Here is a 144179-nt window from a genome sequence, read left to right as displayed (position 1 = left end):
GGTGTCTGAGGGAAGTACTTGAAAAGGTGTGGGTGGAAGATGCATCCAGATGTGGCTGTGAAGAAGTAATGTCCTAGGCCTCTGAAAGTGCCATCAGAGATATTCTCCATCACTCCTAAATATTCATACATTCACCCTGGGGTCATTCTAGACTGCTGGTAGACAGCCTCAAGTCTGAACGGTATTACCAGCATGTCTGAAATTGTGAAGATACTGTGAAGTCTAGCGTGCTCCAGAACTTTGGGGTGGGGTAGTATGTAAAGAGTTTAAAAAAAAAAAAACAAAACACCTTTGCCAACAGAATGAAAAGTAAAATTTTAAAAATATAGAGAACACACTTGAACAAGGACACAGGTGGACTAGAAATCATGCGCGTTTATACACTTTGAGGACAGCGATCAATAGAGAGCAACACGTTGTCATGGGACTCCTGTGATGGGAACACTGGCTTCCACAGAGCTGGAGGAAACCCCAGATGTTCACTAAGCAGGGAAAGGGGAGCACATGCAGTCTGTGCCCTGGCTACTTGTGTGACCAGGAGCACCCTCCACCATCAAAGTATGGCTCTGAGAAGCTATTTCTTCCACTCGGTGAAAGGGCTGGTTAAGAAGTGGGAGCTTGCAGATTGAACCTTGGTAAAAATTATTTGTGCTTTCTTCTTTATCTTAATAAAAGGGGATATTTCCTATATTTCATATACTGTTACTTGCATATCTGGATCACTTATAAATTTTGTTAGATTTTGAGTTAGTTGAGATCTAGTCATTTTTGTCATCTTGTTTTAATCTTTGAATAATGATTCATTAGGTTACTGTTTTTTATTTCATTGAACTTTCAATCATGCCACAATAATGTTTAAAAAAAAAAAACATGGATTTCTACTGCCTGAGACATGAAGTCCCTGGTCTTCACATTAAAGGCCTTCGTAATCTCACCCAAGCTTGCTTCTCAGCCTCATTTCTTTGTGGTCCAGAAGTCCCGGATTACCTATTAGCTGCCAAGTACAGGCAGTGCGTTCTTCACACTGAACACTGGTCTACCCTCTGACAGCGCCAACCTCTCAAAGCTTTCTCATGGCAGCAGCTCTGGACAAGAGGAATCACTTTCTCCTGCTCCTGGAATCCTCTCAGAATCTTCAGCTACTAAAATCTTCTGTTCTCAAAGTCCTCTGTCTACTAAAATTTTTGGCTCCCAGAGTCCTCTGCTCCTAACATCCTCTGCCACTAGAATCTCCAGCTCCCAGCATCCTCTGCTGTTAATGTTGGCCTATCACAGGTCCATTGTCCCCCAGGAGCTGTGTATATGGGTCTTATGGTATAGGTTGTGAGAGACATGGGGGCAGAGACTGCCCCATTCAATTTTATACCTCTGGCTTTTAACATAGAAGCCTGGCACATAGTAGAGAGTCAACAAATCTTGGTAGAAAAAAAATTTAATTAATGGGTTCTCTGTTGCATCTAAGAAATGAGGAGGCTGAGTTGTCCTCTAGATAGTGGGTATTTCTTTGTTCTCTTTTAAATTTATAAGCTTACTTAACCGGTTGTAAAATAAAGAGTACTATAAATCTTTTAAGAGTAAATCTTTTTAGTTTAGCATGGCTGGTTAAGCACATGTTTTTAATCCCCTTCCCTTTCCAAAGGTCCATAGAACTGCCATTCTCTCTCACTGTCTCATACACACACACACACACACACACACACACACACACACGCACAAAAAAATAGAGCAGAAAATCTGCATTAGCTTTGCAAAGCAGGGAAGAGAACTGTGCTCACGAAAACAATGTGGAAGAATTCCTGCTAAACACACTGCAGATGCAGAGAGCTATGTGGAGCTTCCTTGTTACAGACTGCCCAGGCTGCCTCCACCTGAGCAGTGGCTGGAGAGCAATGCTCAGAGGGTCGGTGCTGGCCGACTGTACCAAACATGCTGAAGTATTGCCAGGGTAGAAGAAACGTTGAGACAGTGAACAAAAGTTGAGAGAGAGAGACTTTAGAAGGCAATTCAAATATTTTAAAAAGCTATCTAAAAAAAAAAAATTTTTTTTCTTTTCGGCACCATCAGGTAAATGGGAATGCAGGCTGGATACTGAATCCTTTTTAAGTACTTAACCACTAAGATTCTTCTGTTTTGATAAACAGTGATGTGTCAGCTAGCATTCCATTGCTGAGACAAAATGCCTGACAGAATCAGCAGCTTCAAAGGAAACAAGGTTAAGCTGGGTGTGGTGGCTCACGCCTTTAATCCCAGCACTCTGGAGGCAGAGGCAGGCGGATCTCTGTGAGTTCAAGGCCAGACTGTTCTACTATCTTCAGGACAGTCAGGGCCTAGAGCCTCTACACAGAGAAACTCTGTCTTGAAAAACAAAAACAAAAACTAAAAAGGAAGAAGGAGGAGGAGAAGAAGGAGGCTGAGGAAGAAGAGGAGGAGACAGGCTCATTAGGGTCCACAGTTTCAAAGGTTCCATCCTATTGCTTTTTGGCCCAGCATCATGGACAACAGGGAGCAGAAGAAGTGGGTCCATTGACTTCGTGGCCAGGAAGCAGAGGGGAATAGCGATATGGAGTCTTAATAGTCCTTCAAGGATGTGCATTGGATGACTTCACTTACTTTCACTAGGCCCCACCAGAAGTCTAAAGGTTCTGTCACTTCCAATAACACCACCACCCGGGAACCATGTCAGCAGCATTAATTCACTGGGGCACATTTAAGACCCAAATGCATCTTGGTCCTTCAAGGTAGCCTTTGACAAGGAATTCTTATCTTTACAAGGAACTCTTATCTTTCAGAAACATTACTGAAACACAGTGAACCCCTACTTTACATAGATTCTGTGTTTGTAAATTCTCCTAATCAATACACTGATTTACAGCAGGCAAAGCAGAACTTCCAGTGAGTACTTGATCCATGACTGAACATGCAAAATAGCAGAAAATGGAAAAAAAATCATTCAGTGTGCATGTTCCCAGCTGGTATTGAAGAAGGGCACATAAAGAGCAGTGGACAAGTGTCCTTTTTCACCATCTATTTAGTGTTGTGGCATTTGCATTTTCATGCTTTTTAGAACCCCCCCGTGTGCATATAAATATATGTTCCTATGTCTATGTGTATGCATGTGTATGGCGGCCACAGCTATGAAGTTTGTGTGGGCGTCAGAGAACAACCTCAAGTATGGATCCTCTACTTGCCCCTTGTTAGAGGCAGCTACTATTTGCTGCCTGCTGCTGTGTATGTCAGGCCAGATGAGGGTCAGCAGGAGCCTCCAGAGCAGTAGTTCTCAACCTGTGTGGTCATGACCCCCTTGGAGTCACATATCAGACATCCTGCATATCAGATATTGACATTACGATTCATAACAGTAGCAAAAGTACAGTTATGAAATGGCAACAAAATAATTTTATGGTTGAAGGGGATCAATAATACATGAGGAACTGTATTAAAGGGTCACAGCCTTAGGAAGGTTGAGAACCACTGCCCTAGAACCTAGTGAGTCCTCTGACTCTGGCTCCTATTCTAGCAATCACTTCCTAGTCAGAACTTTACACAGGTCCTTGGGACACAAACTCGGGTCCTAGACCTTAGGAGACAAATGCTTCAGCTACTAAACTGTCTCCCAGCTCTTTGGAAGGCTTTGTGTGTGTGTGTGTGTGTGTGTGTGTGTGTGTGTGTGTGTGTATTTTAATCTTTACAACACTCCCCAAATATTCTGAAGACCCATCTCAATGTTCCTCTACACAAGGAGGTATTGATCTGACTCACTCGGGCATTAGTGACAGACCTGGTGCCTGTGATCAGAATTCTGCATTAATGGATTATGTGATAAGGTATTTTCAACGGAAGCATATAGAAAACAGGGCTGTGCCCTGTTCAGCTGGCAGCTCCTAGGAATCTCACCATAGGACAGACGATTGAATGTCTACCAATCAATTGTTCACAGAAAACATTTAAGAACATATCTACTGTAGCATAGATAAAATACAAAACTGAAACGTGCTATAAAATAACGGGGGGCTGGGGGTTGGAATGTAAATGACACAGATTGGTCACAGTGACACTGTGATGAGGGTCTGGTTGTTCACTGTATTATTCCCTCAATCTTCGTATACATTTGAGAGTTCCCATAGAAGAAAGGTTTGATGGTTGAAAGGGAGAGAGCAGAGAGAGGGGATAAAAAAGCAGAAACTCAAGCTTGGGTTTTCTACAGGCATTAAAAAAAAACCCATTCGATGCATTATATAAAGAAATATAATTATTTAGAAGTTGGATGAATTAAATTTCATGCTAAGTATAAATTATCCAGTGCCATGAAAAGTCAGTATATACAAATCCACAAAAGCAGAAGACAGGGAGTGAGTGTGGGCTTTATAAATTGTAAGGTAATATAGAAACGTCGATGTTGTTTTTAGAAAGAGAAAGGAAAAAGGCAAGAGCTATCTAAATAAAAGACTTTGCTCAGCCGTTCAGCTATAATAGAACTCAACTTCCAACCTTTGGGCTTGTTTATCTCTTATAAACCTACCTCAGACCTTGGGACAGCCTCACTTTGAGAGCATGTGACAGGTCAAATCAAGGGCAAATGCCCTCTTTTAACCCTACCTGTCTTTCCTGGGGTGCCTCGACTTACCCTCCAGCTGTGGGACAGTTTTGCCAATCTAAAGCCTCCCTCTCCTGGCCACTACATTCCAAGTGCTGCTGAGGACCCTGACACTCCACAAGTTCTCAGTGTGATGGACAGGCCTGGTAGGAAGGAGGCTATTCTAATACTCTAGACGCTGTGTCCCTGACTCTGGCTATATGGACTGTTGAAATGAAGCTCCCCATGTAACTGGAACTTCTACCAGGGACTTCCTCATGGGAGAAGGGAAAGGATGATGCCTGGCACCAACTAGAGGGACAGCTTGTCACAATGAACATTTGTCAGGCCATCTTACAGGGAAGGCCATTGCCAATGCAGTGATGGGCTAATGATGAGCAAGACCACACTTCGATCACGACTGCTATATTAAACATGTCACTTGCTTTCTATTTCAATTAAGTAATTAATTTTGTGTGGCTGTGTGTGTCATGGTGAGCATGCAGAGGTCAGAGGACAACTTTCAGGAGTCAGTTCTTAGCCTTCCACCAGGTTAAGACAGTGTCTCTCTTGTTTTTTCGGCAACACAGCTTGCTCCAGAACTGGCCCAAGAGCTTCTAACCAATTCTCTTGGCTCTCCCTTCTGTCTCCTATAAGAGCTCTGGATTTACCAGGTAGAAACCACTGCATCCGGCTGTTTACGTAGGTTCCTGGCATGTAATTCAGGTCCTCAGGCTTGCATGGTAAACATTATTACCCACTGAACTATCTCCCGAGACCTTGCTTTATATTTCAACTCTGCTCTGATTGTCAGTATCCCAAAAGCAGATGGGGAGAGTAGAAGGTGCCTATGAATATCTTTGTCCCTGCTGCTGCCTAGGCTATACTGGATACATCTCCTTTTTCTGCCTTCCACTATTAATTTTGCTCTCTAGATTGGTTTATGGAGGAGGGATGCTGAGGCTGGCCTGTTAGGGCTGCCAGGGATGCAGACTCTGACACTAACTGCAGTAATATCAAGAGCACAGAGGGAGGGCTGGCCGCAGAGTCCAGGGCTGGAGGGAGGGCTGCAGGGTCCAGGGCTGGAGGGAGGAGGTTGGCTGCAGGGTCTAGGGATGGAGGGAGGGAGGGCTGGCTGCAGGGTCCAGGGATGGAGGGAGGAGGGAGGGCTGCAGGGTCAGGGGGAGGGGGAGGGCTGCAGGGTCCAGGGATGGAGGGAAGGAGGGCTGCAGGGTCCAGGGCTGGAGGGAGGGCTGGCTGCAGTGTCTAGGGCTGGAGGGAGGGGGCTGGCTGCAGGGTCCAGGGCTGGAGGGAGGGAGGGCTGGCTGCAGGGTCCAGGCTGGAGGAAGGGCTGGCTGCAGAATCTAGGGATGGAGGGAGGGGGGCTGGCTGCAGGGTCCAGGGCTGGAGGGAGGGAGGGCTGGCTGCAGGGTCCAGGGCTGGAGGAAGGGCTGGCTGCAGGATCTAGGGATGGAGGGAGGGGGGCTGGCTGCAGGGTCCAGGGCTGGAGGGAGGGCGAGCTGGCTGCAGGATCCAGGGATGGAGGGAGGGCGAGCTGGCTGCAGGGTCCAGGGCTGGAGGGAGGGGGGAGGGCTGCAGGGTCTAGGCTGGAGGGAGGGCAAGCTGGCTGCAGTGTCCAGGACTGGAGGGAGGGTGAGCTGGCTGCAGGATCTAGGACTTCAGCTGCTGCATAGCACAGCTCCACTCTTCGGTTTCATATTAGGGGTTTTGCAAAAGATTTCACAAGAGGGAAAAAATGTTCTGCTTCTTAGGGGGAACACAGAACAAGCCGAGCTTCTGGGACTCATTTTATGATGTGGGCATGGAAAAGCCTAATGTATATATCCCCTGGCAGCTTCTGGCAGCTCCTGACCGACTGACTTCTAGCTCATTCCAGGTGAGTCACTCACCCTTAGTCAGCATTCGCTGTTCTCTGTTCGAAGGAAAATGACAATAACCAAAGCAAATGCTCGACACGAATGCAAATTAATGTGGCTTCTAGTTCCTTTGAAAAAGAGGTGTGATTTCTTGGTCACTCCGGAGGAACTTGCTTTTCCCTATGATCGGGGCATATTTCCCCAAAGTTCCTGTGTCAGAAACCTAACTCCTCAAGGCAGCAGTGTTGAGAGGTGAGCCTCGGAGGAAGTTCTTTGTCACAGTAGCAGCGTCCACAAGTGAACCAGTGCCTGTCTTTTGTGAGTTTTCAAAGAACTGGGATACAAGCAAAGACAACCTCGAGTTTTGCACGCTCTGTCTGCACAGTTCCATTTCTGGTTTTGTATGTTTGCTTGTTTCATTGAGGCAGGTCTCACTCTGTAGCTCAGGCTGACCCCAGGCTCATGATGTTGTGGCCTCAGCCTCCCTGGTTCTGGATTGGAAATGCAGGCCACCTCACCCTGCCAGTTTCCTCCTACTTTCTACCATGAATTGAAGCAGCCCAGGGCCTTCCTCATACATAGCCACCAGATATTAGCTGTCTTAATCCTTATAATGTGGCAATATAAACCTCTTCACTTTATAAACTGTGGGTCTCTGGTGTTATATAATAGCAACAGAAAATGGAAAGGCTCTTCTTCACTGCAGTAGTAGTGTATAGAGGTGGTTGTGTAGTCCCAAGGGCTGTAATACTATTTGCACGTGGAAGACATTCAAAATGAATGAGAGGTAAATATGAAGGTGTGGAGTAGGTTTTTATAAGTCTTGGAGCTCTATTCATACCCAGAAAGTGTCAGTTCCTGGCTTATCGTGTACTAGGATTTTGAGCAAATGATGACCAAGTCTGCCTTAGTCCAGTCAGCCTTCTAGTGGCTACTATCTGTAGATTATTACATGTTATTCTCGTGTCTTAGTTATCCCAAATAGTTCTTTTTAAAAAGTTAATGAAAACCTAGAAATAAAACAAGATCAGCACAGTGTCTTTCCACACAGCACATGGGCAGGATGAATACACATCTTCTCTTGGCTCTGGATGACACAGAGGCCATTGCCATTTACTCAGGGGAAATCTCTTTGAGTGGCAGTCCATGGGGTACTTTTGCTATGCTTCTGTAACTTTAATTTGGAAAATAGACATCTGTACATGGAATGGATCCTGAGAATCAAGTTCTTAACCTCAGATATCTAGGATGGTGAAAGGTTCAAACAAAATGCTAAAGAAGGAAAACCCCATGATTCATCCATTACACCTCTGTCTGGTTCTGATCAATATTGGCTCACTTTTTGAGACAATACCCTTATATTTTCTCCACTGGGGATCCTAAGAGGACGTTTGTTTTACTTCTTCAAAGTGAGTTTTTAGGGGGGCTGGAGAGATGACTCAGCAGTTAAGAGCACTGACTGATCTTCCAGAGGACCCAGGTCAATTTCCAGCACCCACATGGAAGCTCACAACTGTCTGTAACTTCAGGGTCCAACACCCTCGCACAGACATACATGCAGGCAAAACATCAATGCACACAAAATAAAAATAAATAAATTATAAAAAAATTTAAGACGATATCCCAGAATTATTAAGAAAATAATATTTTGGGGACTGGAGAGATGGCTCAGCAGTTAAGAGCACTGGGTACTCTTCCAGAGGACTGGGGTTGGATTCCCAGCACCCACATGGCAGCTCACAACTATCTGTGATTTCAGTATCAGGGGATCTGGTTCCCTTTGCACACACCCACATGGTTCACAGACACATGCAATTAAAACACTCTCATAAAAAAATAAAAAATATTTTTAAAGAAAATATTAACACTTGGGAGGCTGGGGCAGGATAATTGGAAGTTCTAGAAATATTCCAGCAAGACCATCTTGGGGCAGGGCAAAAAGTGGAAAAAGAAGAGAAGAAAAGAAAATCCAGCATGAGGCAGAGCAGGACTTGATCGAGCCAGCCTAAAAAGAAAAAAGAAAAAAAAAAAAAAAAAAAAAAAAAAAAAAAAAAGAAAATAGAAAACCTTTGCAGACTATCTGGAATGAAAGCAAATACAGATTATTTACAATATATAATATAGGAGTCATTAAAATATACAGTTCAGTATTGAGAAGGTAAATATACAGAGCCATGGTTCCAAAAAAAAGTTTTTAATTCTTCGGTGTTGTGTAAGAGAAAGGGTGAAATTAATTTATTTGAATGTTTTATACAACTAAACTTATCCAAGATGTGGTGATGTCAACACCATTAACAGGATGAGCATAAACATTAAGGAGATTGCTTACAATTTTTTTCCATACTGAGCCTTAACAATCCTTGAGATTAGGATGGTGAGAAATCTCAGTCAGGAAAGTGTCATTGTACAAGCATGAGGTGTCTGGCTTGACCCTAGCACCACATAAAAAGCTGGGTGTGGTGATGAAAGGGTGCTCTTGTAAATCCAAGCATTGAGAAGGCAGAGATGGGAGGATCACCCTGGGGCTCACTGGCCACACCCATCCTAGCCTAACTAGAGAGGAGGTCCCGGTGAGAGGGCCTGTCTCAAAAGATACAGTGATGATTCTGAGGATGACAACCAAGGTTGACCTCTGGTCCCCACAGGCATACATACTGTGTGTGCACACACACACTACAAATTTAAAAAGAAACTCTTAACTTTCAGCACTTCTGAGTTTGGGTGCTAAATAGTCAAAGACCTCTCAAATGATCAAGTCCTTTGGCAGGACGATGCTTTGCACATTTTTGGTTTGAACATTTGTATGGACTGCAGTTTAATACCTTTCAGATTTCACTCCCTCGCTTGCATGGCACTGGTCATTATCAGTGCTCAGCAGCTCACAGGTCCAGTGGGTAGCACACTGGACAGCATAAGTTTGTAGTGGGAAATAAGTAAAGATGTTAGGGAGATTCTGGGTGAATGGAATGGGGGGGGCAGAGCCTGCCAATATATGGGGTACAAACTTCCAGGAAAAGAAAAAAAATCAAAAGGTGCCAGCGGTTCTGGAAGTAAGACTGCAAACAAGGATGAACATGTGATCTTCCAAGGAGTGACCTTGGGAAGGACTACTTACTCAAGGAGTGGTATCAGCGTACGTATGTGTGGCACAAAGTTTCTAAAATATATATTGTTGTCCCTCTCTGGGGCTCATTAGCACACAACAAGATTCATCTCCTTTATGAGAAATAAGGAAAAGAGAAAAGTAGTCAAACTCTGAATGTGAACTCAGAATAAACCTGTAGGTCCTTCTGGCTTTGTAACAGCAACACCCAAGAGAAAAAAGTACAGGACAGGGTGGATTTCTGGATACTGAATGAGAGCAGAGGGTATTGCATCCTCTCACCCACTCTGCCTAGCAGGGTTCACGGTGGCCCTGTGCATTTAGCTAATCTCAATGTTATTTTCTGCTCGCAGTTTTCTGGACAGCTGACACCCTTGACAGTGATAGCAGAAGTAGGCTCCCAAATGGTGTGGTGCAGTCCACTCCGAGCCAAGCAAATGCAACGAAAGCCTGCCTTATCTCTCCTGTTTCTCAGGGGAAGTGAGACAGAGGCGTGGGAGCTGCTGAACAATCTCAACCAGGGACAGAGCGTCTGGCGGGACCAAATGGCAGCTGGCTAGATGGCATCTCAAGTGGACCCTATTCGCCACAGATCAAGAAGGACCTGGAATGCACGCGAGGAGATTGAGGGACAAATACCCCTAACTCAGTGCATATGGAAAACCCCTTGTATCCACACTGTACAGAGAAAACAAACTGCCTACTGTGTGTGAATATTGCTGAAATGAATGGATCGACAGGTAGAGAAAGCAAAAACAGGCTCGTTGGGGTGATTAGCTGAGATTTTGAAATTTCCTTTAAGCAAATTTCCTTTATTAATTTGAATTCCTTAGAAGCTGTGAAACAGAGGGCAAGCAGGATGGTTCAGGGGGTAAGGGCACTGGCCGCTGCTGTGGCAGAGGACCTGCATCACACCCTCAGGACCCTCAGAGTCGGGGGAGAGAACTCCTGAAGGTGGTCTCTGACCTCCACAGGCATGTGGCAGCACACGTGCATGGCTACCCACAGATGAGAGTTGTGAAAAGAAAAAGTTGATACTTTTTAAAGTTTCATCCTATCTAAGCTTTAAGACCAGGCCCCTGCCTCAGCCGGTCCCCCTGAACTGAACCCAAATAAGAAGCCTTAAAGAGAAAGAAATCCTTTCATGTGCAACCATGTAGATGAACCTGGAGCCCCCAGTTAAGTGAATTCAACCTGATTCGACAAAACAAATCCCGCATGAGCCCATGGCTATGTGGAATCTGCAGATGTCAGACTCACAGAAACAGTGAATGGTGGGAAGCTGGGGCAGGTGTCAAGAGATTTGGGGAGATGTCAGTGAAAGGGAAGAAAACTGTGGGAAGAATCGGTCCAAGATGTTTACTGTACACAAGATAGAGAATGGTGCATCGTCCCTAAGATCACTGAGCACAGGTTTACAATGTGCTCTCCACAAAAACCAAAGCATGCTCTGAGAGGGATTAGGCCATTCTACATGTATAAGTGTGTCAAAATATCATGTGTATAATTTTTGTCAATTAAAAAATTCTACAAGGGTGAGAGTGTGCCTTCCTTCTCCATCAGCTGCCCCGGAAACCTCACTCAGAACATACACTCAGGAAATATGTGCGGAACGAAGAGCCACAGTCATGTCATAAGCCACAACTGCAAGGCAGAACACGTGAGAGAACAGCAGCTATCTGCTTCAGGTGGAGACCTTGAAGCTCTTTCCAGACTCACTTTAGGAAAGAAGCTATCAGCAGGGCAGGAAGCTATGTTGCAGTTCATCAGCTGGCTCTAGATTTTTCCAGCCAAGTGTACGTGTGCGTGTGCGTGTGCGTGTGCGTGTGCGTGTGCGTGTGCGTGTGCGTGTGTGTGTGTGTGTGTGTGTGTATACTTGCCTACAGCCACTCTTTTTTTTTTTTTTTCAATGTTTTTGAGACAGGGTTTCTCTATGTAGCCCTGGCTGTCTTGGAACTTCCTCTGTAGCCCAGGCTGGCCTCCAACCCAAAGATCTGCCTGCCTCTGCCTTCCAAGTGCTGAGATTAAAGGTGTGTGCCACCACTCCCCTGTGTCTGCCTTGAGATTTGTCAGTGCAGCCCTGTCCTTCCTGAAATGCTAACCTTGAGTACTAAGGTTACCCAAACCAGCAGCTGGTGGTTATAGAGAGAGAGCTGAGCTTGGGCTCTTCTCTGTCCTAAAGATGGGTCTCTTGACTATCTAGTCACACCTCATCTCTGCATCTCCTGGCCCTCCCTATTAACATCCACAATGTCGTCAGGTAGAAAGCAGAGCCAGCTGCATCTTTTCCTTCCGGTGGAAGGTTTCAGCTGAGTCCCATGATGGCTCTATAGCCATCAGCCCTACCTGAGGACTGGGGCTGCCTCTAGAAGCTAGGGTTCTGCTCCAACTTGAGGGACCACTGCAGGTAGGGTAAAAGGAACTTCTCCACTGTGTGTGTGTGTGGGGGGGGAATCTTGAATCCAATCTTTACCTCACTAACAGCAGGACACCACTGTGAACGGAGCTGACACCTCTGGCCAGTGCTGTCTGGCTGGTCCCACCAATGGCCCCACTCCAAACTCTGGACCACCAACCCAGGTGGTCCCTGTCCCTTACGTATAGGATGGCCTTACCAACTTATATCTTGGATCACGTCGGCCTGTGAAAAGGAAGAGCGACGTAACAGTAAAACTCAAGCCAAACCTGGAGGATCTACCAGGGTGCTTCATTTAATGCCATTTGGAATCTTTGAAAGATGAGGCTGCTCCATTAAGGGCTGGAAAGTAGTCATGCCTTCAGTCATGAGTTAGCACACATGTGGAAGAGCTTGCCTGCTTAAACAGGATTAGAATCCTCTGCTTCCTTATTCTCTTCTGCTGGCTTTTTTCCCCACTTCTGTCTGGGGCTCCTGAAGTCAGAATGACCCTGGAAGCGCTTGTAGTGTAGCTTCCTGTCTTTTCTGATTGGGTCCCTTACCAGCGTCTTTGCAAATGGCATTTCCATTAACATTTCTATTTCTGGCCATTCGGGGCACCTAAAGATTTCCCACCAAGATTGACAGCCACTATTTTAAGAAAGTGCTTTTAAAAAGCCAATGCGTTTGCTAAGTTTAAATCTGACTTTCTCAAGGGATGCTTAAAAGAAATACACAAGAGTTTTTTTTTTTTTTTTAAGAACCTTTGCAAGTTCAAAATAACATTCCAGAAGGAGTCACTAGAAAAACATTCAAGGAAAGAGAGAAAAAAAAATCTTCGTTTCATTTGTAGCAGACCTAGCTTCGTCCTAATCTTCTATTTGTTTTTCACTACAGAAAAGTCTAATAGTCATAAGAGTCGGATGATAACTGAAAGAAAAATGTGGGAATGCTTCTCATAGCTAGAATATTTACAGCAGAGGGAGGAGCCAAGGCTTTCCACAGCCATTATCGAGTAAGCCAGGTAGAAACCGGTTGATTGACAAAGTGGGGCTCAAAAGCAAGCTTTAGGGGTCTCCCGGACCTTGCAGAAGCAGCACCAGCCTGCTCTTAAACTCTGCCGACTGGAACTTTCCACCAAGCTGATGACCTGTGATTTACCAATGCCATACCCTGCCTGGAATGCCTGATATGCTTGGGCAGCTGCCCTACAGGAAGATAAGCCCTGATGACAATTTCAATACAGCCTTGGAGTCCAAGGGATCTGCCTAAGCAAGGCAAGAGCCAGACCTCTGCAGGTATGGCCAAAGAACAGTGTATTTGTTAGAATTAGGGTGTTATTGTTGTTGAACTAAAACACACTGATAAAACAGTAGAATAACCATAAACAGAGTCCAGAGGGAGGCAGCTGACGGCTAGCATGGTGGAGCCAGGGTGCCCTCAGTGATCCAGGCTCTTAACTTTCTCCTCTATCACTTTCAATATGTGGCTTCCATTTGCAAGGTTATCTCACCATCCTAGATAGTTACTATCAGTCAGGTTTTAAGTCTAAGTGCCCTTGGTCCCTCAGGAACCCCCACCGACACCAAGATCCACAGATACTCCTGTCTGTCAAATAAAATAGTACAGACATTCATTAAAGTTATGTGCATCCTTACATCTACTTTAAATTGCCTATATATTACCTTTAATAACTACCTGGACTGAGTCTATCAGGTTGATCTCAGTCCTCGGGGGTGGCCTTGATCTGGAGATGGTGGAAAAGGGGGATGGGATGGGGGGAGGGGAGGGGGCAGGAAGGGGGAGAACAAGGGAATCTGTGGCTGTTATGTAGAACTGAATAGTATTGTAAAATAAAATTTAAAAAAATAACTAGAAACGTAAATATCATGCTAATCACGTTCAGTACAGAAGCAAATATTTTCAGATTTTGCCTTTGTTTTAGTTTGATTTGATTCTTTATTTGTTTGTTTACGTTTCACTCTGTAACTCTGGCTAATGTGGAAATCCCTTTGTGTACCAGGCTGGCCCCCAACTTGAAGCAATCACTCTGCCCCTATCCTGAGTACTATGAGGACAATCTTGCACTACCACACCCAGCCAGAAGCAATGTGTGTGTGTGTGTGTGTGTGTGTGTGTGTGTGTGTGTGTGTATGTGTTTGTGTGTGTGTGTGTGTGTGTGTGTGTGTGTGTGTGTTTGCTATATGGCTGGTTAAATCTGTGGATGCAGAACCTACAGTCTCAGAGTGCCGACTATAGAGGAATAAAATGGTTCCCTGCCTTTTAAGAAGGATTCACAGAAGTCAAACACAACCCATCAAGTATGTGTTACTCTCCAGAGCTTGGTAACAGAGCAACTACTAGCTAAGCAAGAGGCTTGGGGTAGCTATTTTAAGAACGTGCCGACAGCCTGTCTCACTGATAGTAACTATAGGGAGCATTGCTGAATCTTCCAAAGCTACCAGTTTGCTAGATTCCCTATCTGAGATATAAGAGCCTTTATGAAAGTTCACTTACCAATGGACATACAAAACAACCCAGATTTAGAAAAGAATGTTGGTTTCCATGAACGAAAATAAACTGCAAGTTTTTACCCTTACAGTGGTAGGCAAATGTGCTATCCTCAGACATGAGGAGGAAAAGGAAGGCCAATCTCTACATTCAATAATGGTACGGTGTCTTAAACTCACTTTTGAAGGGAACTGAGTGTCCTAGAGAAAAAAAAAAAAAAAAAACAACTTCTGTCTGCCCCCGCCCACATGCTTTTGGTTCTCACACTCAAAGATCCCAAGGGCTCTGTGATTCTGCACAGGAAAGAATTTAAGGCACACACACCTGCCTGGACCGGTGGGTGCTAAGAGGAATCTGGGAATGGCTACATTTGGTTATAAATGTATCCCCAGAACAAAGCATGGCCCCATGATGCGCTTAAAAGCCCTCAATTTGGGGCAGAGTTTCAGTGCAGTGGTGCCGACCCCCAGAACAGACAATCATTCAAGGCAGCCCTGCACAGGAACCCATTCAGTATGTCTATTTGGTAAGGACTCACAAAGAAAGGGCTAGCCTAAGAACCAAGCTGGGTTCCGAAAGGGAGAGGAAAGAATTACTGTCTCTCGGTCCTGAGTTTGCCTGTCTCCTGTGACATTTGGATGAGTCTCATTATTTGTGGAAATGGTGTGCTCCTTAGGCAAAAATAACATTTTATAAAAAGAAACTTCTCCATCCTCTCCTGGAGTCCTCTCAGAATGAATGAAAGATTTCTCATAAAATGGAACCCTTTACTCCTCCCGAGTGGTTCTTTGTACATGTAGCTATGCCATGTCTAATCGAGGTGACTTTAGGGCCCAGAGAAAACTGACTGAGATGTAACGATGAGGTAGTGAGAAGAGAAGCCAAGCTTAGAGCCATGTTTTCTATTTGAAGCTACACAGCCATGGGAAAATCTCACTGGCGGGTCATAAACAAGCAAAGGGAAACAATTGAAGGAGAATATAGAACACTTCTCTGACCCGATCGTAAGTTACACACAAAGGATGCTGTGTTGTAAATCATACGTTAAGACGTTGTCTGTCAACTTTCGTGTATTATTTAACTTTTGAGTGAGCAGCCACTGAAGAAAAGAGAAGGAAGAACAAAGAATGAGAGACAGAAAGGGACGAGGCAAACGGGGGGCACACGTGGGACAGGGGAAGCATCTGGAAGAAATAAGTGCATTTGTGTGGGCAAGGCTCTAAACTCACCTGCTAACTCTTTCAGTCGAAGGACCAATGCAGTCCATGTTATTACCTCTGAAGAAGTAGGTCACGCAGGAGTTAAAAGCTCATCAATACCCGTGCACTAACAGGAGAAGGAAATGAGACTGGAACCAAGGCAGTCAGGCTCAGAAGCCTGTGCCCTTGGTAACAGATGTGGCAGAGGGGTGCAGAAGATGGACCTGTCCCATCAGCAATGCCGCCCCATACACTGTTTGGAGGGAATCCAGACCGCTGCCTCCATCCCCATTGTCCACATTGCTGCTCTACACTGTTTATCCATTCCTCGCATCTATAGACACATGATGGGCCATTTCTAATACCCAGGGAGGTCCGTCTCTATGACTCAGACCTCAAAACTGTGAGTTATGAGATCTTAGATCCTGCCTCTCTTGTACCTGACACCTTCAGTGACTGAGTCACCAACAGCGCCATCACAGAGACTTCATGGCGACTTCATGGCCGTCCCTGATACAGGAGAAGGAAGCTGGGGGCCTGCTTCTCCTCACTGGTTTTGGTTTGAGCTGAGAAGTTTTGAGAGCAATGTAGCCCCCTATGAGACAACATGGAGAAAATCTAATATATGGGGTTTGCTACCCATGGGGATCTATATGGTGAAACTGGAGACTGCGTCTGATGGATTCAGACACTTTTGTTTGTTGGTTTGTCTTCCCTTATTTATTTTGTGTGAGTGAAGGTTTCACAGTGTAGCCCAGACTGGCCTTGAACTCTCAATCCTCCCACCTCAGCTTTCCACGTGTTGGGATGACAGGTACACACCACATGGCCAGCTGATTTCAGACACTTTAATCTCAGTGCTATTGAAAACTGGGTGTTTCGGCTAAGCCAGAAGATTCTAGCTTCATCAGCGGTGCCCTTTGCAGAGGGGAAGAGCTGCCCATGGTAACACCAATGTTCTATAACTTCAGCATCATCCTTGCCAGGACCATGTGATGAAGGAATTGTGGGTACTGTAGGCGCTTCACTCTCTGTAGGTTTCCATCCACAAGAGTTCTGACCCCAGTTCAGAGTAAGGCACAGCTGGCAAACTCCTGGACTCAAGGTCATTCTGTTGGGGAATGTGGTGGATATCGCATTGTGATTCTCAAAGCCCCTGGCTGATGGGAGTACTCGGGGCCATTGCACTGGGCTGTACCCAACCCAGAATTGACATCTTCCCTCAGGAACATGGACCTCTGGTCTGGTCTTAGAAAATAGAGAATAAAGGAGTCCAGCCTCCCTGCTTAGAACAGGGCAACTCTGCAGGATGCTCCCTGCTCCAGGGCTCCTTAGACTCAGGCCGAGGACTAGGGTGAGGTCAGTGGTGTGTTCTTCCGATGCAAAATGTAAGTGGTCACCTAAAATCCTAGGGAAAAGATGGCTAATATTCTAATGGAATGCTTGAAGTTTTTCATGCAAAAACCTTAATGATAAATTATTAAAATGTTTTATAAAGACAGATTGGCATGAAGCCAGGATTATCATGATGTGAATGAATTGAACAAATAGTGCATTGGAGTTTGTCTTTATAGTATTTAAGTTTATTAATTTTTTTTTTGCTAACATGGATTCTTTTTACATTAGCTTAAAAACTTATGTTGCATTACAGTATATATCTTTTGGTTTTTGGTTTTGGTATATTACAGTATATATCTTGATAACTGAGTGTTTAGGAAACCTACAAAAGTTATCCCAAGGCAAGCTGCTGGAACCTGTTAAGGCTATTGGGATCATATCACAATTAAATCCTTCAACCTAGGTTCCTGTTTCAGTCACTCCTAAAGGAATTATTCCTCAGCCATTTCCAGTAAACATTTTATGTCTGAACCCAACATGGTCTTTGTGAAGAATAGCAGCCAAAAATAGGGAGACAGCATGGTGATTTAGAACATTTATACAATAGACAAATTGTGTTTGAAGCTCAGTCCTATAATTCACTAAAAGTATGAGAGACCCATGCCTCTGGTCTCTGCCTTTGCTGCAAGATGACAACCATGTCTCCTCTCTCTGGGTTACTGTGAGGGGTAAGTACGTTATTCAGGTGAAACTCAGCCTAGTGGCCATCAAATAGCCCTCCTTTGGGTGACATTCTTAGTCCCACACTCCTTGAGGCTCCCCATTCCTGACACCTTCCAACAGACTGATGGTGGTTATCGCCTTTCAGATACATCAACGCCCTGTATCTTTTGACAGATAAAGGTCCACTAGCCACTTCCTGGTAACACTGTACTGTGTGAGGTCTTCTCGGTTAGTTGTTTCCAAACAACTGTGATTAGGCACAATTAGGAGGGGGAGCCTGCCCTGCGTCTCCCTTCAGCCCAGGAGGAAGCCCTGGGGGGAGTTATCAGTAGCCAGGCGTCATCTGTCAGCCGAGGTCTCCAGAATCCAGGACTTACTCAGACACAACATCTCAATATCAGCTTCAAGGGCTTTATCTGTGCTGCCCAAGTGACTCCAACTGTTTGTGTCCCATTGGCATCTCATTTTCTCAGAGTCCAGAGGCTCATAAATAGTAGGAAACGAAAGATAAGTATTATGGAATGTGGGTACATCAAGAAAATAAACGGAGGTTACAAGCCCGCCAAGCTGCTTCCTACAGTTCAGAGAGTAAGGGCATACATGAGGGACAAGTGGCCCTACAGAGTTAATCGTGGGATGTACCCAGCTCCCCTCTGATCACCTGTCAAAGCCATTTAGAGTTCCTAGGCTACCAGCAACAAGCATTCTCTCCCTGCCCCTGCCCCTCTCTGCCCCAGCTTTTAAGATGGACACTTGTGTCTGAGTTATATTTTCCATTCATTCTCTTCTATGGTATTTTCCACATGGCAGGTGCTTTAGTAATTGGTCTGGAAGAGTGGCTGTGCCAGAAAAATCCAGGTACCATGACAAAAGATGACAACGTTCTGTTTCCCAGGCAGGAGATTTTCAAGGCAGAAACAGATGCCTCCAGAGCAGAGTTACACACACTGGTGTCTCAGAGCCTCATGCAGCCCAGATCCACATTCACTGGACTGGTGTTCTGCAAGGTTTAAATGGAGGTGCTTGTGTATCTCCCATTCATATTGACACTGAGCTTTACCTCCTCATTCACTGGCTGCTCTCTGCATCCATGCTACACAGGCAAACAGAAGCTCGCTGCCCTGATCACTTCTCTCTCTCTGGCTTTGCAATCCCTAGACAAAGCATGCTAAAAGTTGAGGCAAATCTGTACACATTTTCCTCATTTCTTTAGATACCTCCTTAAACATGGCTTAAGATATTAGTTTTTGAGGGGCCAAAACATACCCGGAAAGGAAAGGGACATGGCAATTATTTTATTTAATCCTGATCAACACCTTGAAATTAGTTGTTACTTCACCCCATTTCCCACATATTCAATCTGAAGCTCAAGGAAAGTTAATTATCTTCCCCAGAGCTACAGAGCTGGAGAGCCAGAATCTAGGCCTGGATCTACAATGGATACAGTCTGAAGTTGCCAGGGAAGAGAGGCCACACAGAGCCCCCACAAGCACAGACAGACTTGTGGAGTAAGGTGTAACCTATGTGCAGCACAGCACACAGGTCTGCATACATGTAATTGCTATTTATTTGAAGCAAGGCAGATGAGTCATGTGTAGATAATCCAAAAAGAGTTTCTAGTTTTTCTTGGGATAAATATAAAGTTTTGGCACCAGGCACTCCTTTCAAAGTGTGTTTGGATTAACAGCTACACAGAAAGGCGTTTGTGTTCTGAGGACTTGCCAGCTAATGGACAGAAGGGAACTAAGGATGGTGTCCATTCCTTCTTCCTCTCCAGAGGACTATGTCCATCCACAGAGCTGCAATGACGTGCTGGGACTGCCCTGCATCTCCACCACCTTGAGCATGAAACCCATTTAATCATGCTCTCACCTCCCGCAGGAAGGAACCAAGATAGTGTTAGGATGTTCTAGCCCAGGCCATGTGGCAAATCAATAGAAAATGGGATAGGAATCTAAGCCTTTAATCTCATCTCTTTCCAACACCCACCTCCTCTTTGAGGGTAGACTGCCCCGGGGGTAAAGAGATGCTGACGTGTGGTTCAAAGTCTGGGCCCCAAACAGAAGAAGATGGTGGGTGCCAAAAGTATTCCCACTCCAGAAGCTGAGCTCCTGTGCACAGTTCTCCTCTGTACACTAAGTAGGAGCCCAGAGACAGTGGTAAGACAGACACATGCACAGAGCAAACAGAGCTGAACCACGCAGGCAAGCAGACCTGTGGAACTTGAAACAGGTTGCTGCACCTCTCCTGGCCTTTGCTCAGTTCCAAAGTTCAGTAGCTATGAGAACTCAGCGTGCTTCCCACAGAAGCACCTGGCACACACAAGAGCCTCCAACAGATAGAGGGTCTTGTGGAAGGTAATAGATTGCTTCTGCTCCAAACTCTTCCAGTGAATCTAATTCTCTTGAGGCAATCACTGACTAAAAGTATCCATTTGGTGATTTCCTGAGTGGATCTTTGTATTAGCCAGCTTGTTGTTACCAAAATAAAATGCCTGAAATAATTAACTTACAAAGATAAATCTACTTCTGACTCACCCAGACTTAGAGGTTCTAGCCCATGATCAGCTAGACCTATGCTTTGGACTTCGAGTGATCACAGTGGGGTAACTATTCACTTCTTGACCAGGAAGTGAAAGAACAGGAAAGGAAGTTATCTAGATCCCATACTTTTTAAGGGCAGACCTTCCAGTGATCTAAGGAGTTTCCCACTGGACTCCATCTTCTCAAAAGTTCCCAGTCTCCTGAAGTCATCACCTTGGGGTTCTTTAACATGTGGACCTTTGGGAGACACTCAACACTCTGACCACAGAGTTCCCTAAAGTGTCTTTCTTCCAAACATTTGCAGTGGGTGGAACTAACCTAATAAATCAGCGCAAACAGACAAACAGGATCTACCCTCCTTGCTCCTGTGACTCCGAGTTTAGATCTCCTTTTCCACCATCACAGTGGAAGAGCTGGGCAGGAATGTGAGAAAGGAGAGAAGCAGGAACTGAGGCTTCCCTAGAGTGCATCCTCAGGTAGAAGGTAGACCAAAGATGCCTAGCACTAAGAGATCCCTTCTGGCTGTAAGAGTCAGACCAAGGAGTGGCCGTGTTGTCGTGGTAACAGACCTGGGACTTTTGATTAGCATGCTTTTCATCGTCCCTTTCTGGGCTCTTAGGTGAGACTTGGGAATAGTCAGGCAGGGTTTAGTAATCTTATTTTATAGGCATGGAGACTGAGCCTCAAGGAAGAAAAGTAACTTCTCCAGGCTCATACCACCTGCTTGAGGGCAGAGGCTGTACTTCATTACCTTTATCTCCTCAGTGTCCAAGTGACAGAGACTTCTGTAAGCCTGTGTTCAGGGAAGGACACCCTGCGTATAATGCTAGCACTCTGCTTGTATTTGAATAAGCCAGTGTTATCCATCACCTTATCTCCCACAGTGTGGCCTCAGAAAATGTCTATGATCACAAACAGAGCCAAGTGTAAGTCAGAGATGCAAATCCTAAAGGCAGACTTTTGCTACAAATGTTCTCACATAACTGTAACTCACCGGTCACTTAAGATCAATTGTTTGTCCAATTTTAAACATAATCAAGAGGTCTGCCTGAGTTATAATTCTTTGGGGAAAACTTAAGTAGCACTACCCAGTGGCCCTTTTGATTTAGTAAGATAAATTGTATGCAATTAGGAAGGAACAGAATGGACAGTTGAACCAACTGTGGCTGTCAGAGGAATTCAAGATGCTGGTTTTGCGATTCTGTGAAGAGCCCCAGGCTCACACTTTCACAGCTCTCTAAGATGGTGTCATTTGGGACAAAGGCAATATTCTGTGGGGAGCAGAGTGCTTTGTTTTTTATGTGAAGATGTCTGTATGTTCTTGTCTGAAGGCTTGGTCCCCTGTCTCTGATCTTCATGCTCATCTGTACTGGATTCTTCTCCCTGCTCCATTCTCTCATTCGCTCTTTGTGTGGACAAAACTTGAGGGACAAATGTCTGAAGACACAGCCATGGAGTGGATCAGTCATTTTGCACTATGAAATTATACTGACTAGCCCTGGAACACAGAACCTTTTATACAAACCACCCATGCAAGTAAGTAGCAAGTAAGAAGCTGACAAGTAAGAAGCAATTTCACTTGCAGACTCCACACTATGCTATGAAGACTTAGAAAAGTCCCTGGTTGGCTTTCTTGCACATGATTCTGTCATCTGCCAGGAGGGCCTCACCAGAGCCAAATGATATGGCTCTTGATTCTCCAGAACTCTGAGCTATATAGACCATCCTCCTTTATAATGTCAACCTGCCTGGGAATTTGTCATTATAGTAATGAAAAAAAAAAACAAAAAACAATGAAAAATACATGTCGTCCCTCAATACTGGACAAGTAATTTATTTGTAAAAATGATCATGGGTGAGGCAGAAAACATGAGAAAATACTCAACCATCTTCAAAAAGGAACCTGATCTATTAATGGAAGGGAATGGCCCATTATTTCAATAGCAGTTATTAGAACAATTGTAGGCAACCTGATCTCTCTGAAACATACTCAAGACAATTAAGGAAGAGTCCACATTTATAAAATATGTCCCATAAAGGCGGGAATGGCTTCAGAAAATGTTTACTAGCAATTTTAAAATGGCAGATACCTTTTAAAATGAAATGAATGTTGTACAGAGCAAACGGATTTCAAATAAAATAGAATAATTTAATTATGGTACAAGACGTCTTCCCATAACTGGGAGTATAAGAGACAAACATGATAAAGGATTAAGAAGATGAGAAATACAGAGAGAATGACCCAGATGTCAGTGTTATATGTAACAAGAATTCCTGAGAGGTTAGAGTATTAAAAAAAAATTGCCAAAGAAATGAAAGAAAGTTATCCTTAACTGGGAAAAAGATGGGAGCCTTTAGTTTGAAAGCATTCACCAAGTATTATATAAGCCGAGACATACCAATATATCTTACTTATGTTTATATATACATATATATGTATACATATACATGCACACACATGTATTTTTGTATATGAATGTTCAAATTTTAGGGGAAATTTTTTAATCACAAAAAGAATCTAAGTCTACATCTGCCTTAGTCACTGTCCTATTGCTGTGAGGAGACACCATGACCAAGACAACTCTTATAAAAGAAAGCTTTTAATTGGAGTCTTGCTTATAGTTTTGGAGAGTTAGTTGATTGTCCAGGTTGGTGGGAGAGCATGGCAGCATTCAGGCAGGCACAGTACTAGAGCAGCAGCTGAGAGCTTTACATCTTGATCTGTAGGGCAGCAGCCAGAGAGAGGGACACTGGATCTAGCACAAGCTTTTCAAAGCCCACCTCCAGTGACACACTCCCTCCAACATGGCCACACTTCCTAATCTTTCTCAAAAAGTTCATCAACTGGGAACTGAGCATGCAAATGTATGCGCCTACGGGAAGCATTCTCATTTAAACCACCACAACATCTAATTTCTCTGCAACACTGAAAATCCCAGAATCACATCTATAATTTTTTGGATAAACATAAAAAAGTGATAGAGACTAGACTCAAGAGACTAGAGAGATAGATAACAGACTCAAGAAGATTAAGTCCCCTTCCTGTTCACCTGCAAAGCAGACCAGGGAGAAAGAAAGAAAACACTCATAAATCTAGATGGGTAAATCTAGAGAATGTACAAGAATGAATAAGGGCACATGTTAATCTATAGTGCTGAGAGATAAGAGCAATATTCAGACAGTTACATTTCATATTTTGAAAAATTAATTTGAGGGCTGGATAGATGGCTCAGTAGGTAAGAAATTGTTTTTCTGAAAATAATATTCTTGATCCTTTTAACAAAAACTTACAAGACAGGGCTAGAGAGCTGGTTCAGCGGTTAAGAGCATGCACCACTCTAGCAGACCAGAATTCAGTTCCCAGCATCCATACTGGATAATTCACAATCACCTATAACTCCAGCTCCTGTGAACCTAATGCCTCTGGCCTCAGAGGGCACATGACCACACACAGATATGCATACATGCATGTAGTTAAAAATTTAAACATATAAGTGAACTTAAAAGATGTCAAAACCAATGCCTTGAAATCCTCCCAATTTCCTCATTCTCACACTCCCCAGGTGCAACCCTTCTCTCTGTGTCTGCTGGGTGATGAAGAAATCCCTAACTGCAAGCCCTGCCTCCAGTGCCATACACCTCAAACTTCCCAAGCACAGATGAAGTTTCTCAAAAATGTTATTTTTAGCTTGCTGTTGCTTTTGTTTACTCAGGGTGTGTATACACGTTGAAATCCACGTGCCAGCTTGCTATCAAAATCCTTCTGAAATCTGAATGATCCCAACTTTATTACAGGCATGCCCTATGGTGCTTCACACAGCCACACAACCATTCCAATCAAATTTACATCGCTGATATCTCTGAAATATGTATCATTTCTACATCTATGCCTTTCTCAACTAACATCTGAAAACTCCTGGCATCTATTTCTACTGTACTTCCTCTCCTAAAACCCCACGTTCCAGCAATCGGTACCCTTCTCCTTTAAGGCTGTCTAGCCTGGCCTGTAAGATACGTCTTTTGTAAAAATATTTTATTCATTTATTTATTATTTTAATTATGTGTATATTTGTATGTCTGTTTGCGGATATGTGTGAGTACAGGTGTCTATAGTGGTCAGATAAAATGGAGTGTCAGAACGCCTGGAGCTGGAGTTACAGGTGTTGTGAGCTACCCAATGTGGGTGCTGGGAACCAAACTCAGGTTCTCTGCAAGAGCAGTGCATGGCACTTAACCGTGGAACCATCTCTCTAGTCCCAGAAATTTCTTCTAAATGTCCAGGTAAGCTGTGCTGTGGACTGCTCTTTGACAAACAAATCTTACCTCTAATGATTTACCACATACCTCTGTTGATCGTAGTATCAACCATCATTTTACATTCTGCTAAGAAGAAAAAAAAATCTCTGCCAATTCCAGGGTGATACTCCACCAATTTTGAAAGGCATTACTTTTTCAGTAACAGAAAAAAAAGATGTTCATTTTAGGTTTCATGAGATATGGTAAGTAGTTCACCCATTCATATTAATATGTGTGAATACATCTCCAGATGAAAGCATTTTCTTATTGCCTTCATACACCCAGCACTATGTGAACTGTGCCTGTCAACAAGGCTTACCACCCCTCCACACTCACTGCTCTGCAGTAGTTTCCTATTAGGCTGTGTCTTTGGTAGCAAGTCACGTTTCTCCACTTTGCATGAATGTTTAGTGCATGCAGGCGATGAATGGAAATGCGCATGCGGCAGAGCCCACTCAGGTGCAGGAGAATGTACAGAATAGTATGAGTAATTAGATTAGAGGTCTCTGAGCATCATGAACACTTTTACACTGATTCATAAAACAGGAGGAAAGAAAAGATTTGCGAAGTGGAAACTATGCAAGACTATTCTGAGGCTGTGACTATGTGTGGATGGTGGTTGCCCCTGAGTGACACAGATGAATGGCAGACTAATTAATGCACTACTCACACCCAATTTTCCAAAGTACTTTCTTCTCTGTTAATTAACTCAGTGGGTCCTTAACATGGATTGATTTAATTTTCTTTTATTTTACTGTTTCTGAGTCTGGAGAGCATAATAGCTATAATGTGACTTTCTTCATGGGGATTATATCACCAGAGATGAGGTGGCGAGCCAGGAGGGGCACACACTTCTACCCAATGGCATTTCAATAGCCTCCTTTCAGTGGGATTCGGGAATTCTGAGAGTCTCAAAACAGCAGACGCAGGCTTTGAAAACACCAAGAATTTCTATCCTCAGTGCCCAGCCCCTATATAGTAAATGAAAATAAAAGCAATAAAGAAGACACCAAGGAACCATTGTGAATGGATTGAAGCCATCTCTTCACTCTGGAAGTTCATCCCTTCTGACTGAACGCTTGGCAGAAGACTTCTGATGATGGGAAACCTCTGAGGCTGCCATGGAAGCTCACTCATTCAATCAACAAACATCAAAGGAGGCTTGAAATATGCCGGGCTGGCTAGATAACTGGTCACCTACAAAGAGGTACAAACTCCTGACCATTATCTCTGGAACTGGAACTTTAATGCTTTCCACTGTTCTATCTCTTTCAGATCTTGATCCTCACAATCACCCAGGGTAACAGCAAGAACATATCTTTGCACGTGTGAAAATTTACATCTTGTCATTTTTAGAGTTGGCAAGAATTCCCACATTACTGTCATGTTATTTATTGTTAATAGATGTGGCTGTCAGTGCTGCCAATCTGACAGAATGGAGAATAACCGTGATACTAAGAAACTAAGACTATGAGGTTCAGATTCACGCACTAAAGAAACACTGTGCTTGCCTCGCGTCTTCCTGTTACCTCAAAGGAGTGGACCCGTGTGACTGTCAGCTGGGTGTGCTCTTCCGCTCACCTTGCTGAAGCCAAAGTGTGCTTCTGATCGAGTTGTTATTAGGATTCATCCAAGGTGCAGCAGAACCCTGTGCAGCATGGGTGAGGTCGGAAAACTAACCACCCTTCTCAGAGGCCCTGCAGACAGGTTCATGGGCTGCTGAGAAAGAGCACCCTGTCTAGTCAACATAGTGCTTAGCGTTTTCATTCTCAGCCCCCGCTGGATTCAAAACTGGAGGAGGCTGTAAGGCCAGCAGCAAGGCACCCGTGGATTTGATGTCTGCTGAGGGTTTGTGTCCTTGGAGACTGTGCCCATGACTCACCCTCACACAGAAGAAGGATGAGGCACATTATGTTGTGTTTGTCCCTTGTTACAGGTGACACATAACCCAAGGCTGGGAGACTAGGAAAGGGCTGTGCAAGTGTGGGGGACCGAGTTTGGGTCCTCAGACCCATGTCAAAAGCTGATGTGTGAGATACTTCTGTAATTCCAATGCCAGAAAGCAAAGACAGGCGGATGCCAGAGTCAGACTAGCCAGAATGGCAAACTTCAGCTTCAGTGAGGGACCTTGCCAGTAAAAGTGGAGAAGTGATTGGGGAAAACATCTCATCATCAACCTTTGGCCTCCACATCTGCCTGCAGAGGTTCTCTCTCTCTCTCTCTCTCTCTCTCTCTCTCTCTCTCTCTCTCTCTCTCTCTCTCACACACACACACACACACACACACACACACACACACGAGCAGAAGTGTCAAAGGCCTCCCAGATTCTCCCTTGGTTGTAACATGAGTCCTGATCACAGAATTCAGTGTGTGGAGAGAGGGGAAGACAATGCATTGGATGGAATTTCAGAGTAAATCCAAACACATCCTCCATCGTGCTCCAGAAATACCATCTAGCTCCCCACCCTAAATGCAAAAGTCAAACACACACGTCAAAGAGTCCCAGCCAAACCTAGCATCCCCAGGTCTAACAGCAGTTCCACAGAGGGTTGACTGGCCATCTTTTCATCTCAGCTCTCAGGAGGTGGAGGCAGGAGGATCTCGAGTCTGAGACTTTATCTCAAAAAAGCCAAGGACTGGGTGTATGGTTCAGAGGGAGAAACCTTGCCTAGCATGGAAGGCTCTAGGTAGGAAACAGAGAAAATTTGGTCCAAAATCAAATAAGAGAAAATTCTCTGTCTGCAAGGGCTCCATTTAACCCTCTGCTCTTGTCTGTGGCTAAATCCTGTCCAAAGGGCTCCAGATGGGACAGATAGCTTCTGGGTTCAGCCACGGGGTGTTCTGTGATAGGAAATGGGCCTACTGCCGGGCTGGCCTTCCCTCTGTCCTCCGGAGTGACCCGAGCCCACTTGGGCTGGATGAGTTATTTAAATGTTGTACATTACTAGTTAACAGACACAACATATTGAAAGTTTTACAATCAAATATTTATGCTGCTAGAAAACATTGTACATTATCTTTAAACAGCCATGTCATCTATTTATTTTCATTCTCTGATCTTTCTGTTTTGTATCAGAATTGGAGAATTTAGCCTATTTACCCAGAAGTAAATATTATGATGAAAACATTGGGCGGCTCAAAAGTAGACCTAGGAAAATGCAGAAGTAGTTTTTGTTATTATCAGTTGCACAACAGCCTCTGCATACTAATAAATTAAGCAATTTCTTTGGAATACTTACAGGATGGAGATTAAGTACTTTACAGTTACTTCCCCGCTACTCACCTGCCTGATCCCTGGTTGAGCAGCCCAGCTATTCCTTCTGGCCTTCTATTCATTTTCTGCAATCGAGAGAGAAATTCACTGGGACAAAAAAGATGTCATGTGCAGGTGACACCAGTCAAAAGAACACACTGAACACTAAACCTTGGTCTGCAAGTAAGAGATTCCTCTATCAAGGGCCTAAATACTTTGACTGACAGCCAATGATGACTAAGGCCTTAGCTTGGCTCCCTCGTTCTGAGTCAGATACTACTGACTTCCACAAACTTCTCCTCAACTCTGTCCCGATTCACTGCTTACAGGATCTCCAGATCCAGTCACCTTGCTTCAGGATAACTTCAAGAAAACCAAGTCAGTATTTTGTCCTGCTACTGAGTTAAGGGGAAGATTCTGCTTACCTACTAGATCCCCTTGCCAAAAGTATTTCCAAAGACCTTCGAAAATATGGAGAAGGGGTCAGAAAGTTACAGTGACCCTCCATCCCAAACTCAGACTTAAAGTGCTTGCTATGGCTTGGATGTTGTTGGACCATGTACTAGAATGTGCTAGAGGCTTAGTCCTCCATATGGTTATAACAGAGCTCACGGGACATTAAAGAATGGAGTCTAGTGGGAGGGTTTGAGGTCACGGGGGAGCTGTTCTCCAGTCTCACTCTGCTCTCGCGTGGATTCCTGTCATTGTCATGAGGTCTTCCCCAAGATCGGGCCAGTCTGGCCATCGTTCTCTAAATGCCCACGATGGTGAGCTAAGAAAACCTCATTCTTTTTTTTTTAATTTTTTTATTTTACAACACCATTCAGTTCCACATAATAGCCACAGATTCCCTGTTCTCCCCTCTCGACCCCCTCCCCCCCCCCAGCCCACCCCCCCCGTTCCACCTCCTCCAGATCAAGGTCTCCCCGAGGACCGGGATCGACCTGATAGACTCAGTCCAGGCAGGTCCAGTCCCCCTCCCAGACCGAGCCAAGCGTCCCTGCATAAGTCCCAGGATTCAAACAGCTGACTCATGCAACAAGCCAGGACCGGCACCACCGCACAGCTGCCTCCCAAACAGATCAAGCCAAATGACTGTCTCACCCATTCAGAGGGCCTGATCCAGTTGGGGGCCCCTCAGCCTTTGGTTCCTAGTTCATGTGCTTCCATTCATTTGGTTATTTGTCCCTGTACTTTATCCAACCTTGGCTTCAACAATTCTCGCTCATATAAACCCTCCTCTTTCTCACTAATTAGACTCCCAGTGCTCCACCAGGGGCCCAGCCATGGATGTCTGCATCCAGATTCCTCAGTCCTTGGATGGGGTTTATGGCACAACTATCAGGATGTTTGGCCATCCCATCACCAGAGTAGGTCAGTCCCGGCTGTCTCTCGACCATTGCCAGCAGTCTTGTGCGGGGGTATCTTTGTGGATCTCCGTGGGCCTCCCTAGCTCTCTGCTTCCTCCCCTTCTCATGTGGTCTTCATTTACCATGGTCTCCTATTCCTTGTTCTCCTCTCTTTTCTTGATCCAGCTAGGATCTCCCACTCTCTTTCCCTCGACCGTCGCCCTTCATTGCTCCCACTCATGACCAGGCTGTTCATGTTGATCTCATCCATTTCTCCGTGTCTTTTTTGGGGTCCCGTTTTCCAGGTAGCCTCACTGGTGATGTGAGTAGCAGTCCAGTCATCCTTGTTCCACATCTAGCATCTTCCTATGAGTGAGTACATACCATATTTGTCTTTCTGAGTCTGGGTTGCCTCACTCAGGATGCTTTTTTCTAGATCCATCCATTTGCCTGCAAACCGCATGATGTCATCGTTTTTCTCTGCTGAGTAGTATTCCATTGTGTATATGTGCCACAATTTATTTATCCATTCTTCAGTTGAAGGGCATCTAGGTTGTTTCCAGGTTTTGGCTATTACAAACAATGCGATATGAACATAGCTGAGCAAGTGCTCTTGTGGTATGATTGAGCATTTCTTGGGTATATGCCCAGGAGTGGTATAGCTGGATCTTGGGGGAGATTGATTCCCAATTTTCTAAGAAAGCGCCATATTGATTTCCAAAGTGGTTGTACAAGCTTGCATTCCCACCAGCAGTGGAGGAGAGTTCCCCTAGTTCCACATCCTCTCCAGCATAAAGTGTCTTCAGTGGAAAACCTCATTCTTATATATATAGTTAACCTGCTATGGGTACCCTATTGAAGCAATGTGAAGCAGATAAACCCAAGATATGAGGCCCACTTTCTGCTTCTTAGCTTTAAATTGGTTCTTTTATGGACTCTGATCCTTGGACTCCCTCTCCACCCACATTCAGTTGTCCAAGCTCCAGCTGAACTGCTCACTAGAGTCTGTTTTCAGTCCCTGCCTTCACTTTGATGTTGGATCAACGATATCTCTTGCCTTGACTTAGCAGAGTCTTCAATAAACTTGAGGAACGTTGGAGGTGAGTTTGAGGTGACACCCATATCAATATCCATGCCATCCTCTCAATAGCCCAAGCAATCCCCCAGCCTCCAGTCAGTTCTTCCTCTATAATAGAAGAACACCTAGACCATAGTGTTGGTATGGAGAATACAGAGCTAAAGCACCGCCTACCGAGCATGACCTCAGAGTGCACTCACCAATGAAGGACTGTTAACGCCTGTTGCTATGATTTATGCTCTTCCTTGAGTCTCCTCCTGCTTTGATTTCCTCTGTCTGAGAGTGAGTATTAACTCTTAATCAATGACTCATTGCTACAATGAAATGTGAAGACAGGAGGAAGAAAAGAGGGAGTTGATGATAGAGAGAAAAATAGATTGGGACCATATGAATTAGAAAACCCATGCCATGGGTTAAATTGTTCAGTGTGGTAAAATACATACTCAGTGAAGAAGATAGTCCTAGTTCTACAGAAAAGACAAGACACAAATTAATGGGACATTTAGGAGGTACTGATGGAACACCCCAGTTCTATCCCGATGTGAGTTCCTGAGAAATTCAACCCAGCTTCACCACTCTTAACTTCCTCACCTATAAACAAGATGATGCAACTAGATTCATCCAATAAACACTTAGCCAAGACTTCCTAGCCGCTGCCATGTGCAAGGCTCATTTCTAGGCACTGAGGTTACAAATTCGCAGGGCAGACACAGGATCCTGCTCATATTCCAGTACTGGGACTAGGAAAACAGGGACTTGAGTAGATAACTAAATAAGACAGTTCCAGTTAATCCTGGGGCTTAAAGGGAGTCAGAGTCTGGCAGTGGGAAGCAGATTACTTAAGACAGGGATGTCAGAGAAGACCTTTCTGAGATGCTCAGGGGAGTGGAGTTCTGGCAGGTGAAGACCTGAAGGGTTCCATTAGCACCTCCTAAATGTCCCATTAATTTGTGTCTTGTCTTTTCTGTAGAACTAGGACTATCTTCTTCACTGGTATGTATTTTACCACGCTGAACAATTTAACCCATGGCGTGGGTTTTCTAATTCATATGGTCCCAATCTCTTTTTCTCTCTATCATCAACCCCCTCTTTTCTTCCTCCTGTCTTCCCATTTCATTGTAGCAATGAGTCATTGATTAAGAGTTAATACTCGCTATTAGACAGAGGAAACCAAAGGGGCTGGGGACTGTGTTCTGCATGTAGCATGATAAGTGCTTTTAGAATATTCGTGGAAGGAGAGCCCACAAGGTGACTGGCAGACAGCAGGCAAGCTTAGAGCAAGGTTGGGAGTTTAGGCAGGTGCCACACAGCAGGGACTTTAAGGCCCTTTAGGAGCAGTAGTCATGTTGAAAACTGGAGGCAATTTGGATAAAGGGAATAACTGCAAAGATGTAGGTGGGATAAGGGCCCCACAGAGCCACATGGAAAACTCCCAGGGGCCGGATTGGCAGGACATCCTGACCATGCTGAGGACAGCAAGAAGAGGAGGGAACGGGTATCAGGAAGGCTGCGGCTGGATTGGGGACCTCACTCTGCACTTCCTTCCAGTTCCTGCCAGAGCCTCCCATTAATTGGGCACATCCAGAAAGCAAAGGGCAAATGAGCCTGCTAATGAGGTCATCATATTTGGCCACCCTTCCGCAGTAGCTGCTGAGAAGAAGAGCTGAATGGAAGAAGAAGAAGAAGCTGGAAGAACCAGAAGCAACAAGAGGAACTGGCTGAAGATGGTCCGAGGGGCAATGAGAGGGGCCGGGTTCGATCCTAGGGACATTGTGGGGGAGTTAGAAAGCTCTGAGAAACATGAGCTAGTTTCCACTGAGTAGGTCACTATAGTGGCTGTATGGAGAATGGATTTCAGAGGGATAAGGTGAGATGCCAGCAGAATATTTAGGCAGGGATTATAGCACCCACATGAGAGGAGCATGCTGAGGTCCTCAGTTTAATATGGTGGTCAAAGAGAAAGAGAGAGAAAGGGATTTAGCATATGCATCCAAAAAAATTTTTCCTACCATAGCTCTAAGTTAAAAGAACAAGTAATGGAAAAATAAGAACATATGCATGCCATCCACACTCAGACTGAAAGCCTCGATGCCAAGGCCAACTCATGTTGATTTTACAGTACAGAATGCATTAAGATAAATTTATCAGCTCTATGCTGTTTTTATTTATAAGAAGGAGACAGAAAATAAAAGAATTTTCCAAGCCTGGCATGTAGAAAAATGATTTGTCCGGTTGACCCAATAAATAACAAAGAGTAAAGTCTTCTCGTTTTATGGCCGCACTATCATAAAGAACACGCCGTGCTTATTATCTGCTTAAAGGGGGTTAGCTGCGTGTGATGTTCGAATGAGTTATCATCTTAATAAACAAATAGCATCATTCATTTCTTAATTCCTAGTCATGAATGCCTCTCTCCCCCCTCTCTCCTCCTTCTCCTCCTCCTCCTCACCCCTGCCATCTCTCTGCTTTGTCAGACATCAGAATGCCCCCAGATGTAATGTTGTTTCCAACCTGAGATCTGTGGAGTGGTTTTTGAATGCCATTGGTGCCACCATAGTAGCTGGTGTCCTCACATCAACCTAAATCATGAATCCACTTCTGAGAAGTTCCGGTGACGCAGGAGCAAACCTGCACAAAGTATGACATTCCTATTCTTACATAAGGTGAGCCAAAAGCAGACCATAGTCAAAAAGCAAAGGAAGTTTGATCCCCGGCACATAAAAGATTTGAAAACCGAGGCAGATTGAGGAAACTGTCCATTTTTGTAAAATTCACATATAAGGACTACAACCAGTGGTATCTTTAAAAATAAAGGAAAAATTTGTATTTCAAATATACCTGGGCCCAGGGTCCAGCCTTGTCTCTTAACAACCAGATGATCCTAGTCACACTGTCACTTCTCTAGACAGGGCTATCCCTTGACAGTTTGAGGGCTTTGGGCACATAGTTTTTGCAGGACTCATATCTATATAAAACTTTGAGTTATTGAAACAACATGCTGGGTTCAGGGATCATGGAGTTAGTCTGATCTAGCTGCCTTGAGAGGCATGTGTCATAGGTTTTTCAGGTTAGAGTCCATGGCTCTGGGGACATTGCATGCCTTTCAATTTCTGAGAAATGGAGGCACCCCTTCAGGCAGCAAAGCATTCAGACTGCCTTCTGTTTCTCTGTGTTCCCCAGACGTCAGAGAATCTTATGGAAGGAAGCCTGATAGGACAAGGGTCTTGGATATTAACTGCCATTATATTTGGTTTCTGATATGGGTCTAAAAATTCTGATTGCTGACAATAAACTTGTCTCAGCCTCAGTCTTTTTGTTGTTGTTCTTGTTGTTTGTTTTTGTATTTTGTTTCTTGTTTTTTTCCCTTTTAATTTTTATTATTAAGAAATTTTCTATTCATTTTACATATCAACCACAGATCCCCCTCCCCACCCTCCTCCTGACCCCCAGCCTTCCACCCCAACCCACTCCCCATTCCCACCTCCTCCAAGGCAAAGTCTCCCATGGGGAGTCAGCAGAGCCTGGTACATTCAGATGAGACAGGTCCAAGCCCTCCTTCCTGCACCAAGGCTGTGCAAGGTGTCCCACAATAGGCACTGGGCTCCAAAAAGCCCCCTCGTGAACCAGGGACAGATCCCCATCCACTGCCTAGGGGCTCTCTAAACAGTTCAAGATAAATAGCTGTCTCGCCTATCTAGAGGGCTTAGTCCAGTCCCATAAGGGTTCCACAGCTAATGGTCCACAGTTCATGAATTTCCACTAGTTTGCTCAGCCTCAATCTTGCTGAGACCCTCCCATCATGGCCTGGTTTTCATTTCTCACCAACTTACCCTGGCCTGGTAAGTAAGTGCTTTCAGTTGGATACCATTATATGAGCCCACCAAATAAACAACACCCCCGCCAGGGAACTGTATCAACACCAGGAAGCCTCCTGAAACCATGCAGGCCAGACAGCCAACAAGACTCTAGTCCTGACATGTCTAAGTATCTGGTAGAACCACTGCAGGGACAGTTCATGGCCATCAGGCCAAACAGAGAAATGGAACAAAGAGTGGGGCTCATTCTGCCACCTACCCTCACATACCACCTCTGGTCTCCTCAGATGCTAGGTTCTACATGGAAAATGCCAAGAGAGGTTAGGCCTTCCAAGCTCCATGGATGACCCTGAGGTGTGATGTTAGTATAGACACCCTGGTAGTCTTATTTTAAGGTCAATTCTCGCTCTGAGCCTCAGTTTTCCCATCTGTAGGAGAATAAAAATTGTACCCACTTCCCAAATTGTGAGCATTAAATGAGATACTACAACCATTCAAATATCTAGCACAGGAGACCACTCAGTGTCAGCTAATGGTTCGACATGTATGAACGCATAAGTGCATGTTCACAATACATGTGCTGTAGGTGAAATTGAAGAAACTGTTTTGGGGCAGTGCTGAGGATGAAACTCAGGGCCCCACATGGTGGGCAATCATTCTATCACTGAGCTACACTCCCAACCTCAGAAAACTTGGATGACACATGTGTCTACTAGCTTTTAATACCTGTCTCTGTGCCCTGGAAGGTGTCATGGCATGTCTGCCTTCAAACCTACTCACCAACAAGACCAAATTATAGAGAGAGGGGGAAGGGGACTTCAGAGTTTTTAATTCCAGATTAATTGACTTCTACCCCGGCAAATATTTCAGTGGGACTTTTCTTCCCAAATAGGACAAAACTCAAACCTTTGTGACTGCCATTGCTTTGGTTATTACAATTTACATCCAGGCATTTCATGACATTATATTCCCCAGGGAATCATCATTCAAATAAAATAAGATAAAGACTCAGCTGGGCTGTGTGCAGCCTCCCTGGCCACACGCCTTCTCACGCAGCTGCAGGAAGACCACAGCAGCCATAGGCAGAGTTCCTTGCAAAGACTCATCACTGTGTTGGTAGAACACTCTAAAATGCATAAGGTGCTTCTGTGTACTGGAGCTCCGCCTGGAGATGAGTTCATAGGTTCTGGCACTAGGACTCGGTGTCTCACCACCATCTTCCTGCTCGTCAGCACTCTGCCTCCCATTTGCCACGTGCCAGCCTCTGGGGGTGCTTTTCACATTCGTATCCCTTGAATTCTCTCCATACAGATAAGGCAACTGAAATGCAAAGAACACAGAGGTCAAGTAACTTACCCCACTGCCACACAGGCCATAGAAGATACAATCAAAGGAACTGTGTTTGAACCTTTAGTTCCAAAACTCACAATCTTTGCTATAACCAGCCTCCGTGACAGTACAGCTACTCTGCAAGATGAAGGACCATAACATCACCAGAGTGGTTGGGTAGGTTGGATGTCTCAACCCTCCTTTTAAACCCAGCCCAACTTCAGTCATGTAAATCTCCTCTGACCATTTTAAACAATGTTCCTGTCAAACACATCAGGATTTCCTAGACTCCTGTCTTGAAAGTCTCATATATACAGTTACCGTTCTTTAGTTTTACATGACAATGTAACAAAATCTCTGAGTTTTTTTTTTTTTTCATTGAATGGGTTAGTACCAAGGTCAGTTCATAATAAAGAACTTTCCAGAAGCCCCCACCACCACCAAAGCCAACAGGAATTGGCAATGAACGCTTAAGAAAAGGCTACACGAGCCAGGAAACAACTTAGAGATGTTTAATTTTCCTGACATGAGCGCTGGCCACCCAGGGGGATAAAGGAAACACCTGTCCCCAGTGGGCAGTGGTTCTGTGGGGCATGTGGATGTCCAGAGAGCTGCTGACGTGTCTCGATCGCCTGTCAAGTTGGAGACAAACCAATCTGTGGAAAGAGTGGCTTCACAGAAAGACCACAGACCCCAGCCTGGGACTTAGCGCTGCCTCTGACTAGGAAGGGGCCGCTAGAATCAACTACCCTGCCTCCCATGTCATCTTCTTCCACGTTTTTTTTTTTTTTTTTTTTTTTTTTTTTTTTTTTTTTTAAAGCATCTTAAATGTCTCGAAGGCTTTTAGCAAGAGTCACAAAGGAGGCTGTGAGGGTTTGAAAGTGAAAAAAGAAAAAAGTAGGAATGAGTTTGGGAAAAAGTATGAAAACAGAGCAATTACAAGACAGGAAAATTCTCGAGAAGAGAGGCATGATGGAACAGCCTGAGTGCGGAGGTTCAGGGGAGGGTGCCTGGTGAATTCCCGTAATGCCGGACACGTCCAAGCCAGGTTCATAAAAAGTCATTCCACTGCACAGGGGTAGGCTCAATGTGAACATCCCTTGGCTGTTTGCTCAATTCAGTCACTTTAAAAGTTTCCTTTGACTGAACACTGGGTTCCAGAGACCAGCTTCCTGAGGGTATCTTGGTAAACAAGCCTCCCACCACGAATTTTCTCACTGTTACTGTAGCTGGTTTTAATTGCACTTGGGATTTTTCTGTTTCAGACAATCGCACTTAAAATGTACTAATTTCTTAATGGTCAGATGTAGGTTTGAGAGAATGTGCTTGAACTCCCTCAGTGAACCATGTTGTTCCTGAGGCAGATCTCTTTCCCAGACAGCATCCCCTTGGACAGCAAGACCCCTCTTTGATTCACACACATCGTTGGAGAAGTGGGGTGATGTGAAGAAGAGGTTTGGCAAGTCTTGACTGACTGACACATCTGCAGCTTGATCTGTCATCTTCTCACCCCTCCCCGGTTCTGCCGGCACCGTGGGAGGTGCTCAGTCATGTTTTAGGCAATACCAAGCATCCTGGATTAATGAGAATGTTCACATGATTTGTAAGGTCACCTGATTCGGGGCAGAGATTTATGGGACTCTGTTCTGTTATCTGGGGAGTAGAGAAGATGGCAGGCTAGTGAAACTCAGAGACACAATGTGACCAGTTGCACACACACAGAAATGTTGAAGGAAATAGCAAACTCCCAGGTCACACTTTATGAACCAGAAGTTGTTTCATCAATTCTGGGAAGTACAGACTACTATAGCATGTCCAGGGTGATTCAGACCAACAAAATTATCCCTCTGCTGCATCCACTAACCAACCCAAGCTGAGCAACACTTTGTGAAATCAAACCACTGCCTGAAATTTCTCTGTAGACTCAAAGAAAGTCACATCCTTATCAGCCTCAAGTTTATAAACTAATTGTAGAAGGAGGGGAAGACAAGAAACACTGCTCAATATATAATAATGAAAATACAAATACATCAAAGAGTAGTTTATTATGAGAAGAGAGACAGAAAATTAATGATATTAAAAGGGAAAGCTAGACCATGAGTTACTGATGAACATGGCAGCATTATTCCTGTCCTTCAATCTCCCACAGATGACTGATAAATCTTTGTGTTGGAAATAATTGATACTCTGGCATGCTCACACAGGCCTGCCATCCCAGATACTTAGTTACCATTTCCATCTATCTATTTATCTACCTATCTATCTGTCTATCTATCTATCTATCTATCTGTCTGTCTACCTTATGTAAGTAAAGGGTGTTGAACCAAGGGCAACATGTAGGTTAAGCAAATGCTCTACCGCTGTGCTACAGTCCCAACACTCTTCCTAGCTACTTAGGAGATGGAGGCAGGAAGATTGGAAGTTCCAGTCCAGCCCTGGTTTCATAGACCTTGTCTCAAAGCAAAACAACACACTGACTGTCACAATAACACCAACACACGTAAGATAAGCCAGTAGCAAAGCAAGGGGAGTACAATGGCATCTGATTTAGAAGTATGACCTTGATGGCCACATGGAAGCTGAGTTGGAGCAGGGGAATGTCAAGAGACACTTGTAACAAAGCAGGAAAAAGCCAAGGTCTGAAGCATAGAAGTACTAAGGCTAAACGAAAGGAGGACTAGGCAAGGAGCCTTTAAGAGTGGGTACAGATGGGGCTCTGAGATAGACAGAATAGCAATGGGAGGAGGCCCAGGGGGCAGCAGTGGACTCTTCTCCAAGCTAGAGTCAGGCAAGTGGTTTTCCACACACTTGAAAGGGCAGGAAACTACAGGTAAGGAGACACAGGGAAGGGAGGAGGCTCATAGGGAACACGGGACAGAGGAAGGTAAGTTTGGTTTTGTACTTGGGGGTTCAAAAAGCTTTGAGGAAATCAAAGTGGAGAAACATGTGATTACATTGGTCTAGAATAAGACTTTTTGGGTTTCTTCCATTCAGTGTCATTTTGCATGGGAAATCTTTACGTGACACGTTATATCAATAAATAAAATATACCTATAAATCAAACACTTACTGAAAATAAGTTTTAAATGGAGACATTTTTAAAGTCTTTGGTATATATAATATTAGCATTTATTAAAGGTGGAAGCACATTTTCATATTAATGAGATAGATTGCTCATTTATTTTTACATACGGAATTAAAGCTTCATTAAGTATTTGATACTGCAGGATGCAGGGAGTCTTCAATGTTATTCAAACTTGATCAATGTTTTGTTTTTATAGTCATCAATAATGAAAATGCCATTTTCCATAGATGCATAATAAAAAATCTGGTAGAAGCATGTTTAGGAACATCTCAGAAGGCTTTGGAAATTCCTTTTTAGTCCAGAGTCAAAATCCACCGAATAATTTTTAAGGGCACTCAAGTGAGCAACTCAAATATAACTTTAAAATCAAACATTCTAATATAATATAGTCCAAAGATCTACTAATTTAATACATGCTAAGAAATGATGGTAGGGAAAAAATCAAGTCTGTTTTCTGTATCTAAACCATTATGCTCTGTGAGAGCAGAAGCCTTTGTATTCAGAGTAAAAATCACTGCAATTCATAACATACAAAAATCTTGAATGTGAACTGAGACAGTTCAGGCAGTATTCTCCAGAGACCTGTGATGTGGACACATGCACAGTATAAAGCCCACACGTGTGTTCAGAACCGAAGCTGTGAAGATGCAGTGTGACACAACACTGGCAAGCTCTTCCTGAAACACCTCAGATGGATCACCAGTCTTATTTGCATGAATTTTTAGTTGTTAAGTGTCCATGTCTTAGTTACTGTTCTGTTGCTGTGAAGAGACACCAGGACCTAGGCAACTGCTGGCTTACAGTTTTAGCAGTGCCCTGATCATCATGTCAGGAAGCAAACTGTCATAGAGCTTTACATCATTATCCAAAGGCAGAAGGCAGAGAGAGTAACACTGGGCCCAGCATGGGCTTTTGAAACCTCAAAGCCCACGCTCCGTGACACATCTCCTCCAACAAGGCTGTACCTACTCCAGTAAGACCACACCTCCTAATCCTTCCCAAACAATTCCACTAACTGGGGACCAAGGGTTTAAATATATGGGGCTATGGAGGCCATTCTCCTTCAAACCATGACAGTCTACAAACCTTTTACTGTTGCCAAAATATTGGTTCCAAATATTTTGGAACCCCACATTCAATTATGCCATAACACAGTTCAATAAACTGTGGTCCAGCATACAAGAGCAAAACTCCAGAGGGGCATAGGGACATGAGATGGGTTTTATAAGGAAGAGAGAAATCAGCAATGCTCTATCCCCCAAGAAAATCTAGAAAGACAAACATGTACCTGTGCTTGGATAACTAGCAATCTTCAGTCATTGTACTGGGTATTTTTCCCTGTCATCTTGACTGAATCTGGAATCTTATAAGAGATACACATGTGGCACATCTGGGAGAAGGTTTCTAGAAAAAGGTAAAGAAAATCCTTTCTAAATGTGGGTGGTACCATCCTACGAGCTGGGGATTGAGAGAAGAAAATAAACTAAAAAAAAAAAATCAGCATTCATCTCTCTCTGCTTCCCAACTGAGGGTGCAACATGACTATCCTCCTCACCTTCACTCAAGTTGCCCATCAGACCTCCCATGCCATGACAGACTACAGTCACTTCAACTGCGAGACAAAATAAACCCATTCTTAAATTGTTTTTGTAGGTTACTCTGGCACCCTCAAAACCCAAACAAACAAAAGAGCTTCTCTGAGTTTTGTGGAAACCAACAAACAAAAAAAGAGTTGAATATGTTGTTGCATGCAACTCACACTTAGCTGATGGTGGCTTAATCACTGTTCTAGGGTTTTCCATCTTCCACATGCTCTAGGACAAAGGGAGCAAAGCAATGAGAGTTGTCCTAGGCCGACCCTGGGCCAGAAGGATATGCCCATTGTAGAGCTGTAATTCAAAGTAGCTTGAACAAAACCTCCGTGCTCTGTAACCTAAACACTAGAAGGGGTTGGAAAATGAGATGGGGCTGATTCAAAAGCTGCCAGCAGACTCTCTGCTGGTGTGTGGTCTCTACTCCTTAAAGGACTAGCAAGGACACTGAAGGACAAAGTAGAGAGGATGCAGGGCCCATGACCTTTCAACCCTGTAATATCATCCTCTCGCCCAATGGCTTCAGCTTGGCTTCAAGTTGTATGCCCTTTGAGGAGGAGGCAGGATGGGAAGTGTTTCTGGCAGGCAGGGAAAGAAAGGTTTGTGACAGATTCTTTCAACTGAAACTACTTTTTATTTTAACATTTGTTTAAATTGAAGTCTTTGTTTAAGTTAGGAAAAAGTCCTTTTATATTCAGTTTCACAAAAGAAAGCAGGTTCTATTAGCTGTGCCTGACATGAGTTCCACCTGAGACACGATGACATTAACTAGCACGGTGCAGTAATGACCCCGGACTCAGGTTTGTTGGGAGCCTACAGAAGACCCATCATTGTCGTCTCAGCTCAAGGTCCCAGCCCCTATCTGTTCCATCTTTATATTCCCTTTGCTGCTAGAACACAGTTGGTGCTGAATAAATATTTCTGGAATTGAAATAAGCTAGTGACCGAGGCTGCATTCCTTCAGTCAGTGACTCGACCTATTTCCCCTGCCCAGCTAGAGTTTGAGTGGTTTTTCAGAGGTGAGAAGTTAAATTGCTTTCCTGAGGCAGCGAGTGGAGTTACCACTCAGCCTGAAGTCACAGTGGGTGTGCCCTCATGTTCTTTTGACCAGAGGTTAATGCAGTAGAGACGGTACCCACCTCCCCCTGCACAGGCCCCGGGGATGCTGGGAGAAGCTGACAGCTGACAGCGTTCTAGATTGAGAAGGGGAGGCAGTTAGCAAGCATTTGGACTTGGCCGCTTCTGCTGCACTAACTGAAGCTCTCAATCTCCCATGCCTCTGTCAGCAGTGAGCAGAGACATGGTATCATTTGGTAGAGGCAGTTGCTCTTACACGACATATCGTATTTACAACGTTACACCCATTTTTTGAATAATCTGCACGTCCCCGCAGACCAACCGGTCATATAGTAGGACACATTTTATTGCTGTTTGCTGCTAATTGTTTGTGTTTTCAAAACCCAGTGCTTTACACCCTGGATTTCTGATTCTGTTCAGTTGTTGAACATGGATCTGTATTTCCTCCCCAGTGGCCACAGGCATCTGGGCAAGCTATCAGCTGCCCCATCTGTTGCATGCTACCCTTCACCCCTACACTTTTTTCTTACCTTCCTACCACTCAACTCATTTGAGTTTGCAAATCTGCCTGACAGGGAGGGTACTTGCCGTGGGGACGCAGGCACATCCTGGAACGTATTTTCAGAGTATGTGAAGCAAGAGCAAACGGTCCTCTGATTGCTTGTCAATCAGACCCGTGAAAGGAAGAAAAAGGACTGTAGGAGGGAAGAGACGCCTGAATCCACGGACTCTTCAAGATCACCGTGAGAGCTGATGCCAGTGGGAGAAGCAGAGACCGGGCTAAGAAGGAGCCTCCTCCGGGGAGGAACTGCAAGTCCTCAGCCTGTGTAGCTGTGCTGACTGTGCTCACCACACTGCACCTGCCTGTGACCTAACATTTGGCCTCAGGCTGTACTCAAGGAAGAAGGTCTGGGATCAGAATTCAAGCTGACTTCCCTGAGCCATGCTTTGGGCTCAGGCCCACGAACACAGCCATTCCCATGTTACCTTCAGGCTGAGTACCACAGCTATGATCGATGACTCTAAGGTGAGCCTGCAGTGATTTCCACACCCCCTTGTATAACAATAGTTCCCCTTCACCACGTGCTGTACAGGTAAAAGTGGTAAGCAGCACTAGACGGAGCAGAGCACATTTGGTAAAGATGAGGCTTTTTGGGGGGGAAGGAGGTGGGTAAAGATGGACCCATCTCTACCTGTAGCACCACAGACCTATGAGCAGTGCACTGCCCCGCAGCCTTTGGGGCAAACCATCAACAAAGGACAGAGATGGTTGTCGTTGTTGTTGCTTGGACTTTTTCTTTGTTTGTTTTTAATTTTTAGACAGGCTCTGCTATAGCCTTGGTCTGAACTCCCTCTCTAGTTGAGGATGACAGTGAATTCCTGACCCTCCTGCCTCTCTCTCCCTTTCGTGTGTGTGTGTGTGTGTGTGTGTGTGTGTGTGTGTGTGTGTGTGTGTTACAGGGAAGCACCTTCACTCTCCATTTAGCAATAGAGATGGTTAATTCTATCTTTTAGTTAGAATTTATTCTTTTCATCTCTATATAAGAACTTTTTTTTTCTTTCGAGACAGGGTTTCTCTGTGTAGCTTTGCGCCTTTCCTGGAACTCACTTGGTAGCCCAGGCTGGCCTTGAACTCACAGAGGTCCGCCTGGCTCTGCCCTCCCAAGTGCTGGGATTAAAGGTGTGCGCCACCACTGCCCGGCAAGAACTTACAATCTTAAGGGAGCATCCTTGCATATGGGTTCTACTCGTCCATAGTAGATTGAGCCATCCTTATGTGTCACGTGACTATAATTTCTGACATAGTAAAAAACAAAACAAAACAAAAGCAAAAACAATTGACTAACAGCAAAGTAAAAAAAAAAAAAATCAAAACAAAATTCCATGAGAAAGGGGAAGGACCTTGAAAAACTACCGGTGAGGAGTCAGGCTGCACGGGCAGCCGTCGCTGTGCTGTGCGGCTACAGTACATTCTGACAGCAGCTGTCTGAGATTCCATTCTCCTGGGGAACAGCCTGTCCAAATTCCACCCAAAAAGTCATAAAAATATTTGACCGCAGAGGGCAAAGGATGAGCTTCTATAATGCACATATTTATATCCATAGATATGCCAAGCCATAAGGGCTAGAAATCCCAGAGGGCAGAAGTCAGCTGCTCCACACTCTGGTGGGAAAAAATGGAGGAGGGTTGTGGCTATCAGGATTTCCCAACTCATACCAGAGTCGGTGGCGGCAGAGGTGGCGGGGGTGGGGGTGGGGTGGGGTGAGGCCAAGAGACAGAGAGACAGGAGACAGAGGAAGGAAGGAAGGGGACAAAAGTAAGAAAGGGGGTGTGGTGATACAAAGGTTTAATCCCAGCACTCCAGAGACTGTGGTCACAGAGGCAGGACTGTGGTCAGCCTGAGCAGGCTCCACACCTGACCTGAGAGTAGGTTGGCATTACAAATCGAACACAATGGTTTTCAATAAAGAAAAAGAGGAAGGAGGAGAGGAGGGAGAACAGGAAAAAGAGGAGGTGACCACAAGGACAACTCAAAGTTGGACGGGTAGGGAGGTAAGGAAGATGGAGAGAGTGGATCTGGATTGGCTTGGGGGAAGGAGCATGAATATGCTCAAAATTCATGATGTGAAATTCTTAAAGAATTAATAAAAGCATTATTTTAAAGGTTAATTAATAAACTCCTTTTGAGATGGACACTGAAAGAATTCCAGTGTAGCCTACACTCATTCGGGAGACCTCACCTCATTAAACAACAACAATAAAAGAAAACAAAAGAGGGACTTGGCTCTCAACTCAAACACACTCCCTCCCTCTGGGTCAGGAAGACCCCTGGGTTGGAGCCTTCCCTGGATTTCATCACAACCCTCCACTAAACAAGAATGCCCCATTGAGCTTCTGTGGGCATTATCTCAGCTTCACCGCCCTCAGTGTCAAGACCTGCTTGGTTCTTCTCTTCACTCTTTCTTTTGAAATGTTGTTTTCTCCACGGGATTTTATAATGCTCCTAATACTACTTACTACCTCTTTTCTCTGGAGTAGCCCCTGCCCCACAGCCCCACGCGTTCTCAAACCTGCTTAGGGCTCTTCTAGACTCCTGAGCTTGCCCTTCCCAAATCTTCCTGTTTTATTTCTTTTCATTGAAGACCTGGATGGTGGGGTTTCACTACAGCGAAGAGAAGCTGAGAAGACAGCCACTCTGTGTGACCCACAGTATCACACCCTCGCCTTCATGTTCTGTTTCCAGGCATCAGCGACCCTGTTACATTACATAGCAAATGGGAATTAAGGTCCATCATCAGTTGGCCTAAGAGAGCGTTTCCTTAAAGTAAGGTTAACTCACTCAAAGAGAGATACAAAAGGTGTGGGGGGGGGAAGGGGGAGTTGTTAGACTGATAAGATGGAACGAGAACTTGACCCACAATTTCTCTTTTGGAAGATGGAAGAACGGGCCAGAAGCCAAGGAACATGGGTGGCCTCTAGTAGCTGGAGAGGGAAAGGAAATGGATTCTCTTCATGAGCTTCCAGAAGGGAACACAGCTCTGCCAACACCTTGACTTTAACCCAGTGAGGCCCGTTTCTGACTCCCAGCCTTCAAACCTGCATGGTAATGAACCTTGGTGGCTGTAAGCCCTTAACGCGGTGGTGGTTGGTTCCCACAGGAACAGCCCAGTCCTGCACTGCTTGTGGAATGCGGGCTTCCGCAGGAGGCAGCCTCTCACAGGCCTGGGCTGCCAGGAAGCTGGGTAGGGCGGCTCCACCTCCTCTCTGATTAAGTGGCGGGGAGAAAGTTGCCTGTCCCAGAAAACGTAATTCATACCGACGCTGGTGCAGCCCAGGGAGTGAGGAAAAGGCAGGTCTAGTCCGCTTAGCTTGTCTTCAGCGACAGAAGACAGAGGCAGAAGCCCCCCCGGATCAGGACAGAGATTAGCCCCAGAAGTTATCGTCACTTCTTCCACCTGTCGCTGGCTGATCTTTCAAGAATTCAGAGTTTTGAGCCAAAAGTGGAGATGTAAGAAATGGTACCTGGGAGCCCACGTGCACAGAAGGCTGCAAATAATGGCAAATTGTATATTTTTATGTGTGCACTTCGATTTTTTTTATTTGTGCCTTTGTCTTACACAGAATATTTGTTGTACGTAATGACGCACGTGTTATCCCCAAAGACTCCTAGAAACGTGCATTAGCGCCGCTTTGGGTGCGCGGTGAATTTCCCACTAGAGAAGGCACTGGGAAAGCCTCTGCACCTTTCCAACCTGGCATGTCCAAGCCCCCTGTCCTACCCTGTTGAGAACCCAGTAGGGCACTCGACTCTTGCACCTTCCCCCTCCGTGCTCAGTACCCAGACACCAAGTCTCTTGTGTCCCTAAAGAGGGCATCCATCCACAGCTAAAGGCTTTCGCCACCTTCTCTGACTCTCTTGGGCGGCTATAGCTGCTGCGAGATGTCCGGTCTCCTTGATGCACCACCGCTCGGATGCCAAGAAAAAGCGAGCGCTCCCGGGCGTTGTAAGCCCGGCTTCTTGGGCAGGGCTCCAGCGGGTTCTGAGGGTGTCCCTTCCCGAGCCCTGCAGCAGACTGGAGACACCGGGGTCGTGCACAGCCAGCGCCCGGTACGCTCCGAACTCCGGGCGCCACCTGCAGCCTCCAGGCAGCCGACGTAGCAGTGTCAGTTCAGACTCCCGCCCGGGCAGCAGCCGCTGCTTAATCTTCTGCAAAGAGTTAAGAGCGGGCTGCTGAGGCTCCCGGGGCCTCGCCGGGTCCCCCCAGGCTCCGCCAGCCGCTCCTGATTGGCTGATCTCCTGTCAGTAGTAAAGAGGATCAGATAGCAAACTTGGGACCTTCATAAAGGCGTAGTGGCGATACTCCGCGACCGCTGGCAGCCTATGACATCAGTCAGGAACGCCTAGGATGCGGCTGCTCCTGGCCACCCTGAGAGGAGGAGGGTCCTGCCTGCTGGGAGTTAATTAGCCTCGCGGCGCTGCGAGGGGGGAGGTGCCAGTTTTCTGGGGACACTGGCGGCCACTGTGCGTCCTCCTGCCCAAGGGAGCTCCCTGAGAGTTGGATGAATTCTGGGTTGTTAGCTGCTGTCCTCTGGGCTCCCGGGAGCCAGTTTCTGGTGGAAAGCAGGGGGCGCCTGGCCAGCGACCAGCGGCTTGCTGAGACTCACCATGACACTCCTGGGGTCTGAGCACTCTTTGCTGATTAGAAGGAAGTTCCGATCAGGTAGAGTAAGGCGTTCAGCACTCCTTCTTAAACTTTTCGTTTCTACCGCTCTCCACTCAACTGCTTTCCAATGAATGCCTCGGGCCTGCGCTGGCGGCCGCCACTCTGTTCCCCCAAAGTGAACAGCTGTGTTTGACTGAATGAATGCCTTCAAATGTCTTCCCTTTCACCTGTGTCGAGTGTGAGTTTTGTTTATGAATAATCCAATGTCTTTATTTGACTGTATTTCTCCTCTATCGGTGAATAGGAGTTTTCGAGGGGACTATCCAAAGGGAACAGTGTTGAAATGGGCAAATACGGGATCTGAAGTTAAGAGAGCGGCTGCGTTATCAGCTACAACTGCTGAGAAGATGAACCTAGTGTTGTGTGTCAAGTCCAGGGGTCACTTAACATGTAGCTAATCCAAACAAATGTATTTCCCAAAAAAGTCACTTGGAGGAAGTAAAAATAGCGAATTTGGAGCACACTAAGAATTTAAAATGACATCACCATGGGGGAAAAAAAAACCCAGTGCCACAAATATTTTTTCCCAAACCATCTGATATTTATAAATGGACAGTTTTCCCTAAAATTGTTGTATTAGTGGCACACAGAGAAACTTCAGATGGGACAGTCCAGAGAGGTGAGTAGAGAAGGAAAGCGTTTGCCTGGAGGCCTACAGAAGGTTCAGGAGTGTGGGTTCCCGCATCACCATCCCGGCAGGGCCACGTAGCTTTGCATGTTATTGCTTTTGTAACGGTGGTAACAGACCATTCATTGATGGCGGAACACAACTTCTAAGAAGGATCCTTTTGATGAGAGTTCTGGTGGGAGCCTTCTGGGTAACAGGTGTCGGCTGAATGCTGGTGTCCTTCCTTCTCAGTCGCTTTCCTTGGTGCTTCTGAATGGGCTGCACAATTATTTGACTTGAGATGGGTGGTTCAGAAGTGAGTACAGTGGCTGATGGGCCACAAGGAGCCTCTGTGACTGCCTTTGTTACCCCTGGTCCTTAGGTGTCTGTGGGACCCACCACAGATTTTCTAAGGCTCTATATACAGTGAGGCAAGTTGAAAACTCTAGGGCTTAAGTGGCCACAAGCCAGGATGCCCCTGCAGCTCTGGGGCGTATCTCCTCGCTACTAGCCATCAGTGTTAGCCATGGATCTCATCTGTCCTCTCCTTTCCATGGTGAGAAGGTGGTTGTTCATCAGAGACCTCACATGCTTGGTAAGTTGCTCAAAACCGCAAGGCAACACTGCCACCTTTCTGAAGAAGCGAGGATGGCCTTTTGTTTTTGCATTAAGCTGAGTTTATTTCAAATGCTCCCGTATGGTTTAATGGGGGTAGAGGGAGAGATAGGGAGAGGCTGGTTCATCTCTAAAAGGATTTGGTGATGCTCTGGAAAGTGGGCTTGCAAAACAAGGAACCCCTCAGCTAACATAGAGGGGGAGGAAAGACCATGTTTGCACTATTCCAATCGCCACCTCTGCGGATGTGTGGAGGCCTGAGGCCTCCAGCTGGACCCTGCAGATCTTTATCCTAGAACTTTGGAGAAATCCAACCTTACTTCTTTTCAGGCCGCTGTGTCATAAGGAAGGTAGTTTTGGGAAGCATGATGCAGAAGCAGGAAGTTTAACCCTCCATCTTTGATAAACAGGGGAACTGGAATCTGAGATGGCCAAAGCAAGTTGTGTATTTGAGATGCCATGGTTGATAATCTCATACAAAATGAAGAAAAATATACAGCTTGTAAAATTGTAAATTGTGATGGGTGGGTACTGGGTGCCTTTTCTGGACGGCATGACCACAGTGGACAGATGGCCAAGACCTGGCGGCAAAGGGACTTTGCTTCACTTTGTGGCTAACAGTGAATGAGGAGGGCTTCCACTTTACCTTAATTTCTGTCTGTTTCTCTGTCTCTGTCTGTCTCTGTCTCTCTCTCTGTCTTTGTCTCTGTCTCTCTCTGTCTCTCTCTCTCTCTGTCTCTCTCTCTCTTTCTCCCTCTCTCCCATCCTTCCTCCTCCCTCTCAGCCACCCTGTCCTGCTTTTTGTGCCTCTTCTTATTTCTTGAGGGACTCCAGCTGCAAGCTCAGAACCTCCGATGTGGCAGTGAATCGTCACTTCAATAGACTCTGGTATTATGATTTTAAAGTTAATATTTCAAAACTAACTGAAACCCGATTGCTTTGCGATGCTAGCAATGGGCACATTCACAGTCCGCACAGTTCCTTTCATTCTGAAATTGGCATGGATAGCAACAATGTCTTATCAACTTTCCACTGACTCTGTCCAAGTAACCTCGTGATTAAGTGACTGGTTCACCATAGGAGTTGGGGACTCTGAGTGTTTACATTTGTAACATGTTTGGTGATGTAAATTAATCTTACCTGACAGAGGCAGGGTGTCATAGCCCAGTGCTGGCATCTCAGCCGGAGTAGCTGCGTTTTCAGCCATCACCTCTTCTACCTTTTGGCTATACGACCTTTGACCCAGGCCAGAGTCATAATTCTCCCTGTCTTACTTACCTCAAACCTGAATAATGAAGGTGTTGCTAGGGTGCTTATAAGAGCGAAATCTGATACCACAAGCAGATTAGTTAGGACACAGACCAACGCTGGTGTGCCCTCAGGTCTAATGCTCTTTGGCGCTGGGATCCTCAGTCTGCCATTGCTTCCCTCCAGACCTTGGTTACTTAACTTGTAGATGTTCAAGTGGAAAGAAGTTGTTTCTTAGGCTCTGGTATTATGCATGGCTCTTGGAAGGCATAGAGATTGTATGGGAACAAGCGAGATGATGAGGCTGCATGGCCATGGGGGGTAACTAGGAGGCAGCTTACCTACACATAATACGGTTATTTTTAAACGGATCACGTTTTTTTTTTTACAGTGTTTATTTTCCCACTGTTAATTCAATACTTGTAATTGGTGTCATTTTCTGCAGTTTTTCTTAATATCAGTCTCTGTGTCTGCAAAACACAAGGACACACACAGAAACACAGGGGAATCGAAAATAACGAGGTTCCTGCCTGGTTTTCGTTTCAAACAAAAACCATGCGTGTCCAGTTTTTTCCCCCTTTGTCTCCCGCTTACCCATCTCAAACAGCCCAAACCAAAGCAGTCTCCGGTACCTGGGGTTGCCAGCCTTACCTCCTCATAAATGTAGACTTGTCAGATTCAGCAAACAGAACACCCTGTTCAGTTTTAATTTTGAACAAACAATGATAAGCTTTCAGTATTTATCAATATTTAGGACAAAGTTTTCTCTGAAATGCACATTTCACTGTGCCTGTAATATTTTCCTTGGCAATCACCTACAGTCCCAGGACTGTTTCTCCAATGTTCTGCTGTCCTGTCCAATATCCCATGAGCCTCTTGAGATTTTGAGTCCCCCAAATTACAGAATTCATATCTCAGCTAGGACTCAGTCTGAGGTGGGAGCAGCATGAGAGGAAAGCTAGGTGATCAGGGACAGACCTAGGATTCAGAGGGAAGGAAGCCAGCAGGTTTAGCTCTGCCTTCCTGGCAAGGAGGAGACCTGATAGCACACAGCTGTAGCTAAAAGAATCTTGGGATTATCAAAACAGGCAGTGAAGACCCGGTGCTCAGGATCCGGCCTCCCATGCATGTGAGTAGTTTCTTGATCTCCAAGAGAAAGCCTGAAGAATTCTGGACCCTTCCTCTCCCTCTGTCTTCCACCCTGCAGACAATGTAGGAGGTTTACTAAGTCCCGCATTAATCTAGACCCTTAACAGAGATTGAATTGTGTCTCTTGTGAGCTGAGGCCATTAGATGGAGAGATTGGTCACCAATTTACTATCATAGACACTACTGAAGGAATGTCCACTATACACTAGAAAAATCCTTGTGCTGCCTTGGCTGTGAACTAGTCTTATCGCCCTAGACAACACATTTAACCTAAAGGAAGGCCTTTTCCATTACATATAACCTAGATGGATATGGATTTCATTCAGCTTCTTCAGATCTCATTTTTATCAAATGTGAAGCAGAAAATTCATTAACTGATTCATCTCTGGTTATTCCAGCCTGAAGACTTTACTTCCCCTACATACACCCCCAACTGAATGGCCTTAACTGTTTTTGTAAAATTTTAAACACTATAAGCATTAGATTTTAAATAATAAGGCATTATCATAAGAGACTATAATTAATTGGACTTTAATGAATTTTATTTCAATTTTTAAATGTGAACCTTAACTCATCTTTCAATTGTTTATTTACTTTGTTTTTAAACCAGGTCACTCTCTAGGCCAGGCTAGCCTGTAACTCACTATGTAGCCCAGGCTGGCCTAGAGCTGTGGTGATCCTCCTCCTTCAGCCTCCTGGTGTTGGGATTATAGACATGAGCCTCCATGCCCAGTGATACTTTGCATCTTTTGGAAAGGGCAAAGACACTTTCAGTGTCTGACCAGGGCCACCTTCTTGAGACCATTGCATTTCCCTGAGTCCGGGAGCAGTGGGTTTGTTCATGGAGCGTGTGCTTCTCTATCCCAGTTTGAGTTAGAGGCAAGAGTCCCGCCTTCTGCCTTCCCTATTTTTATCCCCTATCCACTCAAAACCTTTGCACAGACTAAACATTTTACTTATTTATTGGTTTATTATTTTCCTACGTGTACAAGAAGAGTTCTTGCCTGCTTTTGGGCCACTGCTTTTATGCTCTACCACCTAGGCCAGGGCTCGGCATGGAAAAGGCACCCCACAAAACATGTGCTGAGAACGGGGGTGGGGGGACCCGCCCTGGGGTGTCACTCAGTAATACAATATGTATTCAGCAGACTCAGGGTTTGATTCTCAAGACTTCTGCTAAATAAATACTCATCTTATTTCTCACAAAGCCTGTTCAAAAACAACTAAAGTGAAGGTTATCTGTTTTGTAGATATGTGGGTAGGTGTTGAAATTAACTTAAAAGGGGGTGCGGAGATATAGGTGAGCAAAGCATTGTGAACTGCAGCTTGCTGTTATCTCCTTCGCAAGCAATAATTAATGCCAGAAAGCAGCACAGTGTGTAGGAATTTCAAATCCAGAGTAGTATCAAAGTGGGGGGAGGCTAGGAGAGATAGGTGGAATCCAAAGTAAGGAAGTAGGGTCTGCTCTGGAGTTTGGAAGTCGTGACATGCATAATTACTATAGGCAGATTAATTGAAATCACTTCTTGGCAGATGTTAGAAGTGTGGCTGTGTACCACACACCAGGGGCTGTGATAATTGAGCTGTGACCTCTGTTCCTTTCAAAGAGGCTGGAGATGGTGCCAGTGTGAGGGGGACTTGCCTAGCATGCAAGGGGTCCAGGTTCATTCCCCAGCCCTGGGAGGGGCATGTGACGGGGTGGGAAGTGGGTGTGCTTTTAAGTCCAGAGCAAGTGGCATTCATTTTATCTGCTATAGGGTATGACAGGGATAGTCAGAAAATCTTTATATCGAATGGTATTGAGCTTGTTTCAGTGGTCTCTAACCTAACATAGATTAAATTGAAGAAAAACAGATATAGAGCAGAAGCCAAGTCCTCAGTCCCAGGGTTAGAATTTGACATGTTTAAGAAGAGCCTAACCTGAATGAGAGCAGCTGCAATTTACCCATAACAAGCTACTAACAGATGGTGAGCAGGCACCTACCGTCTCTGTCCAGGTGGGGATGGAGGAGCAGCAGGTGCATTCTGCAGGCACCTGCTTCCCATTACTATTCCCTCTACCCTGTAGGCAGAGCCATGTGGATGATACTATATCTTCCCTGATGGCATGATCTTGGGAAAGCCAGCTCTCCTCTCTGGGCCTCCATTTGCATGTGTGCAAAATGATTCAGGGTCTCTGCAGCTGCAGGACTCTTTGAGGGGAAGATCTCTGACAGTTACTAAGGACTTATTTTACAGGGAGAAATCTTACTCTCCCCATGGGAATGGCTTGCTTGACACACTGGCATGTGAGTTCCATAAGAGAGAAACATGAAGTAGTTAAAAGATCTTTAAAAAAAAAAAAAAAAGATCTTGATGGATATAAACAGGATTAACAACAATAACAGCCATTAGCCAAATGGTTTTGCAATATTATACTATAAGTCCTCACATTTTTCTACTTTATTAAGCAGGTAGTGGTTATTTTTCCCCAAAATTGTTAATAAATCAAGCTTTACTTAACTAGATGTGGATCACTATTCTTAGACAAAACAGAGAGTTCGCCAAATTGTGTTCCAACAAGATGTATCGTTTATCCCCAGAAATCTACAATAAATAAGGCTCATTGCTGGCTTGATTTTTCCAGAATGCCCCCAAATGCCCTCTAGAATATTTGAAGGGAGAACAATATCTTCCTTTTCTCCTGTAGATGAGGGAAGATAAATTCTTCCACTCTTTTCCTGGAGGACTCAAGTGCGGTGGTCTCTCTGGATTGACATTTGCTGCGTTCAGCCATGTTACCTCCCTACCAGGAGCTGTAGATTCAAAGTAAATGAAGTCCTTGTAACATTGTAAAATGTGTTTACTGGGTGATCTCTCACATAGGGACTTGGTGACCCTTGGTATGTGTAGCACTGACAAATGGATACACGTCTCTCAAATATTTACTATGTTAAGAACCAGCACCTCTTGTCTGCTGCCCTCTTGAATGAACCCACAGGTAAGGTTTCCCCAGCTGCAGGGCACAGCTCCCTGCTGGGGCCTTTATTGAGTGGCACAAAGGCATCCACTCTTTCTTAGAGAATGTAAGTGACCTCGTGGGGCATCTCCGTTGCACAGATCACATGTGACACGATGAAAGAAAGTATCCTGTAAACGGTCCTGCCTTTGCTTGTTTCTAGAAACACACTTCCTTTAGGAAGCCAGTGAGCCTTGGAGTCGGCATGACTGTGGAAAGGGTTTTGGGTACAAGGCAAAGTTCCAGAAGTTTCAGTGAAGCTCAAAACAATAAAACAAAACAAAGCAAAACAAAAAATAGCTAAACACAGAAAGTGTTGTTCAACATGAATGGGACAGAAATCTCCTTGAAACTTGAAGGGAAAGGCCTTCCAGAAATTTGTTATAATAAGAGTGTTAGTGTAAGTCTTTCTATTGTTCAGCATAATGTAGATATTTCCTTCTGGCTACTCAAGAGAAGCATAATTCTGTTTTAAGACTCCATATTCCAAAAAGCATGTGTGTGGTAATTTACTAATCACCTGTATTGGAAAATTCAGTTAGTTTTGATTTCATGTATGCATAATACTACTCTGAAAAATCATTGTCCATAATTCTCTGAAACCCTTTAAGATAGTGCTTTGCAGCTTGTGGGTCGTGACCCCTTTGGGGTTGAATGACCCTTTTGCAGGGGTTTCCTGAGATCATCAGGAAACACAGATGTTTACATTATGATTTGTAACAGTAGCAAAATTACAGTTTTGAAGGAGCAAGGAAAATTATTTTATGATTGGGGGTCACCACATCATGAGAAACTGTATTAAAGGGTCTCAGCATTAGGAAGGTTGGGAACCACTGCTTTAAGAACAAAAAGGGATCTTTACCTTGGCTGCTCTGAGAAGTCCTCATTAAATAAGCACCTGAGTGTGGGAATAATGGAGTTGTTTTGTTACCCATGGTGGTGGCTGGCATTTTCATACCTAGATCAACCCTGACCTACTTCCCCAGGTGACAAATACTTGCCTGCATTAGAAATGACTCATCCTGTGTTCTTTTCCAATGGCAAGTGGTCTTCAATGAGACTTGGGTCTTTTCGGGGTTTGTGTAGAAAGTCCTACATTGTCTACTGTTTAGGAAGCAGAGACTACAAAATATAACAGACAACTTGTCAAAGAAAAGGGGTAGGAGTTTCTGAACCTATGATCCATGAGCTTGTCTGTAGTCTCATCTGGGCCTTAGAAAAGACTCGCGGGTGGGAATGATTCTCCCCAGTTACAAGTGAAGAGGGAGAGCCTCAAGATGGCAAATGACTTGGAGACCAGATGTGAATCTGTGTGTCCCACTGCACTGGGGTAATGTCATCTTCCCCTCCTGCCCCTACTGTACACATACACACATGCGTGCAACACAGTCACATATACACACACACATTCATACATACACATACACACAATACATTATATACAACACACATATACAAAAAAAAAAAAAAAAAAAAAAAAAAAAAAAAAAAATATACAACACACATATACAAATATACAAACATGAACACATACAAACACACACACACACACACACACACACACACACACACACTTAAACCAATGGGTTTAACAGACCTTCTTGCTACAACTCCAAATATGGCCCCAGTTATTATCATCACCAAAAAGTTACTAATGAAGCTACTTGTTTTAGTACTAATTAAGGCATTCATACCAATCCTTATCTCAGGATTTTTATCCAACTTTACTAGTAAATATTATTTTTGTTTTGGAAGATAAAATTTCAAGAAAATTTTGGAAGCTAATTAAATAATGAGAAGAGACCTACTCTAAGACATTATATATAGATGTGTAAGAATTATTTAGTAATTAAGATTCAGAATAAAAGAGCAAAATATTAGCCGTAGGCCTAATGATCCTGCATACACATGTACACATGCATATGCATATATTTATATATAGAAAAAGGTATAGACTTACTCTTATGTGATAGCAGTTGTTCAGAATCACAGAAAAATATGTAATGAAAGTCTGCTGGAAAAGTTGATATCCATAAACTTTAAATAAATTCCATATAGATTAAAGAGTATGTGAAGTCTGTAAGATATCATAAAGGAAACAGTAGAGAACAATTTCGTAATCTTGGCATGGGGCAGCTTTCCCATGCCTGCCTCCCCAGCCAGAGTAGAAATAAAAATGGATGCATTTGCCACTTAAAATAAAAAACTTCACATGAACAAAAGAACATCCAAAGAAACTTAAGTAGGTTGAAAAAATAATTCTGGAAAGCATATTCAAGACAAATTTTTTGCAAAGATTTCTATTAAAAATAAGATTAAAAGCAAGCAATTCAGAAAGAATTCAGAGGGGAAATGGTCAGCAAACACACAGAATACACCAACCTAGTATCCAACCCATGGCCCAGGGACATGTGGCCCTGGACAGTTAAGGACATGGTCCCACACAAAATTATAAACTTATTTAAAACAGTATGTGTATTTTTGAGTCTTTTTTCTGTTTGTAACTCAATTGCACAGATCTTAAACACGAACTTTATAGATGACAATATTGAAGCCAAAAGGTCAGCTATCCCTATTGATTCAAATCAAAAAGTCAGGATGCCATATGGTTTGTTGGTCAAGTGAGTTAAATTTAAAATCTTGGTAACATTAAGTGCTATATAAGTGTGAAAACATGGGTACATATATACTATTGGTGAGATATCCATAACTATAAACAATAATTGACATAATTTTGTATGAGTCTCACAAGACAGACTTTTTGTATGACTCTCATAACTAGCTATGAAACTTCAGGGTATCTAATATAAATCGTATAATATATATATATATATAATATATATATATATATATATTATACAGGTACTTGGGTTTTTGCTCTTGTTGTTTTAGAGATAGAATATTTATTGCTGTATAACCCAGGTTGACCTATGTCTTGAAATCCTCCTGCCTCAGTCTCCTAAGTGGTGGCATACCTGTTACATCATAGTTTATAAGCCAGTGTATACCTATAATTCCCAGCACTCAGGAGGATCAATACTTCAGTTCTAGGTTGGGCTACGTAGGAAGACCCTACCTCAAATAAGCAACAACAACATGGTTTCTATTGTTTAACTTAAGAAAGATGGAAGCCGCATAAGCATTCACCTACAGAGACATGTTTAATGAAGTGATGTTAAATGCATATGATAAAATATAATAGAATATAATGCAAAATAGAAACTGATTTAAAAAATACCATGTGGACTGATGCAGAAAGATCTCCAAGATTAGCTTCTTTTTTAGCATTTATTTTAGATTTAATTATTTTATTTTATATGCATTAGTGTTTTATCTGTTCCTAGGTATATGCACCATGTGTATGCCTGGTGCCCAGGGAGGCCAGAATATTGCCTCAGACTCCCCATGCAACTGGGGTTACAGGTGTTTGTGAGACATCAAATGGGTTCTGGAAATCAAACCCAGGTCCTCTGGAAGAGCAAAAAGTGCTCTTAACCACTGATCCATCTCTACAGCCCAAGATTTGGAATTTCTAAAAACAGATTATGAAATCACTGGGCAGCATACTTTTATTTACACTTTTAAATTATGCATTTAAAAATATATTAAAAGGAAAAGAGTGTGTCACCTTAGTTAGAAAGACACCTGGACTCAGGCAGAGGAAGGTCTTTTCTGTTTGAATCTGTTTAAGATATGAAAAGATTTGTGTTTACACAATTTTCAAGTTTGCCTAAAACATAAGGAGAAACTCATGTCTTAGTGGAGGCTGGAAATACCTTATTTCTACAAGTCTTTAATCATGTTGATAAAACTTCAAGTATGAATTAGAAGATATAAATAATGTAATTAATTGGATTATGTATTTTAAGCCTCTGACCTAACAGAGAATTAGATGACATAGACATAGAATATACATTTAATACACACATACACATGTCAATAAATTCTAATTGTTAGATTCATTTCTTGACCATAAGGCATCAAAAGAAAAAAAAAGTAAAGAAAATTATTGTAAAGGCGAAATACTCTTAACAAGTCGGTAATCAAAACATAACCACAAATAAGTCAACGTAGCTTGTCCTTCCCGACTCCGTTTATTTTGGTCGATTCTTGAGTGTCTCCTACCCCTTCTGTAATACACAGGAATCACTTGGTCCTAGGGGGCTATCTGTTGATTTATTTTTAGGCCTTGGTGTGCTACATGGGGGAGGGCAGGCATATGCTATCTTTCAGGCGCAGTGGGATGAGGGATTGGCTGGATACCTGGGAAATGTATCGGTCCTCAAGTTCCCATCAGCCTCACAGGGCAACTGAGAGAACCTTCTCCCCAGTCAAGAGACTGAAAACACACAGACCCTAATATTAATTGACTGCCCCCCTTTCTCACCCCTTATCCAGCATTTTGCTTTCACAAGTTTCAGTTAGCCATGATCAACCGTGATCTAAAAATATCAAACTCCAGAAATTAAAAAACTGCATACTCTCTAAGTAGTTTTTAGTAAGATATATTATGATTTTTCTATTTTAGTGAGGTGTTATTAATATGCTACTGTGCAAACTTGTAACTAAATTTTACCATAGATACATTTGCATAGGGAAAACAGTCAATACAGGGTCCAACATTATCAGATCACTCAAACTCTGAGGAAGCATAAATGCTATGCATAAGGTAATAGTACTCAATGCTGAAAATTTCTAATTTAAAATGTAAATTTAAGTCATCACTAGAATCTGTGGGCTTAGATTAAAATTCTAGTGTCACTCTGCATGAACCAGGCTTCATTGCAGCTCCCCTGATGCTCCATGTTCTTTTGTAAATGTGGGGACCAAGATGCCCCCTCGTGGAGAGTTCAGGAGGCTTTAGTGAGCGAGCATGTAAAAAGTGAGAAAGCAAGGCTGTATTTCTATACTCCGGGAGCCACAGCGATGTCACATGCATGATTGGCATGTGACATTATATCATTATATCAAGGGGTCATTCTATGATACTGTTAATAGTGTGTTAACTTACAATACTTAAAATTATTAGATGTCATTATAGAGATATTATTATATTAAGTCTGAATAACAAAACATCTGTCACAGACATCTCTTATTACTTCCCAACTGGCCCTTCTTTATCATGTGTAAGTGCAATATAGGTCCTTAGTGTCATCACGGAATTTATCCTTTATTCTGTCAGGCACTTTTGATCACTTGTTCTCTCCCTTTCAAACAAGTGTTTGAAAGAGTTCTTGTCCTTCTCCATCTCCATAGGGAAGTGGGTGACTCTATCCTAGATCTGGTTTGTATAGCTGTAGAGAGGTCCAGGTCTGGTCTGGGTTCTGACAAGGTCACCACCAGCTTATCGGCATTGGCAAAGGCTCTTTCTCAGGCACTGCCTAGAGTCTGAGCCTCTTCTACTATAATTGAAAATACTCTCCTGTCTAAAAATAGAGCCAGAGAGAGGAGCTCTCTCCAGAAAGAATCAAGTTTTCAGCATGGCACCTAATACTTTCTGTTTCTATGATGCATTTTAACCCACCCTTCCTTTACTATGACTAAGTCATGTCACTAAATGTTTATACTCCCACCAACTTTGCGAGCACAAGGCTGGCTATGTAGTTGGTGAGAGTAGTATTCATAGGCCATGCAGAAGAAAGGAAAACTACAGCTGCCTTCCAGCTTCCCACAAGGCTGGCTGAGAAACAGCCGTGAGGGAGAAGCAGAGGCAGGGGCAGGTGGTATCTGGTATCCAGACCAGCTTCTCTCTCGACAAAGCGTCCCTGGGCTTAAAGCTTTCACCATATAGCAGCAGTTTGCACTGGGTTCAAGTCTGAGGAGGTGCATTAGAAGGTGGGTGGAGATCCAGAGCATGTAACTCAGTAAGGGCTGTGGCAGAAGAGAATGAGGTGTGACAGTGGCAGAGGGACGCTTGGCTAAGTGGAAGAGCCAGCCTTTGCCAATGGCCCCACTGTTACACGTGGATTAGAAACTGACACCACAGAATGTTCTAGATAGAAAATGTTCTGAAATCTTCTCTTTGCTTCAAAGCCTGATGTTTAAACAGTAGAGTCACCATTATTTTCTTCTCTTAAAATATTATCATTAAATATCATAGTATCTATTAAGCATGTTATAATTTTCTACATTAAAATTTTAGTATTCCTATATATTGTGCACATGCATATATATGTATATAGCATACACATACTATGCGTGTAACATATAATAAACTTATCTACAACATGAGAGCATTAAAGATTTATATTTATATATCCTGCATAAAAAAATTATTATCGGAAAAACCTGAACTATCCAATAAAGTGGAAATATCCAAATATACTGAAAATGATATATAATGGTTTATATCTTATATATTAAATGCATGTTTTCAAAGAATAATGAGCTGTAAAAATTGTTATAGTGGTAGGTTATAGGTAGAATATTTCAAAATTGCACACATAGTACAACTCCAGTTCTGGTTGGGCACCCACCTCAATCACCCTCCACCTTGCTTTTTGAGGAGGTGTCTCTCCTGGAAGCTGGCCTTGCCTGGCCTTTGACATGGGTGCCAGAGATCAGAGCTCAGGTCCTCGAGTGTGTGCTTTATGGACCAAGTTATCTCCTCAGCTTTATTTATCAGGGTTTTAGAAAAGTTAAATCTGTGTGTTCAAAGACCACAGTCATGGGGGAAAAGGAATCTCCTCTTCATTAAGGAGAATATCTTTGCCCTTACAAACCATACCCTTGTTTCAAATTCTAATTCCCTCTTATTCCCAGTTTTCTCTTGACTATAAACTATGTTAGTCTTGCTCATGTTTGTTTAGTTATTTGTCATGATTCAAGAGATCTAATGGTCCTTATTACCCTATACTGTGAGTGTGACGATTTAGTCTCCTGGGGGATGGAGGTCCGAAAGGGGTGCGAGATCTGCCCAAATCCACACAAGCACAGCATAGTAGAGCTGGACTTGAACTCTTATCTTCTGGCACCAGATCACGTGACCTCCCCATGAACAAATAGATCTGAAGCATGAATCAGAGTCCCTTTGCTAGAGGACCTCCCTCAGCAATGGCTTTCAAGGAAAGCAGGTCAAATGGGAGGTCCCCCGCTACCCCACCCTTCCTGCTGTCCTCTCTGGGGTGTGTGCATGCTGTCTGCTTAATTCACTCATGGCTCAGCGCCACAGCACACATAAACAAGTGGGGAAAGCCTCTGGGAGGAATCTTGGTGCCCAAATGGAGCAATTTGTCTTCTGAAATTATTGTTTGAAATTGTTTATGTCAGTTGCCGAGTTTCTGTTCTGTACTTCGGGACCTGTTGGCAACGGAAGAAAAAGTGCCCCACAGCTGAGCGGTTTGCCTGGGCAGAGGGTTCAGGTGACGGTGGGACCTGTAGCCTGCCTGTCCCCCGTGAGATTCATGACAACCCAACAGAGCCCCCTGAGGATTATGGGGTCCTTGGTTAACCTACTTAATCCTCATCCCGTCCTATAAGGAGAGACTGACAGTGTGCTCACCATCTCAGGTGAAACAGAAGCGATGACACAGGACCCCATGACCTGTAAATAGAAAACTTGGACTTGAATGTGAGTGTCCTTGGCTTCAGAACCCATGCTTTCCACTTCCCTGTGATGCCTCCACAGGCGCCTAAACCACCAGGGGCAGGAAGGGGGCAGAGAGCAGAATCCTAAACCACTGGACTTTTCCTTCTGCACTGAGGACACACATTGCAAATCCTGCCTCCTCCACCTCTGTGACATGCATGCCTCTGAGTCTCTACCGAGGCTCGCCTTCCTCCACCCTCTAATGCCTTGACATATTTTAGCATGAAGGCTCTAAGCCCACAGACCTGGCAGCTTTGTGAGTGAGAGAGAATTCCTTTTGAGGCATGAATTAGTCTTCTTCAAATGTTTTGACAAACCCAGAGTGTGGTGCTTAGAGGAAAGAACAGCTTCGCAGTGTTTGTGTGAACAGACATCTCTCTGAAACAACTTGAGCCTTTGCGTGAGGCGAGGTCATTGAAGGAACTGCTTGGAGATCGAAGGCCACACTCTGTTGGTATTCTGCTTGTGTTGAACCTCCAGATGCCTGAGCTAGAAGTGGGCCTAAATTAATGTCTCCTAGTCTTCTGAAAGGATGCAGAGAGTCAGGACACCCCTGAGGCTGAGGAAAGGGTAGAGGTCACCTGGCCTCATTCTTTCTGTGTGTGCATGCCTGTGCCAGTCACTGAGCCCCGTCCTATGCCCTGATTCTCCCACACCCTTTCCTTTCAAGGGCTATGTGAGTAATCTGGTCATCATGTTCTTCTCACAGTCTACCCCTAGCAAGAGGTGGTGGACGTTGGGCCCCTGTCATTTGTAGTCACTGTGACAACGTGACTGTGCAACAAGCAGGCAACCCCAAGTCTTTCCGGGAACAATGACAGGTGTCTGGTGCCAGGAAGTGACAAGCCTGGGCTCAGCCATTAGTACTAAACACAAAGATAAATCCCTGACTCTCAGACTTGTGGGTAACCATGTCCAGGATGGAAACAGGCACTCTAACTGTCCATTCCAGTTGCCCAGCTTTGTATCAGCCACCTCACTTTCTCTTTTCTGAGCGATTTGATGATGTCATTATGCCCCATGTAGGAACATGGGAGACCCTCAAGTGCCACAGTGGCTTTTTCCCGGAGTTAGATAACGCCAGAGAGAGGGCAAAATTTGATAGGGGGAATCCACCCGTAGGGCGAGCAATGGAGAGTGTTAGTGTGATATGTGTCTGTGTCAGCATCAAAACCACCAATATTTTGCTCCTGCTCAGTCTGCTCAGGGATTTGCCCATCACTGAGCAGACTGTAGCTTTCCCAAAAGTCTACCCACAGTGCCCTGGAAGGCAGCAGCAATGCCAAGGGCAGGAGAATGTGAAGATGTATCCAGTTTATCCCGGTTCAACATTAGCACAAAGAGAATGGTGAAGGCCTCAGACATGGTCATGAATGTCCTTTCATGGGGGGTGGTCTTCAATGGGCTGCCTCCTCGCTGTCATGTCAACGGCTTGTGATTTTCCCATGTGCTGCACAGAGCTGGAGGCACTGTCAGCAGTCACCTGAGAGGCTTTTGTTCCTGCTTCCTCCAGGCTCCTAAGCATGCCAGTGGCCTTTGAAATAAGATAGTCTCACCGGGCGGTGGTGGCCCACGCCTTTAATCCCAGCACTGCGGAGGCAGAGCCAGGTGGATCTCTGTGAGTTCGAGGCCAGCCTGGTCTCCAAAGCGAGTTCCAGGAAAGGCGCAAAGCAACACAGAGAAACCCTGTCTCAAAAAACCAAAAAAAAAAAAAAAAAAAAAAAAAAAAAAAAAGAAAGAGAAAAAGAAAGAAAGAAAGAGGGAAAGAAAGAAAGAAGATAGTCTTAGGCAGGGGGATCACAAGTTCGAGCCTAGCTTGGTTCACACAATGAGACACCATCTCAAAAAAGACAGAAATTAGATCAAATAAAAGGAGATCTCAAAGCAGCCCTTGGTGATATAGATGGTTTCTGCCACCAATGTGTCTCTTTACTACTAACACTGGGGATCTCTGTGGAAAAATAAAAGAAAAATAATAGGAATTTTGAAAAGCTGGCTAGCAACAGAACACTATCTCAGCTGTGCTGGTTCACCCTGTGAAACTCAGGAGACGTGCCAGGACTTGGGTGAAGATAAGCTGGAACCAGAGGTTGGATCCTTCCACAACTCTGGGAAGTGCTTGTCCACCCAGAGCCCCCCACCCCCACCGGAGGACGGACCAGTTTTAGCATTGCTCAGTTCGTATGGTGGAAGCAGCCATCGGTTCACACGGCCGGCCAGAATCAGTCATCAGACTTCTCCTAGCTACATTCCCAAACTTCCCAGGGAAATCTAGTCTAGTTGGGTGGCTGGCCAGCCTCAAAACACAAACTATGACCAGGAAGAAAGGCCACCAAGGAAACCATCGGAACTACACAGAGACTGTGTGGACAGCAGAAGAGACGAACATTTCCTAACAAACCTACAGGGAAAATATGCCAGAAAAGAGTTCGAGGAAGGCAACATTCCTCACCATTTTTATTTCCCTTTCTGCCTCTAGCATACCACTCCCCACATACAAATGCACTACAAGAGACAGAGGAAGACTAGAAAATGTTCCCTATTCCCAACTATTCTCAAATTACAGGCAGATCCCCCCACCCAGGGCATTCCTACAACCATGATTTTTCATTTAACATCTTTTCTCCTCTCAAAACTATAATAATCATCACATAAGTGGAGCTTTAATCACAGCTGGATCCCCCTGTCTGAAAGTATCTGGACAAGAAGTGGGTGGTCAGCAAACACTGCATGGATGCATGGATGGATGGATGGATGGATGGATGGATGGATGGATGAACAAACAGGAGCTGGAGAGACGACATAGCAATTAAAAGCATGCACTGCAGTTTCCAGCACACACATCTGTGCAACTCACAATCTCCAGTTCCTGAGCAACCTATCAGCTCTAGCCTTTGAGGGCACTGCATGCACTCAGATGTACATACCTACACACATAAACATAATTAAAAACATGGTAATACATCTTTTAAAAGTCTGTGAGAGAGAACATTATATAAGTTTGGTTTCTGTATGTTCCTGCCTTTTTGTCTCTGTTTCTTTTTCTGCTTCACATTATGTCCACTCCATTCACCAGTCCCTAATTTATTGCTGAAACAAAGTGTGTGTGTGTGTGTGTGTGTGTGTGTGTGTGTGTGTGTGTGTGTGTTTGCTCTTTTTCCTCACATCCACTCTCTTTTCCATTCCCAAGTAGACTTTCAAGATTTATCCATGGATAGTGACAGTCTCCAAATCAGCTTTGTGTCACAGTCATGTCTACATCATATTAGTGTTCCAAAAATATCAATGTTGCCATATTATTCTGCAGGAAAAATTGTAAACACTTAAGAGGAACATCCCTGTTCTTCCTTGGTATCATGTGTCCCACTGCCCATGGGGACTTTCCCTCAATGATGCCAACTAAGAGGTAAGGTTTACTTTGTGGGTCTCAATGGAAAATGACAATATTAGGTCTTTGTTCAAAAATTATTAAGAATTTTTAAATGATGGTGGCATGATAATAAGCTGAGACTGGGGCCTTCTAAGAATGGAACCCCATGACAGCGCAGGTCACATACACAGGAAGCTAGCCCTGGCCAGGATATGCCATGTTTATTCCAGAATTCAAGTTTTATACATGCTATTCCATTGGTCAAGAATTCTCTATTCAGAGGGCTAGAGAGATTGTTCAGTGCCTAAGAGCACTTGGTGCTAGTCCAGAGTTCAGTCCCTGTACACACATTGGAAGGTTCACAACCACCTGTAACTCCAGGTCCAGGGGACCTGGCACCCCTTTGTTATCTCTCAGGCACCCATACACACATGGCACACACTTAAACAGACACATAAATAAAAAGTAAAAATAAATAATTCTGTCTCTCATGTAAGATCTTCCTCATGAAAGTTTTTAAGGCTCAGACTTTTTGTCCTTGGTAGAGACCCATCTTCAATCACCCATGACCTAACACTTTACTCACCTAACTCCAATGTGTATTTCCTCCTCCCCAAGGGAAGATGCAGGCCTTGATTTCTTTGCATCATCCTCAGTATCTAGAGAGAGCAGCCAAGAGCACAGAAGTTTGAAAGATTCTTTGGGGCTGAGTTAAGGTCAGGAATGTGTGACCCTCTGCAGGGTCCTTGGGACCTGGCTTTTATAATTGGCCCCTTAGAAGCCAGAATAGAGCCCTGCAGTTGGGTCTCGCAGGCTTATCTTGGGCTTTGAATGTAATGTTAAGAAAGATTACAAGCAATAAGATAATCTCCTGGTGGAAAGTGCTGGAGATGAGGGGAAATCTCAGAGCTCCAGATCTGGAGGCTCATAAAGAGAGAGCCTTGTCAAAAGCAAAGCCAAGTGGCATGAAGCACCGGCCCTCCAAGGAGCCTTGGAGCTCACGACGAGCTCATCTCTCTCCTTCTACAGGGAAAACCAAAGCTGGTGAAATGAAGCATCCTAGCCAAGGTCACATGATGGCTATGCGGGAGGAGGGATGGGAACTGGTCTCCTGAACTCACACATGACTTGCCAGGTGCATCTTGATGACATAGTGAAGCAGACAGAACTTGGAGACTTTTTCTAATCACTACTCATACATATTTTGCTTATTCTCACAGAAGAAATTAAATGTATGTGCAGCTTATTTTTGACAATATTTTGATTGATTCTTTGAGAATTCCATACAAGGTGTTCTGATCATATTCACCCCCTCAAACTCCTATTACAACCACCTGTTCCACTTTCTCATCACTGCCCACTCAACTTTGAGATTGACTATTATTATTATTATCATTATCATTATTATTTTCTCCACCACATTTGTTTGTATTTGTCCAGGTAACCTTAGGAATGGGGCCTGCCCTGGTGTATAGACAGCCTATCAGGGGCCTCATAATTAAAGAAAACCGGTGCAACTCATTTTAAAATATGCAGCCTTCCAAGTCCTTCTTTTTTCATTCCGTAACATGTTATTTTTTTTTGTATGTCAGATTTCAATTAAATAAATATTTTTTTTTTAAAGTTTGAAATTGATACAGTAGCACACACCTATGTATCATCCCAGCATGTGGAAGACTGAGGCAGGAAGACCTGTTTGATGGAGGCCTAGACTATATTTCAGGCTCAGGACCAGTCTGGGTTAGATAGTAAGATTATGTCTGCAAAGGAAAGGAAAAAAGACACTGAAAGTCCCAGTCATTGCAAGCTCACAGGTAAGGAGGCTGGATCCTAGAGAGATATATTTCTCTTATTACTATTATGAAATGTTACTGGGGTGCACAGATTTCCTTAGTAACATTTGAAAAGTTATTTTCCTCTTTCTGTATTGATGAGAAAAAGGCATCCCTCAGACTGCAATTTGTGGAATACTGGGAAGTAAAACTGGGAAGTGGCTTTGTGAATGATGGGCTACGGGATTCTTACACATCTTCTATCAGTCAGTCACCCTGTTTCCATAATTTTTATTTTCCTTTGTTCATGAGGTGATATATTACATGGGAGAGAACTTTAAATTATGTTGTGATCTTGATAAGATTTCAGCAAAAATTAATTTGTAAGTCATAAAATGTATCTTGTCAGACCAAGTATTCAAGTGTTTCTCCAGAGAAGATGAGCATTCTCAGAGACCATGGAAGTTGTAATAGGTAGAGTTGCACAAGCCTGCCAAGCAAAGACAAGGGGAATTCACAACAGATAGATCGAGGGCAGTCCTGTGGGGCAAAAGTGAACATAACTTGGACAGACATCAGTACTATAATGATGTGGAGGAAGCAGCGTATCCATGGGGACATGGTTGGGCAAAGGTGATGCTGTTGGCAATGATAGCTTATTTGGTGGAAGAAATATATTCCAGGAGTGTTGGTCATTGCTTCATGATGAAACATTGTGGAAAAAAATGGACAATAAGTATTAGGGAACACAGAGGCACCTGGTATCATTGTGGAAACACAGAGAGACCTTGTATCCTTGTCTGGGGACAAGAGTAAGGGTAAAAAGCTCAGCCACGCTGCATGGAGAAAGACAACTGTCTCTCTCCATCTTGAATGACAACAGAGAGGCTTCCTGGCTTCTGTTAGACCTCCCAGCTCTGTCATCGCAGCCAAAATTGAGGCACGGGTTGCTATTAAACCCATGCTTATATAAGTGATTCTTGTACCTCCTGCTGCTACCGAATTTGTCTAAACAGTTGACCAAAACGCCAGCCATTCTGAAAACCGTACGACAAACTCTTGCTGTGGAAGCAGAAGTCGGTTTTCTTTTCTTCCTTTTGTCAAAATCAAACAAAATTGTAGGGATGAATTTACAATAAAGGAACTTTGTGAATAAACAATTGCGATCTGGACAGAGAGAGCGAGAGCAGAGTGGCATCTCCTGGGTCAGATCATAGAGAAGGCTAAGGGTGTATTAGAACAAGAATCTGAGTGGTTCATTTTGAATGAAAGCTCATTGGCACTTCAGTGCCTGGGGGATCTGGCAAGCTTCGATTAGCCAGCAAGGTGACAACTGTTAAGTCTTACTGTGGCAGTTGACAGTCGCGAATCATAACTAAGCAACCGTCATCTTAGTGGTTGACTTCAGCACTTCATTTTCTTCCTATGGCCCTCAGCTCCATTTCAGTGGTCTGGAGAAGAAAGGACCTATTTTGTATAATGAAGGTCACAAGCTCCCCTCCCCCATCTTTCTCCTTCTTCCCCAACTCTTCTTCCCTTCCTTCCTCCTTCCTTCCTTCCTCCTTCCTTCCTTCCTTCCTCCCTTCCTTCCTTCCTTCCTTCCTTCCTTCCTTCCTTCCTCCTTTCCTCTTTCTATTTTTAAAAGCCCAAGATCTAAGCATGATGGTGCATACCTATAGTCTTGACTACTCCAGAGGCTGAGGCAGGAGAATTGATTGAGCCCGATACGTTAGGACCTGTTAGGCCATGTACAACTTCAAACTCCATTTTTTTTAAGATTGCTATCCATTCCCTGTTAGAGGGGAATAGCTCCTGACGGGAGTGACAGTGTGGCCTCACAGTTTGGACTACCAGTGCCCTTGGTCTGTCTCTCAAGTCCCTCCTGGGGTGGGACTTGGTGTGCTCCTCATTTCTAGTAAGTACACACAAACTCTCTCTCTCTCTCTCTCTCTCTCTCTCTCTCTCTCTCTCTCTCTCTCTCTCTCTCTCTCAGACACACACACACACACACATCTTGTTATTATAATTAAAAAGTTAAAACTGTCTCCCTATCCTGTGTGTCCCCCCTCCTCTTGTCCACTTCCTTATTCTTTCCCTTTACACCCTCTTCTCTAAATCCTTAGAATGTTCATAACTAACTCAGATGCAGATTAAGTCCCCCTGAAGCACCTCTACCTGTGTTTGTAAATATTTGAGGCTTACTTCTGTGGATTCATTTGCAGGAATGAGATAGACTACTCACTATTGTTTGATCCCCGAGATCTTGTTACTGCAAAAAACGGTCCCCAAATGGCTTGGAACATCTAAAGTATAGCTGTGTAACTGGATGAGGGAAAGGGAGGCCTAGTCTATCCCAAAGGAGACTGCCACACTCTAGTGTATAGGATATATTGAAATCAGATCTAAACTCAGCTACCATCAAACAAAACTAGGCATTAAGGCCAGAATATGAAGAAAGTAAATAAATAAATAAATAAATAAATAAATAAATAAATAAATAAATAAATAAGGTTGAAGGTGTAGATGTTGAATAATATGAACCATTTGATATCTAAAATAAAATTAATGTTTGAAAACAGAGCCTTTGGTAACACACTATACTAAAATTAGTTCCAGACAGATTGGAAGTCAAATGCAGAAAACAAAACCATAAAAACAGTCTGAGGTTAGAGTGATGGTGCATCTGTAAAGCGGTTGGCACACAAGCATGAGGACCTGAGTTTGGATCCCCGGCATCCATGGAAAAGCTTCCACGTATAGCAGTGTGTACTTGCTGTCCTAGAGCTGGGGAGGCTGAGACAGGGGCATCTCTGGAGCTCAGAGGCCAGCCAGCCTAGATGAACTGGTGATCTCGGGCTCGCTGAGTAAACTTATCTCAAAAAATAAGGCAGGGAGTAATCGAGGAACACACCCAAAGTTGACATCTGGTCTCTACATGCAACAAATAAATGTACATACACACTGTACACACAAACAGACATGTCACACGCTGCGCACACATACAAAAATATGTATGAGGAAACTCAAATACATGAAATCTCATGTATACTGAAATGGAGATCTCTCTAAGTCTATAGCAAATGTAGAAAACATCCAAGAATTTCTTAATTTTTAAAAGATTAATTGTATTTTTGTTTATGTATCTGCAACTAACTTGTATGTGTGGGTACCCACAGAGGCCAGAAGAGGGCTTTGGATCCCCTGAAGCTGGAGTTACAGGAAGTTGTGAGCAGCCAGGCATGGGCACTGGGTACTGAATGCAGGACCTCTGGAAGAGCAACTAGTGCTTTTAGCTGCTGAGCCATCTCCCCAGTCCTTCATAAAATAATTTTTAAAGGACTGCATGTCAAATGTCCCAAATCATCTCAAATAAAGTTGAAAGACAAACTGGAAACACAGGAAAATTTACGACACAGGTGACTATGCTTAATTGAACTTTAAATATAAATAGCTTTCCCAAATCTATATAAAAAATATTCCCCAGGCTGAGCAGTTGTGGCGCACACCTTTAATCCCAGCACTCGGGATGCAGAGGCAAGTGGATCTCTGTGAGTTCGAGGCCAGTCTGGTCTACAAAGTGAGTTCCAGGAAAGGTGCAAAGCTACACAGAGAAACCCTGTCTTGAAAAACCAAATATATATATATATATATATATATATATATCCCCAAAGAATATTTGGCTAAGAATGTTACTGGGAAATGAAAAAAATACTAATGATCAAAAGATACATTAAAAATATACTTGATTCATTAAAAACCCTTCAATAGGATACCACAATTACTTATTAAGTTAGCAAAGCCATTTTTCATTACAGCATCTTCTGAGACTATAGAATGTTACATCTTTACTTATTAGAGAAAGAAAGTAAACCTAAAATAACAGAGACTAGAAGTGGTGTACAAAGAACTTCTAAGTGGTCATTAAAGACAGATGCATACACATAAGAAGTGACACTACATTATAGGTTAAAAAGCAGGACACTAAGTATTTTGAAAACATCTTAGGTGGAGATGTAGCTCAGGGACAGACCCCTTGCCAAGCGTGCTGGAAACCCTGGATTCCATCTGCAGGATCAACCAATACTCACAGCTCCATTTTCATACATTATATTTTCTTTCATTTATATATTCATACACTTATGTATGCATGCATGCATGGTGCCAGGGATGGAGGTCAGGGCCTGTGCATGTTAGGTAAGTACCTGACCACTGAACTACATCTCTTACTAGCATTCCCATTTCTATATCTGCCTGTTGCTCAAAGCTTATTCTCATTTAACCCCAGACCTGCTAAACAATGTTCTACAAGAAGGGACCCAGGGACACTTATGGTTTTTGTCAGGGTCAAAGGTACACTGGAGAAATGTCGATAGGATCTCACCCCACCTCTTTCTCCAGTGTAGCTGTATCTGGGGTCCAGTGAGGCAGGGAGCTGTTTGAGGCTATAGCAAGAACAGCTTCCAAAGATGCCTGTGCTGTCCTCCAAATGAGCCATCGCCCTCAAGAGCCTCATTTTTATTGAGACATAACCTCCTCCTTCTGTCAGCCAGGTAAGAGACTCAAGCCCATTGTTCGGCTTTGGGTAACAATCTTTCTTTGTTGATAGCAAGTGGAAAGTTTTCCGTTCCTTCCCTGTTCCCTAGCAATGTGACATTTTCAAACAGTAGCACAAAGCTCTTTAAATAGCCAAGATCCATTTCCACTCTACCGTGACTCAGTAACAGCCACAGGATTCTTCTCAAACTTTCCTAAAAATGTCATCTTTGGGCTAGGCTCAAGAAGAACATTTCAGCCGTGGAAGCACATTTTCCACTCTGTCAGGAATGAGGGAGAGCCTGGGCTTGGAACACAAAGTGTTTTGCAATCCTCAGAAAAGCAACACTTCTCACCAAAGCCATAGCAACCACTCAGTGTAATGCTGTCACCGCCCAGTCACTCAGGGGCCTTGTGTTCTTATCAGCGACTCTGTGGGGACCATCACCTGTGGTCCTCGGAACAGCTACCTGGCTGACTGTGGGCTCCACAGAGAATGGCACCCCCTGTGAAGGTTGCCATGGGGATACTGTAGGCAGTGATTCTAACCAAGCATTCTTGTGCTGAGTTGCCAACTGGGCAGGTAGCATGAAACTTGCCAAATGTCCTAGGGGCACCTGATTCTTTATTTAAGAAGAGTTCTCCCGCCCCCACATGGGAGATATAGTAAAACACCAACTATGGGACTGGAGAGATCTCTGCTCCCGCAGAAAACAGGAGGGCAATGGAGTTCAGCTCCCAGCATCCACATCTGTAGCTCCAGGGGCTCTCTCATCCTCTTATGGCCTCTGAAGGTGGGGTGCACATACATACATGCAGGCATTCAAACACACAGATAAAATAAATAAATCTTTAAAAGACACACACATACAAAGTATAGAGTGGTCACAGTTAGTGTTTTCACATCGAAATAGTTCTACTTGAAACTTGCGCCCATGAGGCCAAATCTAAATGTCCCAGAGCTCCTTGGAATTTGTCCTTTCTGAACTTCCACAGCTTTAGCTAAGCTATTGATAAGCTCTGGGGCTCAGGAGCTGTGGTGTGGGATGATAATACCCATTCCTACATGCTGGTGATTGGAGAACTCTTGAGGAGGTAATTTTTATCTAACTCCTTCCTCCAAAACTGAGGTTTTCCCATTCTTGTTGGTGACTAGTCCCTTAATTTCCTTACCAGAAATAATCAGCATCAGGAAGAAGAAAAAGTGAATGGGAGCCAGCTCCTTCTCTCCACCCACCTCCTGCCTTCCCAGCCCTTTGTGTGAGCCAGGTTACACGTGCCTTCAATTCCTGCTTCTTAGAATGGTGTGTCCTCCTTCTAGACAGAGTAGCCCTTGGCAAGGCCCCTAAGAGACATGCTTCTTTTTGAAAGACCTGTGATTGTTTCCCCCACTGTGGCCTGAGGTGTCTGTTCTCAGATTTCCTAACCAGAAACAAGCAGGGAGTTTTTCTTCTGTGGCCATTTTTTTGCTTTGCTTTTTGAGACAAGGTCTCACTATATCCACCAGGCTGGCTTCAAACTTCCTGCCTCAGACCTGTGAGGGCTGGTTTACAAAAATATGCTACCATATCAGTGAAGACAAGTCATTACCATAAGGCTATTATTTGATAACCTTGCAGAGTTCAGGAAAAGGTTAACTTGTCCAATCCTGCCACTACTCTTGATCACATTGCTCTAAAGATGAGAATATTAAAACTTGAAGACACCGTCACTCTGCCTAAGCTCAAGGAGGACAGGCGGAGTCTGTTTTCCACCCCATTGCCCTTGCACCATCACACTGCTTTGCTTTGGCAGCAAGAGAAGCCTGTCCAGCAGCATTTGGCACATAGAAGAGGGGAATGTTTATATGACAGGAAAAATGTCACAATGACCATCGCTCCTGATATTCTCTCTGACTGAGAAATATCTCAGGAGACAGCACAGTGGCACTTGGTCCTTCTTCTTCTTCCTGGGCACAGACAAGTGTCACCTCCCAGGTCACAACTTCAAGCTTATGCAGGTACTTTCACTGTTATTCACAACTTGGATCCACCAGTCCCATCCCCAGATGCATGCAGGAGTCTAGCCCTACATATCTGCTATATTAGACCTGCATGTGTGTATGCATCACTTAATTGTCATTCCACAGGAAACTACTTCTCTGACTGAGTAGGTCTATGCCTCTTCTTCGGTGAAAAAAACTATTAAAGAAACGTAGCTCCCCTCCTTTGGGGAGGTAGGTACTTTCAATGCTAGAACCTGCCACTTTGTTCTGAAGATCATTTGGAAACCTTTTTATAAAGTACTTCTCAAAAAAGAAAGTTTAAGGCAATTATGAGATTCTTCCTATCAGACATGAGAAATTTCCCACTCGTCTGGGATAATCTATTAATAACTACTGTAGCCCCTGAATTCTGAATAAAGAGCAATTTGAGCCCCACATGTGACTTCCAATTCTGATGATGATGCAGAAGTAGACAGCAAATTGCATTAGTTCTGGAAGCTGAGAAAGACTGACTCCCACATGGCAGAACCACACAGCTCAGTCACTAGTAAGCTCTTACCTAGCAAGCACAAGGCCCTGTTTCAAACTCTAGTGAAAACAAGGGCACATGCACATACACACTCACACATACAAAAAAAAAAACCCAACATTTGTTGTTGTTGTTGTTGTTGTTTTTTATTATTTAATGATCTCAGATAAAGCACTGGGGTGAAGTGGGTAAAACCCCAAGAACTGTTCTTTACCCTCAAGCTGCTTGAAACCAGTAGAGCCTGAGAGGAGATGGAGCAGAATTCTATGAACACCTGCTGTTTGCAGGAAGTGGAGAAAAGGATGAGACAAAAAGCAACAATGCTGAGAGTATTTTTAGCTACAGTGCATCACCCAGGGCTTGCCAGGACCTCAAGGGTCACCGGTGGCCACAGCAAGCCGAAGGGAAGGAAAGAAAATAAAAAAGACTCCCAGGAATAGGGCTAAGCAATGCCTAGGCCCGAGGGAAAGGCAGCTTCACCAGCTGGCACAGGCAAGGGGTGGCATGGTGTCACCATGAAGCTACAGAGCTCTGCGTAGGCCATGTGAAGCAGACATGGGGAGGGATGTAGCCACTGAGGTTTGACCTGCAACCTCCCAGCTTTGGTAAACCTGGAGAAGAAGCAACCCAGGAGCAGAGAGATTGCCCTGGCAAGCTCACCCTGGGTATGGCTCTAGGCTGGAGCTGTGAGGCAGTGAGCTACCACTTCTTAACCTTCAGAGGATGGTAGAATCACAGTGGCTCAGTGAGAAAAGACCAACAAGGTTGAAGGACCACACTCACAACATTGTAGTGGAAAGAAAATCAGAGAGTCACCTTTAGAGAGACCTAGCGCCTAAAGATTTCAAATTTTGCATTTCCTGTGACCAAATCACTCTACTTCTAGGTTCATTCCTATAAATATTTTAAAGTACTAGGAAAAAAAACACACGGTCAACAAATAAGACCCTGATTTTAACCCCCAGCATCACCAAAACTAGAAAAGGGAACTGGCAGAAACATAATTCCAAAGAATGCTCACTACTGTCTTTGTGGGTGAATGATGTGAATTTTCTTTGCAACATTCATTCAAAAATCTAGAAGCACAGATTGTGAACAAAAAATCAGCAGTTGAAATTCCTCTTCTTTTGTTAATTTTATTGTTAAAGTTATTAATTTTATTTCTGGTAGTTTTTTTTATTCTAACCAGAAATTTTCCTACCAAGTGTTTAAAAAGTGAGATGCCATGATGAAAAGCATTACTTTGTATGCTAAACTAAAAATTAATTTTAAAAACATGAGAAACAATCACAAAACATAAAAGTGTGGAAATGAACTAAATATACAATGGCCATTCACAACTTAGATGATACCCAGAACATAAACAAAGAAGGAAAAAAAAAAAACTTTTGGAGTAGTGCATTTTAAAGGGTTTTAAATCACATGGGAAAACATTGTGATATCTTACCAATAAAGAGCTGAGAATGCAGGAGAACTCATGATGCTTACCACGTTTATGACACAAAAGCTTAAAGCCTCACAAATCAGATATTAATATGACATATCTAAGCTGAAAATAATGCCTTAGTCTATGAGACTGCTATACCAAAATATCTGGTGTAAACAAGAACATGCCCCTGTGGTAGAGGCCAACCTTCTCCAGTACCTCAACTAGCTGCCCTGTTAGTCCTGGCCAGTCCCATCTTCACAGTGGAGGGTCCTGAGCCCATGACTTTCCATCATTTGACTTTCTTTTTCATATATCATAGGTTAGTTTCTATGAGTAAGGATTTCTTTGTTTTCCAATATAGATACAGACTTTTCTCTCAGTTCTGCTATTTACAAGAGTACGTGTGTGCTTAGCTTACCACCAGGACATAGAAAAATAGTTAGTGCTTTTGATGCTTAAAACAAGAAGAAATGGTACAAGACATAAATTAACTCACATTAGAACTTAGCTCCTAAAAGCAGATCACGGCTGGTGTTAAAGCTTTCACAAATGAAGAAGACACTGCCAATCAGTGGACACAGGAAAGTGTTTAGTAAACATCAGATGCATGATTTACTAACCACATGATTCAAATTTTGTGATAAATTAGAGTTATTGTCTCAATGGGCCTTCCCAGCACCACATGGTAGACTATCATAAGGCAGGGCAAGGTCATATCTGTCAGTATTAGTCTTAAGAGGAGACAGCCTGATGCAGAAGAGAGTCAGTATAAGAAATAGAGCTGTATTGGCCGGGCGGTGGTGGCGCACGCCTTTAATCCCAGCACTCGGGAGGCAGAGGCAGGAGGATCTTTGTAAGTTCGAGGCCATCCTGGTCTACAGAGTGAGATCCAGGAAAGGCGCAAAGCTACACAGAGAAACCCTGTCTCGGAAAAAAAAGAAAAGAAAAGAAAAAAAAAAACAGAAATAGAGCTGTGTGAAAGAAAAAATAATCAGATACAAGGAGGAAGAGACCTGTAATGCACTACACAAAGCAATCCTGTACAAATTGAGCTTTGGGGTAACTCTCTTTATGACATTATATGGACACTACTAGTAGGCAGTATGCTGATCACATGAGAAGATGTGAACTAGGTCTGAGTTAAAGAATATTGTTAACATTTGAAGACTTTGAAGACTTCCAGAAATCTGACAGAACTCATATACCCATCAACAGAACCATGTACTTGTACACACACACACACACACACACACACACACACACACACACACACCATGTGCAATTTTTTAGTTTCAGAGCATTTACAGAGCTTTTCAAAACCAGACATCTTTGGGGGGAAATACTCAAAAACAAAAATACTAAAGAAAGCAAAAGAAAAGGATGGGAGATAAAATAATCTTCTATTCAGGGAAATTAAGTTTATCTCTCCACCTAACATGTTTAAGCCATGAGACTAGTAACCACTGGTCTTATTCATTATGTGCTAACAGTGAACAGTGCCAGTCACTTAGTAGGCAATCAGATACTATTTAATGAGTCAATGCTTTTCAGTCTTCATGACTAGTAAAAACCTGCAAATGATTTTGAAAATGAATAGTGTCAACTGTCACAACTGTTGCATATTATACCAGACGCATGGAGTTAATTTGCTCCCTAGAATTTTTTAAGCATCTTTACTTTGTTTATAATGCAATTTTATCACTCTTTTTTCTTATTATCTCTTTCCTTGGATAATCTATCCCTATTACTTTAGGAATTCTGCCAAGATGATACCCAAAGTCAGTGTCCTAGCTTTGACATCTGAACTTTTTCAAGCCCCATAAGTGACAGTAAGGTACCTTGTTTATGATTTACAGGGACCTCCAAAATTCAGATGATCTAAAATTAAGCTCATCACCCTTTTCAAACTACTTTGTCAGCTCCATGACTCTAATGCACATTCTAAGAATTCTTGATTTTTCAGACCCCTGCGTTAGTGCTCTCAAACTCCGGAGGCCTTGGCTCTGTTTGGGAATCTGATGAGCACCGTGGTCCATTCCCAAGGGGAGAATGTATATGTAGATCTAGTTCCTTCTGTCAAGGAACCGCTGAGTTCCTACAGCATTGTGAAGGATCTCACATTATCAGTCTTCAGAGAGAGAAAGGTATATTTCTCTCTTTCATGCCATCAACTTCTGCCACTCTCTTTTCTAGAGTTTCTCTTTTGTCTCTATTCTGTTGTCTTCATTGAACTCAATCCCAGTCAAAATAGCTTAATGTCTAAAGAATTGAAACAGATTTCAAACCTGCTGACCTTAACAGAGAGCACTAAATGCTTTTCTTTGTATGGTTAAAATTCATGATGTTGAAAGACTAAATATTCTTATTTACAATTGCGGAAATGAATAGAATGTGGAGGCTGTTCATTGGAGAACTTGAAAGATAATTTACTCTTTTAAAAAGATGCTTATTTAATTTGCCTAATATATATATATATATATTTATTTGCTATATATATACATATATATATATATAATATATATATATATATATATATATATATATATCACATCATGTAGAAGCCTGCAGAAGTCAGAAAAGGGAATCAGATCTCCAAGAACTAGAGTTAGAGATGGTTGTAAGCCACTATCTGACTTACAAAAGGTTCTGGAAACCAAACCCAGGGCCCCTACAAGAGCAGTAAATGCCCTTAACTGCAAAACTGTCTCTCCAGCTTCCCAAATAATTTATTCTTACAACAACATTTGGAAAAAATTACTACCAAAATTATCTAGCCCTAGAGGTGTTTATCAGTATGCAGGGTGGATAAGGTTCTGGTTATCAATGTTCTTTAATATATATTATTCAGAATTTCTGCCTATATCTGTTTTGATAAGGTGTAGTTTTTAAGAAATTTGTCCACTTATTTGAGCTGCTAAAATTATTGGCACAAATCTTTAATGATAGTCTCATATTACCTTTTCAATGTCTATGATATGTATTATATTCCATTATTTTATTCCTAACATAGGTCGATTTTATCCTGCTTTTCTAGATAGAAGTTTGTTTATTTTTATCAGTCCATCTTGGGGAATCTGCTTTTAGCTTTGTTAGGTTTCTCTACTATGTATATGCTTTCTTTTTTTAAGATTTCTCCTTGTCTAAGTCACTGTTTTATTCCTGAGAAGAGACATCATGACCAAGGAAACTCTTATAAAAGAAAGCACTTAATTGGAGGGCTTACTTACAGTTTCAGAGGATTAGACCATTATCCCCATGGCAGGGAGCATGGCAGCAAGCAGACATGGTGCTAGAGTGCTAGCTGTGAACTTTACATCCTGTTCTACAGGCAGCGTGCAGAGAAAAAGACTAGGCTGGTGTGGGCTTTTGAAAAAAAAACACCAAAGCCCACTCCCAGTGACACACCTCCTCCAACAAGACCACACCTCCTAATCCTTTCCAAACAGTTCCACCAACTGGATACTAAGCACCCAAATATATGAGCCTATGGGGGCCTCTACCAGCTGGTTTTGTACCAACTTGACACAAGCTAGAGTCATGATAGAGGAAGGAGCCTCAGTTGAGGAAATGCCCCCATGAGATCCAGTTGTAAGGCATTTTCTCAGTTGCTGGTCAATGGGGAGGGCCCAGCCCATGATAAGTGGTGCCATCCCAGAGCTAGTGGTCCTGTGTTCTATAAGAGAGCAGGTTAAGCAAGCCAGGGAAGCAAGCCAGTAAGAAGCACCTCTTCATGGTTTCTGTATCACTTCCTACCTCCAGGATCCTGCCCTGTTTGAGTTCCTGTCCTGACTTCCTTCAATAATGAACAGCAATATGGAAGTGCAAGCCAAATAAACCCTTTCCTCCCCAACTTGCTTTTTGGTCATGGTATTTCATCGCAGCAATAAAAACCCTAAGACAGGGCCATTTTCATTCAAACCACCACACTGTTTTATTCCTATTAATTTTTTATTGTATTGTTTGGGGCATCCTCCTTTTCTATCTTCTTAAGGTAGAATCTTGGGTCACTGATCTTAAGCTTTACTTCTTTTCATACGAGCATGTAGACCTGACTTTCTCTCTGACGATGGTGGTTGTTGTTTTCCATAAATTACATCTTCTACTCACTGTCATTCAGGCCAAAATACTTTTAATTTCCCTTGTGCTTTCTTCTTTGGCCTGCGAATTATTTAAAGTGTATAGCCAAACGTTTTTCTTAGCAGCTTATCGCTCCTGATTGCTAATTAATTCCAGTCTGATCAGAAGACACGCACTGAGTGACCTAAGCCCTTCTGAAGTTGGGACCGTTTGTTGCCTTTGGTGGCTCAATGCAGTAGTACCACATGCCCTTCAAACGAGTGCCATGCAGTTGATGGGGGCAGTGCTCTGTAACTAAGTCAAGATACAAGCCAATTAGGATAAGATTGCCTAGACTGCTCAATTCCTCTGAGTTGCTGGGGATTTTTTTTTTTTTTTAGATTAATCAAATGTTGAGAAAAGACACTCATTGCTTGATGAGACACTCATTAGTTGCTATGTCTTACTAATGATTGTCCATTTATAATTCTAAAATGCCACATTTAAGAATGTTTTTTTATTTTTTATGTATGTAAATCTGTGGGGGGCGCTGTGTGCCTGTGGCACCGTATGTATGTACGTGGAGGTCAGAAGATAATTTCCTGAGTCCTTTCTCATCTTATACTGTGTGAGTCCAAGGAATTGAACTCAGGTGGTCAGGCAGCTTGGTGGCAGGAACCTTCATCTGCTGTACCATCTCCCCAGCCTCTAAAATGCCTTAGGTATCTAGTAAGCTTTGACTAGATGTCCATTTTGTGTGATAGTCTAACCATCGCTCAGGCTTTTTGACACTTTTTGAGTGGCAGACCTTTTTCAATTTATTTTAATCAGAATCTTTATACATAAAGTGTATTTATTGTAGGAAATATAGACTTAACATTCTTTTAAAACCCATTCTAATGATGTCTTTTACTTTGGGTGTTTACTAGCAAATTTTGATCTAATGACTGATTTCAGTGAGGTCTAAAGCTTTCACTCATCGTATTATTTGTTCTCTGGTTGCCCCTCTTTCTTTATTCCAATATTTCCTCTTTTTTTCTTCCTTTGGGTTATTTTTCATAATTTAGCATTCTTTTTTGTTTATTTTTTGTCTTTAAAAAAAAAAAAAAAAAAAAAAAAAAAAAAAAAAAAAAAAACAAAACAAGGATTCTCTGCATAGCTCTGACTGTCTGAGAACTCACTCTGTTACCAGGCTGGCCTCGAACTTGGAGCTCTACCTGCCTCTGCCTCCTAAGTGCTGGGATTAAAGGCGTGTGCCACCACCACCAGGCAAGAATGTGCAGCCCAGGCTGTCCTCGAACTCATGGTCCTCTCTCTTTCAGCAAATCCTAGTGGCATACACCAACACAACCAGCCAGCCTTCCGTTTACTGGCTGTTAAGGTGTATTTCTGTTTTGGGAGTGGATGCTCTAAGGTTTATAAAATGCAGTGTTAACTTTTATCAATGAAATCATACCACCGCATGTAAATTATAGAAAGTGTATAGTCAATGGCCCATTTTAGTAAGAAGTATTGTTGCCAAGTACCTGAGATAATCAACATGTAAACAAGAAAAGATTGTCTTGGCCTGAGTCCTTGATCCATTGGCGCTGTTGCTTTGGGCAGCATAGCATGATCGGAGCATGCGGCAGAGGAGGAAGCACATCTGAAACAGTAGGAAGAAAAAGAGAGAGAAGGGGCCAGGGCCCAATATTTCATCAGAGCACAACGCCCACCCACCCCCACATTCCCACACCACCCCCCACCCCCCCCCCTCCCCCCACCCCCGCCTCAGTGACCTAACTTCCTTACTAGGTTCTACCTTCTAAATACTCCACCTCTTCCGGAGCATTCAGGCCACAGACCAAACCTGGGCCACGAGGACCTTTGTGGGAAGCTCAAGACTCAAAAAAGGGCAGGGCTATTCCTCTACAACCATCAAGTCTGCTTTTCATCCATGCGCCTTGGAAACAACACCAGGTGGTGCTCAGTCTTTCTTCCAACAGTCACATGCTCTTTAAATTAATAGGAAAGGAATAAATCTGAAATGTTTTCTAGATAGTGTTGCTAATATTCTTATTCCTGAATATCCAGGTTTCCTTTCAGCCTAAATTTCCATAATCAATTCTTGAAATGACATGAGCTAGCATAATGCTATTTTCCTTTCTCTGAACATCACTCGATTCCACCTTTGTTCCTGCAGGGTGCTTCTGTTTAGGCTGGGGGTCTCTGGTTTTGTTTTGATCGTCCATCTTCCTGGCGTTCTGATGAGAATCCTGTAGCTATTTCCTCTGACATGACCCCCGAAACATGCTATTTGGCCACCGTTTATCCCACTGCTCACCCTTTGGCACTCTTAATTCCTCAGAGTCAGATGTTTGGATATTGTTTTATACACCCCTGAGACTCTGCTCACTTAATCCCCTCTGTTTTTCTTTCAGTGTGATGGGCCTCTGAGTTTACAGATCTAGTAAACCCATTTTCGACAAAATAGTGCTTTTCAGATATTCTACAGTTACATTGTTAGTATTCCCGTGTTGTTTCTTTTTACGTGTTGTAGTCTGATTGCCCATCCTGTCTTGCATTTTGACCGTTGCTTCTTTGACTTTACTGAACATGGTTGAAAATCACCCCTTTAAAGTCCTAGTCTGGTAACCCAGCACTAGGATCATCCCAAGCCCAGCATTTGGATTTGTTTTATTTTGCCGTTTGCATTTAGCATGTGTTCCCACGACTGGTTTCTTTGTGTATAGAGTAATCTTAAATTGTTCCCCGGACATTGGACCCAAACCCCAAAGCCTGTCACTGTCGTCTGGAAATGCAGATTGTTCTGTTTATCATAGCACACAATTCGTCCACCAAACACAAACTAAGCTGACTCTTGCCCAGGTGTCTAGAGTCTGTTCCATGGAAACAGTAGGAATCAGTGTGAATCTGGGGGACCCTGATGAGCTAGGGGCCCCCACTCTTACTGTCCTCTTGTTTGATTTCCTCAGCTCACCCTGGCAGAGCCCCACTCCCTGACACCTCTGACTGGAAGTTTGAGTTTGGTTTGCTTCTGGAGTTCTAGTTGTCTGAAATTGTCACTTTTCTCACTGCAGCTACCTCCAAGCCTAAGCTTCCAAAGTTGGAACCTGAAGTCAAGTCCTTGGTCCCCTCTACCATCTGTTTAATTCATGTTTGCTATTCTTCAGTATGTGTGTGTGTGTGTGTGTGTGTGTGTGTGTGTGTGTGTGTGTGTGTGGTGTGTGGTGTGTATATGTGTGGTGTGTGTGTGTTGTATATGTGTGTGGTGTGTGTGTTTGAGTGTGCTGTGTGGTGTGTGTGTGTGTGTGGTATATGTGTGTTGTGTGTGTGTGTTGTATATGTGTGTGGTATATGTAGTGTGTGTGTGTTGGGGGGGGGTGTTCAGCATTTACTGTTTTTAATTAGAGAGGGGGTTGGTTTAACCTCTGCATGCACAAGCCAAAACGAACCCTTCCACTCCACGGTGTTTACAAAACTCAGGTATTTTATCACGGTGATGGAGGTTGACTAATACACATTCTTATTCCCGACAACTGAAGCCAAGGGCCATGATGGAAAGCCAGAATCTTCCTGAGGAAATAGAATATTCATGAGGGGAAAGCTGAATTTCCAAAGGCAGAATGTGTTTGAGGGAGAGGCGAAGATTGTAAATATTCTACTCATATTTTAACAATCCTGTAATAATTCAATGTTAACATTTTGCAGGTACATGTTTTATGCATAATCTTCGTGTTATGAATATCTGATGCATGTACATAATATAATGTTTGGGTAATTTATATGTTTTTCTTCTAAGAGAGGCACTATTCCAATAACCTTTAAGTTCCCTTAAGAATCCCAGAGTCTCCCAGTCCTAGCACCTGACAGAGGCATTGCTGACAGATACTTTGCTGAGCTGTGTGCATACACTTGTTTTATTGGGCTTTAAAGCAATGCTGACAGGCAGGTGTGGCTCCTATACCAAATGAGAATCTGAGGCTCCAGCAGAGTCAGCAGTGTGCCCAGGTGGACACTGAGTGGTAGTGATGGGGCCTGGGTTCCAACGGGTCTTCGAGGCTGATGTTTTCTTCGCTTTGTCTCCCTTTGGAGTCACGGGCCACTACCCAAAAAGCACTGGGTCAGGTCATAATACATCTTAGAAACAGTGTAGTAGGGGAGAGGGGAAACCATGGGGGTGGGGGTGTTGGGGTGGAAGGAGTCTCTTCAAAGGAGTCCGACATTCTAGTTTCTGTAGGCTCTCAGCACTGTGAGTGTCCTGCTTCTCTCACACTTCTCTCTCTGTCTGCCTCAGAAATAAACATGGACTTCATATTGGACATTAAAGCGGAAGGGCTAGGAAAGTGTGATGAAAACATGTGATTGTAATTCTTCTGTCCCAACTCACCATCTCGTGCTTGCTTTTCCAAGTCTTACAGTTACGGCTTCAACAGCGAAGGACCCAGGAGCAGCTGGCTAACCAAGGCTTAATACCACGTGAGTACTGGCCACTCTTCCTCATTTACTCAGCATTGTGATTGCTGGGGGACTGCAAGACCCTAGAGATCAGTTAGTCTAAATTGGTGCATCTCTCAGACAAAGTCCCCAGGAATCTGAATCTGCAAACATCTAGACCATGGATTTTTTTTGTCCCCTACCCTTACCTACATAGAGGTTGTTGCTAAGATTCTGATATGGTAGATTTACTCTCACGGTAAACTCAGTTGATGATGGGCATCCCTGGCTCTTCTCCTACTTTTGAAATTGGTTCTTCTAGAAGTACCAAATGTATGCTATTTTTTTTTCTTTCACCTTCTTGGGTTGGGTTCAGCTGTTTGAACCCACAATTATTTGAATGTTGTCAAGCATTTCCTTTCTAGAAGATTTAGTTGCAATACTGTTCTAGCATGAATACTATAATATTGAACTACTGCCCAAAATATAAGTCAAAGAAGGATTATCAGGGGTTTTCGAAGATTATTTGAAAAGTCTAACAACTAAAGCTAATTCTTGGTTGTCTAGGGAAGTACAGGGGAAGGTGTTCTAGACACATGATATCAAAGTTCAAACCCTTCTAGGTCATATAATTCTCCAAATAAAAATTTTTAAATAATCAATGTTCACAGTAACACCCACAGAAATTTGGATTGTTGTAACGATACTGATGAACCGGGCTTCAGTGTTCAGTGCACAGCTCTTGGACTTGTCCTCTAGACAGACTAGGGTGGTTAAGGGAGACTGCCCAGAAATGAGAGTCTGCAAGCCTTTTCTTTTGTGAGTCAAAAGTAGCCTTCATAATAGCTAGGCATACAAATGGTGAACACAGGGAGCTTTGGAGCCAAAGCATTTTTAGAGTTTTTCCTAAACACTGAAGGGACAGGTGGCCCCGGACTCTCAGAACTGCTTCAGCAACACCATTCTGCTGGTAAACTGAGGCAGCGGGTTTGTGTCTGGTGTTTTAGTCTGGCCAGTCTCCTGAAAGTGAGAAAGATGGGAGACGGGGATCTAAGACTGGATAAGGCAGAGAAAAAATGATTTCCCTCAAAGCTCGTGACTGTCTCCTGTTTTGGAAGGGCAGATGGCTGACGCACGTCAGAACCTTTTAGTCCATCCAAGTTCACAACTGATTTAAAACAACATTTAGCCCACATGCCCAAATGCTGAGCCTGGATTTCACAGCTGGCATTTGGATAAGAGTATTTTTGATGTCTATGGAGGTAACTCTGGAAATAAGTGAAAAACGATAGGCCAAGACAGCGATGACTCCAGGGACAGAGTTTAAGTCACAGCTCTCATGTCAGGTGTGGAAGCAAAGCATCTCTCCCTGTGGAGATGTAATGTTTTCTTGTCTGGAATGTTCAGGCCCAAGTCATGCAGATATCAACAAAACACTATTAAAGTGTTTACAGAGAATTTGTGGCTAGCCCATTACATCATCAAGACAATTTCAGGGCAGGGAAGTCCTGCAAAGAATGAATTATTTTACTTGAGACTCAGCCAAATGATAAAGGTTTAGCCACCTTCTCCCAACCAGAGTTTCTAGCAGCTCTGCTGTGGGAAAGTGTGTGAGTGTCTGGCAGACCCTGTGGGATGGATCGGTTCTGCTCAGCTCTCTTCAGAAAGCTGGAAGAAGGACCAGTCTCTTCCCATCCTGGTGGGTGAGCGCAGAGTCCTCATAGGAGACTAATATCCACACAGTATGCCAGGGCATGCCTAAAGGCAAATGATGGCAGAAGATCCAAGAGGCTCAGCTCAATTTAACACATTTGATAATTAACTGTACAGAATCCAGAGCCATGTACTGAGAGGCCGACAGTAATGATCAAGACGATTCCTGGGAGGAATTCAGAATGCTTAGGGGAGCTGACAATAAGTCTACCTCAGTGGGGTCTCATTGTCTGCCGCGAGAAGACCTTCTTCCATCATTTCCATTTTTTTAAGAGAAAGAAGAAAGGACAGGAGAGAAAATGGTCTCTCCTAGAAACCTCAAAGTCTCCTCACTAGAGTGGTGTTTTTCTTCAGCAGAGGTTTGAAACACCCACAGTATCAAATCCTTACTTCTAGTTAACATTCATGAAAATGGAGCTGAAGGTCTAGGAGAGTTTTCAAACGTCCTAAAGATGATCCAGTGAATTCCAGGTCCTTCTCTTTTTAACTTGCAAAAACTTAAATATATTTAAGGTTATTTTAAAAAACCTTACTTTTCCCATGGTGTGGAATAACTGTAATTCTCTCTGAAAATTTTACAACTTCCTATAAAATTGCCTATACACAAGACCAATAGCCACATTAGTGGCTTGTTCTAAATCGTCACATATACCTAGTTAAAAGTGAACTGCCACTCTTTGGCAGAATTTGTCTTATTTTATTTTATTTGGGGGGGGAGGGTTTTTTTGTTTGTTTTTTGTTTTGTTTTGTTTTACATTGAGTTATCTCCAGAGCCTGGCCACTGCAGAAATGCCAGCCCTCTCTTCATGTAATAGAGCTGAAGTCAGAACCTGTGATGTCCAGTGCCTACACAAACTCCATTTCTACCTATGATGCTCAGGCCCCACACAGACTCTTTTTCTCAAATATTTAAGAGAAATCATTTTACATTTGTAAGAACTTAAAGTCATTGTGACAAAATTATTCAAGTAGCAAGGTGGGGTGTAGCTCATAGTGGAACACACTCTTCTCAGGCACAAAAGACCCTGGCTTTGATCCCGAGGATTGTAAAGACCGACTGGGAAAATGTGAAGGATGTTCCAATAGTCTCAATGAGATGTTTCACCCTGACCAACTATGAATAGCAAACTACTTGCTAGCCTCTGAAAGATCTCATTTTTTCTCAAAGTGATGATGAAACTATAAGTTTTCTCTTCTCTGACTCCAGTGAGCTGAGGTGTGCCTTCCAGTTGACTAGTCCACCTAGTTCAACAGGGTTCAATTTCCTTTCCTTTTCGTGGCCAAACATTGCTCAGGCTATGAAGTTGCTGCTAAGTAACAAACAGTCCACACCAGGAACAACAATATTCGCTTTTCAATGCCTCCAGTCACTTTAAAAGCATTCACGATGTCCTTGTCTGTATGAGTTTAGGGTATTCCCTCTTCTGGTGCTTTGACTGAAATTAAATGCACCACCTTCTGACTAGAAATGAAGACAGATGTCTTCTTGTATTCTTAGGCCAATATAGAACCTTAGAACAACTTAAAGAAGAAAGTGTTCTTTGGACCTGAGTAGGAGGCTGAGCCATATCCTAAGATAGATTTCACAGGGAGTTGTGAAGTTCATGTTTTCTAAACAGCCGTGAAATCTAAAAGCTTTATTGTTTTGACTTATCTCCCAGAGCTTATATGATTTCCCAAATGGAATTGCCTGATTCTCCACTGCAGCTAAGGTTTGAAAGGGTGTCTTTACCAGGCCTGCAGGCTCAAGAATGCAAGACATAATGACAGACAGCACACTGTTGGGGCTTGAGACAAGGACCCCCTCTTCCCATGGAAATGTCAAGGGAGGGTGTGTGTTGGTCATTGTTTTCAGACATTTCCTCCATATACTTCTTATCCCTGAGCATCACTCTCCCAGGCAGATGCATTTTTATTTTTAAATTTTATTATTCCATAGTTGCACTAAGTGTTTTGCTTATATTCACTTTCCATCCCCCAGCTCTTCCCAGACACACCCTGGATTCCCTATTCAACCAACTTTGTGTCATTTTATTTAAATCCATCAAAGACCAACTTGTGAAGCTCAAATATTCTTGGATGTGTAGGCTTCCAATGGAGCATCATCAACTTACCAGGGGGCTATACTCTTAGAGAAAACTCTCTCCTTCTCCCAAAAGCTAACCATTATCAATAACTACAGAGCTAGAGGTAGAGTGTCACGTCCAGCTCCCATCTCTGTGCTAGGATGTGGTCTAGCTTGAGCTTGCTCCAGTCTTGAATTCAGAATCTTTGGCACCATCTCATTCTGACCCCTTCTAAAGGCCTCACATAAAAGATTCTCAGCTCTTGGGCCAGATGCCTTAGAGTTATGAGTATCTATGAAGAGTAAGGCTATATGTGGGGCATCCACGTGGGAATCAGACACAGTTTCTGAGTCAAGGGACTTGTAGTCAATAGGAGCTAGCTCCTTTAACTGTTTCTATTGATAACTTGGGAAAAGTACAGAAACCTTCTTGAGAGTGAGCACCAAGGGAGTTGGGGGGAACTTGAATGTCTCCTCCTTCTCTGCTGCTAAAGAGCACCTAATGAGGATAAACTCAGGGAATGCAGAGATACAGCTGTCTTCCCAGAATGGAAAAGAAGAGGAAAGAACTGGGGTGGATTTTTGAGGACCTAGGGACCAGAAAGGTCACTGTGTGCCCAGTTTCAGAGAAAGCCATGTCTGGCTGGAGTGGGATTCCTGGGCTTGAGTTCAATGATCTGATCTATGTAAATGAATGTCAAGATACAAGGAGCTATCTGTGAATGGTGCTGCCTTTATTTGTTTTGCAGACTAATCCAAGCTACATCAGCCACATACTTACTGCAAAGCCTTGGTAAACCCCTGAACTCTGTGGCACTCCTGAATAGCCAGAAGAATGATGGGCCATCCCCGCACCCACTGCCCATGCAGCCTCACCCTAGTTCTGAGACATTCACAGGACAGAGTCTCTCTGCCTTTTCCCAGTGCACGAGCTGACTTGGCTTCTCCCCACAGCACCTACCACACACTGTTGGCTGCCTGAGCAGAACGCGGCATGAGAGGATTAATCTGTCTGCCTCTTCCTTTCTCCCTACCATCTCCCCCTCGGAGCTAGGGGACGGTGCCCTGACCTTTCATGCCAAGCTGGATCAATTGTGACTTCTCTCTTCTCTTTCATCTCTCCCTCGATTTTTCCAGTTGCCTGTTTCTTCAGAAGTTGAAAAGCAGTCACTAGAGACACGCTTTGAATTTGTCTCTGTATCCACGAGGCGAGAATTTGCCTCCCAAGTATTTGCATGTGTTAGGTCAGACTCGATAAGTGCACATACCCGGTCTTAAATCCTACGAGCTACACTGGGCAAATACACTGTTTTTAAACCCCTAAGTCTATAATTTGAGCACAGAATAAGCAAGCTATTATCAACTTCCCCTCAGAAAGAGAGAGAATAATTTCCAAGTTGCTATCACCTACATAAAGCCTGTATCCTGATTGCTCAGGGAGAAGTATTCGATATCTGTTCTGCCTTTCAAAGCAAGGCAAGGTGAGCAAACACCATGAAGCCCATTTTGTAAGTGGGAAGCCAAAAGTGCAGGAAACCTACTGGATTAGTTCAAAGTTGTATCAACAAGGAGAGGTCTCAGCTAGATGGGCCCTAAATTCTTAGGTACCCAGAATGCCTTTAATCCTACAGTGCCATGAGTCTCATGTGTGGGAATAATTGTGTCACCCTCTTCACAGAGAACCCTGTAGAGTGCTGGAGATTGGCTCATCGATTAAGAGTACTGGCTGCTCTTGCAGAGGACCTGGGTTCAATTTGCAGTACCCACGTGGTAACACACAGCCATCTGTAACTCCAGTTCCAGGGGATCTGACACCTTTTTCTGGCCTCTGTGGGAAGCAGGCACACACATGGTACACAGACATACATGCCGGCAAAATACACAAACACACAAAATTAAAATAAAAAAAACTAATAAATATTCATAATCGACCCACATGTCTATTTTCAACTAACCAGTGAGCTACAAATTTACTAGCAAAAGCTTTTTCACTGGAGCTAGCATTTTTAAACTACACTGCTATGACTCCAGGCAGCATGGACCAAAGAGACAACGTCATTCACCTGAGCATCCTATCTGGGAGCTGGAGACTAAGCCTGACAGTCCTGGTCCAGTGCTTCTCCTTAGAACTCAGTGTTCTAAGTGAGACCCTCTGTAGGGGCACACTGGCCTTACAAGCCCCACGGCTGTTGTTCTTAAACCTGGGTGTCAACATCTCCTGGAGCATTTGTCCAAAGTCAAATTCCTGTGCTTCACCCCCAGAAACTCTGAGGCTGTGGTTCTGAGGTGGGGTTCAAGGGCTGGAACGTCTAACAAGTTCCCAGTTGATGCTGGGAATTGCCAGTCCTGGGGCCTGCACTAGGAAACTGTCTGTGGCTCTTGGCATCACTTTCTGTCTATATTCAGTGGAGTAGGATAGAGTACCAGGAGTTCTCTCCGGGCCTGATCATAAGAGGTCCCCTAGAGGGGAATCAGCGCTGCAACATCCTGGTGAGCTACCACTCAACGCCAAAGCCCGGCCCTACGCAAAAGACCCCGCACACACCTCAGCCCTAAATGAATTGTCTGCATCCAAGGCCTCTTTTCTTCGATGGATCCCACTGGGGGCCTGGAGTCAGTCGGAGTAGAGCAGAAAGGACCGCAGGAGGCCTGTTCTTATCTAGGCGAATGTTTATCCACACAGCTGACCCAAATTAGCTGGAGCTGTAGGGACAGAAATAGGAATAGCCTGCGACTGAACGCTGAGGCGAGAACATGAATTCCCCTGTGAGGAGCGATTAATCTTCCTCCAGGGGAACAAGTCAGATGTGTGGCTGACTGGATTTATAGCCGAATTCTAATTTGAAATCACATGGACTTATTTTTTTAATTTAGAAATCCAAATTCCTTTTCCATCTTAAATGTCAGTGTCCTTTAAATATGAAATTTTGCCATTTGATACTCCCTGGGCTGGCAGCAAAAGTGGTCCTTCGTGTATTTAAAAAAAAAAAAATCAACTGAGGGAGGCATTATGATTTTTGGAGGCCTCTGGGGGACAGGGTTAGAGCCCACATTCTCTGGAGTCACGGAGTAGGCAAACCTCAACCCCAGGGCCACTCCGCTGGGGAGTTTTCCACAATGTGACCTCAAGTTAGTGCCCCATAGCACACCCAAGCCGCACAGCAAGCCCTGGGGCTTGATTTGGTGAGGGCAGCATGTAGACCTCTTCATATTCTTACCAAGACCTCAATAAATGCACATAGCTTTCCACCCTTCGGTAGAAGGTTTCCGAAGACCTTTGTGCTCCTAACGTCAGAGGACTAAAGAGTTTCAACCATTTCACAGGAAAGGGGGTGATACAGTAATGAAATGTGGTTTTGTAAACCAATCCAGGAAGTACAGCGTTTCTTAGAAAAGGGATAAGCTCTGCTAGTGAGACCTGAATAATTCAAGGATGCAGATTCAGTCAATTCCTCTCATGTGCAATTAGAACCAGTTGTATGAACCGGCAAGATGCTCAGTGGCTAAAGGCATTTGCTACACAGATCTGAGAGGCTGAGTTCAATGCCCAGAGCATACATCATGGTGAAAAGAGAGAGCTAACCCCACAAAATTGTCCTCTGTCTTCCACACATGCCCCTCGGCATAAAGCCCCCACATACACATCATACATACAAATGCACACACAATAATAACAATGAATTTAAAAAAAAAATGTGTTTAGAATGTGGGCAATAGCTAAAGAGTATGGTTCCCTTTGTGGAACTCCTCCAGGAAAAAACATGTTATTCTTCCTAACCACTTAAGAAAGATCAGTTCAGGATCAGTTTCTTTACTGGTGATGAAAGTAATTTGGCCATACTAACATGTAATGCTTAATTCCATGGACACCAGGTGATGGGACAGAGGAAAAGACATATTGCTGCAGAGCTCACACATTACAAGGGTCCAAGTAGATTCTGTGACATGGTAGCCTGATGAAGGGAGAGTCACTCCAGACATTTCCAACTTCAAGTTCCAGGGATCAGATATCAGAAAAGGCAAGCCTCCTTCCTAAGGGCACTGAGATTCCTGTAGAAGAGAGTGCATGAGCCACAATAGCCCTCCACATTTGTTTCTCCAAATCACATGGCTGGGGAAAAAGTAAGAAAGAAGGAGGGCCCATTTTAAGACCAAAAGTGACCATCTCACAGAAGCTGGAAAATCTGCTTCCAGGCCAATGTGAAATGTGATATTCAAGCTAAATATTCATCCTCTTTCCTTTGAGAAAGAGTCTCTGTGGCTCCAGTCTAAGTCAGAATGGAGTGTGTCGACTGTATTGGGTACAAAGCAGCCAGCTGGGACAATTTTGGCATGGCCTTTGGTCAGCATTATTAATGCTGGACCGAGGCAGGGGAATTGATAGGGTATGCCCAAACAGCATCCCACATAGAAAATAATATGATCAAGCACCACTATGGTGCCTACCAGGTCCTGTTAGCATCATCTCCACCAGGTTAGTAGGGGAATCGTGTAGTTTTCAGGGCTAAAGTGCATGTAAGGGTAGACACACACACAAACAAACACACGTACACACACATACACGCATGCATGCATGCACACTGACTTAGCCAGAAACCAATTCAAGATTTGGAAAATGACTTCCTTGTTTATAGCATAAGAATGGACACCTGCTATAATATTTGTAGAATCTGGATCATGTGTTTCATAAATGTATCCAGACTGACAACTAATTTTTAAAAAATGCAAGGCAATTCTGTACTTGGTTCAACCTCTTCCCTTACAGTGAAACATGATTGTCTGTAGCTTCTGGCTGAGATTGTTCCCAGGAGGCCAGAAAGCCAATACAAGAGGCAGACAAGTGCAGAGAGAGGTCCTGTACTTTTGTTACACTGAGTTTATGGAACCATAGTGAAGAGGTGCTCTGAGGAGAGATGGAAGGACCCAGAGAGAAGAGTGGAAGTATTGACTGGTACAGGCTGACTCTTCCGTGCTACTCTATATCACTGGGCATGACTGCCTGGGGAGACCCATGTCGGCTGACAGAGAGTAATTGGAAAACCACTCCTGGAAAAAGATGAGGGAATCAGAGGACCCAGGATCCAACTGTGTGCTCCTGGACAAGTCAATCCATTTCTATGGACCTCAGTTTCCCCACTTGGTTTAGGGTTGGGACTGGAGTTCACTGTCTCCATGGACCCTTCAAGCTCTCATATTCTGAATCTCAGTTTCTCACTGGACACCCTTGGCTGCCTGTTTGTGGTCAACCAGCCACATTCTGTATCCCAAGAAGTCTCTTCCTCCAGGATGCCCCCATGCATCCAAGACTACAACCATCCCCTAAGCTTTTAGAACTAAGGACTTAGCGAAGTCAGTGAGGGGGTTAGTTGCCCCACTTAGCATCTCCCCCAAACCAATGTTATTCTAGCCCCCCTGTTTCCTCAGAAACTTGGCATGGCCTGCCTCCACCACTTCTCTTATTGCAAAACCTGCCTCTGCTGCTCTTCCTGGTTCAGGCCTGAGTTCCGCCTTTCTCTGTCTCCTGTGGCTTCTGAGCAGCTGGCATCCTCCAGGCCTTCCTGCCTTCGTTGCTTGTAGCCCGGTAGAGGCCGTCACTTCCAGACTGTGCATAGCTCAGCAAGCACACGGCAACCCTGCGATACTGACCCTGCCCTCAGCCAGCCTCTGCTCACCTGTGTATCTTTCTGTTGCAGCACTGACAAGTCCAACTGAATTCCATGACCCAAGAAAAAATTTGGATAGTGACAAGGTAATTTTTGCAAACTGCCTTTGCTGAATATCACTGACTGGGTGTAGATACTGCATGCTCAAATTTTGGCTTACGTGTTGTGTAGGATTTCTACAACCAACTCCAAATGGCCACATCCCTGGCCTCACACCATATGGACTCTTGCTCTCAAAAAAGCAAAGGCAACTGTGAAAATGACATCTACCGTGTAAGCTTTAAGAGTGATAGTTCACAGCTGAAAAAAAAAAAAAAGGAACATTCTTAATCACTCGATGTTGGAGGACAGTCACCAAAGATATGCTAGACGTCAAAAGGTCAAGACACCTTTAAGAAGGGAAGTAAGGTTGGCCTTCCCACTGATTTATCTTTTTGTACAGTCGTTCTTAGCAAAATCTGATTTTCCTAAGTGGGTTCAGTGGAAAGATGAAGGCTGTGAGTGGGGTTTATTTGGAGCCACCCAAAGAGTGGCATTCATTTGCTTTTCTCATCTGGGGGGCAGGGTTGTTTGGTTTGTTCTATTTTTTCATTTGAAGAAAAAAATTGACGTACTCATCAGGCACCTTCATCAGAGATTTCTGCTCCTCTTTTATCAGTGATATAAATGCAATGGAGGAGCCGTCAGCACCTTCCATGACATGGGAACGGCAGGCTGGTGTCTCTGCTTGCCTGTTAGTTGCAGCCTTGCAGCCTGTCTGTGAATAGACAGAAAGAACAAGATTTTGTGATTCTTCCAAGTTGCCTGTGAGGAGCTGTGATTCTCAGCACCACAGAGTAATGAGCAACAGATGTCATCAGCACTGGGGAGACCAGGGGCAGACCTAGAATAGGGAGAGGGAAGAACCAGAAGAAGGAGTCAGAGGCCTGTAATCCTCAGTTGGTTTGAGCCTAGCCTGCCATCCCTCCGGACGGCTCCTCCATGACAATGAGGTGTGGCAAACCATCCTTCCCTAGGTGCCTGCCAAAGTCTGGGTCACAGGTTTCACACTTCACCATGTCAAAGACGCCTGGCAAAGGCTGTATGGAGTCCTGTTGTAGTGCATGTTTGTGCTAGGTTTTATCTCTGACCTTGGTCGCTTTGGTGACTCTTAGGCATGACTCCAGGTCAACTGCCATATGAATATCACTAGAATGTCTTTGTATTTATAGCCCTGAACTCGGGCCCAGGCTTTTTTTTTTTTTCTTACCCCTCTGCACCTGTCTTTCCCATACTAAAATTCTAAGGGGAAATTTTGTGTTTCTTTGCAAAAACATGGGAGAAGGGGTATTTTCCATTCACCACTCATGGAGAACTTTTCCCTTTTGAGAGAAATTGAGAGTTTTGTGCTTTTCTTCTACAGACTGAAGATTCCCTGAGGCGCAAGGGCAGAAACAGGTCTGATCGTGGCAGCCTGGTTAATATGCACATTCTCCAAGGTAAGGAAGGCTACATAAATCATAAACTAGGAGATGCCTGCCCAGCAGGGGGCCTGTCTCTAGAGTTGCCTGTCTCTACTTGCTAAGTCTTTTTAAAGCCTCTCCAAAGATAAACTAATTAATGAAATAAAATAAAAATATTTTAAACCATAGATAGATAGATGATAGATAGATAGATAGATAGATAGATAGATAGATAGATAGATAGAAATATCTCCATCCCAGCCTTGTATTAGGTCATTTTAAGCAGTCATCCACTCATTCTTAGCCACATAGAAGGCTTAGAAAGCCACACATTTGTTTCGAATTTGACTTCCTGTTTTACCTACTGTTGTTGGGTGTTCAGTTTTGGGCTCTTTAGGGGGACCCAACACCCAGCTCCCAAAAAAAATCACACACAGAGGCTTATTCTTACTTATGAATGCCCGGCCTTAGCCTTGCTTGTTTCTAGCCAGCTTTCTTTAACTTAAATTATCCCATCTACCCTTTGCCTCTGGGCTTTTCACATCCTCTTACTTCTGCAAATCTCAATCTTACTCTGTAACTTGCTGTGTAGCTGGGTGGCTGGCCCCTGGAGTCCTCCTCCTTCTCTGCCTTCTAGATAGTTCTCTCCTCTCCCAGTTTTTTCCTTCTATATATACTCTCTGTCTACCAGCCCTGCCTATCCTTTCTCCTACCTTGCTATTGGCCATTTCTTTATTAGACCATCAGGTGTTTTACACAGGCACAGTAACACAGCTTCACAGAGATAAACGCAACATAAACAAAAGTAGCACACCTTAAAATAATGTTCTACTACAACCTACCCCTCTTCTGACTTGAAGGCCAGGCGATTCCACAGTTTCCCTGAGCACCTACAGAGTGTCCTTCTCTGTTCATGTGAGGGGCCCATCTAGTTGTTGCCACAGTCACCAAGTGGCAGTTTGATCTTGCCCTGTGGATGTCTTTATGTTCTAGTGCAATGGTTCTCAACCTGTGGGTTGCAACCCCTTTGGGGGGGTCAAATGACCCTTTCACAGGGGTCCTCTAAGACTATCAGAAAACACAGATATTCATATAATGATTCAGAATAGTAACAAAACTACAGTTATGAAGTAATAACAAAAATAATTTTATGGTTGGGGGTCCCCACAACATGAGGGACTGTATTAAAGGGTTTCAGCATTAGGAAAGTTGAGAACCACTGCTCTAATGGGTGGGAAATAATAATCTCCGAAAAAATCAGTGCTGATCTGCGAAGTTTTTCCCTGGGATGCTGCGACCATGTTGAGAAAGGGGAAACGAAGCAAACGCCTCCTTGCCACCTTAGTCTGACACCTGAGCAGGGGAGAGGCCTTTCCTGCAATGGGAAGGCTCAGACCACTGGTGCCCAGCCTCAGAGAGGCTCAGCTTCTACTTTGACATTTTCTATGAACTATTTGATCAGGGAGAAAATGCTGCACTGACGATTGCAAGGGACTGGCTGGCCTTGTCAGTGCAGAGATGAACAAGATGTCTGCCCTTAGCGAACCCTCCCAGGGTAACAGAGAAGGCAGACGTGAGAATTAGCATTCACCAACCAGCACAAGAGAGAAAATGCCTGGTGTGTGAATGTGTGGTGTGTGAATGCAGGGAGGAGGCCTCAGAAGGGAGAGATCTGACTCAGAATAGAGTGGGGAAGGGAAGGAAGGAGCTGGGATACAAAGTACGGAGCAAGTTCAGGAAGAAGGAAGGACATTTAAGGTGGAGGTGCAGCATGCACCCAGCACCCGTGTGCTCTCTCTAGAATGCAGATTTCCTTCCACCCCGATACAAGCTGTACAGGGTAGGAAAGGCCCTGAAACAGAGAGGAAGTTGTGAGTCTGTCCTCTCTGATCAGCCTCATCTCTGACTCTCCTGGCTTCCCGACATTTCTCCAATGTGGAATAAGTGAGATGCTGTGAGACAGACAGCAGACAGCACAGGATCTGGAGGGAAGCCTCTAAAGAATCCTAAGGGCTCTCAGGCACAAGTGACACAATTCTTACCTCCTTTACAGTGACACCTCTGAAGATCCTGGGACCCATTGCTGTGCTAGCACAAAATTACAGCTATACAAACAGACCAAGAAAGGCCATTCACTTGAGATACAGACTTTCAGTGGTCCAGTTAGCAAACGAAAATAGATATTGCATGTGGAAAGAATGCACGAGATGCAGGCATCTGTACTTTGCTGGTAGGGTGCTACCGGGTCAGGGTTTCTACAGGGCACTTTGGCAGAGTGTATCAAACTCCTTGACCTTGCATCTAATCTTGAGCTTGCAAAGGTTTGCATGCAAAAATGGTGTCTAGCAAGGAATTAATTGCAGGGGAAAACATGGAAACTGGTAAAATGTTCAACAATGGGGGGGGTCCCCAAGTAAATTTACTTGGGGATCCTGTGTTGAGTTTAATTCCACAGAGCCAACACAGCAAGGGCTTCGAAGAGTAATGACTTAATAAGAAAAGGCTTAGAAGATGTTTAGTGAAAACAGCAGAAAGCAAAGCAGTATTTATAGACAAATTCTGGGAAGACAAACTAAACATGTAAATATGTGCATTCGTGGTCCAGTTCTGGGAAGAAAAAGTATTGATCTAATAATAAGAAAAGACAGCTCGGAAAGACTGGTACGGCATGGCAAGTCCCCTGCTCCTTTCACTTCCTCGTGCATAGCCTTGGCATTTGTGACGCCATGTGCACAGAGGTGCCCTGGTCTCAGCTCTGTGGCACCGGCCTGACTTTCATCCCCAGCATGTTCCAAGAGTTGTTTCCCTCGTCACTGTCTTTGATATCACTGTGCTCCACCACAGCAGCCCTTGATTCTGTGGCATGTCTCTTCCATGGAGGCTTCTAGTTGCGCCAGTAGAAATTAAGAATTAGTTTCCTGAAGTACCAAAGACCCACTAAGATGCCAGCAGCTCCTCTCTCTTGAGTTTCTCATTCAGGTGGGGACAGGAAATAGGGAAGAGGTTGCAAAAGTGAGCACACTGTGTCCCAAGGGCAGAAGGGACCAGTGCCTGACTGATATGTCCAGGAAGTAATTGGATCCATTCATGGCAGGTTTGGAGGCTGAGGGCCTGTGTGAGGAGAGGCTGAGAGGCTGTGGCCGAGCGTGTTGGAAAGTGTCAAAGTGGAGTCCAGCCAGGACCTGGATAACCACATTCTTTTTTATTTAAGATTTATTTTATTTTTTAATGACATGTGTCAGCAAGAAGAAGGAGAGTAATGTCGCACAAGAAAGCTGGTAGAAGCCAGAAGAGGGTGTCAGGTCTCCTGGGGCTGGGGTTCTAAGCAGATGTGAGCCACCTGACCTAGGGGCTGGGAACTAAACTGGAGTCCTGAACTTCAAGAGCAGCCAGTGCTCTTAGCTTTTGGATCATCCCATCCATTCTTCCATGTGGAGCTTCTGGACAAGCATGATTGGCAGAATGAATTAGGAGATTTCTCTGCTGTGTAGGAAATGCGCAGTCAGACTCAAGACCCCAGGTCTGGATTAGAGGGTTGGGAGAGGTGTCTATAAACACCTCATTGTTTAAACTCAGAATTTTGAGACAGGCCCTGAAAGCTTCTTACCTTACATTTCTCCACCAGAAGTGACATGTTGGCAGGATTTTTCTTCATAATTTTTTTTTCACGGAAATCACTCACAGCTCACCCTGAAGAGGACATTTAGGGTCAGCCATAAAGGTTAGAGTTTAGAACGATGTACTTGACCTTCCTCACCCTCCAAATGATGAGAAACTGCCTGTTGGATAAATTCAGTTTTTTTTAAATCCCTCTGTTTAATTAAAATATCAACTGCAAAAAAATTTTTTTGCCTTTATAACATATCTGAACATTGGACTCTCAGTCAGTATCACAACATTGACAAATCTAAAATCCCCTAGAAAATTACAGCACCCCCCCCACACACACACACACCCTGCCACACCAACTATCACCAGGAGATGATGTTTACTGCAGTCCTGGCCTGTGCCAATCACTCTCAAAAGCCAGGAACTGAGGGTCAAGCAAGCCACATGGACCCCATGGATTGCTTGCTTACAAAATTGCCAAATTGCATTTTTTTAAAACAAATCCTCTCCAGGCGAGTTTCTCCAGCTTTCCTGTGCCTCTTCATTTGCCTTTATTTGGAAGTGTCTGCTCGCTGGTGCTAATCCCTGTGAAGTGATGATGCTCGCATTGAAAAATTATCAGGATGGTAGAGCATGGTGTGACAGTGTTGTGTAACCCCAAGCCAAAAAAACCCAAACCAAACAAAATGACATCAAATTCTAAAACGGATCCTGTCTGTTTCAATGTTGTAGCCTCCACGGCAGAAAGATCCATTCCAACTGCTCAGATGAAGCTGAAAAGGGCCCGCCTTGCAGATGACCTCAATGAAAAGATTGCTCTCCGCCCAGGGCCTTTGGAACTGGTGGAGAAGAACATATTGCCTATGGATTCTTCAGTAAAAGAGGCTATAAAAGGTAGTTGGGGTTGGGGAGGCACACCTGTCCCACACTTGTGAACCCCAGGGCAGCCACAGTTCTGACAATTAAGGAACCCCATTCTGGTTCTGAGCAGCTCACTGGATGAGCCATGCCATGGGATTGGTCCCCAAGCATATACTTCATACCCAGAGGGCACCCTCCTCAGCTTTCTGTTATCGAGGCAGAGGCAGGAGGGATGAGATGAGAACAGTTAGTAATGAAGTCTCACAGCCATAATCCCAGCACTTGAGAGGCTGAAACAGGAGGATTACCATGATTTCAAGGCCAGCCTGAGCTCCATAGTCAGTTCTAGGTCAATCTGGCTTCTAGTGAGATCTTAAAAACCAAGTCAATCGACGAAGAGAGAGGTAGAGAGTTAACTAGTGCAGTGGAAGAATAGCAGTCGGCTGCCGTGTGCTAGGGTTGAGATGGAGATGACGAGGTCCAGGCTTTCACAAGCCAAACTCACGCTATGACATGTGTGAAACTGACCATTCTTAAGTGATGTCTGAGGCCACTCAAGGAGATGATGCACTCACCAGTTCCCTCAGAAACCACCTTAACTCATTTCATAGACCTTTAAACCAACCAACCTTAGGTGAATCCAAAGAGCCTGCAAGCACAGAGTTCAGCTAAGCTATGCTTTGAGTTGGGCCCTGGGTTAACAGGGGAGAGTGGAGTAGTAGGAGATGAACATTCCTATAGGCAAGTTGACTTTCTTCCTGTTAGACCCACAGGCAGCTCCTGGAGGCACTTGAACGGTACTATTTACCAATAGATATTTAAATGTTTTAATATGTAGCCAAAAGCACATGTGAGGATATCTTATTCTAAACTATGGTTATTGTGAGTTGCCCTTGAGTTGATTCACATCTTGGTCTTACCCATCCATTCAGAGGTCATGTGGATGCTGCCTTTGGACTGTGTAATTATGAAATAGGAGCTCCAGGAGAGTCACTGGCTCTGCTCCCAGTGCCCATTTGGACATCTCACCATGGTTGTCTGTCCTTTTCACACCCAGTCTCCACATGGAATGTCTTGTGCCTGTGAACTTGGCCTACAGCTCTCAGGAGTTCTTGCTTTCATCACTGCTCTGATAGATACTTCCTCAGACAGGAAGAAAGTCTGGGGGAGAAAACGCCATTGAGCATCTCTTATCAATTCTTGGAGCATTCTATCCCATGACTATACATTGTCACTTACTTCTCTATTATAGCAAAAGATTTTTAATCGCACCTTTAGCGTATACTGACCTTACACCTGCCCTTGTGGTTATCCAACTGGTAGCCTTTTCTCTTTTCTTCCTCCTGCCTGTGTTTCTCCATGTATGTACTACTTATACAAGGAAAGAAAAATCTATCATTAGGGTAGCAGACAATTTACCATTTTACATTGCCTTCTGCATCCTGATTTTGCACACAGTACTTTCAAATTTCTCTGTCATCTGTTCATCTTTTTTCTTCATAGTTTCTAAACTTGTTTTTATTGAAAAGAGTTCCCAGCTTGCCTGGCAGTGGTGGTACGTGCCTTTAATCCCCCAACCCTTGGGAGGCAGAAGCAGGTGGATCTCAGTGAGTTTGGAGGCCAGCCTGGTATAAAAGAAAGAAAGGAAAGGAAAATATTTCTGAGCTAAGAATATAGACTTTTTTCACTTAGATCATCATATACACACCTGCATTTTCACATTTAAACTGAGTGTCTCTGAAAATATTTCAGGACTTAGATTAAGAGGCACATGTAATTTTGCTTTGCCCAAAATTTTGTGGTGTGTTTTACAATTTGATTTCACATTTATCTTCAAAAACTTCTTTACATTAGCCTGCTTTGTCTATTGTTTCCTGGCTACTTACAGAGGTGTATTGGAGATAAAACTTAGGAATAGTTTTTTTGGATGTTAATTTACTCCTTTCTAAATTTGTTTGAAAATGCAACACATTTATAAGTTAATTTGCAGTGGATTCATATGTTTAAAGGATACAGATTCTTCCAAGTCAGAAACACAAGGTTCCTTTCCATTTACCCAAAACCTTATATTTCCCTCAAGACGGTTTGTTGTTGTTATAAGCCAGATCCTTTGGATCACTGTGACATTGGAAACATTAATTTTGCGTATTTCTTTTTTCTTAGCATCTTTGAAGATTTCCTTAAGAGTGCCAATAAGTTTCTCAGTTCACACTGTTTAAGTCAAAATGTCTATGTCTACAAATGAAACCTGTTTCCTGCCCCACTTTGTGTAATGACTGGTAGCTGAACACCTATATATTATATGATCAATGTCATCTTAGAACCGTACATGGATAGTAGCATTTCAGTAATTCTTGCACTTCATTTAAGAATTCCAGTATGTATTTACATTTGTAAATTATATCAATTTGCTATCCATTATATAGTGTAGTATACCAAATAAAATAAAATTTTACTACATACGTATATCTAGCAGGATGGCTCTTTTTCTTAAAGAGCTATAGAAACACCTACTTCATGTATAAAATTATGTATATGGCATAGAAAGCCTATATAAATCATACATATTCAATAAATAATGACATGCAAGATGATTGAATAGTCATGTACCTCTTGCTTAGTAGAATCTTATTATTACTGATAGGTTGACAGTGATTCAAAGCAGCCATGAGGCAGTGAGCTTGTGGCCAGACTGGGCTGTACAGCAAGACCCTGTCTGGTAAAGATGAAGTGATAACAGGTCAGGCTGTCTATGTTACGTTTATCTGCATCATGACAGTTTGAGGAGCACATGTTTTCATCCCATTTCTCTTTTAGCTGGAAGTCTGTAGTCACCCGCCTTTATGTATGACAGGTGCTTTTGGTACAGGTAGTATAAGGATGTGTTCTTCCCTAAGGGTGATTTGAAGAGGATACTGAGTAAGACGCTTTCAAAGGATGCGAAACAATGATGTGAAAAGACAATTTCTGCCTGTGGCAGCCGTGTGGCATTGATTCCCTCCCAAATCACCCTGACATTCCTGGGAGCAACCTTTCATGATTCTGTTTTTAGAAATTACAAACGTTTTACTTATACATTTGAATCACTTTTGTCATTGGCGTGTCATGGCATTTATTTAGTGTTCTAACAGCCCAGGAAGAGTTTTCCATTAAGAGGAATCCTCTGTGGCAGGCTCCTTCATCTTGTTGCCCCTCCCCATCCCCCACCACCCTCCAAGGAAGATGACTCTTTTTCTTAAAGGGCCAGATAGTAAACTATAAGCTCAATCTGTCATGACTGCTCCACTCACTCTTGTAGTGGGGATGTAACCACGGCAACAAGTAAACAAACGGGTATGGTTGTGTTCCAATAAAACTTTCTTTTAGAAGCTTGGAAGCTTGGAGCTTCATCACCCTCTGGATCTAGCCAGTGAAATCTAAAAATGAATACCTTGCTTTCGCTCAGCCTCCTGTGAGATCAGTATAGAGGCTGAGAACGGTCCCCTGGTTGAGCTCCATCTGTTTCCCAGCAGTAGCTCCACACTGCAGAAAGGGGACCATAATATTTGATAAACAACTATCCAGTTACAGCATTCGAAAGTAATATTGCTTTGTACTGTATTTGTTCTATACTGGTCCAATTTAAATGTCAAAGCCATCTGGATGCTCCTTGAGTTATGGTAAGGTCATGTGCAAATAGACACATTCCAAATTGAAAATATATTTACTACACCTGAGAATCCCAGCCTAGAGCATCCTGCCTTGAAACACTGTGGGGAGTGGTTTGTTTCATGCTATGACCACAGGTCTGAAGACAGTGGCTACCAGCATAACCAAAGGATTAAAGAGGGCATAGTTGACCCAGGAAAAGATCAAAGTGCAAATTTCTCAGTAAAGTTCCTCCTGAAAGACGATAGCTTTTGCACCATTGAAAGTCACTGCATTGTAAGTCCAGGGTGATTTATCAGTATACATTTCACAAAGTAATTGATAATTACCTCTGAGACTTTTCTGAGTGACGGAAACTGTTAAATGTGGTCTCATGATCAGCTTCATGAGTTTTGCTCATTCACATCTCCGAAGCTGAGTCCCTTTCTTGGGAGTTGTTCTTTTGTGACTTTCTATGGTGATGCTCATAGCTACATGCATATTCAAATTTTTACCTTATACCAGCTGTATGATTTATCCCATGCTGGAAATTCTCCTCCTCCTGTATGTCAAAGTTCATGAGTCTCCAGCAGTATGTGGTGTTGGCTTGCTGTGGTTCTAAGCGTCTTTGAACTCGGACTCCATTTTTCAACTTAAATACAATATTTAGGGTATTGTCTCTTCCTCTCTCCTTTACTTCACTAGAAATCTGTCCAGTTCTTCTCTGAGAAAGGAGAGGTTGATGACTCTATTCTTAAAGTCTGTTGGTTCCATGTGTTTACTGGAATTCAATTTGCCTCTAGTCCAGCATGCTGAGAAGTTTCATGAGAAGCTAGAGGCTTGCTTTGCTATTTGTTTTCTAGGGTGGTTGTTGTTTGGTTCTCTCTCTCTCTCTCTCTCTCTCTCTTTCTTTGTGTTTTTGTTTGTTTGAATGATTGTTGTTTGTTTCACAGTGGTGGTCAAATCCAGGGCCTCACAAATTCTAAGGCAAGTGCCCTGCCACCGAGCTGCACCTGTGATCACAAACCAGAGCTTTGCATGCATCAGGCTGGCTTTGAACCATAGTTCTGTGACCCTGGGCCACACACCTGTAGATACTGTCATTTCATCTCACTGTGACTCAACTGTCTCATCTGTAAATTTCTCCATTACAATAATCACTATGTCTCGGGGTTGTTTGCTGCAAGTAGACTCAAACAACTGGTATACAGAATGAAGTTGGAGCTAGAGAGACTGCTCCATCAGTAAAAATGCTTGCTGCACAAATATGAAAACCTAGTTTGATCCCCAGAACCCATGTAAAAAGTCAGGTACAGAGGCATGAACCTATAATCCTATTCCTGGAGAAGAGGAGATAAAAAGACCCCTGAGGCTCACTGGCCAGTAAGTCTAGCCAAAGCGGCAAGCTTCAGATTCAGTGAGAGACCCTGCCTCAAAATACAAGGTGCAGGGTGACTGAGGAAGAATCTGATACTGACACCTTCATCTGACCTCCTCACACACTCCATACATGTACAACACACACACACACACAGAGAGAGAGAGAGAGACAGAGAGAGAGAGAGACAGAGAGAGAGCACTTCCTAAATGCTGAAGTCTCACTTACCGATCATCAGGAGCCCACCAATAACCCACTCTAAGGCAGGGGCGAAGAGGACAGAAAGGAAAGTGCTGGCCAAGTGATAGAAGCGGCTTACAGTGTGTCTTCCAAGCCAAGAGGCTCAAACTTTAGAGTTCTTCTTGCTCAAGAAAATGAATAAACCTGTTTTTCTAACGTCCTAGCTAGAGAAAACATCATTTATCATTTTTGAGGGATAAGAAAAAGGTAGTGGTGAGCACAGGAAGGGTTCTGGTGGGTCCAAACTCTGTGTGTGTGTGTGTGTGTGTCTGTCTGTCTGTCTGTCTGTCTCTGTGTGTGTGTGTGTGTGTGTGTGTGTGTGTGTAGGGTCAGGCTGTGCATGCAGACTAAACTGTATCTGTGGTGTGGAGTGGACTTGTGAGAGATGGAAGAGCTCCACTGGGAGGCTGGCACACTTGTCTGAGGAGAGCTGACAAGCTGGAAAAAGTCCTGCATGTGTGTACAAAAAGAGAGAACGATATGACCAACATTATGTGACTCGATTATAGATTACTGTGCAACACACAGGCTTCTCTCTTGGGCAAGGTAAATGACATCATCATTTATCAAGACAGGAATATGAATGGATGAGTAAGGTGGGGAAAAGTGACAAATTCTCACATTAACTGCTGAATGTGAGGGGCCCACCAATAATACAAAGGCAGACATTCACAGTCAGTGAATCCTGTGGCTCCTAGTTCAGAAGAAGGCACATACTTGCAAATCTCTCATACTTACGGTGATTTCACCCGATGGATTAGATAAGATTGCCTTTGCATGCGTGCATTTCTTCACTAATATCTATTGATCCTCTTCTAATTGGCCAGACACCACTCGAAACTCATGGTCAGTGATCAGAACCTACAAGTAAATTAAGTATCATAGAAAAAGCTGCTCCATGTGGTACCAGGGCAGGGTATGAGTAATGCATAAAAGACTGTGGTGTGGTAGGAAATCTGTGCAGAATACCAAGAACTAGCTGAAGAATAAGGCTGATACATTTGTTTTAGCCCAAGGAAATCCCAGAAATGGGTGCTAGCCTTGGAGAATAGAGCACTCATCCCCACCCCCTACCTCCCTTACCCCCACCCCCACCTCGCAATCTCTGTGTCCCCTTCTGTACTTATGAGTCTCACAAGCAAATGAACATATGCTAAGAAACATCACAAGGCTGCTGGAGTCCAGCTGTAGAAACAGCAGCTGGCACTCTCCCAGCAGCAAGGATGGATGACCCAGCTCGCTCTTGTGCCTGTTGCTCCTGGGGATCACATCCCTTCTGTGGTGAGACGGAGATGAGCTCCTGTGGTGCTTTTTCTCAGCCTCACGACCTCTGCTCCTTTCCCCTGCTCCATCCACGTGCCGTTCCACTTGTGTTTACACGTTGTGGTTCTCTCTCCAGCTGTGTTTCTGTGCTCCCACCAGACTTGAGGGGCCTATTGTGTCATTGTCTCCCTCCCTGCAGTGTAACTAAAATGTAAGAGAGAATGATCTAGAACCTTTAACACAAGGAAGGACCTTTGACAGTGAGTCTTTCCACCTGCATTTTTCTTACTGCTCCCAGGTCACCCTCTTGTAGCTGACGGACTCACCACACCAAGTCTTAAAAAAAAAAAAAAAAACCCACAGACTTGTCTTGTTATAGGATACCAACTGTTGGTTCCACTTCCAACCTGGGAGTTTCTTCTCTGAATGTATAGTCTTAGAGACTCTAGCTGATCTCATTCACATCACTTTGGAATGGCATACTGTGCAGGAAGACAAGACTCAGGCTCTTGTGGTCACCACTCAGCGTGCACCTGACTGCCTATCATCTTTTTGTGAAAAATCTCATGAGGTCAGGACACGGCATATAACTAACGCAATCTCCATGGCTTCTCTACAGAATGTGGGAAGCCTTGTTAGGCTTATGAATGGTCGTCATTACTCAGGTACTCCTCTGTACTGAGAGCCCTGGGTTCTTCTCTTCACCTGTGTTATTCTGCTCACTGATCATTGAATAGTTTCTTCCTGGGGTGTGAGCATCCTGCATCCCCTAGTTATAGAGATGGCAGTGTTTTATTCGGATGCCTGACTCCTGGCTTGAGTTAAACCAAACCCAGCGAGATTCCTCAAACAGTAGGAGGACTCTGGACTCCAGCTGCAATTGAAAAGTTTCTCACCTTGTGTTTGGACTGGACCAGATTTTCCATCTAAATCAGCACTTTAGTTTCTGTACAACCAGTGTTTTAGAATGTGAGCCCAAGTTAGTTGATTCTGCGGGTTTCCTTGTGGTATCCTTGACCGCTCCGGTTCCTACAATCCTTCCTCCCCCTCTTCCACAGGATTCCCTGAGCTCAGCCTAGTCAGTGTTTGGCTGTGGGTCTCTGCATCTGTTTCTATCAGTTGCTGGATGAAGCCTCTCTGATGGATTACGCTAGGCTCCTGTCTACAAGTACAGCTGAATATCACCAGGGATCATTTCGCTGACTTTTTTTTTTTTTCTGCTGGTCATGTTTGGTTCTAGCCTGGGTTTCTGAGATACCTAGCCTCTGGTTCCTGACTCTTTTGGTAGTGTCAAGGGTAGACTCCCTCTAGAACAATCTTTTAATATAGAAACCAGTGTCTGACCTGCCAGAGCTCTCTCAAGGGCCATCCGTTTCCAGCTGTCCTGCTTCTGAAGCCTCTTTACCCATCATGTGTTTGTGACCCTAAGGCTTATTTTAAAATCAAACTCTCTTGCTCACGAAGAATCCAGTCCATGTTCAGAGACTAGGCATGCTGACACCCACCGATCATTTTAAAGGCAGACATACAACAGCCATGGCGCTGTGCCCGATGGTAGAGCTGTTTGCCTTGGCGTGACTTTACTTCCTCACGGACAAGATTCTATCATTCCACGATGAGAAATCATTTCCAAAGTACAAATGATCCTTAGGGTAAGGAAACACACCAGGGCCTATATGTCAATTTGTTTTCTGAGGGAAAATTCGGGGGAAATGGGATAGGGCTTAGAAAATTGGGGAACCAGCAGATTCAAGAGAAAAGAGCGAGAGCTGAGAAAAGAAAGCAGCCCTTCGGCTCTGCAGGCCACCTGGTGATCTGGATGACTAGTGCTGCTGAAGCCATGTTAGCATTGCTGGGAAGAAGGCAATTGGAGTTGGGGATATCTTTCAAGGTCTCCGAGGGCAGCTGGAGGTACTGACAGGTGACTACAGGGACACTGAGGGTTTTCCCATAAAGACAGAAGGAGACAGCGGGAGTATGTCGTATTTACACCAAATGACAGTCTTTGTCCCTTGGGTTTGACCTCTAGAGCTGATATGCAATAAATGTACATAGAAGTTAGCTGCGTTTCCTGATTTATGAGGATCAGGTCAAGAGACTGGTGCAAGGGAAATTTCTGAGGTGTCATGGATCTGAGGAAAGGGCATCCATTTATCCTAGTACCAGTTCACATCCGCTGTATAACAAAGAAACACCGATGTCCTTTGAGAGCAGTGAGTTCTCATTCTGCTTAGAGGATCCACCAGTCTATAGACCAGAGTGTGTTGTTGGGTCTCATCAAGTCTCCTTGAGCAATAGCCACGGTTGTTAACATCTACATCTAAGTGAACGATCCATGACACGTTCCCCGGGGAAGCAGATCTTGCTTCATTCTTGTTCAGGAGCATGTTGGGGATGGACCGTTTGTCCTTGAATGAAAATAGCTCTCCTGCCATTCACTGGACTAACTTGCAAGTCGAAAATCAGGAGGTGCACTTTCATCTTTGCCCCACCCTTCCTTCACAGCCCTTGGTGCAGGTTCCAGGATGACAGTAACCAGGGCTCCAATTATCTCATTTAATCTTGGAATTTTGAATGTTTGCACAGAGGAAAGTACAGCTGACTCATTCATTTAATCACTTCCAGGGCATGGGGGAGTGAGGGTCTGTCGCCAGCCTAAGGTCCCCAAGGGGCCTGTGCCCAGAGCCAGTCCTGTGGGCATACCCAGAGGATGATGTCAGGGCCTCCCAGAGCAGGTCCTTGTCATCACACTGCCTGACGTGTCTGAGGGGACAATAGCCAGCGCTCTGCTCTCCAGCAGCTCCCAGCCAGCCTCTTGTCGTGGGAGATTGGAGCAGAGGCCCGAGGTCACAATGCAATGCAATTGATGTGACTGTTCTACAGGAATACAGATAAGGTGACCAGAAAGTGACCTGTGTCCCTCTCTGCCGCAGTGTGGCTTGAACTGGGAAAGAGGGAGTAACTGGTGGTCTTTCTAGGACAGGCTCTCATCTTACTCTAGGGAAGCTGACTCCTTCTTTCTCCAGAACAATTCTCTCAGGACAAACAAGTTTTCCTTGCTGTGGAGACGCACTGACCTTTGCGAGGCTGACCACAGAATAAACTGCCTCCTGGGTGGTCTTCTTGTTTCTGATAATAGCAAACTGGAGAATGGCAGATGCTAACAAAAACAGTATCGGCCACCGTAACAGCTAGACATGACTGAACAGTTCACATCAGGCCATGCACTCAGTGCTCTGCAGATATTATTTCTTGGAATCTGGAGAGGTAGCTGCATTCATTATTCCCATTTTAGAGATGGGGAAACCTAGGCCCAGTAAGTTCCCAGTGTTCACACTCCCACTGACATGGCAGAGCCAAGAAAAAGAAAATATCCCAAGTACCCATGAATGCCTCGTGCATCTTGTGGAAGTAAGGCACCATGCAGCAGCAGCAGCTCTGGCAGGGGCGGGGAGGGGGAGGTCGGAGGGGGCTCCTCCATGGTTCCAGCTCTTGCTCTAAGCCCGAACCAAGCAACTGTGTAGTGTGTGGAGACTCCTTTCCCTTCCCTCCTCTTCTGCCCCCACAGTGACAAACCCAAACCACTTGCAACCCTGAAGGAGTAACTGGCAGGGTCCACATGATAGCCCATCTCATCATCGTCCTCAAATGTACCTGTTGGCAGAGGGTGACACAGCAACCTCATGCTTTCTAGGTACCAGACAGTCACATTAGGGGCCTTGGCATTCACCCTGCTTCTTTGTGTGAATGGGAACAACTTCCTTGTATTTGTTTGTGTGGACTCATGGCTTCCTCCTTCCACTGGCTTAAGCAGGGAGCCTCTAAATGATTCGAAGATGATTTGATGATGTAGTCTCCTAGGTTATGACTCTGTAGGATTTGGCTCCCGAATAATCCTCTCCCCTGACTAAGGGACTTTCTTCCTCACCCCTAATTCTGCTCATCAACCCCTTTGGTATCTCTTCATCTCTCCATCTTCACCCGAGATGCTGCCCCCTCCTGTTGTCCTGTCCCTAGCAGGCAGTTATTTCAGGTTCCACCCAAGCCCTCCTCCTCTAAAAGAATTCTCAGACAACTTTGTGTTGCTATCTCCTCTGCCTCCCTGCGGTGGACACTCTCCAGGCCACGTCTCCTTGACAGATTCTCTGATTATTGCAGACAGATCCACAGGCAGCCTCTTTCTCCTGACTTTCAGCCTCTTTACCATATCTTATCTGATCACCTCAACTCCTCTTGGCGTGTGAAGGGTAGACGTGAGTGAAATCATTGAGAATCCCCTCCCTTTAGCCTGACAGGGGAAAATAGAACTAATTACAGAAAGTTGATCCTCCATATCCACAGGGGATTAATTCCAGGACCCCCCACAGATGGCTATTCAGGATACTCCAGTCCCCCCTGTAAAATGAAATGCCATTGGCACATAATCCATGCATAGTATTCTCCCTTCTATGTCAATCATCGATTTATTAACTGTCATGTTTAGTTCCATGCAATTTACAATACTATGTAAAAAGTTACTAGACTCACTTCCAGGGGAGCTATAGTGAGAACAAAGCCTGTATATGTTCAGGACAGATTGCAATTGTGTTAAGCCCCATGAGTGCCAAGAATGTGAAACCTACAGATGGCAAGCTGATACCATCTACGCCCTTATTCCAAACTCTCTACTTCTAGACATTTTATTTATTTTTTTTTAATCATTGTCGTGTCTTGACTTGAGGTCACCACTTGCCAGCCATCAGAGTGGGAGCATCTTCAGTGTATACCTTGTACAGAAGCAGATCCTTTGTTGCTCTATTGCACTCCCTGGCCAAGGCTGCTGAGTCTCCCTAAATAACTGGTGACTCCACCCAAGAGCTTTATGGCTAGCAGGGAGGATGGTTGTTTAGCCACCCTCTTCTGTAAAGTGACTCTGAGAGGCCAAAGGCTGGGAGTTCACTCTCAGTAAATAGTTGCATTAAATAGAACTTTCAGTCTCCCCAGCAGTCAACCAGATTTGAGAAACTGTGGACGTGCCTGGGCTCCCTGTGTCTGTTTGAGGACTCACAAATCTGTTTTATTCTAGTTGTCACTGTTACACAAATCTGCCCCCTCCTCTCTCTCATGCCCCCCTTAGATATCATCAGGTCATTGTACAGTAAGAAGAAAAACATTATCCCTCTTTCTCCCTTCTTTTTCTAACATTTCTACCCATATGTGAGAAAGTGGGACAGTCCCACACTTCAGTTCATTTCTCCCTAATTTTTGCACATTTGGAATGCCATATTCTGGTTGACTGGTGGGGGTAGGGGGCATTTTTGTCACATGAAACACCAGAACGCACAGAGAAGGCCCGGTCCCCTCCTAGTGAAGGAGATGGGAAGAGACGTGAGATAATGAACTTCTCAGAGTGTTCTGGTGGGCAGAGAAGATGGTGTTCCTGGGGGGCTGGTAAGACCACATGCAGGAGTCTCTGAGATGGATAGCAGCATTGGCTTAGGGCATGAGCCAGGTAGATCTCAATGACATGCTGTGGTCTCCCGAGTGGGTGGGCAGCAGCGAACATCACCCCCACCTTCTCCTGTCTACCTGATCCTCAGTGCACGTGGAAAGACTGTAACAGGAATAAAAACCTTTCATTATATGTATAAATTGAAACAAAAATACCAATGAAAGCATAGTTCATAAAATTATTTTTAGATGGATTGAGTAGACAATATATCCGTATCTTCACAGAAGCAGCCAGAAGGCTCTTCCTTAGGAGATCTCAGGGGTTGACTCCCCTGAGAAAGGAACATGCACAGAGTCCCACTTGATGGAGGAAAATGACATGCAGAGGTTGTCTGCAGGGCTTAGAGTGTTCTGAGAGCTAAAGAACCGAGTGTGACCAGAGGGACAGGGGTTGGAGTTGGGAAGAGAAAACTAAAGGGATAGAAGAGAGACTCTGGTCTCAATGAAGAAGTTGGCACACATCCAGGGAGTCTTTCTAACCAGAGGAGAAACAGATTTCTGACATAAATACTAACATTCATTTATTTGGGCTTTTGGGTAAACAAATGATTTATGAAATTCTCTGAACTTCTCTAATCTTTCTTATTTTTTCATTTTATTTTTAGTTTTGAGATGAAAATTTAATTACAGCATCTCTCTTCCCTTTCCTCCCTCCAAATCCTCCCATATACCCACACTTCACCCTCCTACAAACTCATGACCATTTTTTCACTAATTGTAGTCATATATATGTACATTTATTTCATATATATATATATATATATAATATATATATATATATATATATATCCTGTTCAGTCTGTATAACTGTACTTCTGTTTCCAGGGTTGACCATTTGGTACTGGACTTTTTTTGTGTGTGTGCTAAAAACGTATAAGAATGGGATTACAGTTCAGTGGTAGAATGCTTCCCTAGCATGCACAAGGCCCTAGGTTTAATTTCCACTCATACGCACACACACACACACACACACACACACACACACACACACACACACATGCCAAAGTACAAGGATAAATTTTAAATGTTCCCACTAACAAAGTGGAACACTATACAATTATTTGTTAAGTGAGAATAGTCTTTTCTCTCATGTGGAAAGATCTCTTTAAAAAATAAAAACTGGCCGGGTGGTGGCGGCGCATACCTTTAATCCCAGCACTCGGGAGGCAGAGCCAGGTGGATCTCTGTGAGTTCAAGGCCAGCCTGGGCTACAGAGTGAGTTCCAGAAAAGGCGCAAAGCTACACAGGGAAACCCTGTCTCGAAAAACCAAAAATAAAAAAATAAAAATAAAATAAAATAAAAATAAAAACTAAAAACTGCAGAGTAGGAAAACCATAAGTTCTCTCTCTCTCTCTCTCTCTCTCTCTCTGTGTGTGTGTGTGTGTGTGTGTGTGTGTGTGTGTGTGTGTGTGTGTAAAATATCATTTTCAGTGTTGGGAGTCGAACCTATGACTTTGTGTCTGCTAGGCAAGCATGTTATTGCTGAGCTACACCCCAGGCCTTCAATAGTACATTTTACCCAGTGCAGTCTACTTAAAACTTCTGATTTTGCATGTATCTTCCTGTGTCCATATAGTTAAATCTGGAAGAGACTACCGACTTTTATTGTGAGGTAGAATATGTACATTAGGTATTTTTATACTAGGTGAAATTTTTTATCACGAGCCTTCCACTCTGCTAATTATAACAGCAACATTGACTTCTACTCATGACCCATGGAGCAGGTGTCCTGGCATGTAAGCCCCTCCAGGTTAGTGGGCTTCCCATTGGGCTAGTTGCTGGAGTTTCCACTCACTGTGTCCTTGTCTGGCCTCTTTCCTGATTTGACACTCGGATGTCCAGAGAGTCTGCGACACATGCCAACAGTGGTTGTGATGACAAGCCCCAAACCACATTTGTTCCATTCCTCCCAGCTCCTCGAGGCCTTTGCAATCGCCACAGTGAGAGCCCAGCCGCTTATCTATACCGAGCGAGAGTCAAAAGTTCTTGTGATTGTGACTGCAGAACGGGGGCTGCAGAAGCTCCTGATAATGCTGAAATTCCTTTGGAAGGGCTGCGCTGGGAATGGGGTCAGGGGAACTCTGTGGCTTTGGCACTTTGTGTACCGTTTAGCTGGACAACAAACTGGAGAATAGGTGACGTCAAATGTGAGAAACAGGTCAGGAGATTGTTATAGACCTATCTGGGCTGATGGCCTCTGTCTCCAACACAACTTCTCTGTCGCCCTAGAAAGATGACCCAGGAGACAGAGGAAGGGTCTGGAGGTGGGTGGTGGGTGCTGAAGGACTCACAAAGACACAAAACATTAGACATGAAATAAAATCTACGTATTGAGAAAATAAGAGTCAGGATGAAGTCTCTGAGGTAGATTTTGGGCTTTTCTCATTGCTGGTTGCCTTGGTTGGGTGGCTCCTTGGACGTGAACTTTAGTGATGATAGCTAAATGTGACATCTAGGAATTTAAACTTAGTAGCTGGCCTCACTTCTCCTTATTAGCGAAGTTTGCTAAACATTTTGTGCCCATGTGCCCTGCTTTATCTTTGAAGATGAAGCAACTGGCAGGCTGTCGTTTTGATTCCCTTGTGCCGGAAAGCCCAAAGGAGAGGGGCAGTCATTCCACATTATCTTCCAGCAGCCTCACAGCACGCTCGTTCCTTTGCCTTTCCTGATTTATTTTCAAAAGGACATAGGCTCCATAGAAAGCGTTGAGAAATGACTCAGCCTGGAAATAAAGTTTGGTGCACGGCGAGAAGCTTTGCTACATCACCCGTTTTCCCCAACAACAGACTTCTTTTTTTAAACACATGTTCTCGTGTAGAAAATCTAATTGTTTAAAATACATTTTCACTCTTCCCTGAACTTACACTACATTGGAGAGAGAAGCATGTGTTTCAGCCTGGGACAATACTTAGCAGTGCTTTCTAAAACAGCTCTCTGATGCTCCAAGCCACTGGTCCCCGTCTTGGTTTTTTCTCGCTCAGGTACCGAGGTGAGTTACTCCAAATCAGCAGACGCCTTTGCCTTTGAAGAGGACAGCAGCAGTGATGGGCTTTCCCCAGACCACACTCGGAGCGAAGATCCCCAGGGCTCTGTGGGATCGCCCCCAGATATCAAAGCCACCGAGGCTCCTTTGGCTGGCCCTCTGGACACAATCCAGGTAAAACAAACAGACCGCCCCTGACTCACAGTCTTGTTTGGTCACTTAGATTTCATATCAACCCTGCTATGGCTGAGGTTGCTTACAACCCCTGTCTGCTGCTGGTGGTGGTTTTACCCTGAGATGGTCTCACTATGTAGCATAGCCTGCCTTCAAACTCCTGGCTCAGGCTAAGTGATGAAATTACAGTGTATACCGCCACACCAAAGTTACCTGATGATGTATTTTCTTAATGTTCCTTCTCAACATATTTGGCGCAGGCACTTGTGGGTCATAGAAACATTGAAACCCCTCATAATGTTAGCTTTTCACTTACCTTGTAAGCAAGTATATTAGTTTACCTCCATTTCACAAGGTAAGTTGACTTAGTGAGATCATATGATTGGTCAACCATCAGCTGGCAGGACTGATATCAAACTCAGAGGGCATGGGGGGAGGGGCTGGTGGGAAGATGGAGGAGCTGACTATCAGCAAAGCAGGAAACACCAGTAGCTTCTAACCCATGCCAGCCCGAAGCCAGCACACCGCCCCCACTCAGCTAAGTTCTCATTCTTTCTAGGCAAACCCACAAGGACTTAAAAGTGAATGCATACAAAAATATGAAGCACCCTTCTAAAGAACAATGATGAATTTAATAAACCACATCTCCTGCTCACTCTGGTCCCCTGCCTACACTGGGCACTTCATATCTCCTCACATAAGATCACAGTCCCTGACAGATGAGCATCACTGATACCGAGGACCACAGATAAGCAACTATTGCTCCATATGGTTAAGTAGCTGTGTGGATTCCAGGATCACACAGAATGTCACCGTCTCACAAAGCCACATGATGGGAACTACCCTCAGACAAACATGATGTCATCATAGGACCCCTAAGAGATGTCGGGGTGGGGGGTTGGACACACAGTGGAAAAGGAGAGCTAGCACTATGGACATGTGATGTGGAAGTGCTTTTTTGGAGGGGAGGCAGTTCAAGACAAGGGTTCTCTCCATGTAGTTTTGGTTCCTGTCCTGGATCTCGCTCTGTAGAGCAGGCTGGCCTCGAACTCACAGAGATCCACCTGGCGCTGTCTCTGGGATTAAAGGCATGTGCCACCACTGCCCGGTGTGGAAGTGCTTTTGACCCTGGTTCTGCAACACTCTTCTCTAGAAAGAAGCCTCTAGGCCACTCCCTCCCCTCTCAGAAGACTTCCCTCTTCCTGGTGACCAAGGGATTATTTTATGGACTAGAATTAAACATCTACTTTGACTATCTCTTACCCAAAATGCTTGGGACCCGAAGTGTTTAGATTTAGAATTTATTTGCATCTGTTTGTGATAATATATCTTGGGGATAGGATCCAAGTCAAAACACAAAATTCATTTATGCCTTAGATATGCATACATACCCATGGCCTAAATGTAATTTTATATAGTACTTTTCATAATTTTTGTGCATGAAGCTAAGTTCTACACTGTGGCATTTTCTTGTCGGCCTCAAAAGGTTTCAAATTTTGAAGCGTTTCAGATAATGGAATGTTGGATCAGGGATGCTCAACTTGTATTTGAAATTATTTTCCTACTGGAACGTCCATCCAGAGGGGGAGAAGTTTGCAATAGTGTTTATTCAGGGTCCAGTTTCCCGAAGCCATGATAGTCCCTGGTCACTGTCGCTCCTGTCTCCACTCCGTCAGGGCAAACTTAAAGCTGCCAAGAAGCAAATGTGAAGTGGGAGGGAACGGGAGGCGTAAGAATCAGGGCTGGGTGTGCGCTCCTTGTGCAGGGGTTCAGCATCAAGGCATCCCCCTGCCCCTGCACGCCCATGCTGAGCTTCGCAGCCGAACATCAAACAGTCCATCAGACCACTTGCACATATTCTTCTGACAGCAGATTCCTCGGCTTCTGACTGAAGAATGGTTTTGAGGAAAAGACAAGTCCTTTTCTGCTTCCCGCAGGAGAGGGGGGGAAGGGGGCAAGCACTGAGCAACGCAGAGAAAATGCAGCAGCGGTCTCATGTCTTTTCTCTCGGCAGCCGTGTTTGACAGACAAGGACACCGAGGCTCTGGGAGAAAAGCTTGTGACAGATGCCAGGGCTCAGGGGAGAACCGAGAAGCTCAGTTCCGCCCCCCCCCCCCGAGGGAGGGGTATAAGGACCCCCACCCCTGTGTGCTGAGTCATAGCATAGGAATGTAGGAAAGGAAGGGAAGAGAATTATACCTTTCATAGAACTCTCAGCAGACAGAAACATACCTCTCATAAAAACATGTTTCTTTATGAGACACACACAAATACATGGATCCATGTTAATACATATATACACATGCACAAACACACATATGCATATATTAACTTGTTTTGTATTCTGACAATTCTTCCCCTTTCATAATTACCTGCTATAATATACATTGATATAATTTGCATATAAAAACATATGCACAGGCACACATATACACTCAGATGTGTATTCATATACACACAAATATTTATATAGTTATATCCTGACATATACATATACATGAGTGGACATGCATACATATGTATAACCAATACATACATACACATGTGGGTACATGTACGATCATGCATATATGCACATTTAATCAGCACACATGTATACATACATGCATGCATGAATGCATGCACATGCCCAGGAAGGTGCAAGGTGTGCATACTTATTACTGCACACACACACACACACACACACACACACACACACACATACACACACATAGATTCAGAGAGACATGCTTATACACTGAGACATGTGTGCACATGTGCCCAGAGAAGAGACATGTACATTTACTAATACACATGCATATATTCCCACATATTCCTACACACTGAGACACATACTCATAATTTTATCTATTTGTACACATGCACACATACAAATATTCCCATAGGCTGAGACACATATGTAGTTCTATCTTTACACGCACACTTGCACACCTACTCAGGCATTATTCTTACTTCTGCACACATGCCCTTCTCCTCATTTTGCTTGTTCGGTTTTTTCTCAGAACTTTTGCTCCCACTCTTCCCTTTTCCTTTCTCTCTCATTATTCCGTAGAGCCCTCCTTCAGGGTGACCAGATGTCCCAATTTGCCCAAATCAAGTCAAAAGTACACCCCATCTTCTGGAATTGGTGCTGAGATTGCCCATGTGTCTCTCAGTGGTACCCTGGGGTAGGTGACAGATAGGGGTGGCCTCCTGCAGGGAGCACCTGATGTCACCAGGACAGGAAGCCAGGGTGAAAACAGCAGATCTTCAACAGAGTGATGCAACACCTCTCAGTCTTGTGCCCTGGTAACACTACACTTTGGATTTCAGGATCTTGGTCCTGGCGCAGAAAGTGACAAGAATGATGTGGCCTCCCAGCCAAGCAACCAGTCAGACTCGGGGAAGCAGGGGCTCGGCCCCCTCAGCACCCCTATCCCTGTGCACGCTGCTGTAAAGGTATGGACTGGTCTAGCCCCCAGCCTCTGCCTGAGGCCAGGCTCACTGAAGCCGAGCAAAGCAAGGCTTCTCACATCAGTCCTGTGGGCATGAGGAAGGTCACATGGACCCACACACAGGTTCAGGCACCAGAAATGTCACAGAGTGGCCTATGCCATAGAGAGAGAGAGAGAGAGAGAGAGAGAGAGAGAGAGAGAGAGAGAGAGAGACTGAGAGATGAGAGAGAGAACAGATAGAGAGATACTCTCAGCACTGAGGAAACCTGTATGTATCACTTTGGGAGTATAGCTCAGCCAACCATGTATCTGTCTGGGATTTCATTAGCCAAGCAAGGTAGTACATGCCTGTAATCCTAGCACCCAGGAAAAAAATATAGAATAGTGAGTTCATGGCCAGCCTGGGCTACACAACACAAAATAAAAAAAAAAAATGAAGATTTCTCAAGCTCACCCTGAGGAAAGACAGAGCTGACAGCAAGGCACACAGGACTTGTACGGGCCATAGAGCCCATCTGGAGCAGTTGTGTTTATGTGGAGGGAGCAGCATTGAAGCCGTGGGTATTGCAAAGGCTCTAACACATGTGGGAAATGAGCATGGGAGGAGGGGTCACACTCCCAGGAGACAGCAGCAGTTACAACTGGATTTCATACTTAATTTCCCCAGTATTACCTCCAGCTGTTCCGAAGCACTGTTTCCTAATAAGCCACTGGGCAGTTGTTTGGCTTTCTTGTAATACTCTGCACTAGCTAACTCCTATTGGAGTTGGTTGGGGACATGCTTTTTCAGCTCTAATACCACCTTCAGTACCTGCCGACATAACTCTTCAGGGATTTTTTTTTTTTTTTTAGGTTGTAAGTTAAAATGATAGTCAATGACAAAGTAATAGTTTTATCTTCCAAGTGGGTGGCCTTGTGCACATTAGATGGAGGAGAAAAAGATTCCCATTATCCGTAAAGCTGTGTATAAAGAGGAATTACAGTAATATTGCTAGTCAAGTACTTAAATTTTTCATAATTCAAATTAGTAAAGCTGCCAACATCCCCATACCAAGAAGATGGGCTAGGAGCTCAGAGGAAGGACAGATTGAAGAAAGAATTCCATCCCCATGCAAACTCCACTGCTCCACAGGGCTGCTTGTTTCTCCATGACTGCCCAGACCTTCTAAATGGTTAACACCTAAATGCCAGTTGTTGAAGATGCGTCACCTCTAGGTTCATCTAGACCAGAGGTTCTCAGCCTGTGGGTCATGACCCCTCTGGGAGTCAAATAACCCTTTCACAGGGGTTGCCTATGACCATCTGCATATCAGATATTTACATTATGATTCATAACAGTGTCAAAATTACAGTGATGAAGTAGCAGCAAAAATAATTTTATGGTTGGGAGTCACTACAACATAAGGAACCATATTGAGTGGCCACAGGATTTGGAACAAGTTTGAGACACATCTAGAAAGCTTCTTAGAAGAAAGCAATTGAGCAAGGGTAGAACCTCTCAACCCAAGTGACTTGATATGATTCTCATGGGGCTGGAGAGAGACTTCACAAATCAGAAAATTAGAAAAATCCTAAGAGGAAGATACCTGGGAATCTCCAAGAGGCTGTGTCACAAACCAGTAAGAATATCACTCCATCCTCTAGTCTAGCTGGGTTTTCAGGCCATCATCAACCATAATAATGTCCTGTGGAAGTATGAAAGATGTGCTGATAAGGCTTGGACAGGTACTTCTCTAGAGATATAGACGTTTTCAGGAAGCGCATGGAATGTTCTCCATGTTGTTAGTCTTTAAAGAGGTGCAAAGTTGAAACCTCAATGAAATGTCATTCCATGTGCATTAGGATAGCTTCCATCAAAACAAGGTGGAAATGACAGATGTCGACGAAGATGTGTGACAGCTGGAAGCCCAACACATTCCAGGCCTGAATGTAAAATGCTTGAACTGCTGTGGGAAGGTCTGCCATTTCCCCAGTGAATTAAACATAAATGTATCACGTGCTCCAGCAGTTCCACCTGAAAGAACTTAAAACAAGCCCCTGAACCTTCAAAGCAACACCATTTGCCATATTTACAAGCTTGAACCAACCCAAATGCCCACAAACTGATGGATGAAAAAAGTTACGGTATAGCCAAGCCACTGAATATTTTTTCAGTTATTAAAAAAAAAAAAAGAATGCCATATCAACAGCTGCCACAACATGAGTTAACCCTGAAAACATTATGTCAAGCATAAGAAGTCAGACACAAATTACACTCATCTGGGTCTCGTGTATGAAATGCCCAAAGTAATCACATTTAACAAGATGGAGATTGGCAGTTGTGGGAGCTGGGGAGAGCGGAGAGTGTGGAGTGATTGCTTAGTAGTAAAGCACTCATTTGGAAGCAATGGGAATTCTATGGGACTGGATAGAGATGATGCTCACACAAAACTGCAAATGTACAAAAATGTTCCTTGCGTTTTACCTCAATCATTAAAGAGGCTCTCCTGCCCAGGCAGTTGGTAGCCTAGGCAGGGGAAAGGAGGTTGGATTTCATTCTTCCTCACTCCCTCAGTAGGGATGTGACCGCTGTCCGGTACCCTCAACATACTCAGTGAGGAGGGCACACAAAGCTTCCCAAGTTGGAGCCAGCTTTGAAAGTGAGCTAGAGTCAGACAGAAAGGTTGTCGCGGGTGACAGCAAGCTGGAAGGAAGTCTGCCTAGCTGGAGAGGAGACCCAGGAACTGGGGCAAAGAACTGCATCCTGTAGCCACCATGGCAACTTTCATGAGCTGTGGGCTGCTGGGGTGCATGTTATTTAGGAAAGATGTGTGTGTGTGTGTGTGTGTGTGTGTGTGTGTGTGTGTGTGTGTGTATGTGTGTGTGCTACATTAGGAAGTCCTGCCATCTCTAGCCACAAGGTATCCCCTGCCTTTTTCCAGTTGATGAATCTTAGCCTGGGACTTGAACACCACAGTGGATCCACCCCTGATCTACCTTCGGGAAAATGCATGTGGGTGCCTTCTGTGTCCTGTGCATTGTGAAGAGGAAAACAAATGTGCAAATAGACAGAGGCCAAGCATCCCCTGTGCTCACAGAAAGAATGAAACCATACAGTCCTCTTAGGTCAATAATGTTTGTCACTCACTAGCTTCTGGAATGTTCCTGTACCTGTGCTAAGGTAATAGAGGGGAACAAAAGCATCTCCAAGTCCCTTGCGTCAGCAATAGGACAACCCACCCCCTGTCAAAGCAAGTCTGAGGGGATGAGGTCTGAACAGTAGCTGAGCTGGAGGGAGCTGGTCACCAGACCCTGCAGAAACTCACCCAGTACAGAAATATGATTAATTAACCTGAACGTTATCGATTATCGAGTAAGGAAATACAACACCACCAAATTCATAGAAATATTCCCAATCATTATTCATTAGTCTCCAAGAGGAAGACTCAAAAGAAAGAAAGGAAGGAAGGAAGGAAGGAAGGAAGGAAGGAAGGAAGGAAGGAAGGAAGAAAGAAAGAAAGAACACAAAAGAACAAAAAAACACAAAAGTGCCCACAGCGATAGGATGTCTGAGTCAGAGTAAAGAACACTGTAGGCTCCTTGGAGGTCACACTCAAATGTGTTTTTTGTGGTTGACGTCTGGAAGCTGCTGCTGCTGGAGACTGTGCCAGGAGCCCCCTCTTCTGTACAATTGTGGAACTACACTTTCGTTCCAATTTGACGCCCATGCTAGCTCTCTCTCTTCCTTTCAACCGCCTGTAATAAAAACAGGTTTGGATTTTTTTTCCTACTCAATGATAATAGACTTATTGCTTCCCAACATATGAAGGCCTTCTGCTTTCCAGAGAAGGTTATGTATAGAATTATCCTTCAAAAGGACATTTGTTACTTTTATGATCTTAACAACAGCAACCCCCCACGACTACTGTGTGTGTGTGTGTGTGTGTGTGTGTGTGTGTCTGTATTTGTACATGGATGTATGCAACAATATATGCACACATAGCATACCACAGCATATATGTGGAGGTCAGAAGACAACCAATGTAAGTCAGTTCTTCCCACCATTCTGGGTTCTCAGAATGAAACTCAAGGCTTGGCAGCAAATGCCTTTACCTATTAAGCTGGCTCCTATGATGATCTTTTTATGGTCTTTATACTGAAGGTGCAATTAAGGTGCAAATTAAATAATGTTTTCTTCATCTTACATGTGATGAAATTTAGAGATATTAAACTTACATGATTGTATCGCATTCACACATTTCTCTTAATCCCCAAAGTTGTGCCCTTAAGTTCCTTCACTGTGTGTAGATCATAATGCACAGCAAGGGACTCCTGGAAAAGGTGCAGTGGGTGGGTAGCCCTCCTCATAGTAAAGAATCAGCATTTCAGAGGGCATGGCTTCCTGCCACGCATGGGTATTGGGTAAAGGTGAGGGGAAGACAAGTGTGCAGGTGTGTCTGGCTTTGTGAACCACGTTCTGGATCAGTGGAGATGATGATGTTAACTTCATCTAAGCCCATGTCCTTAACAAGTCAGCTTATCGTGTGTTTAACTGAGGTGCTTGCATGCACTGTCACGAGTGACCCCTCATCAGAGTGCTAAGCTATCTGTAAGTCTTACATAAGCCACTGAATCTCAGGATTCCGCTGGACTCCACTCCAGGAAACCTTCAAGAGCCCTTTGTATGACATAAGGTGCCCATGTGCAGTGAGGGTGAGGATTCCATGCCAGATCTGTTCATCTGCTACATGACCTCTGTTGGGAACTATGCACCATGCATAATATTTCCGGGATTTGAGAAAACCTCCTCACCACCATCACCTAAAGCCCGGGCCATGTCTCCCTTCTCTTCGCAGTCCAAGTCTTTGGGTGATAGTAAGAACCGCCACAAGAAGCCCAAGGACCCCAAACCGAAGGTGAAGAAGCTTAAATACCACCAGTACATCCCTCCAGACCAGAAGGCAGAGAAGTCCCCTCCACCCATGGACTCCGCCTATGCCCGGCTGCTCCAGCAACAGCAGCTGTTTCTGCAGCTGCAGATTCTCAGCCAGCAGCAGCAGCAACAGCAGCAGCAGCAGCAACAGCAGCGGTTCAACTACCCTGGGATACACCAAACACACCTCAAGTGAGTACAGCAAGCTGGGGTGGAGGCTTCTGGGTAGAGGTGGAAGAAGATAGCTTCTCTGTCTGAAGCCTGCAGGGTCTGCTGCTTGGGACCAGTGTGTCCTGTGTTACATCGTGTCCTTGTCTGGCATGTTTGGAACATGACTCTCTTTAGAAACCATGCACACATGTTCAGGACCATGGGGCTGAGTGGCAGCAAATAAAATCAAGGTCCTTTAGAGAAGAGGGAAACTCCTAGCATGTCCAAACTAAACTGTGGAATGTCTAAGAGTGCAGAGTTGGCTTTGCTGGCAGTTCGAGTTCACTGCTAAAGAACTAAGTGACAGCTTGGAATATTGACCCCTGAGGCCGGGCTGTGTACCCGTATTGATAGATCCTATTCATATTCCAGGAAGACATCATCCTCCCCATACAGTTAGCACGGGGTCGGTTTCACCAGTCTTTGGCCACCCTTGGGTCACAGTTTTAAATGTCCCCAAAGCTGAGCGTGATTAAGATTCCTATGGCACGCCCAGGCCTCTCCAAAACAGTGCGTCAGCGAGGTCATGGGTGGACACGCATGCTTTGCTATGCCACAGTCTCCATCACCCCTTTCTGTGTCCTCAAAATGAACCTGGGGGGGGGGGTTTCTGCCATTGCTGCACAGTTCAGGTTATTGTTCCTCCCCCATCCTCTTCTCCAATTACTCTGAGTTTGTTCCAAGCCCCCCCGCACACAGGACTGATTGGATTGTAAGCGACTCTTTGTTTTTCAGGGAACCAAATGAGCAGATGGTCAGAAATCCGAATTCTTCCTCAACACCATTGAGCAATACCCCTCTGTCCCCTGTCAAAAACAGCCTTTCTGGACAAACTGGTGTCTCCTCTCTCAAACCAGGCCCCCTTCCAGCAAACCTGGATGATCTCAAGGTATACAATTTGATTTATTTCTTCTTTTCTTCTTTAAAAAATAAAAGCACAGAGATGTGCTATGACCAGTTCCTTTGCCACCTGATTTCTTGAGTGAAAAAGAAGAAAAGGGAGAAACTGTGGGATAGACCCAAAGGTGTTGCAGAATTTATGGTGCAATGGTCAAAAACCAAACCTGCAGGTCCTGCCTCGGCCTCTCTAGGCTGTTCAAGCTTCAATCTGCTCTCTTCTGCACCTTAAACTCCTCGTTAGCATAAATAGGTTATTAAAGAATCAGTCAAGGTAGAACTTAGCATAGAGTAGAGGTGTGCAGCTTATAAAGTTTCCAGAATGTTCTAAAGCAATGGACAGTTTCATGATGAACCTTTGGCAATCTCTGGTGAAATAGGAAAGATAGAAACCATGGGAACTGGAATTGCTCTTCATGTAGCTAAGGACAATCCACATAGCTAATGTGTTCATATTTCTTCCTAATGCTTTTGAGTTTTAAAGTAGCCTTTCCATTAGAAAATGCCTACTATACTGATGGAAGTGGGCGGTTTGGGTTCTTTTTATCCAATGCAGATATTGTTAAATAAGGATGTTGAGCCTCACCAAATAAGAAACAATTCGGTATCAGTAGCCTGCTGTCAGTAATATAATTTAAAACAGGGCTGGAGAGATGGCTCAGCCATTAAAGGCTAGGCTCACAACCAAAAATATAAAACAATGCCCTGTTGTTTCATGTTCCCAAATCTGGGAATGTCTGCCCTAAAGTGACAGCTTGTTAAATGACATGCGCATGGGATGTACATCACCCAAGTGATATTGGATTTCTAACTGAACCTGGTATGTGTCAGAGCAAGTCTCAAAATTGACATGCTCACCTTTCTGTCCAGTATTCACCATAGGACTGAACAGGATGGATGTAGTTTCCGCAGTGTATGAACATTATCCACCCCCTCATCACATTGTCAGTGATAACACTTGCTTGTCTGATTCCCACTCTACCTACTGCTCACCAAAAACCATCTTGTAATTTTTTTCTCTAAAATCCTGCATCTTTAAAGGTCCTGATAGCTTTCATTATGAGAATCTGCTCATTCCTCCATTATCAGTCCTCATTATTACCCTCATTTCTATCCTTAACCCTTGGCTAGCAATTTGGTTTTTCTTTTGGAGGGTCAGGAGGGAGGTGGGATAGCAGTTATTACAAATTGAAGGATATCCTATGGCTTCCAAGAGCTGATAAGATAGATGCTATATGCTGCTATTATAGTCCCTCTGTTCCAGCAGGGCAGTGGTGGCGCACGCCTTTAATCCCAGCACTTGGGAGGCAAAGCCAGGTGGATCTCTGTGAGTTCGAGGCCAGCCTGGTCTATAGAGTGAGTTCTAGGAAAGGCGCCAAAACTACACAGAGAAACCCTGTCTCAAAAAACCAAAGAAAAAAAAAAGTTCCTCTGTTCCTTCTATAGATCAAAGAGGCTTGTTTCTGTCTGGCATGTGCACACCTAGACAGAGATGCTAAACTGATAATAATACTCTTTGGAGCCATGCAGTCACTTCCCTCCATTCCTCAAGTTATAAGTCCATGGAGATAAAAGATGCCATCTTACCTGAAAATGTTATGCTAAGTGAAATAAGCCGAGTGCAATGGTTCAGACACTGGATGAGTTGTCTTACCTCACACTTGAATAGGCAGATTCATAAGAGACAGAAAGTAGAATAGAAGTTACCAGGACCATCCAAGGAAGACCATAAGGAGTAATTGCTTATTGTGGACATAGTTGGAAATTGGAATGATAAAAAAAAATTTCTGGGAATGGATGACAGTGTGGATGTGATAGCTGAAGCTAAACTATGTAGTTGATAATGGCCAAATAGTAAGCTTTATGTTTACTTTCCCTTCATAAAGTTATTATTATTTGAAGCTAAGCAATTAAAGCATAAAAGTCCTGGGTCATGTAGGGCTGGAGAGACCCAGAGAAAGCATAGCCTAGAAGTGCTTATGGCATTAGGCAGAGAGTCCCCAAAGGTGGTTCCTTCAGTGCATCCAAGTTCAGAACCATTGGTTGGTGACAATTACAGTAATTAGTACAGGTCAAAGGCGTGGTGGTGGTGGTGCTGTGCTGGTGCTGATGCTGGTGCTGGTGCTGGTGGTGGTGACAGTAGCTACCTTTTTTTTTTTTTTAACTAGCCACTCAATGTAGACTCCTATCTGGTAAGGTCAATCTTATCAGCCCCATTTTTAAAACTTAAAATAAAAAGCCAGAGTCTTAAAGGGGTTCAATGACATGCAAGTTAGTCAATTTGCAAGTAATGAAATGGAGCTCAAGTTTAAGTAGCTGATCGTAAAGGCTTTGCCATTACTGTGAAATATGAGACTAGAAAAAAGGGGGTAAAGGGAGGGAGCTTGGCTGGATTTGATCTCTCACTTGGTCTGTGGGGAGACATGTTCCTGAGTCCTGGGAAAGTTATACCAAGGGCAGAATTGCAGTGAGTTGAAGAAGAAGGACCAGAGACAAGTTCATTCAGGTTAGGAATGCTGAGTAGCAACCAAGAGAAAAACTAACCCATTTCTATGATAAGAAACACATTAATCTCACTTAATTCAGCTGTGCTTCAGGGAATAGGGGCATAAACTTTAGCATCCTTGGCAAAGTGGGAAAGCTGAAACTAGAAAAGTGAATGAGATCATGAGAGGGAAAGAAAAATTAGTGGGAAGGAAAGAAATGGGGGTGGGTGGAGAGGAACAAAGGCAGCCCATAATACACTCACCTTTGCAGAAAGGTAGAATGAGGCATTTATGAAGGTGGTTCTCCCTGGAGACGATTGGGAAGGTAATACAGTATAGGCGGTGTTTCTTTAGCGAATGTTCCACTGTGTAAAGGGCACTGAGAGGGGTTTGGTTTCTCCTCGCAGAGATATCAGGGCTGGGAAATAGCTCGGTGAGAAAGTGCTGGCCGCACAAGTATGGAGACCTGAATTTGATTCCCCAATACCTATGTGTGGCATGATGGCACACTTGTAACCCCCACACGAGGGAGGCAGGCACAAGAGGATCCCTGAGACTGGCTGGCCAGCAAGTCTAACTCAATTGGGCTATCTCCGGGACAATGACAGACCATCTCAAAAAAAAAAAAAAAAAAAAAAAGAAAGAGAGAGAGAGAGGCAGGGGAAGAAGAGAAAAGAAGAGAAAAGAAAAGAAAAGAGAGGAGAAGTAGACCTCTGGCCTACACAGAGAGACAGAGGAGAGAGACAGAGAGAGTTATTAGTGGTTTTTCATAGCACATTGACATTTTTAAATTCTAATGAATTAAATGTGAGAGAGAGTGAGGGAAAGGAACTAAAAATTCTGAAAACTGGGAAAATGTCTGATGGAAACTAAGAAATTGTCCATTTGAAGGTGAGATAGATAGTGCTATTGTTCTGTGTGTTTAAGAGCACTTTTCTTTCAGAGCTAGATACAGAGTTGCATGCCAATTAAATTATAAAATTTGCCTCAGAACAACTCAAGAGAAGAAAGGGAAACAAGATTGGCATAACTGATCATTATTGAAGTTATTTGATGGGTATATGAGTCCCTTGTGTTTTTCTAGCTACTCTTGAATATGTTAGAATTTTTTCCATAAGAAGTGATTTTAAAGTCACCAATAATTAGAATAGCAGTGAATGTAGAGAAGAGTGATGTGCAAGCCTTCATCTCAAGCAAACCCACACAGCCAAATAATCTGAAATTTTTAAGGGAAATTGAACTAAACAAGTATTCATTTTATTGTAGAATGTGATCTGCATTATTTAATAATGTAGCCAAATTATTCGGTGCAAGAACAGATTCTAAAAATAAGTGCAGAACTCATTAATTTTAAGTAACTCAAAATTAAAACAATAATGAGTTGCCACCTCGTAATTTTTCAAACCAGGAAATTTGAAAGGAAAAAAAAAAATTGTCCAGCAAGACTTTGAAGAGAAGCAGTGTGCTGGATGCCAGCAAAGGCGGCCATGGTGCTTTTCTCATAGCTTTTAGTTGATTGTAAAGTGACAATTTCCAGCTGAAACATGATCGTGTATAGCAAAGGAAATGGCATTTTAATAGACAAGAGCCAGAGAAAACATGACATCATGCTTCTTCCAGCCTGAAATGCATGTGAACACATTTTGTTTGACAACAACTACTTTTAAACAATTATGCTACCCATAAATTTCTGACATGCTTTCCTTAACACACCATGAACATTTTCCATAACTTTTAATATTCAATAAAAGTTTTATTTTTAATAACAGCAAATCACTCCATCACCTAGTTAGCATTCCACTCCTGGACATTTAACTTGCTGCCAAATGTTTTGCTATTCAGAATAGGATTTCAGTGCCCTCTGTACATACATCTATTATTTTATCTGATTATTTCTCTCTAATAACTATATACATGTTATATTTCTGCTTTAAAATACATTGATTTATTTTTTAGCCTGGTGTGGTGGCATACACCTTTAGTCCCAGCACTCGGGAGGCAGAGGCAGGCAGACCTACATGAATTTGAGGCCATCCTGGTCTACAAAGTGAGTTCCAGGAAAGCCAGGACTAAATAGCAAAACCCTGTCTTAAAAAAAAACAAAATAACAACAACAAAAAAATTAATATTTTTTAAAGTTCTTGAAGGATATTACCAGACTTCTCCCTCCTGAACAGTCTGCTGCACAGCCACATGTTGAAACAGCTCTACTCCAACATGAATGTGCCCATGTGTGTCCCAGTGCACATTAAGATGCAGACCCCAGCTCAGTGGTGTGGGAGGGAGTAAGAGTGCACATCTCACCAGCTCCCAGACATTGTCAGGCTGCTGCTTGCAGGGACATACCTTAAAAAGGAAGACAGTAAAGTCCTTCAGCTTGCCAAGGTCTTTATTTCACCACTGCTTTGCTCAGAGAAAAAGCTGCTACTTACTTCTCTGCCATGGGGGTGAATCAAAATATACCTTTCATTTTCGTTTCATTACTTCTTAATTTGTTAATGATCCTACACATATATTATAGTTCATTTTAAAACTGTTTTTGTTTATAAAGAGCTGGGTCAGATGTCTTACCTATTTTTACATTAGGTCTCAGTCTTTTTTTTTGTTAGTTTTTGTTTATTTATTTATCATGTATGTATGAGTTTTTTGCTCACATGTAGATCAGAAGGTGTCAGATCCCCTGGAACTGGAATTATAGGTGATTGTGAACCACTATGTGGGTTCTGGGAATCGAACCAAAGTTTTCTGCAAGAGAAACAAGTGTTCTAAACTGCTGAGCCACTTCTCCAGATCCCCTTTTTCTTTTATAATGATAAGCACACTTGATGCGTTCTCATTTTGGTAACTTAATTGTTTATGCTGCCATTGATTTCTTTCTAAGGATTTCTATTTGAATTTGCAATTGGGGTATGCCTTTTTGATACATCAAAGTTTAAATCTTGGTTGTGTATATTTTTATGATTACTTCATTTGCTTTTATGCTCAAAAATCCAGTTCCTACAGAAAAGCTTTCCCTGTGTATTATTCTGTTTTACAGAATCATTAGACCTTAGGTGTCTAATATGTTTCCTGCATTACTCACGGAAGTGATGTGTCTGTTTAGAAATGTGATGGGCTATTTAGAAAATACGGTAAAGAGTACACTAGCTAACATTTTAGCATATGTTCATCTACATAATTTTATAAGCAAGCATAAGTTTAAATGTATGCATTGTATGCATGTGTTATTTATTTAAAATATCAACTCAAACTTTCTTTCAGTTAGTAATAAACCATAAACAATTATCCATCACCCAGTGTCAACAAACTTTCATAGCTTTAATCTTAGTGGATCTTTGGTACCCCATCATTTGCAGTATTCTTTATTTAACCAGTTCCCATGTCTGTATATATTTCATAGTTTACAACTTGTGAACATTATAAGAATGTGGAAATTAATTAGCTACATGTGTATCAATATAATAATAATGGCCTTATATTGCACAATCATTTTCCAGGCACTATTCCAAGTGCTTTCATAAATCTATGTATGCCCTTGCAAAAATGTATAGGCAGGGATTAATATCCCACTTCAAAGAGAAAGTACAGAGAATCAAGAATCTAGGAACAGGAGGGCCTGGTTTTTATCGCCATGTACTTTCTTCAACATCCAATTGCTCTCCAGCCAGTCATAAAAATTAAAATAGACCCAACATACAGCTGAGCATGGTGTGATATGTCTGTAATTCCAACACTGAAGAGGTGGGCCAGAGGATTAAGAGTCAGAGGCCAGCCAGACCAAACAAAAACAAAACACAAACTGAGGAAGTGGAGAGTAACTCAAGAGTAGACATCGGGTCTATCGTGTGCAAGGTTCCGGGTTCTGTCTCTTGAACAGACACACATTTGTGTCTAGGCACAGTCACATACACATGCACAATCTTCCCCACTCCCTACCCACCCTCCCCTCTCAAATGATATTCACATAAAGTCTTGTTCTCAAAGTCTGGTCCAAGACCAGCGGCATAAATGTCCTCCTGGGATTGTTATAAGTGGAAGATCCTGGTCCTCCCAACCCCACCCCAGACCTACGGAAGCCAAACTCCAGGGTGGGCCCACAATCTGTGTTTTCTATCAGGCTCTTCAGTGAACTGGTGTATATTTAGGCTTGAGGAAGAGCACGTGGTAGAAGAAGCCAGAATGCTGGACAATCGTTGCAGCTTTCTTGTGTCTAAACCCAGGCAGACAACAGAGTTCCATAGCACTGAAACAGGCTGAGATAGGTTTGGAGAGCTGTGGGTTGGGTGATTTTACCATTGGATTAAGAAAAGCATTCCCATGACTGTGGGCAGATACGGTCTTCACAACAGGGGCTCCATGTGTGTTAATTTTTTCATTACAGTGATGTGAAATGATATACATTCCATACACATTATACTTGAACTGATTTTTGACTCGTGGGCTAGTGATAGCTGTCTTTTCTGTTGGGCAGCAGGAGTGGCCTCTGGGTTCAGACCACTTCGGGCATGGGAATGGCTGATGCTTCATGCAGGCCGTGTAGCTTAGTTGGCTTGTACCACAAGTTGGGTATAGTCCCTGTGTTTTTGAATTCATGATATTTTCACATTAGGATGGACTTATTAGGAGATAAAGTTTTAAAAGGATCTCTTAAAATTCCATAAAAGTGGTTTAAATCAGAGGCAGGAGAGAAACTACAAAGAAGTATTAAAAGAGAAATGGATACATATTGTGAAGTCCCACGTGCCTATCCCGTATCCCCAAACTCCCTGAAAAACAAACATAGACACACTGTGAGCACACTTCACCTGACACGGCACTAACGGAGGCCTTATTCCTGTAGGTGTCAGAGTTAAGGCAACAGCTTCGAATACGAGGCTTGCCGGTGTCGGGCACCAAGACGGCACTGGTGGACAGGCTTCGACCCTTCCAGGATTGTGCTGGCAACCCTGTGCCCAACTTCGGGGACATCACGACTGTCACCTTCCCTGTCACGCCCAACACCTTGCCCAGTTATCAGTCCTCCCCATCAGGCTTCTACCACTTCGGCAGCACGAGCTCCAGTCCACCCATCTCCCCCGCTTCATCTGACCTGTCGGCTGCGGGGTCCCTGCCAGACACCTTCACCGATGCTTCGCCTGGCTTCGGCCTGCATGCGTCCCCGGTGCCTACCTGCACCGAAGAGAGCCTGTTGAGCAGCCTGAATGGGGGCTCAGGCCCCTCGGAGCCCGATGGGCTAGACTCGGAGAAGGACAAGATGCTGGTGGAGAAGCAAAAGGTAATCAACCAGCTCACCTGGAAGCTGCGGCAGGAGCAGCGGCAGGTGGAAGAGCTGAGGATGCAGCTGCAGAAGCAGAAGAGCGGCTGCGGCGGCGACCAAAAGCCACTGCCCTTCTTGGCCGCCACCATCAAGCAGGAAGACGTCTCTAGCTGTCCCTTCGCAGCCCAGCAAGTGTCTGGGAAGGAACAGGGCCACAGCTCCGACAGTCCCCCTCCTGCCTGTGAGACTGCCCAGCTGCTGCCCCACTGTGTGGAGTCCTCAGGTCAAAGCCATGTACTCTCATCCACATTTCTCAGCCCCCAGTGCTCCCCTCAGCACTCGCCCCTGGGGACCCTGAAGAGCCCGCAGCACATCAGCCTGCCCCCATCGCCCAACAACCATTACTTCCTGGCCGCCTCCGCCGGGGCGCAGAGAGAGAGTCACGGGGTCTCCTCACCTAGCAGCAGCCAAGGGTGCGCACAGGTAAGAAAGGGTGGCCTCACTAAAAGTGTGTCTCAGGAGATGGACTCCTACCTCTAGAGAGCTGGAAGGGCTTCCTAGAAGCTAGGCAGTACCTTGCTGACTCTACCGACCTTGAACCCCCACAGCCAGTCTTTGTACCGTGGGCTGGCAAACTTGTTCTAGAAAGGCTGAGAAGGCAAATGACTGGAAATCATAGCTTCTGTACCAAAATCCTCAGCTTTGCCCTTGTAGCAAACAAGCACCCACAGAAAGTTTGTAAGAACACATAACTGTCCAAAAGAAAGTTATCTACAAAATCAGGCCCTAAGCAACATTGAGCTTGTGGGCTATTGTTTGCTGACTAATGTTCTCAAAGTGGCTTAATATCAACCCTTATCATAACTCAAATCACTCTATCAAGAGAGCCAAAAGGAAGTCAGGCATGGTGGTACTGGCCTGGAATTCCAGCACTCTGGAAGCTGAGGCAGGGAATGGCTGTGAGCTTGAGGCCAGCTTAGATTACATCCTAAGACCACATTTGGAGGCATGCAGTAGGGATGGGGAGACAGAGAGAGCCTGTATGTGAGAAAGGACTTCTCCTTCTCTTACATTCTTATCGAATATTTATTAAGACCTGCCATGTGCCACACTTGTGGGGGGGGGGGGTGACAGGTGATAGGTGGTAAGGAAATAGGAAATAGATGGTCTGTCTTGTGGAGAGAGTAGAGAAGGACTAGGTTCTGTGAGAAGGCTGGAAGTTCACAATCTCCTCTAAAGGGGTCAGGAATGTTGAAGGGGAACCTTGGAAAAGGTAAAGGAAGAAACATTGTTAATATTTGGGGTGAAGGTATGGGAGAAGCATGAGGTGGAAGTAGGACGCCAGAGGATCAGACAGACAGAAAGCCAGTGTGAGTCTGGGACAGAAGAAAAGAGCTATAGAAGAAGAACAGTTCAAAGACTACACCCAACATGATCCACAGAGTCTTTTCTTTTGTTCATGAAACTAAGGGATCGTTAGGAAAGTGTGTAGAAGACTGTTTGAAGAAGAAAACCACATTGTCAGATCATAAAATCTAAGACAATGACCCACATTGGGTAACTGCCAAGACAAGTATCTAGAGGATGAACAGAAGCCATCTGTCCACTGTCACAGAACCCTGTGGCTCCGGTTTAGTGTTTTTACTTGCCACTGAGAAAAATGAGATCCAGGAAGACTGAACTCACTGCCTAGAATGTCAGGATTAGTTGATTTTAAAGTTCGTAATGAAATATTGCTACCTGGAGGTAATGAGAGTGTGCTTTCACAAACCTACCTGAACAATGCATTCAAATCAGTGGTACCCACTCCTGAAGGAACATACTGGGAGGCATGGGGACTAACATAGCCTATCAACACCATTCAGAAACATCTATTGCATGCACAGTACCCTAGACAACAAAGGTAAAAAAAAAAAAAAACAGCCCTTGGGCCATGATTTTCCATTTCAAGGATATTGGTGCTATTGGGGAATAATATGGTACAATTTGTTTACAAAGACTGTAGCAATTTCATAAAGAGCAGATAACATGACTAATCTATGGCATTAAATAATGCAGCACAGATTGATAGTAAAGTGTTGGTAGAGTCCTGGAAGGCTTTGTGACCAATTTGCCCTTCACAGTAGCACTAAAAAGGAGAAGGCTGGGTCAGGAGTTCAGTGGACTTGTCTTTTGTGCATGAAGCTGAAGGGTTTTTGGAAAGTCTAAATGGAAAACAGATACTCCATGTGAACAAGGTAAGTAGGTAAAATGTAAAAGGCATGGTTACAGGAGGAGAATTCAGGTTTGTAGAACTAGGTAACGCCTGTAGTCATAGAAAGTCTTAAACTCTTACACAGGTGAGGTGTGTGGAGTCTATGCTGCAGATAATGTGTGAGAGCTAGTGGAAGTTTGTGACCCACAGGTGACATACGCCGAGCCAGATTTTAGATACGGTCATCTGCTAATAGAATTCAGGAAGCTTCATAAATATCAGAAACCTGGGGCCAAAAGATAGGGGCCAGAAGTGTCAGCTAAAGCCACACTCACGTATGCTGCTGGCCCTTTAATTTGTCACGTGTTCCTTTCTACAGAACTCGGGTGCACACGAAGGCCATCCTCCTAGCTTTTCCCCGCCATCTTCCAGCCTCCATCAGCCTTTCTCTGGCAACCAAGCAGACAGCAGTCATAGTGCTGGGCTCAACCCTTGCCCCAAAAGCCCAGTTATTCATCCAAAGGTCAGTACCAGAGAAGCTGACAGCAAACCAGTTTCTGTGAGGGTCAGTATTGAAATGGGAGCCCCCGGGGAAAATAGAGTTGGAGACAGAGATGGATACATAGCAGATTAATGTTAAGAAAAATGGAAAACTGGGATCCAGAGTCAAGTCTCTGTAGAGGATGTAAGAGAAGATGCTCATAAGCTGGGGAAATAAAGAGTCAGGATGCAGGGAGTTCCCGGAGCAGAGAGTGTGATGGGAATAACTCAGGCAAAAGATGGACACACCATAACTGGGCCACATGCCTCACATCAGCGAAGGAAGAGAGACCCTCACAGGCTAGGCACCTATAGAAGTCCACACTCATGGTAGCTGTGTGAGAATGACCCAGTTTAGAATGACTTGACCTAGGGAACGAATTGCTCTGAAATCCCTGGGTTAAAGACCTTCTTTGTATTGGATTGAATTCATGTCTCTTTCTTATTATCCAGTAGAAAATGATGCACCTGGTAGGTATGGGGCACATGCCTTTCACCCCAGCACTCAGGAGACAGAGGCAGGTATGTCTCTGTGAGAGTTTAAGGCCAGTCTGGTCTATATAGTGAGTTCTAGGATATCCAAGATTACAAAGCAAGACTCTGTCTTAAAAAAAAAAAAGAAAGAAAGAAAGAAAAAAGAAAGGAAGGAAGGAAGAAAAAAGAAAGAAAAAGAGAGAGGGAGAGAAAGAGAGAGAGAGAGAGAGAGAGAGAGAGAGAGAGAGAGAGAGAGAGAGAGAGAGAGAGAGAGAGAGAGAGAGAAGGAGAAGAAGAAGACGGTACACTTTAGGGGAAGAAATAAATCAGTGAGTTCCATGCTAAGATTCCATTAACAAATCCCCAGTGGCAAGAACTGGTGTTAACCTATTAGTGTTGTTCTCTATCTCCTCATCTCCACTGGCATTTTTTTTCAATGTAGCCTGTGGTTTCTAGAACACAAGCATTGTCCCTTGGGACCCATGGGTTGAATGTTGTTCTCTGGATTATATCCACTTGCAGATGACTGGCTTGCAATCTTCTGACAAGGTTGGGCCAAAGTTTTCAATTCCATCCCCAACCTTTTCCAAGTCAAGTTCAGCGGTTTCAGAGATAACCCAGCCTCCATCCTACGAAGATGCAGTAAAACAGGTAACCACATGGTTTGTTCTAGATGGTTCAATAAAAGGACCCAGCAGACACAGCAATGCTTTGTAGTATTAAGCATTGCATGTTTGGTAGATTCTGATATTGAGTGGGCTAGGTACCTTCCCAATAGGAGTGAACAAAGTGTATCTACATGACCTGAAGACAATGTTGTATATCTGTACAGATAGCTCCAAGTTAGGATAGCTCTGTTGATGACTTTTCTACTTTATGGTATTATAAAATGGTGTGCATTTGATCCAAATTGCATTTTGAATGTGGGCTTTATTGTGAGCTGGTAGCATGTGGTACAGCGTTCAGGGTGCTGGGCAGCCACAGTGAGCCACACTTCCTAATCAACTGCCCAATCACAAGAGAAACCAGGTGCTCTACAGCATGCTGTGTTGCTGAAGTAGAGTGTGCTGTGGGCTACATATGCACAATGCATTTTTGTCTATGATGATATCAGTTTAGGGTGTCTTTACCTGGCTATAACCCTGTGGTAAGCTGAGGAATCAGGAACAGCAGGCTGAACAGGCATTCAAAGGCCTGGCCTTAATGCCAACTCTGTCATCTGCCACTGTCACTAAGGTGGATACACACTCAAGTTCTCTTCAAGAAAATACAAGTATTGACTCTGCAAGGATTATGGATAATCTAGTACTTACCTCATTGTTTGGTCACATGATAGGTGCTCAAATATGAGAGCAATTATCAAGACTGTTTTCCTAACATCTTAGCTTTAAAACTCAATGACCTTGAAATAGTGTTGATGGCTGTTGAACCTGATTAATAGATACAGGGAGGTTCATTGACTCCAACATTTACATTTGTGTTTGAAAATGCTTCAGAATTTAAAAAGTAAGAAAAAGGAAAACATGGGTGATGTTATACAGACAGGCGTGTCTGCATCCTAGCAGCCATGACTTGAACACATCAGGGAAATAAGTCCTGAAAGTCACCATAAACACCCCTTGAACTTGCTGCATGCCAAGTACAATGTTGAATCCATCCAAATGAAAGAGCTGTCAGTATTGTCTTGAGTCAGCCTCTGGCTGTTTCACAGATCCTCTGTCTCTTCAGCATTTGCACTAGGAGTGCCAAGAGTCAAGTCTCACGTGCTATGTTAGGCATGTCACAGTTCCACCTGTATTGAGCATACATGCCTTCTTCTTGTCACCGGTCCCAAAGCCACACAGGACATTAGCTATTTTCACTACATTTACACAGTACTATGTAGCAAGCTCCAGAGATGACTTGCAAGGCAGGGAGACAGGTGTAGGTTCTGTGCAAATACTAAATCATTTTATAGAATAGACTTGAGCACCTGAAGATTTTGGAAACCAAGGGTGAATGCTCTTGGAAATTAGCTCCCAAGGGTACTGAAGGATGAGTAGTTCAAGTATTTTGAGTTTATACATGACACCAAATAACCATATTTATATACCCAACCCAGAACAGAGTGTCTATGTCAGATGCTGCCTGATATCTGGTCTCTTGAAACCAAAACCAAGGCAGTAAGGTTCCTTTGCTATCAAAAGATAGCATGCAGTAGGCTTTCTCACTTCTGAAAACCTCAGGAGAAGTAAGACTGTGTTTAACCACTCAGAGGACAGACTCACAGATTCTGCAAGAGAAACCAAGAAAGTTGAAGCTGACTTCCTGGGCCATATCCACTGCAGCCAAACAGAGGTAGACACAAGTGGCTTCCAAAGTGAGAAAGGTATATGCTGCATATTAAGATGCCTGCTTCTGGAATGGAAACTTGCCAGACAACTGACGTGAATCCTGAAGCGAGGAGGATCACTCTCCCAGCTTCCTCATTCTTGTTTGTTGTGTTGGATTATCTAGTTCAGTGGATTATCTGTGTACGATTTACATGAAGATTTTTTGATCAAACATGGACCAAAGCCATTTAGCAGGTCTAACTAACAATATTATTAGTTCAATTAACAATAACAATTAACAATATTATTCACTTCAGTCAGAAGTAGAAATAGCCTGAGTATCCATCAACAAGCAAATGGAAAAACAAAATGTGGCAGAGTCACACTCCAGAGCACCATTCAGTCCAAGACCAAAAGTAGTCAAATCCCTAGAGGAAGGAAGGAGAATAGTGAGTATCAGTGTTGGCAAAAGGCTATTGAGAGGTGTTGCTTGATGTGTGGAGAGTTTTAGTTTTGCAGATTAAAAGAGTTCTGAGGATACATGGTGATAATGATTGCATTAAAAAGTGAATGTACACTTAAAATGACTGAGCCTACAAGTTTTTGTTATGCTCTGTTTTACTATGCTTTTTTGGATCCTTAAGTAAGCCTAGCCCAAAGCCCTACAATGCTGCTTCTACTGTCTCCATACTGAAGTAACCACCTTCTAACCTCTCTGCTCTCTTTTTGGCTAATTTAAAATAGCAAATGACTCGGAGTCAGCAGATGGATGAGCTCCTGGATGTCCTCATTGAAAGTGGAGGTAAGACGACCTTGCCACTGTCCATCAGGACCCTCCACAGCTACACACTCTAGGACACAGCCTCTTATGACCAAGATCAGGGACACACTGAGTAAGGTACACCAGGTGATCTGCTGGTAGAGTTACTTCCTCTGAGCTTCAGGTGTGCCTTGTTAGCAGAGAAGAGAACCATGGTGGATTTCTCACCACCTTTATCCTGGAGATGCTTTGCATGTCCCCTTTCAACCCAGCCCTGTCTCTATAAGTGTGGTCCATTATTACATCATTTTTCTGCAGTTCTAACCCATGTCTTCTTGATTACAAAAACAAAAAAAAAATGAAAATAGTAAAAGTTTTGTGCTCACCACTCAAACTGAAATTCAACCAGCTATCTCCCACTGGATGCCCTATTCATGCTTAAATGTTACTCAACTTAGCAATAAAAGTAGCCAATGTGTACTTTAACCCATTCATCCATTTATGTAAGAACTATCACAGAATGTGTGCCTAGAATCTGAAAACACACAAAGGAATCAGAGGTCTGAAGGAGCATGTGTGTAGGTCAAACAAGAACATGGGGCTGAACTCTCTTAATCACCAGCACTTGTAGTTTAACAGGCAGCAGTCGATGACTCAGAGATGGAATGCCAAGCATCATGTTAAGCTCAATTCCCCACCAGATAATTCTGTGGAATGCAGTCTGGTAAGGTAGGTAGACAGCGAGCAAGGGAACCAGTGTTTCTTATCATAACAAGGATGATGAGAGAGATGGATACAGGTGTACGTGTGTATTTAAGTTTTGTGATGGAAGATGACTGTTCACACCAGGTGCTCCTCCTTTTTTATTGAAGTATGTGGCAAGGAGGCTGAGTAGTGAGGACACAGAAGGGAGTGTGGGAGAATCTAGGAAAGGACAGCCATGAGTTAGTCATGAACAAGCTGAGCTTTATAGAGAAATGCAAGGTTGTCAGGTTGAATTAAATGCAAGTGGAGGACTTGATGCCGTCAACTGACTGTAACTCCAGCCAGCCCAGTGGAACTGTTGCTCTCATTCTATATCCAGCTAACTTGGAGCAGGCTAAGATAAAGTGCATGGGGACTTACCAGGATGGAGAGTTTTGCTAAGCTGGGAGAGAAGGGCAAAAAGATAGGAATAACTGTAATAGTGTGTCAGAGAATATGATGCAAACAAGGGAAGAAGTGATGTGGGAGGCACTGACATGCAATAGTCAATAGTACAGCCAGTAGATTAGGTACCAAAGAGTCTCTTAGAAATAATCAGCCGGGTTGGTGATGGTGCACGCCTTTAATCCCAGCACTCAGGAGGTAGAGCTAGGCAGATCTCTGTGATTGGTTTTGAGGCCAGCCTGGTCTACAGAGTGAGATCCAGGACAGGCACCAAAATTACACACAGAAACCCTGTCTAGAAAAAAAACCAAAAAAAAAAGAAAAAATAGAAAAATCAACCTGGAATACTTCATCCATGAGCTAGAAATGGGGAAGAAGGACAGAGTGTGGGAAATCTTGCTTAAGATGGAGTTCTTGGAAGGCTGTGCTGTGCAAGGACAGGGATCAAGGTATCCAACAGAATGGGGATGCTGTCCTAACTAGAGTGGATGGGAAGTACAAGGAACTGAGAGTCCTGCAAGAGCAGTGTGTGATTTCTAAGGCTACTGCAATCTAATAAACACTGGCCTGGCAAAATGGCTGTGAACGAGGGTATAGTGCAGCTGGAGTTTTCTCCAGTCCTGCCCAACCCCACGGACCCCATAATCGCTTATAAAATAATCCCTCAGAATCTCATATTAATTAATATCCTCAGCCATTAGCTCTTACACTTGAACTCAGCCCATTTCTATTAATCTATCTCTTGCCACGTGGCTTGTGGCTTACCGGTAACTTACATCTTGCTACTCATCACAGCGGCTGGCAGTGTCTCTCTGCCTCAGCCTTCCACTTCCCAGATTTCTCCTCTCTCTTTGTCCCACCTATACTTCCTGCCTGGCTATTGGCCAATCAGCGTTTTATTTATCAATCAGTCATCCACAGCAGGATAATTTCCAAAAGATGAGCAAGTGTGATCAGCAGACCTAAACTAGGGAAATGGGCTGCCCTAAAAACCACTGAGAGTGGTGGTAGTGGTGGTGGTGGTGGGGCTATCAACATAAAATAAACTGTGCATGACACTCATCCCTCATCTGCTGTCCAACAGAGAGTATGATGGAGATACAATATCCTCCAGTGACAGCTAGTGGTAGTGAAGGGAGTGAAGACACAAGCATGAGGAGTTTGGACATAACAGAGGGGAAGTTCCAGGGCAGGGGTATTTGGGGTAACCTAAAGAACAAAGAAATGGAGAGACAGCAAAGGTAAGGGGTGAGCCCATGGTTAAGTGCTGAGCAGGAAAGCATGGCCATCTACCGTGCTTTCCATAGAGTAACTCATTTATTCCAAGGACTCATCATGCGGCATGGCCAGTTTGAGGTAACTGAATAATTCCCACTGTGTTTTCCCAACAGAAATGCCTGCTGATGCCAGGGAAGATCATTCATGTCTCCAAAAAGTCCCGAAGATACCTGGGTCTTCCCACAGCCCTCCCACCATCCTCTCCAAGCCCTCGGCTTCCTTTGAACAGGCACCTTCAGGAGGTCAGCTCGCCTTTGACCACTACGCCGCCGACAGTGAGGAACATCTAGAAGTCTTGTTGAATTCTCACAGCCCCATGGGAAAAGTGAGCGATGTTACCCTCCTCAAAATTGGAAATGAGGAGACTCCTTTTGATGGAATCATGGATGGCTTCCCAGGGAAGGCTGCCGAAGACCTCTTCAGTGCTCATGAGCTCTTGCCTGGGCCCCTCTCCCCGATGCATACACAGTTATCCCCCTCTTCAGTGGACAGCAGTGGTCTGCAGCTGAGCTTCACGGAATCTCCTTGGGAAACAATGGAATGGCTGGACCTTACTCCACCTAGCTCCACACCAGGCTTCAGCAACCTCACTACCAGTGGCCCCAGCATATTCAACATCGATTTCCTGGATGTCACAGATCTCAATTTAAATTCCCCCATGGACCTCCACTTACAGCAGTGGTAAACATCTGAGGTACAAGCATTAAGAAAGCTTGATAGGAATTCCATGGGGAAGGCACACAACCAGAAATACTGTGTGATCCAAAAGATAAATGGGAAAAATAGGGAGGGGGAAAAAAAACAGCAATGGAGGTTTCTATGTCAATCAACCAGAACAAACAGGAGTCAGTCATTAAGACATGTATAATGTAATTTCTACCAACATTCAGTAACTGTTAATAACTTGAGTGATGCACTCAAAAGTGTGCTTTCTCAGGTTAAGAATGCCAAAAACATCTTTCACTGCCTTTTCTAGGCCACAGTTTGTCTCGGGCATTACTGGGACATAGGTTCACACTACAGTTTGTCTCAGGCATTATTGGGGGCATAAGCTCACATTGTTAGCTTTTGTTATGAATTTACTAAACTTTCTGTGGAAGGAAAATAAAGCCTCTGGGGAGGGCAGGGAAGCCAGTCCCTCAGAGGTTCTGGAAGCCATGCCCTGGTGGAGGCAACTTCCCACATGACCAGTGTCTATCTGTCAGAAGAGCAGGGTCCGTTCTAGCTGATAGAGTCCTTAAGGCAAAAGAAAGGGACAAAACCAATCCATTCCAAGAAAAGCAAAGCAACTCAGTGTCCCTCCACCCCAAAATTGTCCCACTGGACTGGCAATCCCTGACAACAGCTAAGTAACTAGCATTGTCCAGAGAATCCATCCAGGACATGTTACTTTTTAACCAGTAGCCTGATTGTTTCTGACATATCTATGCTCATCAGTGATGTATAGAAAGTGAGAAACCTGAATCAAAAAAAAAACTTCATGCCATGGACATGGAGGCTCTGAAATATAACTACCTCTAGTTTCAAAGACTAGAAGTAAAACAATCAGAAAGGCAAAGGGAGGCCCAGGAAATCCTACTGGGACAAGTTAGAATTAGAGAACACTGTTATTTCACCTTCTGGGAGAGAAACACCATGGATTTCTATTATAGGACTAATATACAGGGCCAACTTCTCTTCCTTCTCCTCTTCCTCCTCTTTCTTTTCTTTTCATATTATGGACAGAGGAAGTTCACCTCAGTTTATCTTCACCTCAGTTTATCATCCTCTCACTACTTTCCTTTCAGGGGATCAAATCTTTATGGATCTTTTGGTTTTGATGATCTCTTTTTCTGTCTCTCTCTGTCTCTGTCTCTCTCTTTCTCTTCTTTCTCCCACACACTGGGAAAGGTGAGATTCTCAGCTATCATAAGTTGCAATACTCCTATTAAAGCCTTTCCTCCTCCTCTTCTTCTTCTTCTTCTTTTTTTTTTTTTTTAGAACATTTAAGAGTCCCAACTCTCTTGCCAAACTCGTTCTTCACACGCACATTGGCTGCAAACAGAATTCACAAGTATTTCCTTAGGAAGAAACTGGGGACGTGGCCCATTGGTCACAGAGCTGGTTTTATTCTTGTTTGATTTATGGACAATCTTTGGTTTGTGTTGCTCTGGGGAAATTGGAAATCATTAGAGAGTGAAGATAAATCAGGGTGACATCTACAGTGGGGAGCATTTCAGTCAGGTTTCCAAAGGAAAGCGTGCTTGCACATTGAAAACAATGGGAAACTGAAAGGCCATAGTCTGTCAGTAGCTCCTAGCAGCCCTGTGTTTGGTCAGGGCCCAGGGGAGACAGAGGAAGGCAACAAAGATTGCAAGAGTCTCTTCCCAGGCTCGCTGTGGCACCAAATCTAGTAGTTACAATGTTGCATGCTGTAGAAAGTAGCTGTTGCTGTTTTATGTTTTGTTTTAATTTAAATCACACAGGCACTGTTTTCTTCTTTTGTAAAAAAAAAAAAAAAGTTCACTGTGCACTTATATAGAAAATAATCAACAATGTTGTGAATTTTTTAGAAGTTGTCTTTTTGATAAACCAAAGATTTAGAAATCATTCCATTGTCAACTTGTTAAAAAAAAATGTTTGAACACTGAGTGTTTTTGGTGACTGCTACTCTGAAAGCCACCAGATCTTACTGTAGGGAAGGAAACACACAGATGTGCACACACATGTAGTTCTATACATGCGTGTATGGAATATGTGTATACACACACATGGACACATATGTATACAAATGCATATGTGTGCACATATCTGGAAGGTGACATTCAGAGTGCCTTAAACCCTCAGTCTGCTGTGAATGATGTGTGGCCTTTCTTACTATGAGTTGCTTATTAATCAACCAGACTACACATATATGACTGTATATGACTAAGGACTCCAGCCCAATGCTAGTAGCCACTTGCTACCGTGAACAAGCTCCTCCTGGCAATGAATATGGACATGAGAGGACAGAGCCTGGCAACGAATTTAGATGTGATAGGACAGAGCAGCTTCGCCATCAGTGGCTGCCAAGGCTAGTGCCTTCTCTTACAGAGAGTCTAAAGGGAGCATGAAATTTGTTCTGACATTCCTTGATCTGCATTGTGCTTGAAAGGGTCTACGTGCTAAACTTTTCATTGTGTTTGTATGTCCATCATCAGAACCACAAATCCAGAGGCAAAGCTTAGCATGAAGATGAAGCTATGGGGAGAAACCTTGATTGCCACATTCCAAACATTGGTTTGACCTCCAATGCTGATGTTTCATCTGAGTCTGGATGAAGCTTGCTGCCCTGTGTATTTTTTTAAGCTCCAGCTGTCCCGTATATGCTATCCCCTCCTTGCTTCCTTGGGAAACAAACCCATACAGTGTCCTGCTTCCAAGCCCCTCATCTGAGTGGTAATAATTTTCCCTTTGGGAATTCCTGCCTGAGCGATTAGATGGCTCTATTTTTAGCTAGACTGTGGGGGATTTTTTAAAAAATATTATTCAAGCTGATACACACACTTCACAGTGGACGAAAGGGAAGATGGCTGTGGTTTGTTACTGCAAGCCAATACAGCTAGAGTGGGTCCCTGGATACTTGGTTTCAGCCTGCTCCCACCATCTCCCCAGGTCATGTTTCCCCATCTTCATAGCACAGATAGGAGATTGCAGACAACCGGGAGAGGGTTGATGAAGATGGATCAAATACTCGGGTTTATTCTGCTGTCTTCTATTTTTTTTTTTTTTTTAACTTTAGGTTCTTTTAAACTGCTGTGTCCTCTTGTGGCGACAACTTGAGGTATGCAGAGATGGATGCCCCTGGGTTTAGCAGTGTTCCTAGGAACCCCAAGGGACCACATGGTTAAGATGCCTGAAATATCCCCATAGTAAGGAGAGTCTTGGCTACAGAATGGCAGATCATGCTAGATCTAAAGGAGTCCAAATTCCCTGCAAGCTAGATGCCTCTGCTTCTGACAGTGTTATCGAGATAAAAGGTATGGGGAGAAGGAGTGTGCAGGAGTAAGGAAGAGAAGGAAAAGGAAGGGCAGGGGAGGACAGGGAGAAAGAAGGAGAGGAGAGGGAGGGGGCAGGGGAAGGAAGGAAGGGAGGAAGGGAAGGAGGGAGGGAGGGAGGAAGGAAGGAAGGAAGGAAGGAAGGAAGGAAGAAGGAGGGAAGGAAGGAAGGAAAAGAAGGAGGAAGGGGAAGGAGAAAGGGAGGGTGCAGGGAAGGGAAGGGAGAAGAAAAGACAATCAGGGCCCAACTTCCTGACCCATGAACCTCTTGGTTCAGCTATGATGTCAGAGACAGTGAAACTCAAACTTGGAAGAAGGAAATCCTTCTGAGCAATGGAGTGATTCCACCCATAAACAGGGACATCAACACAGCCTCCATCCAGAGAGTCTATGAAATGGCAGTCTTATGCCTTTCAAAAACATTAATTGGGGACAAAAATGAATAAAATCTACCCCAAGCTTTTAGAACAGTTCTTCTCAAAAGTTACCTATTTTTTGTTCAACCAATCAGCTTTCCTAGAGCTAGTCGGGCTGAAAACTCCCACGTGATGTATACCATCCAGGGAGCAGCCACTGATGTCCATCCACCGTGTACAGAGCACAAGGACCTTCAGGGATTGGTTCAGCACAGGTGTTGACTGTCTGGAGCGCCGCAGCTTCTTTAAGCAAGAATGCTGAGACCCTGTCAAAGCCTTGCACTTGAATCCTCTTAGCTGTGATGAAGGGGTCTTAGTTTTTCCAGAAACATTAGACCGTTTTCATGAAAAGCTCTCACCACACCGTCTTGTCTTTTCTACCAGGGTCACAGGACAGTAGTGTGTCTTGGAGCGCTGTCTCTCACCATTTAACCTGGGCAAAGTTTGCGGCTGTTTTACCAGACAGAAAAGCCCTTTGGAAACAAGGAAAGTGTAGAGGGAACTCTTTTTTTTTCCTTTTTTTGCCTGATCCCAAGTCACCACAGTAAGATCCCTGGACAAAAGGGACAGAAGTGAAGGGTGTGTGTCCATGGTCAGCCTCCCTCCCTCCCTCCCTCCCTCCCTCCAGAGAAAAGCTTCAGAGAGACTAGAGGCCATTT

General features: G+C 43.9%; 1 protein-coding gene across 2 annotated transcripts; it reads left to right on the top strand.

The window, feature by feature from the left end:
• The first annotated feature begins 45807 nt into the window (after window positions 1-45807).
• On the top strand, window positions 45808-143161 carry Myocd (myocardin). Of its 2 annotated transcripts, none has more exons than XM_028869351.2 (14): window positions 45808-46358; window positions 82653-82718; window positions 92148-92203; window positions 93520-93595; window positions 97901-98062; window positions 113010-113185; window positions 116498-116623; window positions 121455-121723; window positions 122477-122630; window positions 129965-130864; window positions 132955-133098; window positions 134112-134240; window positions 136646-136703; window positions 139202-143161. In XM_028869351.2, the coding sequence occupies exons 1-14, from the start codon at window positions 46304-46306 to the stop codon at window positions 139771-139773; spliced, it is 2943 nt and encodes a 980-aa protein (XP_028725184.1). In that variant the 5' UTR covers window positions 45808-46303; the 3' UTR covers window positions 139774-143161. The 2 variants fall into 2 exon arrangements, with proteins under 2 accessions (XP_028725184.1, XP_028725185.1); XM_028869352.2 differs by lacking the exon at window positions 45808-46358 and adding an exon at window positions 87204-87247 and having other exon boundaries at window positions 82650-82718.
• Window positions 143162-144179: the final 1018 nt, after the last annotated feature.

Source organism: Peromyscus leucopus, chromosome 8b, assembly GCF_004664715.2.
Source record: "Peromyscus leucopus breed LL Stock chromosome 8b, UCI_PerLeu_2.1, whole genome shotgun sequence".
NCBI classification, from domain to species: domain Eukaryota; kingdom Metazoa; phylum Chordata; class Mammalia; order Rodentia; family Cricetidae; genus Peromyscus; species Peromyscus leucopus.
The sequence above is the reverse complement of the archived record's forward strand: the minus strand, read 5'-3'. Positions and strand labels throughout refer to the sequence as shown.

What these genes read in the sequence shown, in the direction of transcription:
- Myocd (XM_028869351.2), top strand. Translation starts at nt 46,304, where the DNA reads ATGACACTCCTGGGGTCTGAGCACTCTTTGCTGATTAGAAGGAAGTTC. An exon ending in AGTAAAAGAGGCTATAAAAG is followed by an intron (nt 98,063 to 113,009) that starts GTAGTTGGGGTT and finishes TTTCTCGCTCAG; the next exon opens with GTACCGAGGTGAGTTACTCC. An exon ending in ACGAAGATGCAGTAAAACAG is followed by an intron (nt 134,241 to 136,645) that starts GTAACCACATGG and finishes AATTTAAAATAG; the next exon opens with CAAATGACTCGGAGTCAGCA.